General features: G+C 40.5%; 10 protein-coding genes across 24 annotated transcripts in view; 6 read left to right on the forward strand and 4 right to left on the reverse strand.

Annotated features, from left to right (window-relative positions):
- The window catches only part of LOC122399838 (protein Wnt-10b), a 19,978-nt gene extending 6,499 nt beyond the window's left edge, over window positions 1–13,479 (forward strand). Inside the window, exons 2-4 of the mRNA XM_043400845.1 lie at window positions 7,895–8,151; window positions 12,092–12,375; window positions 12,910–13,479. Of these exons, the coding sequence (XP_043256780.1) occupies window positions 7,895–8,151; window positions 12,092–12,375; window positions 12,910–13,479 (1,111 nt within the window). The remainder of the gene's footprint in view (window positions 1–7,894; window positions 8,152–12,091; window positions 12,376–12,909) is intronic.
- Window positions 13,480–19,566: 6,087 nt separating this feature from the next.
- Window positions 19,567–44,800, forward strand: LOC122399834 (neither inactivation nor afterpotential protein C). Of its 5 annotated transcripts, XM_043400835.1 has the most exons (24): window positions 19,567–19,628; window positions 25,997–26,229; window positions 26,300–26,481; window positions 30,795–30,899; window positions 36,491–36,882; window positions 36,959–37,049; window positions 37,112–37,207; window positions 37,273–37,458; window positions 37,513–37,701; window positions 37,764–37,963; window positions 38,162–38,502; window positions 38,637–38,847; window positions 38,912–39,053; window positions 39,109–39,570; window positions 39,654–39,940; window positions 39,996–40,258; window positions 40,383–40,457; window positions 40,591–40,772; window positions 40,852–41,054; window positions 41,409–41,509; window positions 42,516–42,733; window positions 43,236–43,432; window positions 43,555–43,639; window positions 44,479–44,800. In XM_043400835.1, exons 2-24 carry the CDS (start codon window positions 26,016–26,018, stop codon window positions 44,791–44,793), a joined length of 4,737 nt encoding a protein of 1,578 aa, XP_043256770.1. In that variant the 5' UTR covers window positions 19,567–19,628; window positions 25,997–26,015; the 3' UTR covers window positions 44,794–44,800. The 5 variants fall into 5 exon arrangements, 3 of the variants coding, with proteins under 3 accessions (XP_043256770.1, XP_043256772.1, XP_043256771.1); XR_006259299.1 differs by lacking the exon at window positions 44,479–44,800 and having other exon boundaries at window positions 42,604–42,733; window positions 43,555–43,631; XM_043400837.1 differs by lacking the exon at window positions 41,409–41,509 and having other exon boundaries at window positions 42,604–42,733.
- A 1,406-nt stretch (window positions 44,801–46,206) lies between these two features.
- Window positions 46,207–54,486, reverse strand: LOC122399837 (protein abrupt-like). Of its 3 annotated transcripts, none has more exons than XM_043400842.1 (6): window positions 54,394–54,486; window positions 50,870–52,080; window positions 50,181–50,621; window positions 50,006–50,108; window positions 46,490–46,884; window positions 46,207–46,414 (listed from the first exon to the last, which is right to left on the reverse strand). In XM_043400842.1, exons 2-6 carry the CDS (start codon window positions 51,047–51,049, stop codon window positions 46,253–46,255), a joined length of 1,281 nt encoding a protein of 426 aa, XP_043256777.1. In that variant the 5' UTR covers window positions 51,050–52,080; window positions 54,394–54,486; the 3' UTR covers window positions 46,207–46,252. The 3 variants fall into 3 exon arrangements, with proteins under 3 accessions (XP_043256777.1, XP_043256778.1, XP_043256779.1); XM_043400843.1 differs by lacking the exon at window positions 54,394–54,486 and adding an exon at window positions 52,326–52,347; XM_043400844.1 differs by lacking the exons at window positions 46,207–46,414; window positions 46,490–46,884 and adding an exon at window positions 47,351–49,030.
- An 843-nt stretch (window positions 54,487–55,329) lies between these two features.
- Window positions 55,330–57,087, forward strand: LOC122399836 (pre-mRNA-splicing factor CWC22 homolog). The gene is made up of 2 exons (XM_043400840.1): window positions 55,330–56,497; window positions 56,560–57,087. Exons 1-2 carry the CDS (start codon window positions 55,346–55,348, stop codon window positions 56,992–56,994), a joined length of 1,587 nt encoding a protein of 528 aa, XP_043256775.1. The 5' UTR covers window positions 55,330–55,345; the 3' UTR covers window positions 56,995–57,087.
- Window positions 57,088–57,098: 11 nt separating this feature from the next.
- Window positions 57,099–61,363, reverse strand: LOC122399835 (cell division cycle protein 23 homolog). 2 transcript variants are annotated; one of them, XM_043400839.1, is made up of 8 exons: window positions 61,227–61,363; window positions 61,041–61,150; window positions 58,511–59,172; window positions 58,260–58,439; window positions 58,022–58,186; window positions 57,708–57,954; window positions 57,380–57,644; window positions 57,099–57,310 (listed from the first exon to the last, which is right to left on the reverse strand). In XM_043400839.1, exons 3-8 carry the CDS (start codon window positions 59,127–59,129, stop codon window positions 57,200–57,202), a joined length of 1,587 nt encoding a protein of 528 aa, XP_043256774.1. In that variant the 5' UTR covers window positions 59,130–59,172; window positions 61,041–61,150; window positions 61,227–61,363; the 3' UTR covers window positions 57,099–57,199. The 2 variants fall into 2 exon arrangements, with proteins under 2 accessions (XP_043256774.1, XP_043256773.1); XM_043400838.1 differs by lacking the exons at window positions 61,041–61,150; window positions 61,227–61,363 and adding an exon at window positions 59,263–59,525.
- On the forward strand, window positions 59,566–61,429 carry LOC122399839 (secretion-regulating guanine nucleotide exchange factor). Its single transcript, XM_043400846.1, has 5 exons — window positions 59,566–59,696; window positions 60,101–60,653; window positions 60,719–60,943; window positions 61,006–61,158; window positions 61,229–61,429. Exons 1-5 carry the CDS (start codon window positions 59,652–59,654, stop codon window positions 61,393–61,395), a joined length of 1,143 nt encoding a protein of 380 aa, XP_043256781.1. The 5' UTR covers window positions 59,566–59,651; the 3' UTR covers window positions 61,396–61,429.
- Window positions 61,430–61,667: 238 nt separating this feature from the next.
- On the forward strand, window positions 61,668–63,524 carry LOC122399840 (protein FAM92A-A). Its single transcript, XM_043400847.1, has 9 exons — window positions 61,668–61,769; window positions 61,835–61,936; window positions 62,039–62,167; window positions 62,259–62,439; window positions 62,516–62,740; window positions 62,860–62,892; window positions 63,003–63,164; window positions 63,221–63,328; window positions 63,397–63,524. The coding sequence occupies exons 1-9, from the start codon at window positions 61,738–61,740 to the stop codon at window positions 63,508–63,510; spliced, it is 1,086 nt and encodes a 361-aa protein (XP_043256782.1). The 5' UTR covers window positions 61,668–61,737; the 3' UTR covers window positions 63,511–63,524.
- Window positions 63,525–63,592: 68 nt separating this feature from the next.
- Window positions 63,593–64,538, reverse strand: LOC122399842 (heat shock factor-binding protein 1). The gene is made up of 3 exons (XM_043400849.1): window positions 64,188–64,538; window positions 64,023–64,087; window positions 63,593–63,821 (listed from the first exon to the last, which is right to left on the reverse strand). Exons 1-3 carry the CDS (start codon window positions 64,284–64,286, stop codon window positions 63,731–63,733), a joined length of 255 nt encoding a protein of 84 aa, XP_043256784.1. The 5' UTR covers window positions 64,287–64,538; the 3' UTR covers window positions 63,593–63,730.
- Window positions 64,539–64,814: 276 nt separating this feature from the next.
- On the reverse strand, window positions 64,815–68,514 carry LOC122399845 (endoplasmic reticulum-Golgi intermediate compartment protein 2). 4 transcript variants are annotated; one of them, XM_043400859.1, is made up of 9 exons: window positions 68,421–68,514; window positions 68,220–68,318; window positions 68,024–68,150; window positions 67,236–67,334; window positions 66,408–66,890; window positions 65,964–66,336; window positions 65,631–65,881; window positions 65,297–65,557; window positions 64,815–65,230 (listed from the first exon to the last, which is right to left on the reverse strand). In XM_043400859.1, exons 5-9 carry the CDS (start codon window positions 66,508–66,510, stop codon window positions 65,052–65,054), a joined length of 1,167 nt encoding a protein of 388 aa, XP_043256794.1. In that variant the 5' UTR covers window positions 66,511–66,890; window positions 67,236–67,334; window positions 68,024–68,150; window positions 68,220–68,318; window positions 68,421–68,514; the 3' UTR covers window positions 64,815–65,051. The 4 variants fall into 4 exon arrangements, with proteins under 4 accessions (XP_043256794.1, XP_043256793.1, XP_043256792.1 ...); XM_043400858.1 differs by having other exon boundaries at window positions 68,220–68,302; window positions 68,421–68,477; XM_043400857.1 differs by lacking the exon at window positions 67,236–67,334 and having other exon boundaries at window positions 66,408–66,572; window positions 68,220–68,471.
- Window positions 67,666–77,844, forward strand: LOC122399844 (E3 ubiquitin-protein ligase Nedd-4). 5 transcript variants are annotated; one of them, XM_043400851.1, is made up of 16 exons: window positions 67,668–68,155; window positions 69,595–69,795; window positions 69,865–70,025; window positions 70,364–70,526; window positions 70,620–70,744; window positions 70,871–70,994; window positions 71,938–72,087; window positions 72,947–72,997; window positions 73,082–73,358; window positions 73,428–73,486; window positions 73,573–73,638; window positions 73,707–73,936; window positions 74,009–74,130; window positions 74,210–74,849; window positions 75,578–75,720; window positions 75,796–77,844. In XM_043400851.1, exons 1-15 carry the CDS (start codon window positions 68,003–68,005, stop codon window positions 75,678–75,680), a joined length of 2,625 nt encoding a protein of 874 aa, XP_043256786.1. In that variant the 5' UTR covers window positions 67,668–68,002; the 3' UTR covers window positions 75,681–75,720; window positions 75,796–77,844. The 5 variants fall into 5 exon arrangements, with proteins under 5 accessions (XP_043256787.1, XP_043256786.1, XP_043256785.1 ...); XM_043400852.1 differs by having other exon boundaries at window positions 67,666–68,155; window positions 70,376–70,526; window positions 75,578–77,844; XM_043400850.1 differs by having other exon boundaries at window positions 75,578–77,844.
- Window positions 77,845–143,002: the final 65,158 nt, after the last annotated feature.

The raw sequence follows: 143,002 nt of genomic DNA on the forward strand, positions 1-143,002 counted from the left end.
TACGGCATCGAATAATTCCCGTGATGTAACGGCCGATAAACCAGTTTGCGCGACACGACCGCTTAGCACCCCGACGCCAGCCGGTGCACCGATTCCGGTTAACCGAATAGGACTCGTGTTTCGAGGCCTGGCCTCGTTCCTCGACGTCTCTTTGACGGCTTCCGCCTCGAAACGCCGTCAAACGCTTCTCTCTCCCATTGTGTCGCTGACTCCGGACCCCCCTGCGACACCATGACAGGTCGCGGGTCCATATCCTCTTACAAAGTGGATCATCAGTGAATTGTTTACCTTCCAATCTTTTATGGCTCGCATGCTCTAACAAAAATATACTTCCAAGTACATAGAGGTCGTTAGTGAATGTTTCATTTAATGTAGCTGCTCCTTTTTTGTGTCAAAATACTTTGTTAAAATACTTTAATGGGTTGCTCCAGTCTTGCTAGACCTCAAATATAATAAATAAGAATTGTTAGTAAAAAAACAAATGAGAATCCAGTGCCTTGGACCTCAGAATTCTCTGAAGTAAAGTGGATGATCAGTGAATTGTTTACTCTGATGTACCTCCAACTAGGGTACCTCCAACAGGTCGTTAGTGAATGTTTGGTTCAGAGCTTCACTTTTTCAGTGAAGTATACTTTGTGTTTACCGTTGATGTCTCTTTAATGGGTAGCTCCAGTCTTGCTACACCCTAAATGCAATAAATAACTATTAGCAAGAAAACAAATGACATCATCAGTGAAACTTCCACACTCGCCAATCTCAGATACCAATTTTTGTTGATTAGAATTCCCAAGAATATGAAAACTAACTGTAAACAAGAACTTAAATGCAATTAATGCAGGAAGCTAGAGAGGTTAGGGACAGAACGAAAGTAGAGAATCGCGACACGATGAAAGGAATCGCCGTGTCGAGCAAAGGGGAACCGATCTCGCGCGAAAACGGGAGAAGCAAAGCGGATTCGATATCTGCCGCGGTGGAATTCTCGCGAGTCAGGCGTAACGAGTTCTCTCTCCGCGGGTATACCTCCATTAAACGCGAAATTCCGTTCCGTGATTTTCTCTCTTTAGTTTTCTTTTTTTTTCTTCCTCGTCCCCGCTCTCTTTCGAGTTCGTTTGCTTGCGAGCAAGCTGAATAAAACACGTGTGAACCCCCGTCCGCCATCTTGGATTCTTCGACGACCCATTGGATCATTGCAAAAATGCACGACGGTCTCGCGAGAGGCGACCTTCGATTTGCACCAAAGATTCTCTCACGACTCGCGCTCTTATCATTTTTGCCACGCATATCGTAAACAGAGTCGCGAGCTTCGATACCTAATCGACTTCCTGTTCTAGATTAAACAATCTTTTAATTACAATTGGATCAATAACATGGTTTAAACTTAAAATGATATAATTCGTACAATATGGAGATTTACAGAGGGTGTTCAGCCATTTCTGGGAAAAATTTTAATGGGAGATTTTAGACAGCAAAATCAAAAATAATTTGTTGATGAAATCTTCGTTAAAAAGTTATTAATGTTTAAAGTTCCGTTCGTAATGAATTTTTTTCTCGAAAATGGGTAGGATTTCGGGGGTATGTCTATTCACCAATAATGATTGTAATCCACCTCCGGAACTAGAAATAATTTTTTTAGAATCATTTGAAATTTTTTAATTTTGTTGAAAAATTTGCACACTTTCGAATTTTTTTCTTGAAAATAGGTAGGATTTCGAGGGTATGTTTAATGACCAAAAATGATTGTAATTGACCCCCACAACCGAAAATAATTTTTTCAGAACGATTAGAAATTTTTTAATTTTGTCGAAAAATTTTACACCTTCTCGAATTTTTTTCTCGAAAATGGGTAGGAATTCGAGGGTATGTCTAATGATAAAAAATGATTGTAATTGACCCCCGCAACTGAAAATAATTTTTCCAGAATGATTTGAAACTTTTCAATTTTAGTTTGTAATCAAACAGGGAAACCCCTGTCGATTTTTCTTAAAAATTCGTTTTCCATTTTTAATAATTTTATTTGACACCCTACAGAAAAGTTGTTTAATACTTTTTTATAGGTGCTCATGAGCTCCATTTCAGAAATAAATTTCATTGAAATATATTCACTATTGTAGGAATTATGGCTGTTTGAAAATTGGACCATTTTTATGGGGTCTTCCTCATTTTGTGAGGTCAAAGATTAACTTTTCGATTATTTTTAAAATGTCTACATATTCTGCACTAAAATATGCGTCGTTTGCCTTTTTAAACATTAAAATCGTCCAACTTGTTCAAAAGTTATGATGTTTTAAAGATTCGCATGAAATTTCAGGATAGCATTTCTGGCCTGAAATTATAGGAATTTTTTTCTCGAAAATGGGTAGGATTTCGAGAGTATGTCTATTGACCAAAAATGATTATAATTGACCCCCACAACTAAAAATAATTTTTTTAGTACGATTAGAAATTTTTTAATTTTGTCGAAAAATTTCACACCTTCTTGAATTTTTTTCTCGAAAATGAGTAGGATTTCGAGGGTCTGTCTAATGACCAAAAATGATTGTAAGTAACCCCCGCAACCGAAAATAATTTTTCCAGAACGATTTGAAATTTTTCAATTTTAGTTTGTAAACAAACAGGGAAACCCCTGTCGATTTTTCTTAAAAATTTGTTTTTCATTTTTAATAATTTTATTTGACACCCTACAGAAAAGTTGTTTAATACTTTTTTGTAGGTACCCGTGAGCTCTATTGCAGAAATAAATTTCATTGAAATATATTCACTATTGTATGAGTTATGGCTGTTTGAAAATTGAAGTATTTTTATGGGTTTCTCCTCATTTTGCGAGGTCAAGGATTAACTTTTCGATTATTTTTAAAATTTCTACTTATTCTAGACTAAAATACGCGTCGTTTGCCTTTTTGAACATTAAAATCATCCAACTTGTTCAAAAGTTATGATGTTTTAAAGATTCGCATGAAATTTCAGGATAGCATTTCTGGCCTGAAATTATCGGAATTTTTTTCTCGAAAGTTGGTAGGATTTCGAGGGTATGTGTATCCACCAAAAATGATTGTAATTGATCCCCAAAACCAAAAATAATTTTTTAATAACTTTTTAATGAATTTTATTTTGATCTTTAAAATCTCCCATTAAAATTTTCCCCAGGAGTGGCCAAACACCCTCTATAATACTGTAAATTAAATTTAGGAGGTTCTATGGTTTTGATAGAATCTCACAAGTCGCTAGAAAATACTGTTATGCCAAAAGATAGTGAAATAAAAGATGTTTATATTACAGAGTGCTAAAATCACCGCAACACGCTAAAATCATCAAAACTGATACCTTACATAAAGTCTGATAAAAATAAAACACAAAAGTGCGAAGGATTAATAACAGTAAATGGCAAATGTGAAAGTAAAATCGTAATTAACTCTGCAAAACAATATGTTTGGGACCTACAATTAATTTATGACTTTCGCAGAGAAGTGCTAATGATACACCCGGGGCAAATTTTATGCGAAAACGTCTGGTAATTTAATGCAAAATTAGACAGACCTGAATGGCAGGCCTAGTTTTTGGTTAATAACAATTTCCATCGCAGCAACTGTTGACAAACGTGCAAAATTTATTGAGAAACGTAATTGCATAATTTCGTAATTATACATCATTAATTACAAGCTAAAATGTCACGTAAACATATGTTACTGTCACGTTCGAAGGGATTAACTATCAAAGAAGAAAGACTTTCAGCAAACGCGAAATACAGTATTCAAAAGATTGCGTATACAATGTTGATGAAAGTGGCATTTATCGAAGATTACTTCGAAAGTCGTTAGCTTCGGATGCGGTAACCATTACCAGGCGCAAGACCCCCGTAAACCATTATGATTTGCTCTAATGCCACCGGGTCGCATAAAATTCCATTACTCATGATTGGAAAATTACAGAAGCCCAGGTGTTCCGAGCATGTCTCCAATCCAGCAGTCATTTATCAGCCGCGAAAGAGTGAATGGATGGATACAGAAGTATATCAAGCGGTGTCATTAAGACTTTCTTCCTAGCGTCCAAGAATATCGGGGAAAAACCTGAAAGAAGAAATAATTTCTCGTATTAAATAATCCCCGTGTGTTTCGAAAGGTTGTGAAACGTGACAAATTATTAATTTGTCTCTAAACGCTCCTTGATTCGGCCCATACATCAAAGAATTACAGTAGTTTTTACAATCATGGATAGAAATTAATTAATTTGAAGTATAGAGTCAAATATTATTACTAGATTTTTAAAAAGCTACAGAATGATACGTAAGATAGTGTTACCTCCCGAATTCGCCACCAGAGGGCTAGCAGGCCCTTGACTCTCTCGCAAGTGCTCGACTTATCACTAGACTATTCAATATCTCCGTAGGAAGATATTCTAGGAAGCTTTAGAGCTATTTAGGGGTTGAAACGACCCCCTACAAAAGCTTCCAAAATATCAATTTGCACAAAAATCCACAATTCTAATTATCAGATAGTTCATTTTACATATCCAAACGATAACAGCTAAGATTGACCAGTAAAGTAACGAGTTCTTGCATAACCAATCGATTTCCTAAGAGTCTAGTTATTCCGAACCCCTTTTCTAGCTCCTATTACACAAATGTACCAGTTATCCGAGCCAATGTAGTTCCCGAATGCGTTCAGATAACCGGTGCTCGACTGCACAATAACCTAAACGAACAGATGGATACAAGTTGCGTCAGGTTGTATCGCTTTATCGCGCAGTCTCGTTGAAAAATGCGCGAACCGGGGGATTACTTAATATATTTCACGTGCCTGGGGAACGCAACCGATCTATTCGCGGTGCCCCGTAAAAAGATATCGCGACATCGCTGAAAGGAAACAAGAAACGAAGGTCAAAGGAGCACAACGGGAGAAGCGACGGGGAGAGGAAAGGGTAAGAGGGATCCGTCGACTTCCACAGGTACGCGATGTCTTCGGTAATTTGTTTCGTCGAGTTAAGATCATTAATCTGCTTTCGGTAGATCATCAATAGCGCGAAAGATAGCAGCGATGCAACGGTGTATCCGGTAATGGGAGCCCTCAATAACCTCCGCGACCCTAAAATCTTGGTCCACCTCCGCCGTTCTTTTTCCCACACTGCGCAGAAACCGAGTCGCCCGGGACCCCGCTTCGTTCCCTTTTCTCCCTTTTGTCACCGTGGTCCCTTTTATATCTTTCGTTTCTCTCTTTTCCACGTTCGCGCGGGTGCTATACACAGCTTTTACTTTAGGAGAAGCTCGTCGACTAATTTGTACCCGCAGATAACCACCGACCCGCCGAGAATCTTGCACCCGTCCGTGACACGTCCGCGGGAACCCCCTACGCAAGAAAATTGACCATTCCTGCCCGCCGCGAGCAAATAAACGAACCCCAAATCTCTCCCCTCGACTGAACGACCTGTTTGTTGCTTCATCCAGACGTGGACGGTCATTTTCTTTGGCGATTTTCGCAAAAAACTGATGCGATTTTAATGGTACGACTCTTGATCGATAATAGGGGTCATTATTTTGTAAACACACGATCGAGAAGTGTAAGATTGATAGCTATGATAATAAAATTGTACGAGTAATTGGTGTACAAAAGCGCAGAGGACTGCAACAAATCGAGTACGTTCGTATCGAGGGGATTTTCGGGCACTGGGTACTTTTATTTTATCTGAAAATTAATTAACACCCGTAGCCTCGTAATGCTCCGCCATTAGGCAGAAGCTGTCGCTTAAGATAGCGGTTTAAGAGCTCTTCTTCCGAGAGGTGAATAACGTTATCGCCGACGATGCGAGAGGGCAGCAGACAGGGGGCTGGAAAAAAGGGTAACCGGGAGAGGCGACCGATATGGAAAGGGGGTGGTCGGATGCGGACGAAGAAAGAGGCGAACAGATATATTCGAGCGGCTCTTTGAGAGCTATCGCACCTTTCGACCCCGGCCTCGTAAAATTGCCCAAAGGAAAGCAGACGCGCGCAAGATGCACGCGCGTATTAAAGTGCACCGCTGCAAGCCGCCTCACCCTCGGAATTTATCGGCGATCCCTGCGCAAGGACGACTCTCGAGGCACAATTTCCACTGCAACAGAGTAACAAACATATTAGAATTTGCAAAATCAAAGAAAATTCAATTTTTATATTGATTATTTTCTCAAGAACCTTGTTCAATTGTAAAAGAAACGGTGGTCAACCCCTTATAGGGACAGGGATGCCTCTCAAAGCACAATTTCCATTGTAAGAGAGTAACGAACATTTTAGAATTTGCAAAATCACAGAAAATTACATTTTTATATTGATTATTTTCTCAATAACTTTGTTCAATTATAAAAGAAACGGTATCCAACCACTTATAGGGACAGGGATGTTTCTCAAAGGCAGCACAATTCCCCTACAACAGCTAAAAACATAACAAATGTTTTGGAATTTGCAAAATATAACCTTCAAATTATAGAAAATTATTCTTTTATATTGATGCTATTAATTTGACTCTAAAGAATAGATACATGAGTTTGGTTACTTATACTATGATCATTTCTTGTCAACCACCTCATTCAATTATAAAAGTAACCATGATCAATATCTTACATTTATTAATCCTACATGAAGAATGTATGAAGCAAGAACAAGTGGATTAAATGCTATTAATTTGACTCTAAAGAATAGATACCTGAGCTTGGTTACTTATATTATGATCATTTCTTCTCAACCACCTCATTCAATTATAAAAGTAACCTTGATCAACTCCTTATATTTATCAATCCTACATGAAGAATGTATGAAGCAAGAACAAGTGAATTTAATGCTATTAAATTGATTTGGAAGAGAGAATAGACTCTTGTATTTGGTCACTTATATTATCTATCTCATTTCTCAGGAAATTAGCTCTTTATAATCTATGTGTGAAACAAACCAACCTATTGAACAGGATGAAGACAATATTTGGAGGTTATTTTTAGTAGTTCCTTATAATCTAAGTGAGAAACTAACCAAACTATTGAATAGGGTGAAGACAATAATTGGAAGATTGTTGTCAGTGGCTCTTTCTAATCTAAGTGTGAAACAAACTAAACTATTGAACAGGGTGAAGACAATATTTTGAGGATTGTTGTCAGTGGTTCTTTCTAATCTAAATGTGAAACAAACCAAACTATTGAACAAGGTGAAGACAATATTTAGGAGGTTTTTGTTAATAGCTCTTTGTAATCTAAGTGTGAAACAAACTAAACTATTGTACAGGGTGAAGACAATATTTTGAGGTTATTTTTAGTAGTTCCTCATAATCTATGTGGGTAATAAACCAACCTATTGAACAGGCTGAAGACAATATTTAAAGGATTGTTGTCAATAGCTCTTTATAATCTAAGTGTGAAACAAACCAATCTATTAAACAGAATGAAGACAATATTTAGGGGTTGTTTTCAGAAGCTCCTCATAATGAATGAAACAAAAGAATCTATTGAGCAGACTAAAAACAATATTTAGGGGTCGTGTATCCAATCTCCCAATACAAAAAGTTCTAACAACTCCAGGACGAACATTTACAGTATTTGTACCCCGGCAGCCCTCGAAAACATCGAGTGGCGATTTTGTGGAAACGTCAAAGGCGTGGCGGAGGTACTTAAAGGCTACAGTGTTCGTTTAATCGGCGATGAATCCGAAAGCGGCCGCGGTCGCGATCGGGAATTCGATAACCGTGGTCAGCGCGGTGCGGTAAAGGGGAGCAGAGGAGGGCTCGGAAGGAGATCGCGCCGTAAGTACGAGGAATGTGTCCCGGGTGAATTCCGCGGACGCAAAATCACTCAAAGCGATCGGGAACGCGTGCGCTCCCGTGGGAAAAGTCCTTGGCCCGCGCGAACGGGGAACTTTAATTGGTAAATTTCGTTTGATTTGCAGCGCGACCTGCTTAATGAGCAACTCCGTGGACGATTGGGCGAGCGGGAACGCCGTGGTCTGCAAGGGAATAATTCCAGGCCTGTCGAAGGAGCAGCGCGAGCTATGCCACAGAAATCCGGACGTGACGGTGGCGGCGATCAAGGGCCTGCAAATGGCTATATCGGAGTGCCAGCATCAGTTCACGTGGCACAGGTGGAACTGCTCGTCCCTGACGCCCAGCAGCAGAACCCAGCAGAGCAGCGTTCTTCTACAAAGAGGTAAGAAAAATGAGAAAAAAACGGAACGCACGCAGAACTCTTGCGGTGTCTCGTTTGGGACCATCGCGCTAGAGGAGGACGAGGGGTGGTAGGGGAGGGGGCAGTAGAGGAAAGGTGAAATCTTTTACGACGTCGTTGACGTCGACGAAACGGCGTAGGCGAGAGACGGTCCGCGCTTCCTTAAATCAGAATACGCCGTGTGTGCGCGTCCGGCCCCGAGAACCTGTCCCCAAATCCCTGAGAGAAAGGAAGACGACGTGGCGAGACGAGAAGAGAAAAGATTGCCCCCTCGGCTGTCCTATTCCAGTGTGACATATAAATTCGTCGCGGCGCGTACGTGCGTCGAAAGAGGAAACATATATCGTGTCGGACGAGTGCGCGAGAGCGCGACATCGAGCGCACCTGACCTGAAAGCTTAACATCGTTCCGTCCGCAGCCACGATCTCGGTGCCCGCCACGTCTGTCTCCGGGCGTTATCTGTCTCCGTGGATCGGTACACCTTTTTTTGCCCACCGGTCAACAAGAGGTGTCGATTCCACGACTCTTTTTCCCCGGCCCTCCCCCTCTCCCTCGAACGACCACGAGTGAAACGGTTACGTGCGGGGGGAGGAGGGGGCGGTGGAGGTCGATCCGCCGATTATCCGGGAGAAGTCAGAGGGCAGCAGCTTCCGAGAAACGGGGCCCGTACTTCACCATTACCCAACGGTTCCGCGCGGGGCTTTTTAAGGACGACATCGGTGGCCCAGGTGAGGGTCCGCGCGCGGTCGTTCGAGAAATCCACCGTGTCAAATTCGTGCTGGCTGCGTATCTCCAAGAGAACGCGCGTCGTTAAATCTCTCGGACACGGTCCTCCTTGCCCTCTCGTTGCTCCTTCTTTCATTCTCCCCGCGCTGGTCCCGTTCGCCCGGCTTGTTCTCGTCCCCCCCTTCCCTCCTCGACCTTCTCTTTTGCCACGTATTCGTTAAACCTCGGCAAAACGACTTAATGTATTATGAAATGTACACGAAACGGTCCCTCCCCCTCCTACGGGGGGCCTCAAAGGCCCGCACAAGGCGACCTACTACGAGACACCCGACGAACGATGACAGGGTTTACGGTTATAAAAGCGCGATAGGATTCGCTTCGCCGGATACGAACCACGGAATTCCTTCTGCAAGGTCTGGGTTAGAGACAAGAACGTGGCCCTCTGGCGGCAAGTACGAGAGGTGACAGTTTATCGACAAATGTTACTAGATTCAATTTAACAGCTACCAGTAGGTGAAGTGTTAGCAGAAAGATGTTTACAATTCTCTCTCTTATATTCTATAAGCATAAAGTAAAACTAAGACCGGGACTTCCGGGTGTAAACTGCTTATCAGATAGGAGTAGGAACGTGGCCGAGGGAGTCTAATTCGAAAACCCGTCTACGAAGGGATAAGAGAGTGGAGGCTAGGCGACCCGAAAAGGAGGCACACGCTCCCGTAGACGTTAGCGAGCACGCTATCTATTGAGTTATCTAAACAGTGATTTGGGCTTGACACAGGGTAGCAGGGTAAGGTCTGCGCGCCATCCGTCACCAGGTCCCCGCGTCAAGGGCCGAAGAGTAAAGAGGCTGTGTGGCCCCGCGCGCACCTCATCCTCATCCTCCTCTTCCTTCTGCCTCGGTTTCCCTCCACTGTCCAGGAGAAGAGACGTACAACTCCCCGTGGAGGATTTATTACGAGTCCCCCGGTGCTCCTCTTGCCATCGGTAGCAGGAGCAACGGCAGTTGCAGTAGCTGTAGCCCTCCAGCAGCTATCTGCATTATAAAACAGTTGCTGCCAATAGCCGTATAAAGCGTAAGCTTTCAGCAACCCCTCCCACCGCGAGGCCATATAAAGAGCTGCGCGTTTTCGTTCCCTCTCGTCTTGGAAGCCGGTCCACGCCGCCAACGGAGAAGGTTATCATCCTCCGAAACGCGGAGGCAGGCGGATATCGGTCCGCCTCGGGGAACCCCTCCCGGATCGGTCCGCGTCGTCGACGTTTTTATCGTGGCAGCGATCTTCCAAAAAATCTGCCCGACTCCACGGAGGCCGTGGCGAGCCTCGACTCTTTAACGTCGCCGTGTTTCGTACGATCGACGAAGGGCGACGTAATCGACTACCGGCTGTCCAATCTCGCTCGCCGCAGCCGGCTCCTCCTGTCGATCGTTGGACGAGAGCACCAACGAATCTTTGCCCCGCCGGAATACCCGACGAGGTAAAAGGAGACGTTCGTGGAATCTCCAACGGAATCGCGGAACAAGTACCGGGTACTATCGCGAGCTTCCTTTTTCCCAAGGCGAAATTAAGGAGGATCGTTGGAAATCGTTTGCTCAGCGCCGGTCCCTGTCGCGGGTCGCGTTCGAAACATGGATTCAAAACGGAAGGAACAAAAGGGGTGGTCGTCGAGAGGGGGGGACGGCGCAACGACAGCGCGCAGTGCTTCATCGGGTGTCGGGAACGAATACCACAAATCCTTTCGAATGTGCCTTTAGCGCGTCTCCCCGGTATCTCGCTCTCATGAATACTGCAAATACCGCCCGGTATCCGTGGATTGGAGTAGCTCTTTCCAACGAGGGACAAGGGGGGCAGAGTAATGTGTGGGCATTGTCGAGGAGTCGCCGGTAGAAAGGGACAGCTCGGACCGCGTATCCCGAGGGCCCGCGGCCAGTCGTGTGTCGTATCGTTTGTAAGTTGACAGCCACCATTGCGGTTTGACGATCGGCCATTCGTCAATCCGACTCCAGCGACGCTTCGGGAGACGAGAGACCTTGGAGGTAACCGAAGAAAAAGTGCGTTTGACGTCGCATTACTTATCGAAATGGCCCGGGCCCTCCAACCTACCATTCCTCCATCCACGAATTTCCAAATTCTTACTCTCTACATGTCTGATCCTCCTTTATTTGCAGTCCACGTCCTCTTCATCGCCGAGTGGTCCCTATTATAATGTGTACTAGACTTGGAAGCTTAAAAACTAGTAACACAATTGCAATAGGTGTATGCTTCATCGCCTCTTTAGATGTCTGATCTTCCTTTATTTGTATTCCACGTCCTCTTCATCACAGAGTTGTCCCTATTGTAATGTAGGATAAATTAGATTTGGGAAGCTTAGGAGCTAGTAACACAATTACAATAAGTATACAACAGTAGTTTTAGGTCTCCACTTGAAACAAACCTAACCTAAACCTAGTCTAGAAGGCCCAAACGAAGGTTCCAGGTATCCCAGACGGTGGGGATCCCCTATCCAGAGCTAACCTAGACCAGTTGAGATAAAGTTTGAGGTTACTGAGGCGAGAATCCTTGGAGCTGGACTATCGGAATAAAATTGGCGGTGATCAGAGTTTGGCATTGCGTCTTCGGGCACCCCGCCGAGCGATCGTTTATACATGCAGTCAATGGATGCCCGCCGGCCGCCGCTGCTGATGGCCACGCTTTGTTTTGACGGACGGCTGAATAATCTACCTCTGAACTACGTCTGATGGCTGTCTGTCGGCCGATCCGTCGAACGATCCGTCGGTGTGCTCGCTACCGTAGCTCCTTCTACGGAAGCCCGGCTCCGCGGTGTCCCGCTGCCTTCGCGTTCTACGTCGCCCGCGAGAGAAACGGACGAACGCGATCGCCGCTGTCGCGACGCGTTGCGTATATTACTCTCGTACCCGGCGTCACCGTGGACGAGCAGCAATTTGCTAACCGGTCCCCGGCGTCTCGATCATACCCTCCTACCAATTGTTCCACGCACGAAAAATATATGAAACGGTTCCGAAGAGGAATTGCTCGATAGGTGTGGCGACGGTTCTCGTGCTCGCCACTAGAGGGCCAAGCTTTCTCTCGCTATATACGCCTTCTCGGAAGCACAACAGAGGTGTCTACGAGTATAATATTGGGGTAAAGCAAATTTGTGTGTTAATGTTTGACCGTAAATGAGAGATCGTTGGTTACAGGATACAGGGAGACGGCGTTCGCGTTCGCGATTTCGGCGGCGGGGGTGGCGCACAGCGTGGCCCGCGCGTGCAGCATGGGCCGGCTGCTCTCCTGCGGATGCGACCCGTCGAGCTACAAGGGTAAGCCGCCGGCCAAGGCCAGGGGCACGCAATGGAAGTGGGGCGGCTGCTCTCACAACCTCGACTACGGCATGGAGTTCTCGAGACAGTTCCTAGACACGCGCGAGAGGGCCGGGGACATACAGTCGACGGTCAATCTCCACAACAATCAAGCTGGCCGCTTGGTAAGCCCGTTTGATCGATCTTCCCTTTGATATCGCCCTCCCTTCGCGGTCCCGGGCGTCTCCTGTTCGCGATAAATATTTCATTCCAGCGACGATATGCATCCTTCTCGCGTTTTAACGGGCGATCCTTGCCTCCTGGTTCCGCGACGGAAAAGAAAGACAGACGGCGGGAGAGCAGGGCAGAGGAAGAAGGTGAATACAGGGGGTGGAGAGGAGCAGGAGAGCAGCCGGAGTCCGTTCCTCTCCTCCGTGCGCCTCTTCACGCTCGGTCTCGCCTCGACGTTATTAAGACGAGGCCCGGGGCTGGACCACCCAGCCGTAGACTCATTAACCGTTCGGTACGCGACACCTCTTTGTCTAAAAGAAATTGCCCCCCTTTCTCTTCCGCCGCTGTTCGCGCTCTTGACCACTCCGCGCGAGCTTCCTCCGTCGAATGGCGTTCCCGTGGCCATTCTCGCGTCGCGTTCGGTTCGCGGACGTGTTCCTCCGATCCCTCGCCTAGACGGGGAACCTGTAAACATCATGGAATTTCAGGCGGTGGCGAGCAACATGCAAGTGCGCTGCAAGTGCCACGGTATGTCGGGTTCCTGCGAGCTCAAGACCTGCTGGAAAGTGGCGCCGGACTTCCGGCTGGTGGGCAAGACGCTCAAGGACCGGTTCCGGAACGCGGTGCTGGTGGCGCAGAGCAACCTGGGCAGCGTGACCCCGTTGACCAGAGTACGGGGATCGAGGAGGAGGAGGCCAGATCGACACAGACAGAGGAAGCACCGCGGCGGCGGCGGCGGCGGCGGCGGCGGCGGCGGCGGCGGCGGGAATGGCGGCCGCAAGAGGAGGCCCAGGGATCTCGCGAAGCAGCTCTTCTACTACCAAAAGTCGCCCAATTTCTGCGAGAGGGACCCCGCGGCGGACATACCGGGCACCGCCGGCCGCAGATGCAACAAGACCAGCTCCGGCGGCGACGGATGCGGCAGCCTCTGCTGCGGACGGGGCTACAATGTCGTCAGGCAACGTCGTGTCGAGAGGTGTAGATGCAAGTTTCATTGGTGTTGCGTGGTGCAGTGCCAGAACTGCACCGTGGAAGAGTGGATCACTGTTTGCAAGTGAACGGGGACACGCTCCACGGGAATCGTTTCTCCTCGGTTTTCTTTCGCGGATCGCGAACGATCGAAGATAATCGAACCTTTCGTCGGGCACGACAAACGGGGCGGATGGGGTACGACGCGCCGGGATAATGGTCGCGTGTAATAACGCCCGATACACGGATTAAAGCGGATCACGGTACCGGGGGAACGGTGCTCCCCGTGTACAATCTGATTACCCAGTTCGGTCGTTACCCCGTCGTTGAGAATCACGACATTTTAATCGCCTAAGAGGATGATACTCGACTGAGAAAAATTCATCGGTATCCGCGTACCAGTAATCGTAAAACGTTTGTTCCGCCCGCGGCGCGACCACGGCCCGGAGAGCCCTGCACCGCGGATTTCGGTGACCCGTACTTTTATCAATCGCGCGAGTAATATAATTTAACCGGTAGCGCCTAAGCGAGCCTATAATTTATTTATAACGTTGCTCTATTTAATTAGTAGATAATTTTAATATCCGACACCAACTGTAACACCTCCGCCACAGTATTATTAGACGAAGCAATTGCGCGTGTGTCTTAAGAAATTCCGAATGGATGCGATTGTATACAACTCGATAATGCCGCGTACAATAAAGAGTTCCTTCGATCGACGACTGGTTTCTTTACCCGTTCATTTCGCTTGGGGAATTTCGGTGGCCGTCGGAAGTCGCTGAAATTCGTAATGCTTTCGGCGTAGATTTACAGACGACCGAAGCCTTTCCGATACTTTTATTCCTGGCACCGGTAGATTTGTTCGGCCTTCTTTTCCATCGATCGTAACGATAAATTGTCACTCTCCCCCTACCGCCTCTACGTTAAAACCTTGGAAAAAATCTGTGCCAATCCCTCTTACATACCGGGGCGGTACGAGACCGTTCGGACGCGACGAAACTTTGAGACGCGCGCTTTCGCGATAATCTGCCCGCTCGCGGGGCTCTTATTTTCCACGCGTTACGATTCCAACAATGGCTTCCGGCCTGCTCGATAACATCCGATAACAAACGGAATAATTATCTTCAGCGTCGAAACGCGTTTCATGTTACACGCTTCGCTGGCCCGGATCGACTAGCTGGAAAGCCCCTGGAAATCGCAGACGGTAAATTGGGTATTCGAGTCTAGATTAGCTCCGAAATCGGACGAAGACTTTTATAATCGTGTTTCGCGCGGGTCGGTGCGTTTCCCGCGACGTCGACCCCCTCCAGGATAATCCAAAGCGCTGCCACCGGCGATTTTAAACAACCTCTTCGTCCATCGATCAATCCGGGAACAGAAATGCATGTATTTTAATTTATCTTTAAACAGGAAGGCGTATTTCAGCGTCTGGGAACATGTTTTGATCCTCCAGGATGAAGAAGGGGAAGTACAGTACTCGTTGAACTAACGGAAGCTCTTGAATGGAAGAAAATTTGAAATGATTTGATATAAAATAGTGAATATTGAAATATTTGCATAAGTAAATACTATTTGATTAAATTTTTAAATCATTAGAAAATAATGAACTGAAAACACATACAGATAACATACAGATTCTGATGTTTCCAGTTATTTACACAGTCTTATGGTGTTTAAATAAAATGAAAACCTTTTATTTTCAATACTATTAGTTGGAATACCATTATTTTAAATACTATTCTGTGAAATATTACTATTTGATGAAGTATTATTTACCTATATTTTAATAAAACACTTATTTCACAATACTATTTACAGTCTATTTACCATATTTTCACAGCCCTGGTGCAGGGTTAACCTTCATCATTCATCAAACTGATCAGAAATACCAAAGTACATAGATAATAGCTAGATTCTGGATCTTTATGCAAATGTTTTTATCAAATAGAAGCTTTATAGAAGTTATATAACGTTTTTATAAAATAGAAGCTTTATAGGAGTTATATAAAGTTTTTATAAATTAGAAGCTTTATAGAAGTTATATGTATAAAGTTTTTATAAAATAGAAGCTTTATAGAAGATTATCTCAATCACTAAACATAATAATTGATATCTTATTTGAAGTATTTCTTATATTTTTGCATATTAAGTGAATTCTGTAGTTGTTTTGAGAACTAAAATTCCTCATAAATGCATAAACATCTGGAGTCTATATTAATAACTCTTTGATAATGATTTTAGAACCCTGGAAACTTGCAATTTTACTCTAGAAAGACAAAGTGGAACTCTGGTAGGTAAATCCCCCCCACTGAAACAAGCTTGAAGTTTAAAAAGGAACTTCAAAAAATGAAGAGGTTGTTGATACTTCTTGAGATCAAAGGGGAAGCTCAGGGGATGATGTTTCCTCAAAAAGAAGCCCTTGTTTGGCAACCAAGAAGAAAATATTATGTAATATCAAGGTGCAATACCTGAATCAATTAATTGTTTTAATAAACAAATTTTTTAAGTTATAGAAAAAGACAGTAACTCTTGTTGATTTACAGAACCTACCTCTATGTACTAGTCCTCTGTTTTTCAAATAATTAACCACCTCAGTGTACTATCAACATACCTCAATTGCTTGTTTTAATAAACATACTTCTTAGGTTATGGAAAAGGACAGTTTCTCTTGTTGACTCTTGGAACCTATACTTATTAGACCTTTGCTTTACAAATAATTAACCATCTCAATGTAATATCAACGTGCAATACTTGAATCAATTACTTATTTTAATAAACATACTTTTCAAGTTGTGGAAAAAGACAGTAACTCTTGTTGACTTATGGAACCTACCCCTATACACTAGTCTTTCATTTTACAAATAATTAACCACCTCAGTGTACTATCAACATACCTCAATTGCTTGTTTTAATAAACATACTTTTTAGATTATGGAAAAAGACAGTTTCTCTTGTTGATTCTTGGAACCTGCCCCTTATTGGACCTTTGTTTTACAAATAATTAACCACCTCAATGTAATATCAATGTGCAATACCTGAATCAATTACTTATTTTGATAAACATACTTTTCAAGTTGTGGAGAAAGACAGTAACTCTTGTTGATTCATGGAACCTACCCCTATACACTAGTCTTTCATTTTACAAATAATTAACCACCTCAGTGTACTATCAACATACCTCAATTGCTTGTTTTAATAAACATACTTTTTAGATTATGGAAAAAGACAGTTTCTCTTGTTGATTCTTGGAACCTGCCCCGTATTGGACCTTTGTTTTACAAATAATTAACCATCTCAATGTAATATCAATGTGCAATACCTGAATCAATTACTTATTTTGATAAACATACTTTTCAAGTTGTGGAGAAAGACAGTAACTGTTGTTGATTCATGGAACCTACCCCTATACACTAGTCTTTCATTTTACAAATAATTAACCACCTCAGTGTACTATCAACATACCTCAATTGCTTGTTTTAATAAACATACTTTTTAGATTATGGAAAAAGACAGTTTCTCTTGTTGATTCTTGGAACCTGCCCCGTATTGGACCTTTGTTTTACAAATAATTAACCACCTCAATGTAATATCAATGTGCAATACCTGAATCAATTACTTATTTTGATAAACATACTTTTCAAGTTGTGGAGAAAGACAGTAACTCTTGTTGATTTATGGAACCTACCCCTATACACTAGTCTTTCATTTTACAAATAATTAACCACCTCAGTGAACTATCAACATACCTCAATTGCTTGTTTTAATAAACATACTTTTTAGATTATGGAAAAAGACAGTTTCTCTTGTTGATTCTTGGAACCTGCCCCGTATTGGACCTTTGTTTTACAAATAATTAACCATCTCAATGTAATATCAATGTGCAATACCTGAATCAATTACTTATTTTGATAAACATACTTTTCAAGTTGTGGAGAAAGACAGTAACTCTTGTTGATTCATGGAACCTACCCCTATACACTAGTCTTTCATTTTACAAATAATTAACCACCTCAGTGTACTATCAACATACCTCAAATGCTTGTTTTAATAAACATACTTTTTAGATTATGGAAAAAGACAGTTTCTCTTGTTGATTCTTGGAACCTGCCCCGTATTGGACCTTTGTTTTACAAATAGTTAACCATCTCAATGTAATATCAATGTGCAATACCTGAATCAATTACTTATTTTGATAAACATACTTTTCAAGTTGTGGAAAAAGACAGTAACTCTTGTTGATTCATGGAACCTACCCCTATACACTAGTCTTTCATTTTACAAATAATTAACCACCTCCGTGTACTATCAACATACCTCAAATGCTTGTTTTAATAAACATACTTTTTAGATTATGGAAAAAGACAGTTTCTCTTGTTGATTCTTGGAACCTGCCCCGTATTGGACCTTTGTTTTACAAATAATTAACCATCTCAATGTAATATCAATGTGCAATACCTGAATCAATTACTTATTTTGATAAACATACTTTTCAAGTTGTGGAGAAAGACAGTAACTCTTGTTGATTCATGGAACCTACCCCTATACACTAGTCTTTCATTTTACAAATAATTAACCACCTCCGTGTACTATCAACATACCTCAAATGCTTGTTTTAATAAACATACTTTTTAGATTATGGAAAAAGACAGTTTCTCTTGTTGATTCTTGGAACCTGCCCCGTATTGGACCTTTGTTTTACAAATAATTAACCATCTCAATGTAATATCAATGTGCAATACCTGAATCAATTACTTATTTTGATAAACATACTTTTCAAGTTGTGGAGAAAGACAGTAACTCTTGTTGATTCATGGAACCTACCCCTATACACTAGTCTTTCATTTTACAAATAATTAACCACCTCAGTGTACTATCAACATACCTCAATTGCTTGTTTTAATAAACATACTTTTTAGATTATGGAAAAAGACAGTTTCTCTTGTTGATTCTTGGAACCTGCCCCGTATTGGACCTTTGTTTTACAAATGATTAACCATCTCAATGTAATATCAACGTGCAATACTTGAATCAATTACTTATTTTAATAAACATACTTTTCAAGTTGTGGAAAAAAACAGTAACTCTTGTTGATTCATGGAACCTACCCCTATACACTAGTCTTTCATTTTACAAATAATTAACCACCTCAGTGTACTATCAACATACCTCAATTGCTTGTTTTAATAAACATACTTTTTAGATTATGGAAAAAGACAGTTTCTCTTGTTGATTCTTGGAACCTGCCCCGTATTGGACCTTTGTTTTACAAATAATTAACCACCTCAATGTAATATCAATGTGCAATACCTGAATCAATTACTTATTTTAATAAACATACTTTTCAAGTTATGGAAAAAGACAGTAACTCTTGTTGACTTATGGAACCTACCCCTATACACAAGTCTTTCATTTTGCAAATCATTAACCACCAAATCTCTGTATTCTAAGTATTCTAAATATAGAAAGAAATCGTCTCATAAGAGAAATTTCAAGATGAGAAGCACCGAGGCCGATCCGAGCGGTGTCGAAGGCGAAACTCCGAGGAAACCGCGTTGAAAAAAGAGGATGTCGGCGCGGGGTCGCGGTACGACGCGTATTCGCATTAACCGCGGCTCCCTTTGACAACTACGCCAGCCAGGACGACCCTGAAGAAGCCGCGATAAAGCGCATTAATTTATCGCGCGACCCTCGAGAGATCTTTTTCAAGGCGCATCGATCCGTCCAACGAGATTAGAAGCGGGAGCACGACGCGACGCTTTTTACAGCTACTCTCCAACCTGAACATTAATTATTTCCGTTAGATCGTGATTCGCAACACGTCCAAGTATGTTCAACTATAGCTCCTCCAAATTGCAACGAGCCATTGGCGAACCTTGGACCGGTCTAGAAGTCTATTATTTGGTGACAAGTATCCAGAAAAGCGAGAAACTGCGATGAAGGGGAGAAGATAGATCCGCGAAGACAAAGAGAGGGTGTGTTGGGGCTGGACGACGATCTCGGGGACGAAATCAATGAGCTAACAGGCTTGCGAGTTAGCAGTTAGTTCATTAAGTCGGCGTTATTGGATCATGGAAGCCAAGCACCCCACCCCAGTGGCACCCCCTCGACGCAATCGTGACTACACCGCCCTACACGAGCGTCGTAGAGCTCGGCTCTTACTCCGGCACACGAGCATTGCGAACACTGCGAGGGTGGACGCCGCAGGGCCTGCACAACCTGCCAGACGTTTTAATTAGAGGTGAGTTTCATCGCGAGCCAACCTAAGAGCACCCAAGAACCCGTTACTTGTCCCTTACGGGTAAGTGTTTTGCACCTTCCGCAAAACCCCTTCGTTTCGTCCGTCGCCTAGATCTTATACGAGCCCTCTGCCGCGTCTACATCCGCCTACGAACCGCCCGGTGCTCGCGATTAATTCACCGCGGATACGTGTGGAAAATCTTATTTAGAGGAATTCCTGCGCCTTACGATCATCACGATACGGCGTGTTTTAACGGGAGAGAGTGCGACGAAGAGGAGCCGGAGAAGAACGGCGGGAGAGAAGAGGTGGTGTATGTACGGTGCTTTACGTTCCACGGTGCGCGTCTCGGAGGTGCCGGAACATGTGTTTCAGGATGTTTTGCCCGGGTAAAAAGAGAGAAACCCGTAAATACAGAGGGAACGGAGCGTCCATCGGAGGTAAATCCAGGCAGGTGTCGTCTCGAGCCAACTTCGGGCCGCGGCAAGAACGACGAAGACGGACGCGCGACGTATCGGTATTTCCAACGTGAACGAGGATCCCCAGGACAGAGAAAAACAGAAGATTACATTGTGGTACGGAAAGAGAGACGCTCGACGGGGCGAGGGTGAGAGGGGGAAGGAGGAGGGGAGGAATATAGCGAAAAGTTAAATGTTGCATGAGCTTCGGGGAAGAAGAACACAGCGGCGAGATTCCCGGTATCGATTAACCCCCTGACGGAAATAACGTACGACCGGCCGACGTACGAGCCGATTTTTCGATCGCGAGAACAACCCGACACCTCCGCCACGGTATCCCAGAGTGCGTTATCTGCCGAATGGATCGATCCTCGAATCTGTAAAAGGTTCGAGAAAGAGATATAGGGGGGCGCAAGAAACGGGAACTTGGTACCACTTTTTAACGGAAGATGGCGGCCAATTCGATTAGCGGTTTTTCACGGAAACGAACCGACCGAAGGCCACTTGTCACCGAGTTTACCGGTACTTTCCGGGGCGAACCGAGTGTCGAACCCTTTTCAAACGGGCCGAACCGGTCGGCCTGCCGATCGTTTTCGGGGCCTACGCGACTCTTTTTATTTTCCTCCGTCCGGCCGCCACTACCGTTGCGCGGCCGTCTTCCCAGGGATTCGCGGTGCTAACATTCCGGGTGTAGCGGGGGACCCCCGACACGGCCGACGAATATCAACTTTCCCACAGCTTCCCCGAGCCCGCCCCTCTTTCGTTTCGCTTCGCTTAGTCTTATCGGGAGCGAAGGGAGGGCGCGGCAGGACTAGGCCCTCAGGAACGAGGAGGACCGATTTTTCGAGCCGCGAAACTTTCCCACAACGGGCGTTACGTCCCCCCCCCCCCCTACCTTCCTCCCCCACGCATCTTCCCTTTTAAAGAGCGTGGTTCGCTGCACAAAGACTGGAAGGAGAAAGAACCGATGGACCGAGTGGCACGGAAAGCTTTTTCTGAAATCACGGGGACCCGTCTCTCTTTCTTCCCGCGACGCGCGGTCGGGCATCAATAATTTAACGCCCTGTCGTACCGATAAACCTGCACGACCGCGACGAGGAAAAGGAACGGAGAACGCGAAGGGGGTAGGGGGTCGCGAGACGACTGAGAAAACTGAGGTAGAACCGTAGCCACCGTGCGTACGTCCGCGGATCAACCCGGGTTTCTTGCGTACGTTCGTTCACATATAGTCACCGACGCGTCGCCCTCCTCCTCTCTCTTTTCGCCCTTTCTCCCTTTCCCTTTCCATCTTCGATTACAAGCGGCAAGAAGCGGCAGGAAGCAGCATTACACGGGACACGTCGCGCCGACAAATCGACGGATTATGCCGGACGAGCGCCGACCCACCGGGAATAAATGAATTGGCTAACGACGCGGATCCTCTCATTTCTCGCCCCTCTTACCTTTTTCGCAGAGCTGCGCGGATTTTGCGGGAAACCTCGCGGCGGAAAGCGGGCCCAGAAGGCAACGGGCAATCGTTGCCACGCTGATCGATAAGATCGCGCGAAGGATTACGCGCTACGGGGGCTAATGATCCAATAACGGTGGATATCGCCGAGCGCCGTCGCGTCGATGAAGCTTATCAACTGCCCCCCGCACGCGATAAACGGCCAGAAAAGAAAAGCAGGGGGTCCACCGTCGTCTACGAAGACGGAACCGCGGAGGTGCAAAGCGGCTGAGCGTGCCACCCGTCACCCACGAACTCGCGTAACCCATTAAATACCCTTACGCAATCCGTGGGATCCGATAAATGGGATATGTAGTACCCTGCAGCGTTTCCGCAGCCCTACAAGTTCCAAGGCACGAACAACGGAAGAAAAGCTGCCAGACAAGCGCTAAAAGATTCCCTCCGTTTTCGGGAACGGGAAAGCTGCTACAAATCGATCGGTCCGGACGTGTATTGGCCCCATTTCACCTGTAAAATATAGTTTTATTCGTTATTAATCGTGCATATTATATAGCAAACTGGAACTAACGTAGATGTTAATATATTTGTTTGAGTTAGATGTTCTATTAGTTAGATACCAATTGTTGTTAATTAATACAAAAAGAGAGGTTTCGATGTGTATGAGCTTCATTTCAACTGCGAAATAGTTTTTTTTTTTGTAAAATTATGTATATTATGCTGTGATTACAAAATGGAGGTGATATCGATGTTAAATAGTAATGTGTTCATTTCAACATAGAAGTTCTGTTATTTAGATAGTAATTATTAATTTTGGGGGGGATTTACAACGCTTTAGATGGGTGAAATTATCAATTTTAGAAGCTTAGACACATAACTGTTGCTAGGTTCGAATAAGGAAATTTGTTTATTATTTAAATACCAATTAGTAATTTTTGAGGTTATTTTTAATGTTCTATATAAGTAAAATTAGCAATTTTAGAAAGCTAGATACCAACTAGTCATTCTTGAGGGATTAATAATGTTCTATATAAGTAGAATTAGCAATGTTAGAAGCCTAGACACATAAGTGTTGCTAAGTTCAAATATGAAAATCCTTGTATTATTTAGGTACCAATTGCCATTAATTTTTGAGGTTATTTACAAGGTCCTATATGAGTGGCATTAGCAATTTTAGAAACCTAGATACCAATTGTTAATTTTTGTGGAATTTATAACATTCTAAATAGGTGAAATTATCAGTTTTAGAGACCTACATACCAATTGTTAATTTTTGAGGGATTTATAATGTTCTATATAAGTAAAATTAGCATTTTTAGAAAGCTAGATACCAATTAGTCATTCTTGAGGGATTTATAATGTTCTATATAAGTAGAATTAGCAATGTTAGAAGCCTAGACACATAAGTGTTGCTAAGTTCAAATATGAAAATCCTTGTATTATTTAGGTGCCAATTGTCATTAATTTTTGAGGTTATTTACAAGGTCCTATATGAGTGGCATTAGCAATTTTAGAAACCTAGATACCAATTGTTAATTTTTGTGGCATTTATAACATTCTAAATAAGTGAAATTATCAGTTTTAGAGACCTACATACCAATTGTTAATTCTTGAGGGATTTATAATGTTCTATATAAGTAAAATTAGCAATTTTAGAAAGCTAGATACCAACTAGTCATTCTTGAGGGATTAATAATGTTCTATATAAGTAGAATTAGCAATGTTAGAAGCCTAGACACATAAGTGTTGCTAAGTTCAAATATGAAAATCCTTGTATTATTTAGGTGCCAATTGTCATTAATTTTTGAGGTTATTTACAAGGTCCTATATGAGTGGCATTAGCAATTTTAGAAACCTAGATACCAATTGTTAATTTTTGTGGAATTTATAACATTCTAAATAGGTGAAATTATCAGTTTTAGAGACCTACATACCAATTGTTAAGTTTTGAGGGATTTATAATGTTCTATATAAGTAAAATTAGCAATTTTAGAAAGCTAGATACCAACTAGTCATTCTTGAGGGATTTATAATGTTCTATATAAGTAGAATTAGCAATGTTAGAAGCCTAGACACATAAGTGTTGCTAAGTTCAAATATGAAAATCCTTGTATTATTTAGGTACCAATTGCCATTAATTTTTGAGGTTATTTATAAGGTCCCATATGAGTGACATTAGCAATTTTAGAAACCTAGATACCAATTGTTAATTTTTGTGGAATTTATAACATTCTAAATAGGTGAAATTATCAGTTTTAGAGACCTACATACCAATTGTTAATTTTTGAGGGATTTATAATGTTCTATATAAGTAAAATTAGCATTTTTAGAAAGCTAGATACCAATTAGTCATTCTTGAGGGATTTATAATGTTCTATATAAGTAGAATTAGCAATGTTAGAAGCCTAGACACATAAGTGTTGCTAAGTTCAAATATGAAAATCCTTGTATTATTTAGGTACCAATTGCCATTAATTTTTGAGGTTATTTACAAGGTCCTATATGAGTGGCATTAGCAATTTTAGAAACCTAGATACCAATTGTTAATTTTTGTGGAATTTATAACATTCTAAATAGGTGAAATTATCAGTTTTAGAGACCTACATACCAATTGTTAATTTTTGAGGGATTTATAATGTTCTATATAAGTAAAATTAGCATTTTTAGAAAGCTAGATACCAATTAGTCATTCTTGAGGGATTTATAATGTTCTATATAAGTAGTATTAGCAATGTTAGAAACCTAGATACCAATTAGTCACTTTTGTGGGATTTATAACGTTTTATATAAGTGAAATTATCAATTTTAGAAATCTAGATACCAAGTGTTAATTTTTATAGGATTTATAACATTCTAAATAAGTGAAATTATCAGTTTTAGAAGCTTAGGCACATAAGTGTTGCTAGATTCAAATAAGGAAATTTTTCTATTATTTAGGTATCAATTGCCATTGATTTTTTAGGTTATTTGTAACTTCCTATATAACTGATATTAGCAATTTTAGAAACCTAGCTATCAACTGTTGATTTTTGAGGGATTTATAACATTCTAAATAGATGAAATTAGCAATTTTAGAAACCTAAACACATAAGTGTCTCTCTATAAGAAAATATAAAATAAGAAAATGGGGATGTCACAATTACTTCCACTTGTATTCATGGACTACAATAACGATTCCCTAGAAATGAAAAAAGCTTGTTTCTTATGAATTGAGCTTGATTCTTATGAATAAATTAATAACAATACTTGTCGACCACCGAAGTCCCTCATTGCTCCCACTATCATTGTTCTATACTATCTACATCATACCTGTCCATCAATTTCGTAATTGAGGATCACTTGGCCCCAGTCGACATTAAAAAAAAATAATAAATAAACATAAAAGATTCATAAGAAACAAGACACGTTCCATTTGCAAATCACCATTGCAACGTACAAATGCAAGTGGGATCGCGTATGGCGACGTGTCAAAGGCCCAAGAACTGGGCCCGATGTGCCACCCAGGTGTTCAGACGAAGAAGCCGTAAAAAACCGTAATTGTAGACGGCTAGAACGTTGATCGAGACCCGAACTATTTAGATCGTCGACAAACGATTGTTCCCTCGGCCTCGAATCCCGAGATGGCTGCCTCGCGCAGCTTAGAAATTGAAGTCCACGGAAATCCCGCAAGTTCCGTCGCGGGCTTGCTGACCCCGTGCCGGGCGTCGATGCAACCGTACATACGCGTTCCACCGTACAGAGGATGTTTCTAGGCGCGGAAAATGTCGGGGAAAAACAGCTCCACATCCGGATTACGGTTTACGGTTTACGGTTTACCCAACGAGGAGGTGGGGGTGGTGGAGTAGGAGTCGATCTCGAGTCGACCACGCGATATCCTTCCGCGGCTTTAGGCTTCCCTCGTCGAAGCTTTCTGAAAGCTAGCTACTAATTAGCGATTATCACTCGTTCACGCGGCACTCGAGAAAGAATATAATTAGCGCTCACCTTTGTGCCGATGCGCCGTGAAGCCCTCGACCGGCCGAACCTGGCCTCTCGTAAAAAAATCCGGTAGAGCGTCCTCTTCGAAGAGTCATTCCCGACCTTCTCGTCGTCGGTCGAACAGATGGAAAGAGGCGCGGACCCTGCGGTTCCCCCGTGAGCGTGAAGAGGTTGCGCGACGACCTCTTCGTGCCTTCGTGTCCCGCTCCATCGACGAGCACCACGGCTCGGAAACGAGAACGAAATTAATGAACTTTTTGTCGTGCGTCTTCCACCCGGAATTCCAGGTTTTTTCGCTCTACGCGCGGCGACGACTCGATCGGGACCGTTTATTCCCCGATTCCCGAATCCGTCTCATGGGAACTCGTCGCTCGCTTGGAAAATCGCTCTACACGGACCCTCGATATCAGCTCGATTATTTTAACTTGAAGCAAATTATTCCACTCGGGGGTTAATTGTGTTCCACCTCTGTTTGGAACGACTCTGTTCAGCGTTCAGGTGATCCTGAGGATGAACGACTACGGGTACGGCAAGAGAGGCGGTAGGGAGCACGACAGACGTAGCAGGAGCAGGGGCGACGAGGACGAGTACGATGATCGTGATCGAAGAACCACCCTCCAGAGGCTCGACAGTGTCCAGGATCCTGGAAAACGGTATCTTCTCAGAGAGTGCATAGGCTCTGGCGTATGCGGAGACGTCTACGAGGCCATCGACCAGCAAGCCGGTGAGTTTGAAAAAAGCAATTAGAGCTAAAAAGTTTGGAGCCCGCTGTCCCTCGCTGTTTCCTCTTGCAGGGAACAAGAAGGTCGCGGTGAAGGTGCAGAAACTGACTCCGGAATCGCAGTCGTTGATCATCGAGGAGTACAAAGTCCTACGTGACCTGGCCACCCATCCGAATTTGCCGGAGTTTTACGGGATTTACCGCAGGAGGTCCGGAAAGAAGACGGAGTACGATCAAATATGGTTCGTCATGGAGGTAGGGACCCTAAAACTCGTCGATGTACTCATTGTTAGAGCTTATTAGAGCCACTTTGATTCTCGTTTGGATCGCAAAGTTTATTGTCGCGATGGTCGTCCTCGTTATTTATGTCGAATGCCGCGTCGGGACGCCTATCGACGTCGACGGTGTATCCGTGGCTCCTTTAACATCGTAATTCTCCCGAGGAAAAAAGAAAAGCCCGGAGACCGAGAACAGACACGGAACATGAAGGGTGAAGCTGGAGGAGGAACGGGGATGGGGGAGGACGAGGAGAAAGAAGGGGGGGAAAAAAGAGAAAAAGGAAGGCAGCGTCGAGGGAAGAGTTGCTGTACGTAACCATGCCAGGACCTGGAGGCAATTTCAAGCATTTGAGACGGTCGAATACACGGATAATTTACGACACGCGCGGCCATTAAACAATCATTAAACTCGTTCGTGTACGCAGGTGAGCCCCGGCACGTCGCGACCCTAATTTACGGGTGGACCTCCGCGGTGCGCACGAAATCTTATTACTTATCTTAACCAAAGCGTCGATATTCGATTTAACGCTGTACGCGTGCACGTACGACCTTCGACGGTCGTGCAATTCAACCCCCCGAGTCGCCATTTCTAACCTCGATAGGCTGGGACTCCCCAAACTTCCCCCGAAACCATAGAGATTAGAAGCGTTTAAAAATCACACGTGTCTTCTGAGAAGAATGAACGCACTGTACGAGAGAAAGTATCCACGTTGGAGGTTACAGAGCCAGTAACTAATTACTGGACGTGTCTGATTAGCGGACGGTTTGATTACAGAGACTGCGCGTAGCTCAACACTCGCGGAGGGTGTTGAACAAACAATCTGCAAATGGCTTCGGAAATAAGAGTCTGGCGATCGAAGAGGTCGGGTCCTTTACGACCTATCCGTTTAAAAATCATTAAGTCTGTCTACTGAGGTAAAATATGGAGGCACCGTCGTCCATAAACCACGATACCACGGACATCAATTGTTACTTCGCAATTTACTGCTCGAGAGATTGATGTGCCCTCGCCAAAAATTCAGAAACTAAAATGGCTACGACTTGGGGGGGGGGACCGAAAGGGGATTACCCGAGCAACGTGGACGCCATGACACCTGCTTTAAATGTGGGATTGTGACAAAGAATCTCGAAACGAAACGTTTGAAGGAAAGTTACGCCGGATCGTTCGTTTCCCGAAGATTATATAGACGCTCGCGGCGCAACTATACGAGCAAAGATGGCGGATGAGCAAAAAACAGATGTGAAATAGGTGGCCGGGTACAAGCATCGAAGGAAATAACAACGGTTTTGCGAGTCAATCAGCCGCGGTAAAAAGCTCGGTAAACGTTCGCGGATGCTCGACGAGGAGAAAGGGACGGGGGCTGGGAGCGAGCTGGAAAAGAGGAACGACACGCAACGACAATGTGGCTAAGATTTATGACCGATGGTATTTCATATCGTATCGCGGACGAATTTTACGGGCACGTACACAGCCAAGCGGTTAGGGGAACTTTTCGTGCCGCGACGAGAACGCATCCGACTGCCGTGCATCGCGTGCTCGGCCAATCCGCTTAAAGCTCGGGTGTGCTTCCATCCACATCCATCGATCACGAAACCTAAAATGCACTCACAATCAAATTGATTGAAATCGTACGATTATTTGTTTGCTTTACTAAAATGGAGGGGAGTGTAGTTCGTTGAAATTTATTTGCGAAGTGGAGCTCGTGGGTAGTTACACAAAAGTGTTAAACGACGGTTTCGTAGAGCTTCGAATTGAGTTATTAAAAATTAAAAATTGATTTTTGAGATAGATCGAAAGGGGATCGGTGCGGTGAAATTTGAAAAATTTTTAATCATTCTGAAAAAATTATTTTTGGATGTGGGGGTTTATTAGAATTGTTATTTGTGGGAAGGAGTACCCCTGAATTTTTAAGTGTTTTCGAGAAAAAAATTCATTACTGAAAATGTGTCAATATTGGTTCCTTGAAATTTCATGCAAATGTTTAAAAAATTGTAACTTCTGAACGGATTGGAGGATTTTAATGTTTCAAAAGGCAAACAACGCGTATTTTGGCGGAGAATATGTAGAAATTCCAAAAAAGTTGAAAAAGTTCGTCTTTAACCCCTTAAAGTGAGAAAAACCCCATAAAAGTTGGGAAATTTTCAAACAACCATAACTCCTATAATACTGAATATATTTCAATGAAATTTATTTCTGCAATAGAGCTCATGGGTACCTACAAAAAAGTATTAAACAATATTTCTGTAGAGCGTCAAACAAACTTATTAAAAATCAAAAACTGATTTTAAAGAAAAATCGACAGGAGACAGGTGCCTAAAGTTGATGAAAAAAAAAATTTCATATCGTTCTAAAAAAATTATTTTTGGTTATGGGAGACAATTACAATCATTATTGGTGAATAGACATACCCCCGAAATTCTACGCATTTTCGAGAAAAAAATTCGAAAAGTGTGCAAATTTTTCGACAAAATTAAGAAATTTCAAATGATTCTAAAAAAATTATTTTTGGTTCCAGGGATGGATTACAATCATTATTGGTGAATAGATATACCCTCGAAATCTTACCCATTTTTGAGAAAAAAATTCAAGTAGGGTGCAAATTTTTCGACGAAATTAAAAAATTTCGAATCGTTCTGAAAAAATTATTTTTGGATATGGGGGACAATTACAATCATTATTGGTGAATAGACATACCTCTAAAATCCTATGCATTTTCGAGAAAAAAATTCTTTACCGAAAATATAATCTGAGGCCAGAAATGTTTCCTAAATATTTCATGCAAATATTTAAAAAATCATAACTCCTGAACGGATTGGAGGATTTTAACGTTTAAAAAGGCAAACGACGCGTATTTTGATGAAGAATATTTAGAAATTTTAAGAATGTTGGAAAAGTTGTTCCTTAACCCCGTAAAATGAAAGGAACCCTATAAAAATGGCCTAATTTTCAAACGACCATAACTCCTATAATAGTCAATATATTTCAATGAAATTTATTTCTGTAATAGAGCTCATGAATACGTACAAAAAAGTATTAGACAATATTTCTGTAGAGCGTCAAACAAACTTATTAAAAATCAAAAACTGATTTTAAAGAAAAATCGACAGGAGACAGGTGCCTTTTCTCGACGAAAAAACAAAATTCCAAATCATTCTGGAAAAATTATTTTCAGTTGCAGGGGTCAATTACAATCATTTTTGGTCAATAGACACACCTTCGAAATCCTACTCACTTTCGAGAAAAAAATTCGAGAAGGTATGAAATTTTTCGACAAAATTAAAAAATTTCAAAAAATTCTAAAAAAATTATTCCTGGTTCCACGGGTCGATTATAATAATTATTGGTGAATAGATATACCCCCGAAATCCTACCCATTTTCGAGAAAAAAATTCGAGTAGAGGGCAAATTTTTCGAGAAAATTAAAAAATTTCGAATCGTTATGAAAAAATTATTTTTGGTTGTGGGGGATAATTGCAATTATTATTGGTGAATAGATATATCCCCGAATTTCTACGCGTTTTCGAGAAAAAAATTCTTTACCGAAAATATATGGCCAGAAATGTCTCTCCAAGTTAATTTTCTATCTCACTTCCTCTTGTGTTCATTTCTGTAACCTGTTACGTTAATTATCTCTTACATTTGTGTTTTGAGAGATAAATTTGCCCATTATGTAGTCATATTATCTACAATTCTATTCAATTCGCCCTGAAAGACATCACATAGCAATTTTCGGCGGTCATCTTGAATTACAATATTCTCCAACTCGCCTCGAAGAACGGCGGCCATCTAGGATCACAATATTCTCTCTAAATTTCAATTTTAACGCCACGAGGGTAAAAATAAACATACAAAATCTCTCAAAAACACTTTAGAAACATCAAAAATTCTTGCAAAAATAGTTATACAGTTCCATTTCACGAGAAACGATCGAAAACAATATCAAGAAGTAACCCACGTCGCCGGAAGTCCACCGTAGGAACCTGGGGGACGGTAATTACGATCGCAGACCCCTCCGTTTCCTTCGTCCACAGCTTTTACAGAGTAGAGTACACGCCAGGAATAGGACAAAGCGAACAATTACATAAAATCACGGCGGAAAATGAAATCCCGTCCCGGAATAGTCGATCTAAATTGCTTCCGCAATTTCGCGTACGACTATCCGCGACGTACGAAGCGGCGATGCAAATCGAAGATTGCCTTCCTGAACTACTGCAATATGCTTGTAATATAGAAGCCACTTACTCCGGCGAAGAACGAACACGTAATCGTCTTCATTTTGTGATTTACAGCTTTGCGATGGAGGACCAGTGATGGACCTCGTGCGGGGCCTCGTGTCCATGGACAAGAAACTGCGCGAGGAGCATATAGGTTATATCCTGAAGGAAGTGATCAAGGTAAATTTTCGAAAATTAGATTCATCTTCCCTTTTCATACCTCATACACCTCGTACCGATCATCGAAACTGCTAAACTTACCAAGGCAACACTGTTGCAACACTGTTGCATCGAACACGAGCGAAACTTCGTTCGAGCAATTTCGATCTTGATGGGTGGAATTGCACCTCTGGTTCACGATGAAATGCAAAATGGAGGGCAAAGAGCGCAGTAACGTCCAGCGCAATAGGGAGAGCGTGCAATTAATATGGCAGGTGCTTCGGAGAAAACACGGACTATATATTAAATTAAAATCGATTAGGCTTGGATTACCGGCTCGGGCATCGAGTGGAGATAATACGAGCTAACGTAGACCGATCCTAGTCGTTAATTAATCTGACTCTGTGTGTGTGCAATAAGAAACGCTCTGACGAGGCTCACGCGCGATTTGACGTGGCAATTATTAGCATTATTATTAGAGAATAATTAAATCACTTATGCCTCGTTGCTCCACTGGGTCTGCTAATCGCAGGGGAAGTCCCAACTTTAGAAACTTTTGTCAACAATTTGTTGTTTATGAAATGTTGAGCTTAGAAGTAGGAGTCTTGGCGCGAAACTGTGGACCATAAAAGAGTAAAAGCGATGCACTGTTGCGCAAGATAGACGAAAAGAGTGAGAGAGGTAATGTGGCCGACATTTTGCCGATCGTGCGCGAAAAATCGTATAAGTCGAAGGATCGCGCGTCAATGGAGCAGCATTCTGCCGCGTATAAATTACAAATAAGACAGGCGAGATGGCTCGCTAATTAACCTGCTCGCAAATGAAAGGCTGCCCGCTCGTTCGCCCTTCTCCGCGGTCCGCCATCTCTCCGCGTTCGCAACCCGGAGGATCAAGAGCGCCGGAGACTTCCGTCCCGTTCTCCTCCGAGGCGCGGTGCCTGCGTCTCTCCACGTCCAAGTGAAGCCCCGGCGTTACAGTCGCGGACAAAACCGCGCCGGACTCTCGCCCACCCTGGCGGACGAAAGGGAACGAATTGTTCGAGGGAACGTTTCCCGTCCTCCGTGTATAATTTCGCTCGGGTCACGACGACGATGATGTTTCTGCAATTCCGTTCCCCGTCGCCGCTGAACACAATCTGCCGTAATACCGTCGCGGAGCAAACCGCGTAATGGAAACGGAACGGAGGGGAAACAATTAAAGGAAACGTCCACGGACGACGGGTGTCATTTAAGCGTCAAGCGGCCGCGAACCTGATCGCCGAGGGTAGAACGAGGGTTTCCGGTTCGAGTCGTGCGCGGCCCAGCTTCCGTTCGCCGCGATCGTATTCCCCCTGGCGGGCAAAAACACCGAGAAAGGCCGCCGTAAAATCGATAAAATGGATTCAGCTAATTATCTCCCCCCCCTGGTGGCGTGGGAATCCCCTGAACCTGATACCTCGATCCACCGTGGATACTTTCTACAGTCGACTGTACCACGGGTACTTGCAACACCTATCAACCTATCGACTTTCGATCGACGCGCGACGGGGGAGATCGGATCGATGTAACTGTCAAATGGCATCGAACGGTAGAGGCTACGATACGCGTCGCTATTAAATCCGTGTTCCTAGCGTGGCGGTTTGCTCCCGCGGTCGATGCTTTTCTTTTTTATTGCATTTATCGACGATCTTGCTAATCTGTTTATGCCTAGTACGGTTTCGCCAGATGCTGACGACCTTAGACGTATTTTTACAGCACACCGTAGGCTTCGCCTTACCGCCTCGGGTTTCGAAGGTTCGCGATTTAACGTCGCTCAAGGCCCCCGGTTGCGAGATAAATGGCACTCGGACCAACCCCGTTTTAGGGCCCGTTGCACGCTATGATTTATCGTACGAGAAACCGCGCACGACAAATTGTAAAGAACGAAAGCGAACCGCTGTACAATTTGACGCAACGACTGGCGATCGAGCACGGGGATTCCAGGATCCGGGGGGAAATTCTCTGCGATTCCACGCTGCTTTCGAAACGTTTGCCTGCAACAATGTTCGTTTTTGTAAATGTGCTCGGGGTCCAGTGTTGAGAAATATCAAACTAATAACACTATGAATATTAGGAGACTGAATTTATATTGTACAAAGTGTTATATGGTTGAGTAATTGTATGACCAAACCTCTGCTGCTAGTGGAATCCAAGGGCACTGTTAGTTGAGTCTATTAGAATTTATTAATTGACCCACTAACTGCTATAAATTCAGTATATGATTACAAGTAAAGTTGCATGTAAGGATGTTTATATAATCAAAACTTTGCTGCAAGTAGAATTCAAGGGTTAATTGAGTCTATTAGAACTCATCTATTAACTCAGTCTTTAACTCAGTATAAAGCCTCAGTACAAAGCTAGTATAAAGCTCAATATAAAGTATAAACTCTAAATTCAGTATATGACCTCAAATAAAGTTGCATATAAGGATGTTTATATAACCAAAACTTTGCTGCAAGTAGAATTCAAGGGTCAATTGAGTCTATTAGAACTTATCTATTACCTCACTCTCTAACTGCTTCAAATTCAGTATATGATTCCAAGTAAAGTTGCATGTAAGGATGTTTATATAATCAAAACTTTGCTGCAAGTAGAATTCAAGGGTTAATTGAGTCTATTAGAACTCATCTATTAACTCAGTCTTTAACTCAGTATAAAGCCTCAGTACAAAGCTAGTATAAAGCTCAATATAAAGTATAAATTCTAAATTCAGTATATGACCTCAAATAAAGTTGCATATAAGGATGTTTATATAACCAAAACTTTGCTACAAGTAGAATTCAAGGGTCAATTGAGTCTATTAGAACTTATCTATTACCTCACTCTCTAACTGCTTCAAATTCAGTATATGATTCCAAGTAAAGTTGCATGTAAGGATGTTTATATAATCAAAACTTTGCTGCAAGTAGAATTCAAGGGTTAATTGAGTCTATTAGAACTCATCTATTAACTCAGTCTTTAACTCAGTATAAAGCCTCAGTACAAAGCTAGTATAAAGCTCAATATAAAGTAGAAACTCTAAATTCAGTATATGACCTCAAATAAAGTTGCATATAAGGATGTTTATATAACCAAAACTTTGCTGCAAGTAGAATTCAAGGGTCAATTGAGTCTATTAGAACTTATCTATTACCTAACTCTCTAACTGCTTCAAATTCAGTATATGATTCCAAGTAAAGTTGCATGTAAGGATGTTTATATAATCAAAACTTTGCTGCAAGTAGAATTCAAGGGTTAATTGAGTCTATTAGAACTCATCTATTAACTCAGTCTTTAACTCAGTATAAAGCCTCAGTACAAAGCTAGTATAAAGCTCAATATAAAGTAGAAACTCTAAATTCAGTATATGACCTCAAATAAAGTTGCATATAAGGATGTTTATATAACCAAAACTTTGCTACAAGTAGAATTCAAGGGTCAATTGAGTCTATTAGAACTTATCTATTACCTCACTCTCTAACTGCTTCAAATTCAGTATATGATTCTAAGTAAAGTTGCATATAAGGACATTTACATAACCAAAACTTTGCTTCAACTAGAATTCAAGGGTCAGTTGAGTGTATTAATTACTTATCTATTAACTCACCCTCTAACTCAGTATAAAGCCCCAGTAAAAAGCCAGTATACAGCTCAGTATAAAGTATAAGCCCCAAATTCAATATATGTCCTAAAGTAAAGTTGCATACAAGGACATTTACATAACCAACACTTTGCTGTAGGTATTATAGAGTCCAAGAGTCAGTTGAGTTTATTAGAACTTATAATCATCTACATTAGTATGTTGTTTCAGTGCAAAATTTGCAAATCCAGTTAAAAATTACATTGAATTAGTTGAAAATCTTACAGTGAGTGTTGCTTCAAGCATATAACTCATATCTAATTCACTATGTGACTATATCACACACAGTATATGATTCTAAGTAAAGTTGCATATAAGAACATTTACACAACCAAAATTTTGCTCCATGTATAATAGAATTCTAGGGTCAGTTGAGTCTATTAGAACTTATCTATTAACTTAGCCTCTAACTCAGTATAGAGCCCCAGTAAAAAGTCAGTATACAGCTCAGTATAAAGTATAAACCCCAAATTCAGTATTTGACCCCAAGTAAAGTTGCATATAAAGACATTTACATAACCAAAACTTTGCTGCAAGTAGAATCCAAGGGTCAATTGAATCCATCAGAACTTATAATCATCTATACCAGTATGATGTTTCAGTGCAAAATTTGCAAATCCAGTTAAAAATTACATTGAATTACTCGAAAATCCTACAATGAGTGTTGCTTCAAGCATCCAACTGACCCTCCAACTGCCCCAAATTCAATATATGACTCTAAATAAAGTTCCCTATAAGGACGTTCACCTTCAAATCTTCTGTTGACCCCTACTACTCACTCTTTCTCACCCTGTATCTAATACAGAGTCCCAGGGGCCCAACAAGGAGTTGAGATGAGTGAATTTAGCCAGAATGGGCCCACCAACTTCGCCAAAATCCTCTGCCCCAGACTACCCTTCAAAATACCATCCCAGATATAAAAGAACATCAGCTTAATCCGGGGTTCTAGACCTGTTCAAACCCGGGAAGTCCCATTCCAGCCTCATGCCCCCATGAAAATCGCCCCCGTTGGTCCCCTCTCACAAGTTTCATAACCGTCCCGTTCCACACGCCTCGTATTACTCGCACCTCGAATCCACCTTCAGAGATCCATCGATAAATCGCGAATCGACTTTTCCTACGATCTAACCTATTACGTTACGAACGCAGATCGCGGAGATCGTACAGATCCTCTGACCCATTTGCATCATTACCGTTACTATTTCTTTCGTAAACGGCAATTACGTCGAAGGGAAGAAGTAAAAGTAGCTTGGGGGAGGGGGGATTTAATAGGAAACAATTTGGCGACGTGAGTGTACCATCTTATGCCTTCGAACGGACGCAAACGAGTTAACGTCGAACATTACGAGCGCCATTCTCCTCCACGGTTTCGTGCCGTCCCCGATTCGTTCCCAAGCCGACGAGCTTCGAAATTTACGCGTCGAGCAGTTTGTCGCTAAATCATTGCGCAGAGTCCACTTTTCGAGTACACGCGCACGCACGGTGCTTCTTGCGTTCGCCGTTCCCGCTCCACCACGATCCTCTTCTCTTTCTTCGCCCGTTCCACCGTCCATTCTCGTAAAATACACGCAACCCCTTCTTCATCTCCCCCCGGAGTCCTTCTTGTTCGCGTTGGTACGTGTTCCATGGGCCCAGTAGCGATTCGTCCACGGTTGCTCGTGCGGTAAATCAGACCACGTTGACGTTTAATGCCGGCAAATTACACGCGAAATAAATGCTCGCGAAGAACGGGGCACCCGGTGTCTCTACCGGCCGGGGAAACGCGCGAAGAAGAAAGGATCTGACTCGATCCTCTTTCGGTGGGCGACAAGAAATTGCAACGGACCATGTTGCACTGGGGATATTCATGCGTTTATAGGTGATTTCAGCACTTCGAGCACTTGGAATCCCCTTTTACAAAGCCCCCGTTTCGTTAATTCTATGAGTTTGCATGAAGATCTTCAGTTTAATAGCAACGGAGTGGCTCTGTTCCTCAGGCAGTGATACATCTGCACGAGAACAACGTGATCCACCGCGACATACGCGGCAGCAACATCATGCTGACCAGAGAGGGGGAAGTGAAGCTGGTTGACTTCGGTCTGTCGAGGATGATACAAGGCGAGATGGGCAAACGGTACACCTGCGTGGGATCGCCGTGCTGGATGGCGCCGGAAGTCGCCATCAGCAAAGGGAACGCTTCCGACAGCGGCTACGGAAGTCGAGCGGACGTATGGGCGATTGGAATCACCGCCATCGAGCTGGCGGACGGGAAACCACCGTTTCAAGACATGCACCCCACCAGGGCGCTCTTCCAAATCGTTCGCAATCCGCCCCCCAATTTGTACAGGCCCTCCAACTGGACGCAAACCTTCAACGACTTCATCGCTGAGTACGTCTATCGAATACACACTAAAACATATAAATTATAATAGAAAATGTACTAACCTCAATTGCTTTGGTCTCAGGTGCCTGGAGAAGAACCCGGAGAACAGACCGTTCATGGCGGAAATCTTCGAACACCCCTTTTTATCGGAGCTGCCCGACAGCGAATTCTTGGTAATACAATGTTTGTTGAAGATTAGGAGAGCCGTGAAGGTACTGATAACGATGGGTTTCAGCTGGCGAAGGAGATCAAGGTGCTAATGATGGACGCCTGCCCGAAAGGCAAACAGGACAGGCGAGCGGAAGTGATAGTTCGAAAGAATTTCCTGAAGGTAACGTTTCCAACTAGCTGCGTTGCAACTGCTAGGTTAAACGCACATAATTTGCTTTTCTCGAGGTTCATCAAACCGATCCCCTGGAGCCCATGTTCATGGAGGACGTGGCGGCGCTGGAGACGTTGACAGAGGACACCATTTTGGACGAGCTCCACGAGAGACTGCGCCAGGGATACTACCACAGCTTCGTTGGCGACATACTGTTGATCTTGAATCCCAACGAACAGCAGGACATTTACGGATGTGACGTGAGTATCTTCAAAGATTGATATTTGCTAAAATAAAGCTAACGTTCCTTGCAGTATCACACCAAGTATCAGTGCAAATCGCGATCGGACAACGCGCCTCACATATACTCCGTGGCGGACAGTGCCTATCAGGACGTGTTGCACAACGAGGAGCCTCAGCACATCCTCTTAGCTGGCGAGAGCAACTCGGGGAAGACCACGAACATGATGCACCTCGTTCGACATCTCATGTACCTGGGAAAAGTAATTAATCGTTGCAAAGGGAACACGAAATAAGTAGAGTGTTTCATGAGATGTGGTTTTAGAGCTTGCAGGACACCGGGGCGAGACTGTTCCGTGCCATAAAGGTGGTCCACGCGTTCAGCAACGCGGCCACACCGCTGAATCCCAACTCGACCAGGTGCATCCTGGAGATCCAGACCACGTACGGCTCGTCCGGGAAGGCTTCCGGCGGCATATTCTGGCTGTATCAGCTGGAAAAATGGCGCGTTTCTACCCGCGACAGGTTAAGATCCCATTAAGAGTCCGTTGCTCGTAACCGTTGCGATATCGAACGCCTGACGATCGTTCCGCGCTACCAGAAACCGGCAATTTGCCTGCAAATTAGATTCCAGAGTCGCGTTACGAGCGGCGGCTCGCTTTAATCGCGCTGTTTATCGATTGGACGCGGTAGTCACCATAATGCGTTCCCCCCCTCCGACAGAAATCAATCGAATTTTCACGTGTTCTACTACTTCTACGACGGCCTCGACTCCACGAGCAAATTGAAGCAGTACGATCTGCCGCCGGGCAGGAGGATGAGGTATCTGAGGATCAGCGACAAAGGAACGGAACGGAAACGGTCGTTCAAAGTGAGGAACGATCCGCGGGGGAACGTGGTCAAGTTCGAGGAGCTGATGGAAAATCTACGGGTGCTGGAGATGGAGGAGTACTGCGAGACCATATGGAAGGTGTTGGCCGCGATCCTCACGCTGGGCGAGATACGATTCGTCGAGGGCAACAACGGGGAAGCCGACATGGACAACAACGAGGCGGCCAACAGAGGTAACGGGACTTCCCTAGACCTAGAAAAACTAATTTGGTCATCATATTTTTTATGTATCCTGGTGTACTTTGAATCGCAATAGCTCTGATAAACCCTGACGACGTGTTGTTTACTAAATTGCTAACCTTCTCAGCGGCGAAACTTCTGGAACTGGACGAGAAGAAGTTCGTCTGGGCCCTGGTGAATTACTGCGTGATTGTCAAAGGGAGCGTTGTACGGAAGAAGCACAGCTTGGAGGAGGCGAAGGAGGCAAGGGACGTGCTGGCCAATACGATCTACCAGCGGCTGGTCGACTGGATAGTGAACACTATCAATCATAAGTTTACGGTTACGCGTGCTTTATTGTGAGTTTCGAGACGGAATCGAGGGTCCGCGAGCCGGCTTAATTAAGATGCGTCTGCCTTTCAGCGGCGACAAGTACGCCATCAACGTGATGGATCTTTTCGGATTCGAGTGCTTCGCGGTGAACCGGCTCGAGCAGCTGATAGTGAACACCATGAACGAACAGATGCAGTGCTATTACAACCAGAGGATATTCGCGTGGGAGATGGTGAGTCTTGAGAAACGAGTTCCATGAGCAAGTCACGAACGATCCTCTTTCGTAGCAAGAACAAGAAGAGGAGGACATACCGGTGCAACGTTTACACTTTTACGACAACAAGGACGCGATCGATCAGCTGCTGAGCAAGAGCAGAGGACTGTTCAGCGTGATAGACGACGCTTCCAAACACGCCATGGATTATCAGTACGTTCTGACGAAGATAGAGCAACAGTCGGACAATCTCTACGTGAAACCGGTGAGTTCTCACGAATTTACCGTCGCTCATTACACGGGCAAGCTGGTCTACGACGCCAGCGAGATCGCCGAGAAGAACCGGGACTTTGTCCCGCCGGAGATGGTCGAGACTCTGAGACTATCGAGCTTAGAAACCATGAAGGAAATGTTCACGAACAAGTTGACCAAGTCTGGGAACTTGACTATAGTCGTGGACCATCCAAAAATCGCGGAGAAGAAGACCAGTAAGGGGAAATGGGGCGCGTTGATGCAGGAGACCTCCAAACCAAGGGTGAGACTTTCTCGAGTTTCTTTTAGGATTTGTCTTGGTAGCAATTGCCTTTCACAGTGGGGGTTATTTGTTTCTGTGAGCAGAAGTTCAACACTGCATCCAGAGGACAATACTCCCAGACAAGGAAGATGAGAACGTGTGCAGCTACCTTTAAGTCCACCAGTCTTGAAATTCTCAAGAATCTTTCAACTGGTGGAAGCGGGGGGGTCCACTTCGTCAGATGTTTGAGATCAGATCTCGAGGGGGCGCCCCGAGGCTTCTACCGGGACGTAGTCAGACAGCAGATCAGGGCTCTGGCGATTCTGGACACTGCCAAAGCTAGGCAACGCGGCTACCCTTGCAGGATATCGTTCCAAGAATTCCTTCGAAGGTGATTTGCCTGTAATTTGGTAGTAATTAGCTTTGATTCTCGCGACTTTTCTTAGGTACCAGTTCCTGGCGTTCGACTTCGACGAGAACGTCGAGATCACCAAGGACAACTGCCGTTTGTTGCTCATCAGATTGAAGATGGAGGGTTGGATGATCGGGAAGACCAAGGTCTTCCTTAAGTATTACAACGAAGAATACTTGTCGAGGCTGTACGAGACCCAGGTGAAGAAGATCGTGAAGGTCCAGTGCATGATGAGGGCGTTCCTGGCGCGGAAGAACATGGCGTCGAAGATCACGACGACGGTGAAGAAGGATATCGGTAGGTAGATCGATCGACCCTGGGTGTGCGAGCCGATTCCTGTTTTTTCGCGTCGGTTTTTACCTGTTTTTCGAGAGGCTCGTGCTTTGTTCCATTACGGGGAATTTAACGGGTATTGTTTCAGTGAAGAAAGCGTCTATAAAGAAGAAGGACACGGTGGATATGTCGGAGGACGAGGCGGCGATAATGATACAGAAAGGTAGGGCCGTCGAGGCGCGATCAGAGAACGATTTGATTTTTGACGAGTCCGGGTAGTCCCAAAAACCTATTCTTCTTCTGCCTTTCGTTCGACCGTGTCCTGACAATTCTATGACAGATGCTTTCGTGAACAGCGTACAGGGGCCACACGGTGAGGAAGGAAATGGGGCCGATGATGGGGAAGAGTCAGATGGATCCGGAGACGATGGACATGATGAAGTTCTACAGCAGCAAATGGAGGTCGAAGAGCATGTTCCAAGTCCTCCTACGCTACCGTGCAGCCCGCTATCAAGACCTCGTGCAGTTCTCGCAGCAAGTGAGTGATCCTAAAACCTGGAAGTCCCCTCTATTTACGTTTAAAGACACTTGACTGAAGAAGGGAACTGTTTTAACAGGTGCATCTGTTCAATCAAGCGATAGTAGCAAGTCTGGACGCGACGAGTGAGCGCGCATCCCTGGACAAAGTCAACCAGAATGTCTCGAAGCTCGATTTCCTAGGCTACACGCGACCACCCCAAGTGCACAAGTTACCTTTCAACTTTTATCTCGAGTTACCATTTTCCAACATGAAGAGCACTAGCGGAACGGAAGGTCTTGGGTAAGTTCGCATCGCGGTGTATCTTGTTTTTGATAGAAGGGCTTAAACGAGAGTGATCGTACCTAGTTGAATACTCGTACCCCCTGAACAGTAGCATATCATCCTTCATTGAGCTCATCGTGCCGTGCGTAGACGTCATTTGGTAACTTGTCGCGGTAATTTTGTTCGTAATGAAAAATAAATATACGAATCTCGTTTGCTTGGTTCTTGTCTCGTGCGCTTCTTGTGTTGCATTTTTTATCGTGTCGAGCGTTTTGTTCCGTTCTCCGTTGTGTGCCGTCTCTATCGAAGTAAGAGTCGCTTAAGAACTCTTTCGGAGACTTCTCGCGTCAACTGAGAAATACGTTCTCGCAGATCCGCGTCGTCGTTGGCGTCTGACGACGAGCACGAGGCCTGGGACGCGCCATTACGGAGACAAACGGTGCCTTGGGCCATCAGGAACACTCGTACCAGAGGTGCCTATCACGTTATGTTTCATCCAGGATCCATCGGTGCCAACATTCTCGGAGCAACCCCCCTTTTTTATACATTTTTTTCGTACATTCTCGACTTATCGCTCCCCCTATCTTTCTAACTCTCGATTTGCACAAAATGGCGGACACGAAAATGCTAACGAAACGAAGGACACGTTGAACGGTAGCATTTCCATGTCCTGCACGACTCGATACGTTTTCATCGGAATTCCGTTCGCCCGGTTAACTGCAATATTCGTTTCGTTCAATCGCGTTCCTCTTCAAGGACCAGTCTGGTACTTTATTAACAGACTATAGGCGAGGTATCTTGAAATTGAGTTCCAGACTTGTTCCAAACAGTTTATAAAAATACGTGGACCCCCAGAAATTTTTTTTTTTCCATTTCCCAACAGCCTTCATCTACTCTTTTTCTTTTCTATAGTACCATTGTCATAACACGCAGAAGAGCTTTGTAGATTTTTGAATCTTCCATCCATGCATACGACGATCACACCTATGAACTAGCTTCATTTTTCACTACTGTCGTTGTTTTTCACTTTTTGTACACTGAATTTGCAGAGGAAACTGCACACAGACTGTAAAAACTTGTACTCGAGAGCTGGGATCTTGACTACGGACGTTAATTACTTTTGGACCGAGGCACGATAGTTAACACCTGTTTGCCAGGTGTGAAAACGATGCAGTTTATTGCCCACCGGTACTTTTTTTTGGGCTCGTCGAGCGTTTTTTCAAAAATGTCTATTGTACATATACCGTTAAGAGACTCTTAGAGTTCTTATTTCGTTAAAAATTCTATAAAACTGGAGAATAGCAATTTACCATCGCCATTTTGGATGAAAAGTACCAGACTGGGTCCTCAGGAGACGCATAGTCGGGCGTCGAGAGAACAAAAACTAACGAGAAAGTCTCGATTGCCTGAACCGAGTGGCGACTGTTCTGTTCCCCGGAGAGAACTCACTCTCCAATCGGATTGCTCTGCATTTTTCAGACGTCGAGGTTCAAACGACGAACTCGCCACACCGAGTGGCGCATTCAGGCGCCGAGGGAAAGAGTCTGATCGACACTCCGTTTTCCAGAGACCCGAATATCTCGGTACGATGCCCACCAGAAGACACGTCCCGAAGCAGAATGGGTAACGCCGGGTTTCAACATCATTCGAGCAACCGTAGTCCTGTACCATCTGCTAACGCTCATAATCCTCGCTCAGTAAGTTCGACGAACCCCCATTTCACCTCCAATCCTCCTGTTTCCATCGTTGCAACAGTGCAAGGCCTTCGTCAAACTGTGCAAGTGGGGTACATCTTTCTCCTCTGTTGTTGAGGACCATGTGGACTCAATTTTTTAGATATTTGCAATTGAAGCACCTTGAATTTAGGGATTGATGGAGTCTTCAAGTGCAAAAAATAGTGGTCCATGTGTCCACGAGAAGAAGGCACAGTGTTTACATCCCCACTCTTGCTGCAGTCCGCTGATTGACTGTCACTGATCTTCATCACCGTTTTCGACCAATGCCCTGTGAGTCAGCGGACTGCAACAGGAGTGGGGATGCAAACACGTCGTGGCTTCTTCTCTTGGACACATGGAACCCTCACCAAACAGGGGGTCAAAATGTACCCTTCTTGCAAAGTGAAGTAAATCGGTGGTCCTGAAGGCTTGCACTCTTTTTGTATTTTTGTGTTGTTGTTTACATGATCGTCTGTGTTTTCAGAATGATTACGATAGCACCGGGTCGATACGCTCTAGAAAACACGCACCGCCTCCCCCCATTCCGTTCAATCAGACGCAACCACCCCCGATACGTAGCGCCGACAACTATAGCTCGGAGAGTCGAAGTAAAAGCAACGTGAACACCGGTAGCAACGATTGGGAGTTCGAGGACAGAGTCAACAGGAACACCGCTAATCGGTTCGATCGCGCATACGTTAATTCGCGTTAGGTTGGCGCTTATGAGATTGTAAACTTTTCATACGCGCCAATCTGGTTATTAAATTTTACTGTTCTACTCTCGTGTCTTTCTCTCGCTTCAGTATAAACCCGATTCAGGAAATGCAGATGATAGGTCGAAGGAACAACGAGGGCCACGAGGACGACGACCCACCTTTCAACTTTCAGGTTAGAAAAAATTTTAATTTCTTATATTTTATGATCAAAATTCTCTTATAAACATCAGCAGTTTAATGAGATTAGTTGTAATTCGTCTTGGATGATGTCAAGTGGTATCTTTAGGCGGCCATCTTGGATCACAATGTTATACAAGTCGTCTGGAAGACGGCGGCCATCTTGGATCACAATATTCTATCCGAATTTCAATTTTAACGCCACAAAAGTAGAAATAAATACAGCAGACCTCTTAAAGATACTTTATAAATATCAGAAATTTTTATAAAAAGAATTTTAAGGTTCTATTTATCGAGAAATGTTCGAAAAGAATATTAAGAAACCCCAAGTTCCATCTTAACCTTCTTTTCGATGAAATAGAACTGTACAACTGTTTTTATACAAATTTTTGATATGTATAAAGTATTTTAAAGAGGTCTGCTGTATTTTTCGATGAAATAGAACTGTACAACGGTTTTTATACAAATTTTTGATATTTATAAAGTATCTTTAGGAGGTCTGCTGTATTTTTCTCTGCCCTAGTGGCATTAAAATAAAAATTTAGGTAGAATATTGCGATCCAAGATGGTTGCCGTCTTCCAGGCGAGTCGTAGAGTATTGTGATCCAAGATGGCCGCCAAAAAGTGTCACGTTTTCCAATCTGCGTTGAATTACAGCTAATATACACACGTTTATGCATTTATTCTTATTACAACAATTTATATCTTACATGTTTCTTCTATATTTGCAGATTAAGTAATAATTAAGTATTAACATTTTATAGTCGTTTGAAAATTAAAATTTCCCATAAACGCATGGATATTTGCAGTTTGCTGATTACTGTTTCTTCACAGGGGATGCTAAGGAAGACCAGCCATCAGCGAGCATCGATGAAGCGCACTCCTGTCTACGACAGCTATTCACCGTCACCACTGCCAGGTTCCGGGTACCGTAGCGAGTCGAACGTAGTTTACAGAAGCGGTGGTAGCCGCAGGGACTCCCCCGAGTGGAGTCCCAACGAGATGGTGAGGATGTCCGAGAAGTACGGTAAAGAGGGCGCATGGGGAGAGGATCGGGCCAGCGGCGGACGAAGAAACGTCTCCGAGATTGTCACCACCGCCGAGATCGCGCCGGGAATCGTTATAGAGGGTTACGTGGCCGAGTTGTAAAATTCGAGCCCGACCGAAAAAGCTTCTTGCGTATCGGAACCGAGGGGCAAAAACTGGACCAGTTGGAATTGCTAATACCGCGCGAGAAAGAGAGAAAGAGAGACGAAGAAACGACGAGAGGCCCGAGAGATACCTGTAGCTGTCCCGACGGGAACAAATGCACGACTCGTATGATTCTTGAACGGAACGTTTACCCAACTCCAACCGACGTTGCTGACTCGGAGAGATGTTTCTTTTTGCCCTGAAAATATGTACATACGTATATTTTTTATTGCTTTTATTTGCCCTTTTTTTAACTGGAGAGAAAAAGAGAGACAGAAACGTGACTCTGTTTCTCTTTTGTAATTTTTTTCATCCGTGCCTCGAGCGACCGCGAAGCCCTTCCGACACGCGAATGATTTTCGTCAAAAAAATGGTTTTCTCCAACAGTTGGCAATGGCTCCTTACAGACGAACATTTTTTCGGTCACTTTTTTTTACATTGGCGGACACATCGATCGTGGTTTCCAAAATAACGGAGAATATTCGACAATAAGATGAATCTTTTGTTCCTCTCGGATGAAACTGCGTCGCTGGACGCCCACACGTGTTTCGATTCGAGGACGACGCTTTCGCACCCACACTCATCGCACGCAACAGTTCACCGACCAAATGGAAATTATTGGAAACGTGCACCCTTGCACGATCGGTTCTATCGAAAAGCACGAAACTCCCCCGTCACTTTTACGAAATGAATATTTATAAAAAAGTTTCAATCGACTGATGCACGATATTGTCAAAAGTATTTTAAAGAATAAACAATTTTAAAAAGTCCGCATTGTATACTCAACGACCTGATTAATTTTAGGCGATAAACTTTTTTTTAATTACATAATTTGTACCAACACACCGGAAGGAATATTAGTCGCGCATCGAACGTTTATTTTATAAAACTCCTATCAATACAACAATAAAAATACTGCGCGCAACACAGTACAATACTGGCCGTAGACGGTGACTATAAAAGCGATATGTACAAAGAGTATAACGACAATATACATATATAAAAAAAATTAATGAGAAATAAACAACTGTCGCCAAAAAAGGCGACGAGGCACTTGTAAAATAAAGAAAAAAAGTTCCAATTTCACTCGCGAATCACAGCAACGATCGTTGCACGATCGGGATCGTGGAATACTTGAGAACTATATATTAGTAATTTGCGTAGTATATAAATTATAATCTGCTAACCAAAACAGGCCTGTGGCAAGGGAGGGGCAAAAGGCGCCCTTAAAATAAACAAAATTTAACTACTTCAACGCCCACGCACGCGTACCAAGATTTCTTCTTAAAAAATTCCCAAATTTTTACTCGCTAGTATGAAAACAGTGGAATTACATATATATATATATATATATATATTATTAACGCCTTAAGACTAATAAATTTCTTTCATCGAGCGTGGATGCGACAAGAGACACCTAAGCTCTACCCTGTAGCAAGGTGTCCAGCCTGGTGGGTCGCGCGATCTGCAGCACCATGTGCGCCTCTTCGAGAATCAGGAGGCCGTTGTGCGCATCGCTGGCGGACAGATTGTGCGCCAGTATCACGTGCCGTCTCCAGGCCGCATGCGTGGGCAGAACCTGAAACAAAATCACAGTCAATACGCCTGTTACGTTGACCGTCTCCGCGCCTCGTTTCCCCCCCGCCCCACATACTTGCAAGCACCATTTGCAATTAAGAGACGGCGAGATCGTGTGGACCGCTTTGATGTGCCTCCGTCGGAAGCCCCAGCTCGTGTACGCTCTGTCGCAGAAGGGGCACGGGAACGGCGGGTACGCCGCGGCTCCCTTTAACGTCTCTTCCGGGAAATCGGAATTGCCAGCGGCCGCGGCGCGGCTGGGGATAGCGGAACGCAGAATCCTGCCGTCCTGATCCGCGCCAAGGATGCTCGACTCCTGTTGGTCGACCGTCGACTCGGGGTACGAGCGTCCGGGCGAGTGGAGCTCCTCCGCCGATTTGCAGCTGCTCCAGGGCGGGGTTCGACCTGGCGACGGCGTGGAGATCTCCCGCGCTTCGGCGATCACCGTCACGCCGGGCCTCGACGACGAGCCTGCAAGTAATTCCAGTCCGGGGCTTCAAACTTTCCTCAACCTTCCTCCACTTTTCGAAGGATGATGGTTCGGGCGGGGATCTTCTTGGGTTTTTATTTATTTAACTACAATCACTTTGTCAACAATTTACTACCCTGGGGAAGGTTACTAACAGAGGTGTTCACCTAGATCAGGAGTAAAGGGGGGGAAGAGTGAAATTTCACCTAATTTTAATTTTAATTTTAATTTTAATTTTAATTTGAATCCTCCATCCATCTGGAGTTAAGAGGATACACAATAGGAAGTCGAGAGGCTCTGTCGCGTATCCCGTGCGCGCATGCGCGGGGAAAGCGACCAGCCGGGAAATGACGAGACAATTAAAAATGTAAAATAGGTTTATTTGTAACCAGTCGTGTTGTGTTTCGTCTACAATCGTATAGATTTAAATAATAATCAACTCGAAAGCGTAACCTCGCGGTACCGAACGAAAGTAAATGGTGGCAAACAGACGCGACGATGCGTTTACTCTTTGCTTTTTTTAAATACTCTACAAGCATGTCTTATACTAGTTCCTTCATCGTACGGAGCTACGATTTGTTTTATGCGTACCGTGGAATCGCCCTCGACGCTCACGTACTTACTTACACGCGTCTGCGCGCGCACGCAACCAGAGTCGGCCGTTATTCGGGCAGATTTCTATCTAGATTATTCCACGAATGAAACATTGTTTGTCATTCGTGACACGACACGAACAATTTATCGGCCGTTTGAATAATATTTCGACCGCGTGTGACCCGTGCCGGTGGCACACGCGCCCTACAGTGTGTAGCTACGCGCGTGTGTACGGTAAATTGCGTATGTACGCGTGGGAATGACTCCGGGGCGTGCCTCAGCGACGCAGCGCGATTAATATTAATGCGTGTTTATGTAGATCGTCTACGAGAGTGCGTAGTTGCGTGAACATTTGTAAAATGAACGGAAGGAATGTTACGTTGCTCGAGTTACCAGGTACGAGGAACAGGAAAAAGAAATATAACGGAATGGACGTAGTGAAAAACGGTTTGTTCACCAACGAAAGACAATGGTACAAAGATTCGTATCGAATAAACAATTTCCAAGTTACTCGATCGTTCGCCACGTGAAAGCAAACGTGAAGCGTGTAGGTAACTGGACCCCCTTGCCTGGAATGCTTTCCGTCTCCCTACTGTCTCTTTAGGTTAGGGTCGCGCGAACGTCCAAACGACGATATCTTCTTCCTTGTCCTGCATTTGAGTTGGTTTGTTTTCAATTATAGGCAAGAAAGAACATAAAAATTCACATCGTTTCAACACTTGTGTGTTCTAAACGACGTGCTTTTGTATGTTCTTCCTTGTCCTGCAATTGAAAGCATCGAAAACAGACAAGATCAGCGTTCCTATGTGTCTTCAACTGTAAGAGAAGGAAGAACATAGAAACGCAACGACCTAAACCGACCATAGAGATATTCCGTCTCTTGGACCTCCCCCTCCCTGCCTAGCCACGCCCCCTCCCCCTCCAAGAGAGACGATCACGTTCCGTGAGCCGCGCGTGGTGTCTCCTATATCCGTTTCCTATTAGTCGAAGATCTGCAAGAGAAGAAAGGATACGGAAACCTCGAGGCGATCCAGAAGATGATCCTAAATCCTCAGCGAGAGAAATGAGTTCATTCTAGCCAGTGAAAACGTTTCCGTTTTACCCCTGACTTGAAACGCCCTAGTCATTGAGTGTAAACCGACCGCCTCTGGAACAGATACCTTTTCAAGCCCCTATTGCTAGTGTCGATTTTCGTCACGCAATTCTTCCACGTCTCCTCCCACTCGACGCTATTGGGTGCAATACCACTAAAGTGCAACAGAACTTCTCTTATCAAATGTATTTTGTTACTATCGAACTGCTGTTTGCCCATCTTGCCGTTTACGTTACAGAGAATCCTCTCCTCCGGCGTGAAGAGGATCTTCATAAGGTCACAGGCCAAATGGTCCATCGGTCGGGAGGACGCCCAGGTTGAGATAATCTCCGGGCTCGGCAGAAGATCGGCGTAAGGTAGCTGTTGATACGCGTAAAGCAGTGGCTTCACGTCCGAGAATCCAGTTAGGCCGGATAACCCAGATAAACCGGATATGTCTTCAGCAGGGCTGTTCCCAGACCCTGCCACACACATCAGAGCACAGCCTGCTTTAGACACGGGATCCCCCTGGCGCGTGGCTGGGTTGCAGCGAGTTGCACCGAGCGATAAAAGCAAAGGTTCGGCGAGGTTCTTTAACGCCGCGTTATATCATTCCATTTGTCTCTTCTGTCCCGCGTGCACGTATATCTTAGTTCACTCTGAACGGCTTAGAAGCTGGAACTTCTAGCGGCAAACGACGCGCAAGTGATACACAACGACAAACGGAACGATTCAACTAATTTTTTTTTTGTCTCTCGTCTAGTCACTAGCTCGATAAAGTAACCGCTGCCTTCGCCTTGATCTCTAAGTCCCTTCGATCTCGTTTAACGCCTGACTTGCACGCGCCCAATCCTCATCTCTAGCGACTCGCTTAGCGCAACAACCAAAAGAAACGAAAGAAATACGTGCCACACCAATCGAATAAAGCAGAAGAAACGATCAAAGCTAACTGAACGATTCGACAAGCGTCCGGAAAACAAAACGATACGAGTGAATCGAAACCAAATGGTGTTTTTGGTGCTCGTTGGCTTTAGATTCGAATCGGGGGATACTGTCGCGTGATTATCACAATCAATTTCATACGTTTGCACGTATCTAGGTCGCAGGAGCATTTCTAATAGCGTAAGCTTTTTTCGATCAAGTACACCTCGAATAAACATTTTGCATTGTCCAGACTGAATGTTCAGGTTTGACTCGGGTATGATTTCGACAAATGTAGACATTGTAAATTACATTGCACCAGGTTTTAAACTTCGCTGAATAAAAATTTAAAAACAGAACATGAAACAACAGACTACCATCGAAAATAAGACACAACAAATTGCACATAAATATTGAGCATAAAGTAAACACAAATTGCGAGGAACAAAATAATAATAATATATTCCACAGATTAGATATCGATGCTTAACCTTATCCCATTCTTTATTACGAAAGTAAATTTTATATGCACTAACCTTGACTTCCGTCAACTTGACCGGTGTCTAATCTTTCCACTGGATCTTTGTCCGCCGCTGATTGTTTCTGAATTTCCTCCACCACTGCTTCCAACGGTTCTATCTATAATACAAATAAAGTAACTACCGTGCCCTGTTTATTATACAATTTCAAATATCATCTGGCTCGACTAACCTTCATCTCCAACCCATGATAGAGAGGATTCTGTAAATTCTTCTGCAACGGGCAATCCCCTTCTTTCCCACCTTGCTCGCTGGTCGTGGACTCGTCTGTACTGTCCAATTGTGATACCTTGGGTGTCAGCGCAGTCTCCAGAATAGAATTATTCTGATGTTTACTAAGCTTCTGCTTTTTTTTTGGTGTTTCTTCCTTGGTAGGAGTCGTCGCTTCCTCCACCGCCTGCTCTAATTCCGCTAATCTTTTATAAGATTCCTTAGCAAATATATCTCCTCCGGAAAGTCCCCGAATCTGCAAGGTCTCAGCAGCTTTCAACAAGGCCGGCAAATTTTTCTGTTCGATATTTACTTCACCTTTGTATATAAATATAAGTAAAGCTTCTAACTCGCTGAAGTGTACATCTTGCAGTATTATAACCGGATGCTGACACGGATTTGTCTGCAACCAACGACAGAAACGTCTCTATTCGTTCGGGAAAATTGGAGCAACAGAATTGAGATCCGGATGGACTTAGTAACCAAAGTAAACTAACAGTACAATACTTGACGAAACGATATCTCTTCGTTACATCTTACCGATCGATCGATACGACAAAGAATGTCAACGGACAACGGAACAACAATCAAAACGTGAACGTGAACGTGAGGGTAAAGCAAAAAAAAAAAAAAAAAATGCAAATGACTAACCTGGAAAACCTTCTTGAAGAACGGGCTGCTGGCTGAAAGAATCACTTTGTGTGCAGTTAGACACTGTCCATCGCTCGCCAATGTCACATCAACTAGACCTTCCTCCTCCCAGAGGCTCTCGAAGCTCGTCGCGATGTTGTTCAAAAAACTGTTCCATTTTAGACATATTTGACTTGACATCTCGCGTATAGTGTCGAATTTGTCAAAACGTTATCACTGCGTCCCGAGCGTAATATCTACGGCACGTTTTCGCGTCGTCGCGGTTAAAACTTAACGACGACAACAACAACGTCGTCGACGACGACAACGACGGGGTAACAACGACAACGGCACCGAGGACGACGACGGCAACGATCACGATGTAACAGCAGTCGTGCCAGGCACGCACAAACATCCTTGGTGCCTTGGTGCTGGGTTGGGAATACATAGTCAATATGGCCGCCATGATCTGCTCGTTGAAATGCGCGCGGACGTTAGAAACGGTTATCGATATACCGAACACTAAATTTCTTATAACGATACACACTTTTTAATCAAACTTGCTAGAAATTACGAATAATCGAGGAAACTGACTGTTTTCTTGCATGCTGAGCGAAAAAACTAGTACAAAAACGTCTTATTCGTGTTAGATTTACTCGTTCGAGAGAAAATCTTCGTTTCGAAAATTCGTTCCGATTACTCGTGTTCGCGTTACTAAAAGAAAGTAATGGCGGTTACAAAGACGCCGGGGTGAGGGGGGAAGGACTACATTAGTCAACAAAAACCGTTAGATGTTTGAATTTGAATTGCTTCGAATTAATATTTCTACTTCCGTTTATGATTTTTAGGGGCGCGATTCTTAAATTCTCGAAATCTCTTTTTTTATACCTTTTTATACGACTTTTGAACTGTTCGAACCGCTGAAAGAAATCGTTATATCCGTCGAAGAAAGCAACGTATTTGAGAAATAAGAAAAATAGAATTTGTCAGCATGTAGGCTACAAACCATGCGCGCGTGCTCGCGTGCGTGCGTCAAGTGTACAGGTGTACACGATCGTCAATTCTCGCGTGCGTGCGCAACTACATGCGTGCCATGCGTGCGTGCACTCTCGCATGTCGCATGCTTGCGTGAGTTCGTATCCCGTAACACTGTTCCGTAATCGTTAAGGTTCTGCCTTTGCGTCTCCAATGTAGATATACCCGAAGTACACGGGGAAAAATATTGCTCGAGCCTGTAAAAACAAAAAGAAAAGAGACAAACGAATGATTAATACGAGAAGAACTTTATTCGATGTCACAGATGCGCGATCTTTACTCGATGTAATTACGGCGCGATAAATATTTTAATACGACGAGACGCGGCTAATAAATTCTGCTCCGCAAACAAACATTTGCCTGAATCACCGTGCTAATTAATATTCGAAAACTGGTTACAAATTATAACAGTCGTAACTCGTGTTTCGTGGACAGCACTCACCAAAACAAGGTTGTTATTCTTAGTGCCCCAGTGGGCCTGTATTAAGGGGTACTAAGCAAGTCAGGTACACGATGTCCTTTTGTTTTAGGTGCAGTCGCCGCTTTTACCTGGATATTCTTCTATCGATAGACCTTTCTTATTAAGAATTATTTAAAATGAATTTTACATAAGAAAAATACATACTGTACGTCTAGGATATGTTAAATTTGCATTTTTATATGCTACAAATAGTTCTTGATTGTTTATGTTTACTATTGTATCATTACTAATTAACCCATTATCGCAGATGATGGCAATGGCGTCGACTGTTGATGTGTCATTTATTTATTAAAGATGCTCTTTATTGTTTACTAATATTTACATGTATTTATTGTAATTCTAAATATTAATAAAACTCTATACCAGGGTGTTCGACCAACCCTGGGAAAAATTTTAATGCGAGATTTTAGAGGCCAAAATAAAATTAATTTGTTGATAGAGGCTTTGTAAAAAAGTTATTAACGTTTAAAGTTCCGCTCATACTGAATTTTTTTCTCGAAAATGGGTAGGATTTCGAGGGTATGTCTAATGAGAAAAAATGGTTGTAATGAACTCCCTTAGCAAAAAATAATTTTTTTAGAACGATTTGAAATTTTTCAATTTTGTCGAAAATTTGGTCCACCTATTCGAATTTTTTTCTCGAAAATGGATAGAATTTCGAGGGTACGTATAATGACCAAAAATGATTATAATTGACCCCCACAACTAACAATAATTTTTTTAGAACGATTTGAAATGTTTCAATTTTGTCGAAATTTTACCCACTTATTGAATTTTTTTCTCGAAAATGAGTAGGATTTTCGGGATATGTCTAATGACCAAAAATTATTGTAATTGACCCCCGCAACCGAAAATAATTTTTCCAAAACGATTTGAAATTTTTTAATTTTGTCAAAAAATTTTACATCTCGAATTTTTTTCTCGAAAATGGGTAGGATTTCGAGGATATGCCTAATGATAAAAAATTATTGTAATTGACCTCCGCAACCGAAAATAATTTTTCCAGAACGATTTGAAATTTTTTAATTTTGTCGAAAAATTTCACACCTCGAATTTTTTTCTCGAAAATGGGTAGAATTTCGAAGATATGTCTAATGATAAAAAATGGTTATAATTAACCCCCGCAATCGAAAATAATTTTTCCAGAATGATTTGAAATTTTTTAATTTGTTTAATAACTTTTTGACGAAGCCTCAGACAAGAAATTAATATTCTTGATTTTCGTCTTATTTTTATTAAATTTTTGAACCTGTTTTTTTAAGAATATTAAAAGTTATATGTTTGCAGTAAGCATCGATATACATATACAGAGTCACACGAAACTTATACGCCGTGCAATCATTCCGATAAACACGTTGAAATATGCAGAATGTCCGTTTTATCAAACAAATACTTTTCACATATCGATTCATTTATTAAACGGGTGGAAATCCATTATTTTACGTAAGCTGTACCGTCTACGCAAACTGCACAGATACAAAAGAGTAAACAACAAAAATTCTGATTACATTAACGCGTTAGTCTGAAAGGAATGAATTTAACAAAACGTATGAGTAACGATAAAGACTAAGAATACGGATAACAGAGAAGAGAAAAGAGATTTAGTAATCGGATGACTCTATAAAATATCTGTACTATGACTTTTGTTATTACGATTGCACTTCTCTGACGATTATAACATCAACGATGAGTAACGAAAAATTTAATTATCAGACTAATCTGATGCGCCTGATAAGTGAATAGATACATATGTGTCGTGATTTAAAAATCACAAAAAAAAACGCATAATATCGTTCTCTGACGGCGTAAACAATGGAGCAAAAATTCCACAAATTTAACCGGAGTGAGTCGTTTTAAAAGGCGGATCGACCTCGGTCTAATCAACGTGTCTAATAATAAACGGACAAGGTATCGAGGGGGAGCGAATTGACCTGAAAGCGAAGGAGTACAAAACGTTACGGTCAAGACTCGTCAGAAGGGATAATCACCCCTGGATCCTTTGAGTCTCGATATTCCTCCTGCTACCTACCGGCCTCGCGTCGACCAATCAGAGAACGGTGGACGGGGGTGCATGAGCGCCTTACGTACAACGCCACGTTTATTTTCCAGTTCATTTGCGATTCCTCAGGTGTGTCGTGCCATCCGTGACGGGTGAACACAGAAATCCGAATCGATCGTTTTTCTCTGAGCCGGCGGCGACGCGGCGATAACGAGAGTAAAGTGTCAGCAATCATGCCTAAAGAAAACAAAAACACGAACAGAAGAGACAGACGTCAGTGCCCCTCTGTCGATAACGTAAGTACTTTCGTGCGTGGAAACCGGATTAAATTCGAAAGATCGTAGACGCGAGTTTCGCAACAAACCGTGCCGATTGCGCTCGATTTCTGCACTATTCGTCCCGACAACGGAGACCAACGGGGAATAATTAAATACTTATCGTCCGGTAGCAGCGAACGGTAACAGCGTCTGGTGCACGGTGATGTCACTCCCTAGATAAATCAACGCTAATTATGTTTTAAATTATCCGAGCGTTAACAATATTTACGTAACGATAAATTTCTTTGGCTCGCGAGGGAACGTACTTACTTTCGACGAGATTATCTGCTCGGGCAATGGTCGAGCGAAATTCGCCGATTGTGTTTCGTCAGGCGACCGATCCGCAACTCCGGAGGCGCTTCGACGACCAATAGTTTATTAGTTTCGCGCTCGTGCACGACCGGTGTATCGTCATCTCGACCGTCTTCGAGGATCCCTGGCACGTTACTCGCGTCATCGCGGAGATTACGACGCTCGAAGACACTGTTGCATCGTTGTTCGCAACCTACGAACGAAATCGAAGTTAGAATAGATAATAAAGTATTGTATTTCTGTAAACTCGACAGGAAGCTGCGTCCTCTGGTGAACGTGGACAGACGAAATCCGTGATTGGAAGCAATCGTTACAGCCCCTTTGTCCGTGAATCGCTGAGGAGAGACTCTGGAATGGAGAAACAGATTGTGAGCGTGCCGTCGATCGAAGCTCTTCACTCGATCAGCGGTGGTATCATCGAAAGTGGTATCAAATACATCATGTTCCCGTTGCATCTTTTACGGTTTTGCATATTCGGCATGGCAGCGGGGTCCGTCGATTCTGAGAAGCGCGGAGAAGCAAGGCCAGCGAAGAAAGACGAGACGCGAGATAAAAAACGGGATGAGAAGAGCACGAAGGAACGCGAAGAGAAGAGCGCGAAGGGAAAAGAGGAGAAAAGCAAGAAGGACGTAGATACCTCCAAAGATAAATCGCGGGAGTCGCGGAGGAGTTCGAAATCTAAGGAAGACTCATCGACTTCCAAAGAGAGTTCCAAATTGGAGGATAAAAACGAGGAATCCATCGACGACATGGTGACCGCCGAGGAGGATTCCGACTCATCCATGGAGCACTGGAGCAACGCGACTTGCACGTTGCCCACGGCGTCCATGGACTACGATAACATCGAGAGATCGATGTCGCACGCGATAGCTACGGAGCCTATGGACATATCGATGGAGGAACAGAGTCACGAGAAATCGTATACCGCGACGAAGACGTCCCGGGACGTTGAAAGTAAATCCTCGAGGTTGCACGCGGAGGAGCGGGGCAGTAACTCCTCGGTGGACGAGGAGATCGCTAGGATCTTCCAAAAGCAGTGCACATCCTCCGAGGACGAAGTTGCGTCCGATCGTTGCAAGCCTTTCGTCGCCCACAAACGCGAGAGGACGAGGCAAACTAATTTCCTTTGCAACGAGAAGAGCAACTATTCGCGATCGAAGGAGCAGCAGGACAATGACAGAGAACGAACGAAGAAACCGTCCTCCGACGTTGCCCAGCACAAAAGAAGAAAGGTGACGCGCGAAGAGGATAGGCACGAGAGGCGGGAAGAGAAGCATGGCTCGCGTCACGATACTCCCAGCAAACACAAGTCGCGATCGTCGAGGACCCCGGTGAAGAGTAAAGAGTCGAAACAGAGGGATACCAAGTACAAGGAAACGGCCACGCAAACGGACAGCGCTTTTTCGGACGATGACGTCGAGATGATCCCGATCGATGTGAAGCTGGCTGATAAACTGTTCTGCTGCAAGCACGCAGCCCGGAGATCGCTGTCCAATCACTTGCAGGTACGTTGATCGTCTTGTTAGGCTCTGTAATTGTTTAATGTATCGTTTATTTCTCTGTCTAGAGCAAGGAGGTGGAGCAGGAATTAAATTATATAGCTGACAACGAGGATTCCGCCGATGGGTTCAAAAGGGTGGCGCGCAAACGAATCTCGTCGTGCAGTACATCCTCTTCTTCGACGGATCTTGGCTTCGACGAACGCGTGTCCGCCACTCTAGAGACACTTTCTGATAACGCTTTCAGAATATGCAGTAGGGCCCCGCCAGGGTTCCCTGAACTGCCTCAGAATCCACCGTTGACGTCCAGCCAGCAGTTTGTGGCGGTGGTGGCCTTAAAAGATAATTATTCGCCGGTCGTTCAAACGGCGGCGAACGTACCGCGAGCTCCCTCGCCCATGAGACATCTTTATTACAACTATCCTGAATTCATGGACCTCCCTGTGAACGTGGAGTCTTCAAGAATTTTAAAAAATATCTTAAGGAACAACTACTACCGGTGATTGAGACGGAAAAAAAAATACACATGTGTGTATGTGTATATACAGAATTACGAACAAATGTGCAATAAAGACGACGCAAAGAGACCGGCGCATTTTTTCTTCCTCCCTGACGCATCCGTTTCAAAAGTTTATTAGAAATATATACAACGTACAAAGCGACAACTTTAACAATTGACGCGTTTTTTTTTCTTCCTATCGTGATGCCTTATGGCGTGGGCATGAACGATAGGTTCATCGGCGACAACTGATTTCCCGGAGTAGAGTCGGTTCTTTCTCCTCGATCGATTATGGGATCCGTTTCGTTCATATCCTCTACCTGCAACGAACTTAATATATCAAATCTGATAATTCAATTCTCTAAATGTAATAAGTGTTCTCTAATTACCACCATCGAAGTCTCCTCCACTTTTACTCTCTTTTGAGCGATCGTTCTCAGTAGTGCTTTAGCTTCCTCTTTCGTTTCATCGAATTGCAAACACTTTTGTGCGTAATGATTAGCTTGGTCCAGCTGTTCCCGTTTTAAATGATACTGCGTGAGATACTTATACGCGTGGCTTAAATCGGTTCTATCCGCGTTTCTAGACTCATCCATAACGAAGTCATTGTAAGCTGCTGCCGCGCTATCGTGTTCACCCAACTTCTCATACAGCCTATAATAACTTAAATTAAAAGATATACTTATATCTCTAATCTTATTAAACGTTAGCACCTACGTAGCTAATTTTAACAATGCCATTCCTTCGATGTCGCCAACACTGCATGCTTTGTAATAACATTTGAGAGCATCTTGTATTTTGTCTTGCTTTTCATACGCTTCTCCCAAAGCTAATACCATTCTACTGTCGTGTGGCCTCAAAAGTTGTGCCTGTTTATAGTAATAGATTGCGTAGAAAGGCATTTTCAAAATTTCATACGTTTGACCCAAACCATACCAAGCCCTATAATCCCGCCTATTCACTTCTACATAAAAATAAAAAAGTCACACACCCGAACACCCACATTTAGTTACATATACTTATATACGGACCAATTGCTTGACGATAACTGTGAATAGCACCATTAGTGTTTTTCATTTCCATGAATTCATGACCAAGCAATGTCCAGGCTGAAAGATACTGTGGATTCATTTTCAATGCCCTGTGAAAATACATCACTGCCTTTTGATGATCTCCTCTTAAACTGTAGTAATTTCCTAGAGAATATTAATTCTACCGGATAGAAAAATGGGCGTTTAGTTTCTATTGTAAAAAGTGCGACAAACTTACCTACTATACAACATGTTTCTAATTTATATTTATCTATTTCTGTCGCTCTGTGAGCCAAGTTTGCCAATTCGACTCTCATTTCTTTTACGTAAAGTAAATTGGAATACGTGTCCATATTATCCAAACAATAGGGGTCTTCTTTAATTATTCTTTTAAATGTCTCTATAGCATTGTCAACATCTGAAGTAAAAACATGCCTTCAGCATATGTGTAAAGTTAAAATATTTATAATTCCGGACTAGTCGACTTGCCTCTCCTATAATGTACTGCGATCGCAGTTTGAGCACGTACGTAACCATTCTTTTCGAATCCCATTGATTGTAAGTTGCAATATAAAGCTAAACCCTCGTCTATTAATTGTAATTCTAAATACATGTGAGCCACGAAGAAATGTTTCATCCAATGATTGGGCAAACATAGGTTTTCTAATTTTTCTCTATCGGTTACCAAAGAAGCTAATTCCAACCACGATCCCCAATGCATAGGTTGCTTGTGCGTTGCTTCGACCAATACGTCCATAGCTTCCCGGCCAAGTTGCAATTTTTTCAAGGTCACGCCGAAAAGATATAAACCAAAACCATCCAGCTTATCCGCCAGATGATCGTTTCGCAAATCTGTACACAACAGTTTCAAACTGTCGTTTTTCAAAGGGTCTGGAGGCACTACTGTTGTGTCATATATCTTTTTCGTCTCTTCGGACAAATACCGAGAATATAAGTGCAGAAACCTAACTTTTGAACTTTTACATTCTTTCGTGAAATAAGCTGCCCTATCATACTCTTTCGAGTCGAAATAAGATTTAGCCAGAATGTATGTATCTTCTTCATCGCTTACATCCGATACGTACATATCAGGTGTAATATCATGCATGTTTAGCTTAACATCTTTTAAAGAATAACTCAATTCTGCTAACCTGCAAAAAACGCACACGTTTTAATATTTCAATCATCCACTATTGCCTCATCGAGTTTAACCTTATTTATATCCCAAAAATTTTACATACCACTTTGTGGTATGCAACAACCCACGTTGAGAACATTCGTTTATCGCGCGCAAAAGATCGGACTTAACCTCCTTTATATCGAACTTTATACCTTCTTCCATATCGTACAAATAAATTTCATCGATCTTTTGTTTAATCGTTGAAATAGCTACATTTCAACTATAATGCGCATCTCGAGAAAGGAACCGATCCTTTTACGTATTAAATACACAGAGAATACAGGGACGACATACAGGCACACATTTTCGCCGCCATCTACAGCGTCTAATCAAACACTTTAGTCTCATAATTCGATTCTCGTGAGTTTTTGCTTCGGTATGCTGGTATTCACATTTTAGTCCAAAGAAAATGTCTTTCGTATTACGATCCAAATATAAGTATCTAAAGTCATGCGCAAGAAACGAGCAACAATGGGCTATTGTTTAATTTCATGGGTAACGTAACGAATTGTTTTCTCTGTACATGTTGCACGTGCAATTATTTTCGTTCCGATTAACGAAATCTGTCACGTATTGCTAAGTGCGATTAGATCGTACGTACGCATGAGGGTGTACAGTTAGCGTAGGTCACGTATTCTGATCGATAAAACAGAATTTACGCGGGAACGTTGTAACCTTGACAACTGTTACTCGCGAACCAAAATGGCGCCAAAATAAGGCGGAACTTTAAACGTTAATAACTTTTTAACGAAGCGTCTATTAATAAATTGGTATTCTTGATTTTCGTTTTATTTTAGCCTTTAGAATCCTGCATTAAAATTTTTCCCAGGGGTGAACATTTTTTTTTTTTAGAAAATTAAACTTTTAATAAATTTTTAAACGTCGTTTGTGGTTTCCAGGGTGCTAATTCTCACGGTCAACTGGGACAAGGCGTTCGTTCGGAAGAATGCTTGCTGGCTCGCGAAATCGATCTATCCGGATGCTCGTTGGAATCGCGTAAAATAAATAAGATAGTCGGTGGGGCCGGGCATACGTTAATTTTGGACGATGACGGTCGCGTTTACTCATGCGGCTGGAATAATAAAGGCCAAGCGGGTTTTCCAGTAAACGAAAACACGCTTTCGTTTCGGGAAATAGGGGGCAAATTGAAAGGGAAATTTATTACAGACGTAGCATGTGGCTGGGATTGTTCAGCAGCGTTGACAATAGAAGGCACTTTATTGCTATGGGGCGCGAATTATTTTGGACAATTGGGGAAACGACCCTGCGTCGTTCAATGGGCACACGAACCCTTCGAGGTCGTAATAGATCGGAAAATCGAACAGGTATCCGTCGGCTTAAGGCACATGGCTCTGGTGACAGAGGATCGTAAAGTTCTAGTGGCAGGTTCAGGTAACAAAGGGCAATTAGGTTTGAGTACCTCGGGGAACGCTGCGTACGCTTTCACGGAAGGTAAACGACGTAATTTGTTAATGAAAATACATTTGACGATAAGGGTTTCCTGGTATTTTGTATAGTTCCAATGCTGACAAATGTACGAGATGTTGCTTGTGGGCAACACCATACGATCGCGATGACGGAGGACGGGAATCTTTATGGTTTCGGCGATAACAAACATGGCCAATTGGGGTTAGATACTAACACCATATCGAGAACGTTCATTCCGATCAGGCTACCTGATGTTCGATTTAATCCATCGGTTAAAATGGACAGCGGCTGGTCGCATATGGTTGCATTGAACGGTAATTAAATTCATTAATAAATTACATGGGTCTCTTGGAAAGTAAAGTTAACCTGGTTTCAGACGGTCAGATTTTTTCATGGGGTCGAAATACATACGGTCAATTGGGTGTCGGAGAGATCGAGGGTCCGTCATCTTGGAAAATCATGCGTGTTAAGGATCTTGGGAGGGTTCGACAGGTTGCAGCTGGCTCGGAACACAACGTCGCCTTAAATGGTATTGGAAATTACAAATAAAATATGAATTTGTAAAAAAATAGAGGAAATTACGTTTTATAATATTACAGAGGATGGAAGAATTTTCTGCTGGGGTTGGAACGAGCATGGGAACTGCGGGAATGGTCACACGAAGGACACCAAAGTTCCAGAAGAGCTTCCATTGTCTTCCAACTTTACGGCGATTCGCGTTGGAAGTGGTGCAGGTCACTCGTTCGCTGTAATAAAAAAATCTTGACTAATTTGTAAATGTATATTACCTCCTACGTGTACATAAATAAAACACACTTTGCTGGTCGAACGTCTGTAATTATTTGTAATGGAAAATAATTTTTAAAGCGACCTATCCTTGAAATAACGAGTTTTGTCGATATACGCTTGAAAGCGTACAAAGGCAGTTAAGGGAAACAGAGTATAGACGAAAATCGACCTCACCTGTGGTCACAATGCACCACCTGCCAACAGTAAACTGTCAGCGGGGACTTCGAGCGAACGTGATGTTGAAAGCGTGCTAGTTTCACACGAATAATCGATCGTTTCAAATTTGAAAAAAAAAAAAAAAAAAACTGTACGTCGCGAGATGTTACGCTCGAGGTCCCAAAGCAGCGTCTGGTAAGCGTAAATTTCTTTTTACAAATTTGAATCAATAGTCAACGTGTTATATTCGTTACATTCAGGGAACACGAAGCTAAATTTGTACAAGACCGAATATCCAACGTGGAGAAACATTTCGCCGAGCTGTGCACGACGTTTGCAGCGTACACGAGAAAAGCGGCAAGGTTTGTGCACAACGGCCTGTACATCGATTATTTCTTTTGTTTCTCCATGGTGTGTCGCAACGTCGTTTAACACGAACAGCTTGATCGTTTTATTATTTGCAGACTACGCGACAAAGGTGACGAAATCGCAAAAGCGGTACAAGCTTACGCGCAATCGGAAACCGTAAATCGATCGCTCACTAATGGGTTGACGAATTTCTCGGCGACCTTGTCGGTAATAGGCGACTACAGGTACACGAATCTGCTTTTTAAATCTAGAAAATAAAAAAAAAATAAAACAAGTTACGAGCTATAATTTGCAATTAATATTTGTTGTTATCAGAGATGCTGAAGTACAGAGATTCGACGCGAAAATAATCGCTCCCCTTTCTCAGTACTCGACGATTTGCAAGCATGCCCGCGACGATGTTAAAAACACGTTCACAGCTCGGGACAAGGAGTTGACGAGGAAAAGGCACCTGGACAGGCTCAGGGAACGAAATCCTAGAAACAAACAAATGATTGTATCCTTCATTATAAATGTAATTAAACAGATATGTATATTTTCGTCGGATTTGTTACGTCCTTAAGATTGAATAGTCGCAAGCGGAATCGGAACTCATGAAAGCTTCCGTCGAAGTTTCGCGAGTTGTAAAAGGCTTGGAAGAACAAATCGACTCGTTCGAGAAGCGAAAGTTGCACGATTTGAAAACTGTCCTTTTAGACTTCGTCGTTATCCAGTTAAGCTTCCATTCAAAAACTCTCGAATTGTTAACGAAAGCCTACCAAGATATTGCAGAGATCGACGAAGCTAAAGATCTAGAGGTGAGACGCGTAATATTTGTAAATTATTCTAGTCAAATATTATATTCGCAAATTATGTCAAATCTATTCTACAATCGCATAGATTTAAAATTAGGATTGTTTTAACATTCTTCTCGCAGGACTTCCAAGTGACAAGAGGAAACATGAACGGGGTAAATTCTTGCCTGACTAGTTATATGTATTTTATTGAAATTAATTTATAAAAAGTCCTCCGAATACTTGTGTTCCCATTTTTTGAGATGAAATTTATAATTGTACTTAGGAATTTCGCGAAACGATGAGGGTACCAGATTCTATTGCCAGATTGACCACCGTTGGCCGAACTTCGTTCAGACAGGCTTACTCTCTCACAAACTTAGCCAGTCGTTTTGCATCTTCCCCTATGTCTCCGCAGAAATTGGGCAGTCGTACTGCTGATTCTATAGTAAGTTAAATAATACTCAATATTGACGTCTGATAGTTAAATGAACGCATTTGCAGGATTCTACAAAGTCCAGCTTGAAAACAAACTCTTCGGAATCTGTACAGATCGAAGAGTACGGAGACAGCTCCGAAGAAACAGAATCTGAGTCTAACAAAGAAAAGCCTGTGAGAACCAGGCACAAATCTATGTAATTTCAAACAATGGTTAATTTAAATATTTTATATAATTCTAGATGAAAGCGATCTCTGGACACAAAACTTCAACGAGATTTGTATTTAAAGCAGTACCACCGATCCCTGCCTATCAGAAGTCGCTAACAATGCCTTTAACCGTTAAGTATGTTTAATTTAATGTTCGACAGTGCATTGTACCATATAAAACTTATATAAAAAAAAACAAAATAAAAAGTGAATTATGTTTATAAAGTTATTGTAAAAATTGTTAGTTTATTTTTTTGTATTCAAAAGATGCATTTTAGTATCCTACAAATGTTCTTGTTTCATGATATCTGTAGATGTCGATAAAGATGTCCTTATTCAAATATCAATGTTTTGTAAAGAATACAATTATTTTTCTCCCCCTTCCACTCCAGCTTGGGTCATTAAGTCCGCAATGTTCTTTTCGAGATCGTCTATTCTGTTTCCCATTTCATCTATTGTTTCTTATTAAGGACACATTATATTTCCTTTATTGAAATAATACAATTAATACCTGATTTTCCTAAACAAACTCAATCAAACGCAAAATAATTAACATTTTATCGTACAAGGTACTCGTATACGAAATAAAATGTAAATTTTATTTACATTTTTGAGGTTAGTCGAGGAAACGCAATCGATTTAAGAGAAAAGGATATTTCGTCCGAGAATTTGATCTGACATTGTTTGAAACTTGTCCTGCATGTTCTGTAATAGCGTTTGTACCTAAACAGAAAAAGAAAAGGCGGAATGATCGATTAGAAATATTGGGACAACGAAAAAAAAGAAAAATGTCATAACAATGAACTGCGTTTATCTGACTCACATATTGCGTCAATTCTTGCATGTTCTTTGGATCGGCGCTGTTACCCATTCCATAATTGTCGGTGTCCTCGCCTTTGTGTTCCTGTTTAATATCTGCCATTTCTGAAAGTTTACGTTTACGCACTCCCGTTCGAGGATAAAATGAATTCCGTCCTGCCGAATACTTCGGTCAAGCGCATGCGAAGATTACCAATCGACCGATGCTTTTGTTACAAAGACGACAGAGCATAAACGCATCGATTTAACAAACGTAAATTATACTTGGCAAGTATCTCTCGATCAAACTTTTCTAACGCGATTAGGGCACGATTATCACTCGACATTTCTTCTTCCATGTTTCCACACAACTACCCATAATTCTTGACGATCGAGGGGAATACGTCGCGCCAAATATATTCTTTTTCGAATCCTTCAAGTGTTATTCAAACTTCATAACAATTAATCCAATGAACTTTTTAAATATCGAAAACATTAAAAAATATGCAAAATATTCTTTAGATGATAGTTTATTCGAGTAGGAATTTGTGTCTCACGATCTAACGACCTTGAACTTGCGAAATATCAGAGGTCGAAGAAATTCTAATCCTTTCAATCTCTCTCTTCCTATATTATTCAGAATCAAAATTCCTTCGATCTCTTAATTCTATTAAAGAAAATGAGGAGAAATGGAGAACCATGCAGCAGGTTCTAAAGATAAATCATGGATATAAAATTACTATTATTAATAATCGATTGTTATATACAAGATCGTTACAAATATATTATTCAAGGCCATTTTTGCTTACAAATATTATGAATGTAAGAGTATCATGCAATGTCTGGAAATCATTTAAAAATTAAATTACAATAGTATTTTCATCGTAGTTTAAATGATGTCTACACCTTCCGGTGTAGGAACATCCAAGAGATTTATTGTTCCAGGAACTCGAAACTTCTGTCGAGCCGCTGGAATCGGATATTTCTGATCACTTTTCACGTCTTTGGGCGTTGGAAATTTGCAGCACACAATGTACCAGAAACTCTGCACAATATTCTTTACCAATCCTGCAAAGTTTAATAGGTTTAGATTATCTCTGATAAATCGTGTAGTTTAAACAAAGGAATACTTGCCACTTGTAACAAAAATACCTCCGACCGTGGCACACAATTTCACTAAAAATTGACACACTGTATCACGTTGTTGAGTGACCTTTATTTTCAATGCACTCATGTCATATTTGAAGAAGATCCCTGGAATCCCATGAGATCCCTTTTGATGATCGATAGGTCTATAATGATCCTTCACGCTATACTGGTACGTTTTAGAAGTACTAAACAAAGTTTGTATATCGGTGGGAACTACTTCTACAAAGTACTGATATAGGATCATATCTAAAATACAATTCTCTGTAAATATACACGTCACGATGTTCCTAATTGTATTTTATCTGTCGTCTCAACTCACTGTCGTCAGCAATTTTTTCGTCTCCCTCTAAAGGATGGACAATACCCGGACTAGGCCCTCCGAACGAAAACTTATTTATTCTATGAGTGAAGTTATAATCATTACCGGTCATAAAAGCTGAAATGTGTATGTGTTCTCTGAGAATAGGCAACGATCTTCCAGCCGTTATGTGAAAATTTCCAGCGACTTTGTTAACATTTAAACTACCGTAAACACGACACGCGTTTGGGGCGTAACTAGGCTGATGAGTTCTAATAATATACAAACGTATAAGTAAATTTCTGTAATTGTAACAGTATATTCTTATATACCGGGAAACATTGTTTTTTATACCTCTTTGGCATTTCGCTATACAAGGTAACTTGATTAGATTTCCACAGCAGTTCGTGAATGGCATGATATTCTTCTCTTAAGTAAGAATTCATATGTTTTAAAGCTTTGAAATGGGATCTTTGTTCCTGCGTTAATTCCCACCACGTATCTTCCTCTTCTAACGTTTGATGGCCTTTCATATTTTGATTCGTAGAATCTAACACATCTGCACCTATGCGACCACATGGCATTGCGACAGTTATATCAATATTTATTTTTAGCTTCGCATCGATGTCTGTGTCCGGTTCAAATTTAAATTCTAATCTACTGTCGAGGTAATAACCTGTTTCAGCTATTATTAAATATACAATGGTGCAGATCGTGAATATGGAAACTGCAAGTAAAAACATACAATTTTATATTCGGCCGTGGACGAGATATCGAATTACATTGTACGAAACTTACAAGTCCCTCCAACTGCAGTTTTGTCAACATACGGTTCAGGAACTTTGGGAAACGCATCCAGCTCTTTGACAGCTTTGATATTAACTTTCCGTCTTCTCAACATCGTTATAATTTATAAAGAATAAGATTCAACCGGAGAACAACATTCATCCGTCATCTGTTAACCTATATCATACGTAAAAACAAACCCAAACGCACGCGTGTTAATTATAAAATCAACCGTTGATATTCACGCCTTTATTTTCTATTAACCAATAACGGTATGTACATATTTACAAATGTATCGTTATTTCAATTGCGAAAAAAGAAGCGTCTTTACGAAGTGTTTTAAATGTAAATATTCAACGCGCCACGTATTCACATGTCGATAAGCGGTAGTTCGGTAAGGTATAAATTTTGAACATTTTTCCTTGAAACGATTACGAATTCTTCAGAAACGGCCGAAAGTTGACTTTTAAAAACATTGAAAGCGTCATCGTATATCTATAAAAGGAATACGAAAGTTATATCAATTGAAATTATCATTCCTGGGAAAAATTTTAATGGGAGATTCTAGGAACCAAAATAAGACGAAAATAAAGAATACCAATTTGTTGATAGAGGCTTTGTTAAAAAGTTATTAACGTTTAAAGTTTCACTTGCGAGACGGCACCTGCGAATAGCTGCGCGCGCGAAACTTTGAACGTTAATAACTTTTTAACGAAGCCTTAATTAACAAATTGGTATTCTTGATTTTCGTCTTATTTTGCCTTCTAGAATCTCCCTTTAAAATTTTTCCCAATGTAACATAAAATGATACACAAATATTTAGAATGTAAGTCAGTACACTTAACAAGCTTTTAATTGTAGCCCTAATTTTACCATTTTCAATTTCAATCGCTTTTCACACCTTTTGTTTGATATGCCTTTAGTTCGTGGAAGAATTACCTGTAAATATGTGTGTTTATCAAAGTTTCAATGTACTAGTTAATTCCGTGTTCTAACTGCGCGTTATCGCGTCAATGATTTAAAAGCATTCTTATCTCAAGTGAATATTATATTTAAGATTCAGATCGGAAATTAGTGATTTTGCTGTTACGGACGACTACATATTGTTATACTTTTTTCCGTTAAAAGTTTAAATATAAATAAAAATATATCCGTGATTAACTCATTAATAATTACGTGCAAATATCAGTTATCGATTAAACATATAAATATCGTATTTGTGTTCTACTTTGCATCCTTTGATTAAAATTTGTTACAAACTCGTGGTTTGATAGTGTGCATATGTATATAAAATTGGTAGTTCCAATAATATTCTGTCTTGTGTTGCAAGCTTCGGTTGTTTAAAATTTGTGTTAGAAGTTTGCTGAATATGTGGTTCTACTCTAGAAATAAATTCTTATATAACAGAGAGTAGCAAGATTAGTCATTGACACATTTTAATCTCTGTTAAAGCTACGCACGAGCGTACACGAAGAGTTTTAACATGTACAAGTACTAAAGACAGTTGCATTACTAAATATTAAAAGTAGAAAATAGAACGCATGTAACAAACACATTAAATTATCTTAATGTCTGTGCACAACATATTGCGCAATTAAGAATACAAGATGCCAGGAACATTGACCTACCCAATATATGCTGGTGTAGAATCACCTCCGCAAAGGCAACGGTCCTATAGTTGGAGTAACGAGCATCGTTCTAGATCTCGAGTATTGCCAGATAATAGAAGACCTGGACGATTGTCGTTGGCAGAACCTGCGGTATGTAAAAAATTATATAAACATGTTAAAATTGTACTTAACAGTTTAAATAGTTTGTCCTTACAATTATACCGTTGTATCTACATGTAGAATTGAATGAAAAAATAACCGAAGATTATCATACGCATTGTTACAATCTCCTTATCGCTGTCAACGTGAAATCCTTTCAATATTAAGACAATGCGACGAGATACCGAGAAACAGTCGAGAAAAATGCATTCCAAACCATGCGTCACTTTCACGCGTTTTGATCGTTAAAACGTACCGGAAACGTCGAGAAAAGTTTCTGTTCATGCCGATAATATAATTTTCATAACATTCCGCAACTCGCTACAAACGATAATAAAAAAATGTCTAGGAAAACTCGCAGATACGTTCGCAGGCGCATTAGAAGCTGTCGTTTTTAGCGGTACACGGGATCGTTTTGGGGGCATCCCCATTCTAAAAATATTCATTTTTCGTCGTCGATAGAATCCTCGCGACCGGAACGAACGTGCATTTTAACGTGCACGCTAGTATCGCGAATAACAGAATGAATTTAGCGGTTTGAAAATGGTATCGAACGGGAAGGGTAAATTTCAACGATATTTGAATATTTAAAAGGAAGCTGGCCATCTTTAAACGCGAGTATGTCATATCCGTTTCGTTCGTGCAATAGCAACGGAGAGGGGTTAAGCCAAAATAGGTTTCTTGATGGCACATAAGAAACTGTGAACCTCGTTAAATTGTAAGAAGCAGAAGTCGACGATTCGAAACAAATAAATTATACATAACGTTAATGGCAGAGGAACATGTTTACGGATATAATCCGCCGCCCGGAGTTGACGGAGAATCTGTACGTAACTATTTTGACAGTTTGACAAGTACAGGTTGGATTTTTGATTGATAGGCTCCAGAAAGGGTGTTACTTCCAGAAAGTTGTTGATTTGACGATTAACGATACCGTTGCATCAAACGAAAGACTATACCGCGTACACGGGAATCAAAACAGAAATTGCCCCTCGTAGTGTTTATTTATCCCGAAACGCGGATCACACTTGCCAATATCAATTCTTTTATATTTATATTGTACATACACAAGCAAACTAAGACGGATTACCTGTTTTCAACATTTTACGTGTACATTCGCGTGCTCTTTGTATATTTTGTATTTCGTACGTGTACACGCTATTATTAAACCAATTATACCATAATAAAATAATTTAAAGCCAGTTTATTGTATCGGATGCACAGAAATTAATAAAAAATTATTTCCCAATCACTTGGACAAAAGTACAGCGATTGTTTGATTAATTGCTCGTAAATAGAGCTCTAATTCTTTTTAAATGTATTGAAAACTTATATTTATAACGATAAAGCCAAATTATTGTACAGTTGTACTTGGTTTCTTGTAAAAGATTGCAATAATTTAGTTTTTGATTCTTTTGCAATCTCTTTAGAGAGATGAGGCTACTAGCAAGCTGAGATTAAAGGTAATTGCTGGGCACCAATTAGCCAAGAAAGACATCTTCGGTGCCAGCGATCCTTACGTACGCGTCGACTTGAATACTGTAAACGGTGATCAGACAGTGGATTCTGCGCTTACAAAAACCAAAAAAAAGACTTTGAATCCAGTATGGGAGGAGGAATTTGTATTTAGAGTACGTTATTAACATTTTTCGATGATAATAACGACGAATATAAAATGTTAAAAAGCTTGTATCCATCAGGTTAAGCCTGTCGATCACAAATTGGTGCTACAAGTTTTTGACGAGAACAGATTGACAAGAGATGATTTTCTCGGAATGGTGGAATTAACATTAATTCATCTACCTAAAGAGCAAGAGGGTCAAACGATCCCTGCTAGACGTTATTTACTTCGACCACGTAGGTAAGTATTTTCTTCGATGTGCGCTTCAAGCTGTGTATTTTGATATATTTTGCAAGTTTTATACTTTAAGCTTTATCTTCAAATATCATTTATCCATAAATAATAGTTGTAAGAGAATAATAACATATTTTACTTTATGCGTTTCGTGTAAGTTTATATTTAAAATTGATTTACATTTTGATCGTTTCATGCACACTATTACGCACAATTTTTAAACAATACTTCGTTCATATTTATTGGTTGCATTTCACAAATCTTTATATTTGGTTCATTAAAACGTTTCTTTCGTACCTTTCATTTGCAAATGCAAAATGAATAACTTACGAGGATATGGCTAGTAATCATTCCAGTCAGCGTTCGAGAGTGAAAGGTACTTTGGAAGTATACCACGCATATATTTCGGATTCATCGACCATAGACAGTGACAATGGGGATGCTGCGTCTGACTCAGGAGGGTGGGAAATGGTTCAACCAGTAAATGTCAACCGTCCTATGCAGACAGTTACGTGTACACTGTGCTTTAAATTCAAAATTTTAGAGGTCGTTACTATGTATTTATGTATAAAATAATGTTTTATGTGAAATTGTTTGTAGGTTGTGTTTGACTCACCGTTGCCACCGTTACCACCAGGATGGGAAGAAAGGCAGGATGCAAACGGGCGAACGTATTATGTTAATCATATAGCACGATTTACTCAATGGGAACGACCAGTAGAATCGTATGTAATAGATATAATAACAAGTCCTAGATATACGAGTTTCGCGCGTTTTATATTTGATTTTAATCCAGCCACTCACCAAGGCATAAATACTAATTGTTTTAAACCATTAAAATTTTTTTACAGTAATACTTCGCCCAGTGCAAATGTTGCAGTTGAGCGAAATTTCAGCACTGCTGCGACAGAGTTTCAACGACGTTTTCATATTAGCGCGGATAACGAAAACAGACATAGAAGTTCGATCAACCAGGTAATATTAACGATTTTTTATATATAATTACGATTCGCATCATGAAGTCCCAAAGTAAAATCTGCAAACAAATTTTATATAGTGAAAATTCCACGACATCCACTTTTACAGTAAAATGACTATTAAAGTTTAAAGTATAGAAATGTAGTGTTTGTTATTTAATTTATTTGCATTAATTTTTAAATAGCTGGCATACATTTTGTTAGCAGAACAAATTGTTTGACATTCAGTGTAATAATTAATTATGTTTATATAAACGTCCTAAATGTTATTTTATGTAGTATATGTTGCTAATTTATCATTCTCCAATATTCTGTCAAACGCGTAGATTACAATGTTGCGTAGCTAGCACTCTTTGCTTTCAAATCTCCATATCATGAAAATATATTACCTTTTATATTTTATTATAATGTTCATAGTCTGCGTAAAGTATATGTGTGTAAATAGTCACACACACACACGCACAAAATACAGGCATTACTTCATTCTTTTCAAGTACGCGATTATATAAAAAAAATACGGGAAAAATCTTCATAAATAACGTAAACGTAGAACGAGCACTAGTATTATGTAAATATTCTCATTATTGCTTCCTATGCTATGTGTTTAACATCACAGAATAATGCATAACTGCATTGGTCATGTAAATTAACAAAAATCGAAAATTGCCTCAAATTTACTTATACGTCAGCTTAATAATCATGGACGCGTTATATTTTCCTTAATTATAGGCTTATGCTTTGATACGTGTTTATGGTAACATGCTGTAACATCGTAACAAATAACTATAATAATAACAAACTAATCAATTCAGTTAGATGTGCATGATTTACCTAACAATAAATATGATGAATACGAATGACCCAGACATGACATAATAAATCTCTTACTAAAAGAATAATTGGCATGCAGTATGTAGCAATTTTGTGCATGTGTGTGTAAGGATGGTGAAGTTCTCCGCAAGGAAGATGAAGATTCGGAAGCAAGAGATTATGACATTGAGAATCATAGGGGAGGGGGTATTGGGGATACTTCTTCAGACTCTGGACGTTCTGTCGATCAACATGGCTACCTTAGTGAATGCGAAGACCAGGTACTCGTACATGTAGACACGATTATTTTCAGTTTTGTAAAATGCTTCTTTTTATAGTTTCTTGTACAAATCGTGCAAAATACAGGGTGTTCGGCCGACCCTGGGAAAAATTTTAATGGGGGATTCTGGAGGCCAAAACAAGACGAAAATCAAGAATACCAATTTGTTAATTAAGGCTTCTTTAAAAAGTTATTAGCGTTTAAAGTTCTGCGCGCGCAGCTGTTCGCAGGTGCCGTCTCGCAAGTGGAACTTTAAACGTTAATAACTTTTTAAAGAAGCCTTAATTAACAAATTGGTATTCTTGATTTTCGTTTTATTTTAGCCCCTAGAATCCCCCATTAAAATTTTTCCCACGGTTAGTCACCCTGTATACAATTTATAAAGAAACCGCATTTACCATACAAAACATTGCTTTTTATAACAATATTTTTTCCATTAATACATTCGAGATAGTATTAACTACGAAACTTCGTCATACGTTTGCGTGCGATAAAATAAATTATCAAGAAGGATCTCTAATGGTTTTATGTGTTCCGGTAACTTGTATTCGTTTAATTTTTCGATTAAAAATTATATACTTTCTACTATACGTTTCTGTGCTGTATATTTACCTTGTCTTACTTAAACGGAAACGTAATTTTTGTGCATGATTCAGAATTATGTTTCTTAAATTACTTCTAATAATTAGCACGCTGCATGATGCTGTCGACAAGTGTTAAAAAACATTTACGATATAATTTACCTTATTTGCAGAGTTGCCTGATAATATTAGATCAGCATATTTGTGGTGTAAATTAGTATTTATTTTGATCGGAATTATGTAGTTTTACGGTACTATATTCTCATGTTATGCTTACAGACTGATGATAATGTGGATAGTCCAGCTGGGTCTAGACGATCCTCTGAACAGGCAAGTACTGCATCCAATGCAATTGGCATTCACATGAACTGCAACAAAATATTTTGTTTCAACATCGAGCGTTGTGATTTTTAGATCGAAATGCATAAACCCACGCTTCCAGTGTCAAGCAACGATGGAATGCCACCTGGGTGGGGTATGCAATTAGCTCCGAACGGTAGAGTATTTTTTATCGATCATATTAATAGGACAACGACATGGATCGATCCTCGAACAGGGTGTCCAAGTTCGATACCTAATCACATTGCTCCTTCAACTACACCAAGGAGTGATTTAGACCAGCTTGGACCACTTCCCGAAGGTTGGGAGGAAAGGGTTCATACGGATGGCAGAATATTTTTCATCGATCACAGTATGTTCACATTTATTAAAAATTATCACAAAGAATTTCAGGTTTGATTTATACTTCTTTGTGCGATAGATTCAAGAACAACTCAGTGGGAAGATCCACGCATGTCCAATCCACAAATTGCTGGCCCGGTAAGTACATTAGTTTGCAATTGTATAAATTAAACTTCGATTCAAATAAATTGTAACACGTACTAAATTATTTTGTCACATTATAGGCTGTTCCATATTCGAGAGATTATAAACGAAAATATGAATATCTCAAGTCTCAGTTGAGAAAGCCTGTAAGTATTCGACGGCTGAAATTTGACTACCATTTTTGCACGTAGCAATTATTGTGTTATTTTTTTAGAATAACGTTCCTAATAAATTTGAAATAAAAGTTGGCCGAAATAACATCCTGGAAGATTCGTATCGTATAATTAGTTCTGTTAATAGAGTGGAAATATTGAAAACAAAATTGTGGGTTGAATTTGAAGGAGAAATCGGTTTGGATTACGGAGGCCTTGCTCGAGAATGGTTTTTCCTATTATCTAAAGAAATGTTCAATCCCTATTATGGATTGTTCGAATATTCCGCCACGTAAGTCTATCATACGCTAAATTATTATGTACACTGATATATAAATAATAATCACAATTAAAATACTTTTAGGGATAATTATACACTACAAATTAATCCTTTCTCGGGAGTATGCAACGAGGAACATCTAAATTACTTTAAATTTATTGGTCGTATAGCTGGTATGGCTGTCTACCACGGCAAACTGTTAGATGGTAAAAATTATTTCAATTACATCAGAAGCATACAATATTTTATATAGCATAGATATAAAGAAGATTATTTTATTTTCAGCATTTTTCATTCGGCCATTTTATAAAATGATGTTAGGTAAATCTATCGACTTGAAAGACATGGAAAGCGTTGACTCAGAATATTACAATTCGTTATTGTGGATAAAAGAAAACGATCCTAGCGAATTAGAGCTCACATTTTGCGTCGACGAAGAAAGTTTTGGACACACCTCCCAAAGAGAACTTAAGCCGGATGGCGCTAACATACCATTAACAGACGTAAACAAAGACGAATACATAGGTTTAGTTATACAATGGCGATTCGTATCGAGAGTCCAAGAACAAATGAACGCATTTTTGGAAGGATTTAACGCTCTTGTACCGCCGACATTGGTAAAAATATTTGACGAGCATGAACTGGAATTGCTTATGTGCGGTATACAACATATTGACGTGAAAGACTGGAAACAGAACACGTTGTACAAAGGGGACTATCACGCTAATCACATTGTCGTTCAGTGGTTTTGGCGAGTGGTACTTTCGTTTAGCAATGAAATGCGCTCTAGGCTTTTACAATTTGTCACCGGAACATCGCGAGTACCGATGAACGGTTTTAAGGAACTTTACGGTAGCAACGGGCCGCAGTTATTCACGATCGAAAAATGGGGTACACCGGACAATTATCCGAGAGCTCATACTTGGTAAGTACACGATCTCAAAAATTCACATCTTAATCTCTCCGATCTACCGACGTACCGAACTCGAGAATTTTCAGACATAACCACATTTTGCGCGGGAGTTTCTTCAAGCTTACTTTTTAAAATTTCTGATGTTATCTCAGAATCAGTTTAGTTTATTTAAAATTGTGATAAAAGTTTTATGTACAAATCACATACGTACGTTTCGAATTAATTTTTTCGTTCCAACGATCAACTTCTTAACCTCCTTAGTAGCCATGGCAACAAGAAGTAAAGTCGTGATCTTGAAGAAAATTTTGCGCGGGAGTTTCTTGTCTTTCTAAAGTTTCTGGATGTCATGGATTCCAGAATCAGTTCAGAATAGCTTTGTTTATTTAAAATTGTGATAAAATTTTTCCACACTGTATACGAATCAAATACGGTTCGAATTCATTTTTTCGTTGTAACGGTCAACTTGTTAGCTGAGTCACCATGGCAACAAGAAGTAAAGTCATGACCTTGAAGAAACTTTCTAAAGTGAATTCGGATAGTGATAGTATTTCCAGTGACATTGAAACTCAAAAGGTACAATTACGATTTATAAAATAAGTCGTTTTGCCGGAAGTAGTGAAAATGTCGGCTGGTCGGAGGGGTTAGGTGCTTCTTTTGCACGTTATCGAATCTCAACGCAGAATTTTCCGTTGAACCATAAAAAAAGGTACGTGATTTAATAGGTAATATTCCCATTTCAGTTTTAATCGCATTGACCTTCCTCCTTACGAAAATTATCAGCAACTCAGGGAAAAATTGATAAAAGCAATCGAAGGTTCACAAGGCTTTGCTGGAGTGGATTAGCACGAAATACCCCTTTTCATGATGATATCTGTAATATAATGTACATATATACATACACATAGATACAAAAAAAAAAAAACATGTATACTGTCTAATACGATTAACTGTTTAACAGGATTAACATTTTTCTGCACTCTGAAGACTTAGGTGTCTCTTGACTGCTAGTTACATCATTGAGACAAATCAATGAAAAGTATGTTTAAATATTACTTAACTGTTACCAATAATTCAAAAGTATCTTACGCATAATGCACTTTTAAAATTATAAGCTATATTTAACAAAACATTTACAAGTAATCTCAAATGCTGTTTCGGAGCAGTTGATGAATTACAATTTATTAACTTGTTCACTTTCTACATGTAATTCCATGTTTTGATTATTACGCTTCGAAGAGGTATTTCTTTTTTTTTTCCGGGGGAAAAAAAAATTTTGGTTGTTACGATAGACAAATATTAATCTGATATTAACTGTAAATAATTTTAAGATAAAGTAACGATCTATTAATTAATATCCTAATTTGTTGATGGCGCGGAGAATGCCTTGTTATCAAAGGAATTTACGAACAATATAAGATCGCGGACTTAAGTGATAAAATTTTAAACGAAAGTATAAAGTGTTTAAAAGAAGGATATAAGTTGCTTTATATGATATTTGTTATGATTTATCGAAACATTGAATTTTAATTTGAACTATTTTATAAAACGAGCAATCAGAAAAAGTAGTAATATGATTAAGGAATTCTAAAAACGAGACTTAGAAAACTATTTCATATACAATGATGCTACGTTGTTTGAAAAAAATCATTGTTAATTTAAAAATTTATCTGTACATTTTTAAATTTGAAAGGAAGATTATTGTTTTTTCTATTCTTGAAACGTAAAGTTTCTTTGTTTATTATACTTTTCACATTACACTATGAAGTTTTTACAACGAATCAGTTTAATCTTTTTCAATATTTTGTAACACTGTGTACAATATAAGATTAATATTTCTTTCCTTTTCTCGGTTGCATAAGGCAATATCTAAACACTTAGTATTCACAGGTTATTCGCATTTAGAAAATATCTTGTGGATCTTTTATTGTAGTAATAAAGACTAGAGAATACGTTGTGTCGATAAAAGAAAAAAAAAGAAAGAAAGAATGTACAGGCAGAAAGCTGGAAGATTTTAAAAAATTAATCATACTATTAGAAGATATAGCAAGAAGAATTATGGTCGCTGTAAAATATGTAATCTGTTTTATTTTTGATCGATTCGTTTATTTATTATGAAATCCATATTATTTAATATAAGAATATATTCAAACTTAATAGAAAATAAAATATATTTCAGACGTATCTGTTCCATGATCTATTCGCGTAACTGATCAAGAACTTTGGACATAGAACAGAGTTCTTCTTGTATGTTTTTCTAAGAACTTGTAGCGAAAAAAAAAAACCACATTATGCTTAGCACATTGTATACATATAGTATTAAATAAGATAAGAAAGTAGATACGAAGCTGCTTGAACGGTGAAATTCAACCATTTGTACATTTTGACAATATATAAAAGAAACGAAGATATTCAATTGTTTTGTCAAAAATGATATACAATGCATGAAGTTAATTGATCGAATATGCCGCGATTAGCGTAACCTTGTAAATGCCTACTTTGTACGATAATAGCTATTCCAAGAATGTAACAAACATTCTAGAAAGACGTTTAGCACTTAAAGCTAACGAAACATTCCATCCTGTTTGTACAGCTTATTTTATTGTAAACAGATACGTCCCGTTAGATAATAAATATTATTATTACGACAGAAATTTTGTGGCCTTAAATTCCGGTTACTTTAGATTTCGTGTATTTTGTGTTTTTCTATAACGAAGATTCGAATCATGTATTTATATATGTATAATCGCGGGCGAACGATATATCTTGACGTATTGATTCTGTGAACAGGCAATATTCGAGTACTATAGTATTTCTTTCCTGACGGTAGACTAAATCTTTAGTTGGGACTATTAGTCACATACGTTATCTAACGATCTACTTAATTGTCTTTTCTTTTCTTCTGATTTACAAGTATTCACATATTTTACTGGATGAAACATTACATCCTTCACTGGCTTATACAGAGTGTTCAATCAACCCTGGGAAAAATTTTAATGGGTGATTCTAGAGACCAAAATAAAACGAAAATCAAGAATACCAATTTCTCGATTATGGCTTCGTTAAAAAGTTATTAACGTTTAAAGTTACGTCTGTGAAACGGGAACCGCGCGCGCTGCGTGCGCGGAACTTTAAACGTTAATAACTTTTTAACGAAGCCTTAATTAACAAATTGGTATTCTTGATTTTCGTCTTGTTTTGGTCTCCAGAATCATCCATTAAAATTTTTCCCACGGTTAGTCGAACACTCTGTATTTATTCTTATTAAGACACATTGCAAGATAAAATCGTTGTAACGTCGATGAAAGGTGACTTAACTTTTTCGTAAGATTATTTAATCTCGTATATACACGACCGATTTATATACTTATGCATACGTATATGTTGGCAAAAACATGCGTGACTTAATTCTACTACAATTTACCTCCCTTTAATTTTTATGTAAATACGAAGATATATAACGCTTGTAATATATCGATTACAAGGACGAATGCATTTTTACCGCACTTGTGACAGGGGGATACGTAATGAAATGCTTGTAAGCTAAGTCCTTGCGATATGATTATTCATTACTAACGAAATGCGACAAAGCTTCGTGACATAACGGTTAAACACTAATACTACGATTAAAGAACGTAAAATTACAAATTTAAATTATGTTCTTATATAATGCTGTGGAAAATGAGACTATATACGCAAATAAATTATATCACAAAGTATAATCTGTTCTGCAAACCGATATTATTATTATATCCTTCTGCACACATTTCGAAACAGATTACAGCATTACGTTAGTCACGTTATATTATTTTTTATAATTTCCCGTAACAATTACGTACATTTTTATCAGCGAATACGATACGCATAGTATTTTCTCGATCGCTCTAGTTCCCGTTGCACGTTCGAACGTTTTCGCGCGTATTTCGAACGTTCCCGCCGAATTCCGTGCGGCGTAGTCCGCGAAACCGCCGCCAGATGGCGGCGCACGCGAGCACATCCGCAGAATCAAAAAAGACAGCTGGGAAGTGTAACATCACACATCGATTCGACGGCTCCGCGAGCCCGAAAAACTTTACGGTTTTACGCGTTTATTGGCGGCCCTACGCGTTCCCCCGACAATCAAACTGTGCCCCGTCGCGTTCGTTCCGCCGGGACGCGTGTGGTGCGGTGTAGAAAGTGACCGTTCCGCGGACAAATGTGCCGACACGAAACGTGACTGCTGGTTATGCGGTGGTTCCTGTCACGAACAGCAGCCCTCGTTCAACCCCCGTTTCACGAGTCTCGCAGCAACGAAGGAGGGAAGCTCTGCATGATACTGGCGCGGAGATCACTGCATTGCGGTGAGCACAAACGAAACGTTATCTCATCGCGTTCACGCGAAATATCTCGTCGCGCGGATCGGTTTTTATTCGCGATCCGATACACAAACCAACCAGGGTTCATTACCCTCTCCGCGACGACACTGTGCGCTCGCGATCTCGATGTTACTAATTCGCGTTTCGGAGTATTTTTTCTTCCGTCGTTTACGTCTCTGTACGAAATACGCGCGTCTCTGTTAAGGGAATCTGAACGCGTACGATTCTTGGTGGGCCAGTTTCCGGTGGGATCGTCGACACGAGGGTAACGAGCATTCGTGTCGAGGCGAGTTTTTACTCGACGCCTTGGCGCGTTGTGTGTCGCCGGGCCACGAAAATTCCGTTGGAAACGCCTCCGTTGGTCGACCAATTTTCTCGTACGTTGGGGATCGCGTGCCGCGGTTCACGGTGCAATTAAATCTCGCGTTCGGCGGCGGGCTCGACATCGAGTTTTCGGACACGTACGCGTGCATAAAATATTCGCGTGCGCACGCAGAGGCGCACGTAAACCTCCGGTAGTGTCGCCGTATCGTTCGAGGGATCGCGGTATTCTTGTTGTCGTTTAGTCTTTAAGGCGATCCAAGGGCAATCGTTCGGGACGCTCCAACGGGGGCAAACCGTCGCGATAAACGTCCAAGGAACATCCCTTGCAATCGTGAAATCGAATCTACCCCACGGTGATATCGTTGTGTTTGCGTAACGTGGTCGTAAACAATAAACGCCGGGGGAGAAAATAGACGCGTCCCGCGGAGGTGCGTCGAACTCGTGTCGCGCGTTCGTGTGCCAAGGATAATTCGTAATCGATCCTCAGGATCCGAAGGTAAATCCCGGCCATTGTACGGTAACCGGAACACACACTCGATCGTTCGAATTATTGTTGGATTTATGGTTCATTTTCTACGTACTTCTCGACGAATAAGCGTTCGAACGAGATTTTTCTTTTCTCGAACTTTTTCACGGAACTTGATACATTTGACGTGCTTCGCGCGACCTAACCTCTTTCGATTACCTTTTATGGGTTCGCTGCGAAAGTTCGAATCGTAGAAGCGTGTCGATAGATTTCCCGCGGAACCGTGGACGAGGTGCAGCACGATCGGGGAACGAGTAAATGAGTAGAAATCGTTTGCATGGAACTGGGCCAAATGCTCGATCGAGCAATAACTGCAAAAAAGAGTACGGGTATACAGGGTGCTCGGTTAACCGTGGGAAAAATTTTAATGGGCGATTCTGGAGGCCAAAACAAGACGAAAATGAAGAATACCAATTTGTTGATGGAGGCTTCGTTAAAAAGTTATTAACAATTAAATTCAACAATTTCAAATCTTTCTGGAAAAATTATTTTCAATTCCGGGGGGTCAATTACAATCATTTTTGGTGAATACACATACCCCCGAAATCCTATTCATTATCGAGAAAAAAATTGGAGTAGGTACTGAAATTTTTCGAAGAAAAAAAAAGTTTTCAAATCTTTCTAAAAAAATTATTTTCGGTTGCAGGGGTCGATTACAATCATTTTTTGTCATTACAATTACCCCCGAATTCCTACGCACTTTCGAGAAAAAAATTCCTTATTGAAAATTCAATTCGGCGCCTAAATTTTTCGACGAAAAAGAAACTTTTCGAATCGTTTTGGAAAAATTATTTTCAGCCACGAGGGTCAATTACAATCATTTTGTATCATTAGATATATCGTCGAAATCCTATCCATTTTCTATAAAAAAATTCGAGAAGGTGTGAAATTTTTCGACGGAAAAAAAAATTTCAAAATCGTTTTGGAAAAATTATTTTCGGTTTCGGGGGTCGATTACAATAATTTTTGGTGAATAGACCTATCCTCGAAATCTTGCGCATTTTCTAGAAAAAAATTCAGTTCGGGTGGAACTTTAAATGTTAATAACTTTTTAACGGAGCCTCCATCAACAAATTAGTATTCTTGATTTTCGTCTTATTTTGGCATCTAGAATCTCCGATTAAAATTTTTCCCTGGGTTGGCAGAACATCCTGGTCTTCCTTTTTTCCAAAGATTTGCAATAAATTTTAAGGACCTTTGCAGAGTCGAAATATCGTTGAACTATCTCTAAAAGATGCATCGTTCCCTCTTCCCTTTACGAATGTTTTTCGCCCCCGCGATCTCAAATACCATCCTCGTTCCCGTAAACATTAATCATACTTTGCAAACTTGTACCCGAAATTAATAATACAAATTTCATGACCGTACGAGCATCGAATTTAATTGAACATTTCGATACTACGTTTTGGTAATATCAATTTATGTAGGGCAGCCACGTTAAAGAATTTAATATCTCGACAAGTTATATAATTCATATTACATAAATAATTTTTCTAAATTTGAAACGGTCGCGTTCTGACGTTTTATCGATATTAATTTGTACGCTGAATGTTGTGAACGGTCCAATAATGTTTCCATGCACTATTCTATCGTTCACCCAGTCATCGATCAAATTGCACGCGATTATCGACACTCGCCGTAGCTAAATACACCACATATTGACGAAATATACATGCCCATGCGCCATTTTAACACCGTGGAGTAAAGAACACAAAACAATTTCAATTCAATTTAACGAAAGTTTCCAAAACACATATCGATTAATTAGCGGTCGATAACTGTTCGACCCCCCCATAGGCGATTAATCGACTAGCGGTTCGATAATCGTTCGACCTCCATGAGTCGATTAATCGACTAGCGGTCGATAATCGTTCGACCTCTATGAGTCGATTAATCGACTAGCGGTCGATAATCGTTCGACCTCCACGAGTCGATTAATCGATTAGCGGTCGATAATCGTTCGGCTCTCAAAGGCGATTAATCGACTGGCGGTCGATAATCGTTCGACCTCCATGAGTCGATTAATCGATTATCGGTCGATAATCGTTCGACCCTCATAAGTCGATTAATCAGTTATCGGTCGATAATCGATCGACCCCCAATAAATCGATCAATTGGCCAACGGTCGATACAATGTTAATTTTAATTTCATTTATCGACGTCAAAAGTTCGCGAAAGGCTTATCGGTCGAAATTTAAGGACGAATCGAATTTTACGTTGGATTCTACTCTTGTTCGTAGTTATTACCCGTACGATCGAGAGAATGGTTGGCCCGGTTCCACGTAAAACGACTTCTACTCGTCTCGAATTTCGAGCGCTCGGACAGCTGTATGGGCAGCACGTCGATTACCGACTCCTTGGAATCCTGTCAGCTATTATAACTGTTCTACCGTGTAACGCTAATGCAAGCTACGTGCTCGACTCGTACAAAAGCGTCGTCTCCTTTCGTGCATCGGGGCGCAAGCTGACACTGGCGTCGTCGTTACCCGGCGATTGTTCTCCGGAATATTTATCAACCCGCCACTACGGGAACAATCGTATCCCCGCGGCAGCTAGCATCTTTAATAATGGGAACGCGATGCAGGCCCGTATTGATTTTGGGCGTAAGGCGCGGTGTAAGCCGTTTTCAACCGGTCCCGATGGAGATTAATGGAAAGTCGCGTGTATTCGCTGTTACGAAGTTCGTCGATCGCCTCCTAGATCCAAGGATCGGCGAAAATTCGCGCGCCAATTTGTTGGATCTTCAAACTGACCACAGAGTCATGGATGATGGGTTAAAATACGATTTTTCGGGGGGAGTTTTTGGTTAGACCATACGACTTACAGTTGTTGTGGCGGCCATATTGGTTTTTTAGACTTATATTATTATTATTATTATTCATTTATTAACGGGTATTAAACCCTTTAGTACAAAGATGTAATATGCAAGGAACTACAGATGTGGATTTACATAGTCATATAAATATAAATATGTAAATATTTAGAATTAATTTAAGGATTGTAATTCCTTTTGCGGAAATATTCACTTTTTTTAAAATCAGAAATTATTGTTTTAAGGGAGATGTTAAATTCTAAGGGGTTTTTTAAGAACGATGAAACTTTCAATTGACATGGCGGCCATATTGGTTACTCAAACTTCTCCCTAAATATTTAAATCGTCATCTTAACAAGATTCTGCTGATTTAAGGATTGAAAATTGCATTGAAACTGACCCATTTGCCAAAAAATTCACTTTTTTTTAATCAGAAATCATATTTTTAATAATGATATTAAATTCTCAGGTGTTTTTAACGAACGATAAAACTTTCAATTGACATGGCGGCCATATTGGTTTCTCAAACTTCTGTCTAAATATTTAAATCTTCATTTTCACGTGATCCAAATAATTTAAGGATCAAAGATCACTTTTTCCCCAAATATTCACTTTTTTAAAAATCAGAAATTATAGTTTTTATATAGACATTAAATTCTGAGGTGTTTTTTAAGAACAATAAAACTTTCAATTGACATGGCGGCCATATTGGTTACTCAAACTTCTCCCTAAATATTTCAATCTTCATTTTAACAAGATTCACTTAATTTAGGAATTGAAAATTACATTGAAACAGATCCCTTCTGTCAAAAAAATTCTAATTTTAATACAGATGTTAAATTTTCGTTAGTTATTCTGGCAAAAGTCTTATCGATCGTCAAAAGAGAAAATAACTCGCATAGGCACGTACCACGGAGCATAAAAGTTTTAATAAAATCAATTTCAAGCTTCCGGGGACCGAGGTCTCGCGTGTTTGACACCGCGGCTCTAAATCAATACAGATTTGTCGTGAAAAGTGATCGAGCCTCGGGGCTGTGATCAATTTTCGAGACGAGTAATCTATTCGGTTCGCCTTTTTTCTCTGCCAACGGTGTGTCAGAGGGCCGACCAGGGACGAGGGAATATCTTCCATGTTTCTTCAAAAGAAAACAAACCTTTTATTTTAGCTCAATCAAAATTCTAAAACAACTGATGTAAATAAATTCCTATTTTCTGTTGCAATAATAATAATTATACAAACAAACTTTGCATTCCCTGTTGCAGATATCATCGTTGGAATGGCCCAGAATTAATCGATAATTTATTAGTAGATAATTAGTTTGAATAGATTGTTCAAACGATTAATCGCGTTGCCTCGAAGGCACGATCTACCAGATACGCCTTACTAATGAGCCCAATTAGCAGATACGTGATTAAACGCGGAGATATTGGTCTTAGTACCAACAATGTTACTATAATACTATTGAGAACTCATAAAAGAGTGTGTGGATAATAATATATTTAAACCACTAAATTTTTCTCCCCCCAACGAATACTCCATCAAATATTTGATAAATAATTTATTCTACTTTCATATTCTATAGTAACAATTCCATCTATCTGGACCACAACAATAAATTCTTTTCTCACCCATAGAGATTACCTTCCTCCACTTCTTCTTCCATTGAACATGCATACCAACTCTTTATATCGAGTCATTCGTCGTAAATACAGCTTTTTTAAAAGCACATTTAACATCAATTTTTTACGCCATTCGATTCCACAATTTATCTTTCTGTTGTGAATCAATTTTAATACCAATTTACTTCCATTTTTCCTATAAATTCGTGAGGTAATTTATCTTGTTAAGTTATGGGAAAGAGGGAGGTAAATTTTTTAAGGAACAATATAAGTTTCTGTTGTCATGGCGGCCATATTGGTTTTACAGAGTTATGGGTGAATATTTAGATCTTTATTTTCACGTGATTCAATTATTTTGAGGGTTGAAGATCACCTTTTGCCAAAATATTCACTTTTTTTAAAGCAGAAATTATAGTTTTTATAAAGATATTCAATTCTTAGGGGTTTTTTAAGAACGATAGAACTTTCAATAGACATGGCGGCCATATTGGTTTCCCAGACTTCTCCCTAAATATTTCAATCTTTATTTTAATAAGATTTAGTTACTTTAAGAATTGAAAATTACATTGAAACTAACCTTTTGGCTAAAAAATTCACTTTTTTGAAATCAGAAATCATAGTTTTAATAGAAATACTAAATTCTCAGAGGTTTTTTAAAGACGATAAAACTTTCAATTGACATGTCGGCCATATTGGTTTCTCAAACTTCTGTCTAAATATTTAAATCTTCATTTTCACGTGATCGAAATAATTTAAGGATCAAAGATCACGTTTTCCCCAAATATTCACTTTTTTTTAAATCAGAAATTATAGTTTTAATATAGACATTAAATTCTAAGGTGATTTTTAAGAACGATAAAACTTTCAATCGACATGTCAGCCATATTGGTTTCCCACACTTATCAAGATAAATTAACACAAATCTATGGGAAAAAGGGGAAATAAATTGGTATTAAAATTGATTCACAACAAAAACATAAATAATGAAATCGAATCTCGTAAAAATTGTTGTTAAATTTTAATACCAACCTTTTAAATCCTCTCTTCATCTTCTTCCATCCACCATCTTAAAAAATGTTTTTCCCCCCTCTAAAAGCATGCAAAATAAATAATAAAAACCTCCCAGTACTCGTTCCATTTCCAAATAAATTTCCCTCCAAAAAACTGCTTGCTTCTCACCCCAAACAAAAACGTTCTTTCCCCCATCTAAAAGCATGCAAAATAAATAATAAAAACCTCCCAGCACTCGTTCCATTTCCAAATAAATTCCTCTCCAAAAAAACTGCTTGCTTCTCAGTTCCCCCCCAAAAAACAAAAGAAAAAGCTACCCCTTTCTCTTGTCGAGAAAATTATGGCTCGCCTTGTCTTCTTATCTTGGACTCCAAGAAGGGTATCAATTTCTGAATCTGACGGGTGTTGTACTCGAAAAGGTTCCCAGAGACAACCTTCATTGGAAATTTTAAAGACCCCGCATTTGTTATCGACATCGAGTTCGTTCCGATCTCGAATGAGATACGAAGACATCGAAAATGGACTCAAAGACTTTATTTTATTCGTCGTATTTATTCGACTGCACGTCTGCTCCACGCTCGTTGGGCGAACTCTGGTTAATTTTACATCTGCCGGCCCACGGAAGAGTAACTCGTTACGGACGAGTTTGACGCGAGCAAGATCGGTAATGCGATTACGTTAAATGGCTCGTAAGTGTCGTGCATCCTTTACGCGCGTCGGGAACACGGTTTAAAGTGAATTCAACGATTCTACGCGTACTTTCGCGAAATTAACACGGTGCTGTATCTAGTTTTGAAGTTCCAATCCCCCCACTCCCTTAGTTCAGCGAAACACGTGTCATCCGATTCCCTCGGCAGTTGCACCGCGATGATTCTGTACGTAACTTCCGGGTATCTTTTGACCAGATTCATTTAACGTAACGTCGACCTCGTAAAGAGGATTGCAGGGCTTAACGCGCGAAAAGCAGCTTTTTCGAAAGTAATTATCGACCCGGATGGACCGTTTCAATTTTAATGTTTCGTTTCAGCAAGTCCACTTCGAAAGAGGAATGAATTTCTAGATAATAAATTTTTATTTTATTTTATGTTTGTAAACAAATTATATTTATCGGTTGACTCTCGAAGAGTGTTGGACGATAGTGCTCGTTATTTCGCGCGAGCAAACAGAGCACACATGCATGTGTAAACATGGCGTCACGTTTCCGTAACGTGCTCGACAATATGGCGGGGGTTAAGAGATCGCGTGCGATGGTTCGTCACGAAAGAAACACGATTTACAGTCCACGTCGTGGCCTGTGCACGTTCGAATACCGCGAATAGTCGGATACTTTGATGGATGCACGGAATGCTCGATAAGAGAACGAGTCCTCGAGTTATGCCTCCACACACGTTCCCGCAGATATCGAGCAAAAGTTCCATTTTAATTCGGCTCCGGGAACGAAGATTGAGCGCGAGACGTGCCGCGGGTAGAAAGAAAGATTAGTCCTGGAAGTAACGGCGGAACCGTACTGGGTCAGACGTTTTAGTTAAGTCGGCGATTACGTAAAATTTATTAAGGACTGGCTGTTACCCACGGCTTCGCTCTTTAAGTTTTTAAATTTAATCTCCAACAAATTGTGTCGTAAATACTTTTGCTGTGAAAGCGAGAGATCGTACATTTTATAGTTGACGTCCCCTTTCGTCGGGAATTTTGCGATGTTGTACAACTTATATTTTAAGTTGGTAGACGCTGGGAACACCCTCAGCCGTTTCTCGACGCGGTGGCAAACGCTAAATTACATTTTACACAACTAAATTTCATTTGTAATTGCACATCGTAACATCTTGGGACTTTATCTACCGCTGAAGATTAAAATAATGAAATGAAAATTGGTCGATAACTGTTTTCATTCAAAAATCGATTAATCGAATAGCGGTCGATAGTCGTTCGACACCCATGGGGCGATTAATCGACTAGCGGTTCGATAATCGTTCGACCTCCATGAGTCGATTAATCGACTAGCGATTCCATAATCGTTCGACCCCCATGAGTCGATTAATCGACTAGCGGTCGATAATCGATCGACCCTCAAAAGTCGATTAATCGACGACTAGCGGTCGATAATCGTTCGACCCCCATGAGTCGATTAATCGATTATCGGTCGATAATCGTTCGACTCTCATAAGTCGATTAATCAGTTATCGGTCGATAATCGTTCGACCCCCATGAGTCGATTAATCGACTAGCGGTCGATAATCATTCGACCTCCCTGAGTCGATAATCGATCGACCGTCGAAGGCGATTAATCGACTAAGCGGTCGATAACCGTTCGATCCTCATAAGTCGACTAATCAGTTATCGGTCGATAATCGATCGACCCTCAAAAGTCGATTAATTGACGACTAGCGGTCGATAATCGTTCGACCCCCATGAGTCGATTAATCGATTATCGGTCGATAATCGTTTGACCCTCATAAGTCGATTAATCAGTTATCGGTCGATAATCGTTCAACCCTCATGTGTCGATTAATCGATTATCGGTCGATAATTGATCAACCCTCATAAGTCGATTAATCGACTACACGGTCGATAATCGATCGACCCTCAAAGGCGATTAAGGAGTTATCTGTCGATAATCGATCGACCCTCATAAGTCGATTAATCGATTATCGGTCGATAATTGATCCACCCTCATAAGTCGATTAATCGATTACACGGTCGATAATCGATCGACCCTCAAAGGCGATTAAGGAGTTATCGGTCGATAATCGATCGACCTCCATGAGTCGATTAATCAGTTATCGGTCGATAATCGATCGACCTCCATGAGTCAATGAATCATCTAGCGGTCGATAACTGTCCAACCCCCTCCATATAGGCGATTTTGGTGTTGCGGTTCGCGGTATCCGTTGGATGCAATTACAATCCAACGTAGGGCTCGCGTCTTTCCGAAGTAAATTAATATTCCAGATGGAGGATAGTGAGTTTTGTGAGTTTGATTATATGATATATTTATTTGCACAGGATTGAAACTAATGTATGTGTTTGGTTGACGATGTGAGAATGTGAAAAGTGTGAGGAAGAAGTCATGATGCTGTTTGGTTCGACTCTTGTAACGAACTGAGTTTTTGGGAATCCTACGCCATCTTCTCCCTTCCTAGCACCCTTGCAACGACGCCCTTGGAAGGGAGTGCGTGTTATGGCGAAACGAGACATCGCCGGAGTAAGTTGCCGCACGGGTCAACTTTCCCCAAATGTGCAGTTAGGGGGCTCATGGTTGGGCGCGTAGAAATGAGAATTGAAGAAAAGAACGTTTCCCTACCATAAACCCCATATCGAGCATGAGTCGAAGAAGATCGATTCCCTGCTCAACAATTGACTAAAGGTCGATAACCAAATACATCAAAAAGTCGATCAACAACCCAGTCGTTGACAAAGCGTTAGCTCCATCATGAATTTTGTTGTTCCCACGTTGGGAAGTCCCTGTGTGTCACGACACCGAACGTAGCAAGGGTCGTTTCAGAGCAGAAACGTGACCGTGTGCGCAGGTTTTGCGAGGGACGGTGGACGCTGACAGGGTAACTTCGATTACGTGAAAACTTGGAAATGGTCATCGCGTCGCAATCCCATGGCGCAGTCGAGCTAGAAGTCCTACACGCCCGCCACGATTTCTTTGTCTCGTTCCGTTTCACTTTGGCCCCGGCGATAGCCGATGCTCCTGGTCAATACGTTTACCGGTCAATCGTTATCGACTTTCCTTTTGCACGGTTCCCTTTGTACGGCCGGGGTTCTCGCATCAGTGATTCACCATCGCTACGGCACGATAACAATATTTTGTCGACCGATAACGCGATCTTCCCGGGACAAAGGGGCGCAGGGAGGAGGAAAGGCGGGGGCGGTGGGGTGGGACCACCTCAAGCCGTTTGTTCTCGATCTCTTCCTAGCAGGGCTGTTCCGTGTTTCTTCGACGTTCCGTCGAGTTTAAAGGGATAAAATATCTCTCTGCTATCAGATTATCGGTCTCGACTGCGTCCGTGTTCCTTTTCAGACGATATGTGTGCTCTCTCTCGCGGTAACTCGCGACGAATTGCGTTACGCGAATCGCTACGGAATGTGTTCCTAAGCTTGTAAAGGAATTCAGGCTAATATGACCACCTGTGGGGGAATATTGCCCCGGTATTGTTCGAGCGCTTTGAATACTCCCGCCTGGGGAATTTGATTGTCCCCTGGGGGGGAGGTTTTTGTGTCTGTTGTGACAACAGGGATCACGTTGTAGAAAACGAGACTTAAGTGTTAATTCCATCTTGAAATGTGTATGTTGACACGTTCACTGTCTGTGACCCGTATACGGGTCATAGCGCCATGCATTTGGATATGCCGCTGAGAGACTGGACAGTGAACGTGTTAAAGAATTGTGAGATATTAGATAATCGGTCGAGCGCTTGCGAGAGAGTCAAGAGCGTAGCCCTCTGGCGGTGAACACTAGTGGTGACGCCACAGAATTATTATTACTTCTCCCAGAGTGAGGAAGTACACTTAAAATATGTAAATAAAACTTTTGTTACTTTTCTATCTTGAGAAGTAAATTAAAAATTTTCTTTTTATTGACACGTGCTTATATTTGATAATAACAAAGTAGGCAATTTCGATCCTCAAAAGCAAAACAAGATTCGATATCGCGAACGGCAGCTGGTGGAAAAACGGCTTGTAACTGAGAAAATAACGATACTTACAAGCAAAATCGAATCTCCGCCGGAGGAACGGAATTAAAGCTAAAATTGAATTTTATCCCGAACGACTCGCAATATGGAGGAGGGGGGCAGAAGTAAAACTAAAAATTACCCTTTTGTCGTAAAAACCGAAGATGGCGAGCCCGGTAATGGGAAGGCCAATACAGGGTGTTCGATTAACCAAGGGAAAAATTTTAATGGGGGATTCTAGGGGCCAAAATAAGACGAAAATCAAGAATACCAATTTGTTGATGGAGGCTTCGTTAAAAAGTTATTAACAATTAAATTCAACAATTTCAAATCTTTCTGGAAAAATTATTTTTAGTTGCGGGGATTAATTACAATCATTTTTTATCATTAGACATATCCCCGAAATCTTGCGCATTTTCGAGAAAAAAATTTAGTACGGGCGGAACTTTAAATGTTAATAACTTTTTAACGAAGCCTCCATGACAAATTGGTATTCTTGATTTCCATCTAGAATCACCCATTAAAATTTTTCCCACGGTTAACTGAACACCCAGTACATCGCGATAAAAGGACACACCCGGTATATGACGAGAAAAAAAAAGAAACTTATCGCGACAATAACAGTTTTTCCGCAGCCCTCAGCGTTCGCAAAAAGTTGCAAGGGGGGAGGGGGGCCGATTCGTGAAACTGGCGGAGCCGTTAACCGACTGCCGGGATAAAATTCTTTTTGCGCGCGAGAAAAAGTTTGTCAGCCGCGGGCTCGTCGGGGGAAGAACGAAAAGAAGCTACGGGAAAGCGTATCGCGAAGGATGCGAGCCCGTCGGTGTGTCGTTCCATCAAAGTCGCTCGTTCAAGGGCTGGTCGATCGTCCTTGGTCGCGCGATCAATCGAACCTTCCTCCCACGCCCCTTTGCCAATCTTGCGGCCGTAGACCTCACCGCTATGACGGAATCCCGACACCCTGGCCGTTCGAAATTAACCCCGCGGTATATAGAGAGGCGAATTTGCATCGTATTTCGCCATTTTATGCTTCTTTCCATCCGTCCTCGTTTTGTTTTGTAATAAAATCGATAACGATGTCCATCGACCACGGACGGCCGAAGTGAAATACACTAAAAATTGCGGACCTCGTTCTCGCGTCGAACGTGTTTCGCGTTATCGACGACAAAGATAATCGACGAACAAACGGGACTGGGGGGGGCTTTTTTTACCCCTCGATCATTTTCGACGGATTCCGCGTGCACGCCGGAAGTGGCCGAACCCCCGGAGTCCGCGCGGACGAAAATCCCCGTGGCGCGCGATAAATCCCGCGAAGGTGTCAGGGACGCGAGAACACGGAGGGTCGAAGGTTATTCGTCGACGGGTTCGTCGGTGACGAACTGATTCGCTGGATGCCATTTGATTAATTTTTCTAGCAATTTTTAGGCGTTTTATAGCAATCCCTTTCATAATGTCACTGGTCGGTCTGGAACGAGTGACATAATGAAAGGGTGGACGAAATTCGATCAATCTCTGTTCGAGTTTGAATAGGGGAATCTCAATTATTTACGTAATAAAGTATCGCATGGAAAGTGTAATTAATAATGCAATAATACAGAGTAATTGTTCTTTTGGAATTACCATTTCCTCATACCTAAAATGTTCTTATAAATATCCTGCTCAGCAGAACATATTAATATATTTATAATTACAGCATTAGCTTGCAAGAAAGGTTGCTATTATTCGTTAATAAATTATTATAATTTAAGTGTCGTATACATAGTGAGTACCAACAATTACAGGTACTCATTAATAGTAATTGTAATATCGGTAAATCTAAAAAAAATAGCTTCAATATACCGGTAATTGATAACATATGTACCCCATGAAAAAATATGTCGGTAAATTACCGATAAATCCCGGTTTTGATCGGTAATTCGGTAGGTAAATGAAATCGTCGATAAATTTACTGTCCAATCGTTACATTTCTAACCTTTTCCTCCGTTGGGACTCGAGACTTTCGAGGTCTCGAAGCTACGACTAATCGATTCTACTTTTTCGATTGTCTATAGATAAAGAATCGATTAGATCTCGAAATCTCTACGCTCGTGTATCGACCCAGGCCTCTGGGATCGCGCGTGCATCCCGACGTCTCGCCTCGCGATATATTACACCGTGGCAATCTAGGCGCGTGTATATAGCTTATCAGAGGAGAGACTGAGGTCTCTCTCGAAAATGGATGCAATTCCAGGGGCGTACCGAGCGTTCCTCTCGCGTTTAGTTCCGCGATCTTCCGCCCGTCGGTACATACACATACGTGTATGCATACATAGAACCCCGGAGGGGGGGTCCAAACCTAATATCGTGTTTTGACCTCTCTCTCTCTCTTGCTCCTGACTCCAGCCGCCTCTCTCCCTGCCGGCGTAATCGTCGTCCTCATCCACTCGTATCCCCGTCTCTGTCTACCTTTTGTGCTTGCATAGGACGACACCCAACGGCAGTCATCGACACACAAGTTTGATGTTTACTGGCTGCGGTGGTGCGTACCGTACACACTCGCGTGTGCACAGGCACAAAGTGTTAAAAAGCTCGTGTAACCGCAATGCGGATATCTCGTGTGCCTATCGTCGGCGCTTATACGGATCGCGACGATGGCACTCGCTGATTCAACAGTAGCAGTCCTCGGTTGTTTCCTTTCGATCGCCGCCATCGATCCGAACCTCGTCGATCCGGCACCCTGGGCGCCATTCCGTTCTCCAATCGCCTGCAACCCCTTCTTGCATTACAATTTTTTCACTGAATCGATCACATCTTTAAGTTAAGATTACTAGGATTATATAATTACCGTCTGAAAGTGCAGGTATTTGTGGTCGTTGGTGGAAGAAATGAGCTAAATAGCATCAGAAAATGGGAGGGACACTTAATTTATAGATGTTTGGTAGAGCACTTGTGAGAAAGACAGTTGGAGCATAGCCCCCTAGCGGTGAACTCGAGAACTGTCCCATATTTTTAAAGTCATATACCCATTACCTACATTTTTCAAGTATGATTCAATCTTATAATATGTTTTGAAATAGTAAAGCAATAGTATCTATAAATAATTAATATACAATAATCGTTTTGCAATATCATTACACCAGGGTGGTTGCAAATTAGTGCATACTGAAATTTACCATGCAATTTATATCCCAAATATTATATAATGTTGCTCCAACAGCTAAATATAATATTTATACTATAATATAATATTAATCGCGCTCGCTGTTAATTAATACTGACATTTAGTGGTTATTTGCTTAGATTATCGGTCATATTTAATTGCAAAGTAATTAAACGTGATCGCGATACGGGTAGCAAACTAGAAATTGGCTCTGATTTGGTATTTGATCGAGCACTTGTGGGAAAGACTAATCAAGCGTAGCCATCTAGCGGTGAACTCAAAAATTGTCGCTTTCACGTCTTCAAAGTCACTCATTACCTACAGTTTTTAAGTCCTACACTATGTTTCAAAATATCAAAGCAATGATCTATAATTATTATAAAATAACTATTTTGCAATTTTATTAGAGGGTGGTCTAAAATTAATTGTTACTGAAATTTACCATCTAATTTATATCTAAATATGTTCTATAATATTGTTTCCAATAACCAAACATAATTCCGGGGTATATTAAAATTATTATTAAAATTATTAGTTATTTACTTACTTTATCGGTGATATTTACTTACAAAATACCAAATATTTACTTACAAACCAGAAATTGGCCCTCATTTGGTATTTGATCGAGCACTTGTGAGAAAGACTAGTTAAGCGTAGCCCTCTAGCGGCGAACTCAGGAACTGTTGCTTTAACGTCTTCAAAGCCACCCATTAGCTACAGTTTTTAAATTCTAGTACATACTATTAGTAAATTTACAAATCCTATTATAAACAACTATTTTGCAATCCCATTAGAGGGTGTTCGAAAATTAATGTGTACCAAAATTTACCACCCAATTTATATCTAAATACATTCCGTAATATCATTCCCAGTAGCCAAACATAATTCCGGGCTGTATTAAAATATTAATCGCGCTGGAAATTAACACCGACATTTAGCGGTTATTTACTTACGGTAATATTCGGTTGCAAAGCAAATCGAACGTTTACGCGACACGGGTGGCAAACCTGGAAATTGGCTCGAGAGCCAAAAACCGGGCCACACAGCGCCGAAGAAATTTCCCAGTCGCGAAATTGTGGGCGTCGAACGACCGAGGCATTTTGTCCCGCGGAAAATTGAAACTCGTCGGCTATATCGTACAGGGGGGGGTCAATCTAATGGTTGTTCCCCGTACTCGTACGATTCGATGTTTACTGGCTGGTTACGGTCGGTAAGGGGTCGACTTTTCCAAAAGGGTATCAATCGAACCGTTTGAAGCGTCGCGTAGCGCGTTTTAACGTTATTCGTGAAACGGTGGCCGCGGTAAATCGAGCTGTCAGGTTGGTAATGTATATATTTTTCCACGGGTATTACCGTCCGCGACTTTTCCCTCGTCCGTTTGTTTCCACGCCCCCCTCCCCCCACCCACTCCCTCGTTCACCGTCTCCGCTGGCTTCCATTATCGTCGCATGACAAGAGCCACGCGGAAAATAGGAGTTTGATTGGGACAGAGGGAATTTCAATCGGGAATCCCAGGACCGTGTCGCAGCAAGAACCGCCCGATTTCACTGGCTCCGTCGACGGGCGGGCGTCTTTGCCCGTAAATAACATTTGCCTCCTCGCGCGAGGAACGAAGTTACGACCACGGAAAGAAAGACACGAGGCTACAGCCTGGGTAGGCGGGGGTTCCCCTCCTGGAAAGAAAGGAACGGCGAACGGAAGAGCGGGCGCAAACAAACGACGATTTACAAAGCGTCGAAGACCTCGAGGAAATCGAAGAATATGCATACCGGCGCGCTCCGCGATTTAACTCGTTCGTAAATACGCGACCACTCGGGGCGAGAGGGATTTCACCGCGTATAAATTGCGGGAAAGAATGCCATAACCCGGGTACCCTAACCCGACGGCGAGAAACAGCGAGTAATTGCGAGTATTCGACGGGACGGACGAAAACAGAATTCCCTGTCGGTAAGGTAGGTTTAAAGGATCCCCGGTCGGTAAGGTAGGTTTAAAGGATCCCCGGCGGACGGGGGATCGAAATGCATGCTACGTAGGCGCGACACGGGCAGAAACGAAAAGTCACGGGGCGCTGGTAACAGGATTTATCGCGTTCCGTAGATCGTGCATCACGATATCGGTGAATTTACAGCTCGTTCGCCGTGCACGGGGCTAAAAATCGATGAGGAGACCTGCTCCGGGAATATTGGAAGAGACTTTCTACCGATTCACGCTACCCGGGGATCTTTGTCGGGCGAAATGTTTGGGAGAGAAACCGGGGAACGGTATTGCCGTTGGTCGCGAATGATTTACTAAACACGGGGAACTCCAGGACGGCGACGCAAAACGAAAGGAACGGTGCTACCGGGGATCAACGGAGTCGCTACCGTAGAGAGAAAGCACAAGACGTGCAATTTGCAAATCGTCGTGAACGCGGAAGCTTCGAGAATCAATTCCCAACGACGAGAGGCCACGGGGAAACCCTGTTCCCGCGAGCAGATGTCTTCGCAAAAGGAAGAAAAGCTGCAGGATGAAAGCGAGAGGTTAGATCGAACCAGCGTTCCCCAATCTTATCTTGACCGCTCGGAGAAAGTATGTAATTTACTCTACCGTAATCTTTTCTTTATCGAGAGGTTATATCTTATCGAACTGGGCCACGAACGCCGCCTTCGATCTCTACAATCGTAAACTAACTCGCTGGAACTCCGAAGTGGGTCCAATTGAAAACTGAATCCAAAGAAAATTGAGTTTACGCTGGTGAAACTTGCTCTGGTCGCGGAAAGATAACGTTACGGTAGGTTCTCGGTTCGTATCTTACCGACTGGTAGCCCGTTAATTGGCTATCGGTGTATTAATAGACTCTTTACCGACAGGTAACCTGTTTTACCTACTGCAAATTGGCTCTTTACCGACTGATAGCCCGTTAATCGACTCTTTTGCCGACAGGTAGCCTGTTTTACCGACTGCAAATCGGCTCTTTACCGACTGGTAGCCCGTTAATCGACTCTTTTACCGACCGATAGCCTATTAATCCGCCTTTTGCCGCCCATTCTTACCGACTGGTAATCTGTTAATCTGCTTTTTACCAACCTGTAGCCCATTACTCGACTCTTTGCCATCCCAGAAATGCATAAAACATGTAACTTTGAAAACTATCCCATTAATCTGGCAAGAAATCCGCATGCAGCGCATTAGTGGTAGTTCGAGTAACGCTCGGGCGGAGAACGAGCGAACGAGGGGGAGAAAAGAGGGACGACTAGAAAAATAGACTAGAGTGGCGAGTACGTTTGGGGCATTCGCGCACACGGGCGGCGCGCCGAATTCGTCGATATTTCGGTTTTCCCCCGTTCCAGTTTCCGGGCGGGGATCCCCCCCTCGTCCTTTGGAATAGCTGAAGCGGCCCCGTCGCTGTACTTTCGGACGCGGCTTAATCACCGTGAAGGCTTCCCACCCCAGTCGACGAGAAAGGATCCGGTCTTTATCTCGAGCGGCACACGTTGCGTCGCCGCCAGGATTATTCTGCATCCATTCAGTCGGTTCGTTAATTTCACCCCATAGAATTACGCTAGCTCGGCTTTCGTACGCGATATCGAGCACCGGGAAGTGTTCGGTTTCGGTGCCATCTGGGTTCTCCATCCGCCTCGTGGACTTCACCACCATCAAAAATAATAACGAATCCGTTCGTTCCTTGCACGATTAATCAGAAACGTGTAGGACACCGATGATGGTCCATGTACGCCATCGAAATTTGCATAAAATACAGCATTAGGGAGTTCCTGAATGTCGAATGCGACGAATTTCCGCGGTGGAAATCATGTCCCGCCTACACCCACGCGTGGTACTTCATAAATACGCCGCCTATAACCGTAAAATCCTAACCAGGCGATTATGGTTATGGCTTTATTCTCCTCTGCACGCAGGATTACCGATAAAGTCTTGACTCGCGATCTTTCTTCGTCTTGAGGTCTTTGAAATTCGTCGAAAACGACACACGCGGGTCTTTGGATGTCGTTGATTATATTATCGTTAAATAAATTATCCAAAAAGACGCCAGGCTCGCGGAAAACGTCCCCTGGGATCCGACGCCGTCGCTCGCGTACGTCGAGACCTATTCACCCCGATGTTTTCTCTCTCCTTGGGCACGTAGATGTAATATATTCCGCTCTCCCGACCGCGTACTCTTTTGCGCGAACGCTCCCCGTAATTATCTGTTGCCCTTTGCGCGAGAGGTGGCTCGCCGTGAACGAGGCGCCTGGATGCTGCGTGTGTGTGCGTGGCCCCTAACGGTATATTTATCGTTTCCGGATGCTCGCCGCCCGCGACGCTCGTGGAATCTCGTCCGTGTTTCTCCTATGCCACTCCCCCCGCTCCACGCCTCTTCCTTCCAGGTTGCTGGGTTTCGCTGTAATTTCATCGCAACGCGACACGATCCCCCCCCGCCCCACCACGGCACGCACACTCTCGGCCAAACGGTAGGTGTTCCGGAGCTTGGGGAGCCTGTGACCCCCTTCCTTCGATCGTAAACAACTTTACTTTCGACAAACAGTTGGGAGATGTACCGATGATTAGCTATGATCTTCTTCATTCGGATCGCAAGCAACTTTGGTGGTCAGTTTATGACCATCGATGGTCATTAGTGGTCAATTTTTGGCCATCGATGGTCATTAGTGGGCAATTTTTGACCATCGGTGACCATTAGTGGTCAATTTTTGACCATCGATGGTCAACAGTTGTCTGTAGTGGTCACTTTATGGTCATGAATGGTAAGCAGTGGTCAGTTTATGACCATCGATAGTGAATAGTGGCCAATTTTTACACGCGAAAAATTTAATACGACTCTTCCGTTGACTCGAGTCAAACATTCCCCTCGAACAATGTTTCCTCAACGTCTGTAGCACTCGAGGATACTTAGATCCGATCCAGAAGTCATGAATATGATCCTAGGGAGACATTGAGCTGGGTGCAGGCAGTATTTTTTTCATTGGTGGCATTCCTGAGAGTGATAACCATAAAATAGCCACTACTGACCATAAAGTAAACACTACTGATCATCAATGGTCATACAGTGATCACTGTTGATCATCGATGACCGGTAGTGGCCACTTTATGGTCAGTAGTGGTCACTTTATGCCCATCGATGGTCAGTAGTGGCCAGGTTATGACCATCGATTGTCAATAGTGGTTAGTTTGTGGCCATCGATGGTCGAAACTCTTCTTTAGAGTCATTGATAGGATCTAATGCATCAAGGCTAGGACCTAACATGTTCTGGAGCTCTAACAAAGATGAAGATGATGATCAATCCAAGTGATTTTGACTTGAACTTCATTTGAAGTTTGCCCTGGGTCTCCTTTATTGTAGGAGCCTAGTATAACACCTCCATAGACAAAACACTAGTTGTCAAGGTATTTTAGGAGCGTTTTGAGACCTTCTAACGATCAACTCACACTAATTGCCTCATTCATCCTAAAGCAAGTGTTCTACACCCCACTAGACTTCAAGAAGTAAGTTTTTTCTCGACTACCTTTCGCTGGAATCTAACGCAGCTCTTCCAGCAGCCCAACAAGTAACTTCCCAGGGCCCTAAAGCCTATAACCTTCCAGATCCCGAAGATCACGGAACATATTCTACCCTCCTGAAGGGTTTGAACTCGGAATAACCAGCCCTCTCCGTCGTTATCCGCGTCATAAAGGAACGGTTATGCAGGCGCTGGGAAGTTTTCTCTCGGGCCATTTTAGCCGCCCCGGAAATCTAATACAAGTTCCTACGGCACCGTCGCGGCTTTCGAACGTTCAAGGTCTTCTAAATACGCGACTCCTCGTCGTTGACGGGTCTGAAAGTTCTTATCCCGGTAACCTAACACGGGGATCATGCGAGCGCTTAAGAAAACGATCGAATTAAACTTGCCTCGACGGAACTCCCGGTATTTTTGTTATCTCCGTACTTAACGTTGCACAATATAATCTCCGGCCCGTTATCCGTTCCGCCATTCATTTCGCGTTAGCGGCAGAGCTCCGGGAGCCTTATCCCGTCGGGCGCGCGAGGCTGCATGAAAAAAGACCGCCGGGGCGTTCGCTGCGCTCCCCACTACCGGTGTTCCTCGACGACGCGTTGCAGCGCTATCTCCGTCCCTCCGGCGCGAGCCAGTCGCCGTCAGGCGGTGCGTTCGGCGCTCGGAGAAGTGCTTAGCCAGCGCCTGGCCCGGCACGGAACAGCGTGGCTGCCTTGATTCCGCTGCGCAACGAGACCACCGGTGCATAGACGTTACGTCTGCCTCCCCGAGGGTCTGCGGGGGCTGCTCGTGTGTCTGTGCACGCGTAGGCTTAAACGCGGAAACGGCTGAGCCCCGTCAGGAAGGGGGAGTTTAATGCGGATACAGCCGGTGAAATTTATTTGGGGAAAAGGCACGGTTCGATGGAGTGCTCGGGGATGACACGTGAAAAACTTTCGAATCAGGGGTAAGGAGATTTGCACGAACAAGTTTCCACCCCCAAGAATGGAATGCTGGAGTTCGGTAGGATGGGTACGGGATGGGGATCCGGGTTTGTTAGTGTTTTGATACTTATGGGTGGTGGGAGACTTTGATGAAACCAGAATTCTACTTTAATAGTGAGCTAAGTCGATTCACGAATCATCACTAGTATCATCAAACTGTTTCCTGAGAGTAAAGACCGTAAGGTAGCCACTAGTGCCCATAGATAGTCATAAAGTAACCACTAGTGGCCATTGATGGTCATAAAATGACCACTACTGGCCATCGATGGCCATAAAGTGACCACTAGTGCCCATAGATGGTCATAAAGTGTCCACTACTGATCGTCAATGGTCATAATGTGACCACTACCGGTCATTGATGGTCAACGGTGGTCACTTTATGACCATTGATTGTCAGTAGTGGTTACTTTATGGTCAGTAGTGGCTATTTTATGCTTATCACTCTCAGGAATGCCACCAATGAGAAAAATACTGCCTCCACCCAGCTCAATATCTCCCTAGGATCATATTCATGACTTCTGGATCGGATTTAAGTATCCTCGAGTACTACTGACGTTGAGGGAACATTGTTCGAGGGGAATATTTGACTCGAGTCAACGGCAGAGTCGTATTAAATTTTTCGCGTGTAAAAATGGGCCCAAGGGAGAACTTCCTTACGTCGACTAAAGACCGTCGAGTCACCCCGTGTACCTTTGTGTGTCGCACCGACGATGAAAGGACTAATTACTCCGAGCCCAATACCCCCTTACTGATGCGCTGGAGGGTAGAACATGTTCATGATCTTTGGATCAGGCAGGTTATAAATAGCCTGGGTGCTCCAGTGCGCCGCGACGCGGAACGTACACTTAACCCCTTGCCTTGCGATTTAATACGAGAACGTGTGTGCTATAGTCAGCCCCTGAATTTATCACATCCCGGAACCTCCAATACGCCATTGACGGTCTAAAACGGGCGGAACAACGTGGGGAGGGTTTGAGAAGAATTTGGTTGTTGGATGACCAGCCTTGATCCTAAATTATGACTAATGATTCTTAAGACGAGCATCGTTTCGATGATGATATTCCTAGCTCGGTAGCTTTCAGGGAGGAAACGAAATTTGTTGGTCCCAAAGGGGTGGTCCAGGTCTTAAACATCACGATTCCGGTCGAGCTTGACAAATGGCACGCAATGAGCATGAATCCTTGCTAAAGCGTTTAGTAATCGAGGATGAGGAACGGACTTTATACGACAATTCTTAACGAAACGGTAGCTGGACCGATAAAGAACCATCGCAACGATGTCCCGAGCCAGGTTTATAGCCTCGTAAAGTCTCCGATATGCGTTCGCTGGGATCATCGAGGCATTTCGTATTTTGAATCGCGGCCAAGTAATAAAACTATTATGTCCCATATGCGACGGGTCAATTAGAAAAAGTACCTTCGGAATTACTGCGTTGACTAAGTGATTTTTCGTTGAAGCTAACCTAAAAATATATAAAAATTCTAGTTAAAATGGTTGAGTGGTCTTATCAGGGATGATACAACCTCCTTATAGGTGAGTATGTCCATAATCAGAGTATTTCGTATGATTAATGACCATAAGGTGACCTTTGTTGACCATTGGTGACCTGAAGCTAGCCACTGTCAACCATTAGTGATCACAATTTAACAATTGTTGGCCATCAATGGCCATAGACTAACCACTGTCGACCATTAATGATCACAATTTAACAATTGTTGACCATCAATGACCATAGACTAACCACAGTTGACGATTAAATAACCAGTGACTCATTAAAACCACCACAAAGTCAAGGATCAATAAGTTCTTGCAAGGATCTCCATAAGATTTGATGATGTTTTTTTAACATTTTGTTCCACTATGAAGCATCTTATGTTATAAGCTAGACATGGTGCAAATGTTGACTAAGAATTAGCATGAGAATGGCTCCCCAGTTTATAAAACATAGTTTAATTCGGGGTGGTTGAAACTAACACCACGGAACATCCCCAAAGCTTGTCCCTTTGTGCTCTTCCGTGCGCCTTGACCCGTGCAGACCGTGGCACGTGTACCTTCGAATCCTTACGTTCGGTCAATTTAGGTTAAATACCGAGAGCTAACGCCCCGGGGAGGGCGAAGGGGTCAGGGGTTCGAAGGGGGTGCGCGGTCGGCACGTAGGATTCCTCGTGCGGCCGCGAACGGGACGGAGACCCTCGTGCTGCGTGGCACGAAACACGAGAACCGACCTACCTCGCCGCCGGAAAGATGCCATCGGTGTATGGCGAGCTTCCGGCGCACGCGTTTTCCCCCGCCCGTGACTGCGGCCCGTGCTTGGGGGTGCACGGGGTAACGAACGAGCTGCACTCACGCGAAAAGAAATTGCGCGTAGTCGACTCTTGCCCTCCTCTTTCCGATTTGGAGGGGGAAAAATATCTTAAATGGTACCTTATTGTCCATTAAAAATAGTCGAGAATCAGATAAGGCTGCAAAAATGGGGTTAGTTATTCAATTTTGAACATAGCAAAGACACAACAGAAATATGATGTAAATTGTTAGATTGTTCCATTCATTTTGGAAATTTGCTGTAAGATATCGTACGTTCGACAATTTGCGATGGGTTTAAGGGCTATTGGTGGTCAGCAGTGGTTAGATTGTGGTCACTGGTGGTCACCAGTGGTTAGACTGTGGTTATTTATGGTCAACATTGGATAGACTGTGGTCATTCATGGTCAGCAGTGGTTAGACAGTGGTCATTGATGGTCAGCAGTGGTTAGGCAGTAGGTATCAGCCATGACATATGATTTATCGCGATTTATAGTCCCATAGATCCTATCAATCTCAATAATGTTGACCTTCCTTTCGAAACACATCAAAAATTAAACTTCACACATTAGAATTCGTAATCCATATACCAAATAAAATGGATTCCATGCAGTCAATAATGAGAACAGTGGTCAAATAAAGATCCAAGAATGGCTAGAAGGCTTTATTCTTTAGCTTTGTCATGGTTTTAATGAACCAGTGGTCATCGATGGTCAACAGTGGTTACTTAATGGTCAGTAATGAGAACAGTGGTCAAATAAAGATTCAGGAATAGCTAGAAGGCTTTAATTTTTTGCTTTGTCATGGTTTGGATGAACCAGTGGTCATCGATGGTCAACAATGCTTAGTTTATGGTCATCGATGGTCAAAAGTGGTTATTTAATGGTCAATAATGAGAACAGTGGTCAAATGATGATCCATGAATGGCCAGAAGGCTTTAATCTTCAGCTTTGTAATGGTTTTAATGAATCAGTGGTCATAGATGGTCAACAGTCCTTAGTTTATGATCATCGATGGTCAACAGTGGTTACTTAATGGTCAATAATAGGAGCAATGGTTACTTAATGGTCAATAATGAGAATATTGGCCAAATAAAGATCCATGGAATGGCCAGAAAGCTTCAATCTTCAGCTTTGTAATGGTTTTAACGAATCAGTGGGCATCGATGGTCAACAGTGGTTAGTTTATGGTCATCGATGGTCAGTAATGGTTACTTTGTGGCTCTTGATGGTCAATAACAAAGGTAACATGGAAGACAGTAGACCACAAAGATCCAGAAATAGCCAGAATGATCTAATCTTCAGTCTTCTAATGGTTTTAATGAATCAACGGCTATCGATGGTCAACAGTGGTTACTTAATGGTCAATAAGGAGAACAATGGTCAAATAAAAATCCAGGAATGGCCACAGAAGGCTTTAATCTTCAGTCTTCTAATGGTTTTAATGAATCAATGGTCATCGTTGGTCAACAGTGGTCAGTTTATGGTCATCCATTACCAACAGTGGTTAATTTATGGTTTATAAGACATTCTTGATACAGAAATTGACCACATATTTCGATCAAAATACGATCAAAACAACACCTAGATATAATTTATAATTATTTCCCTCCAGTATAAATTCCAGTAGACACTAAATTTTCAAATAATCCTGGAGGAAAGCACAGTGTCCAGTAAAATCGTAGCCCGTTCACGGTGGAGCCAACACGCCGTGAAACGTATTATCCGAGTAGATCGAATTTAAGTAATGGAAAATAGTAAAATTCGCCCGTATTCTGTCGATTCCCACGGTGTCCGCGACCGTACGTTTCCCCGTGCACACCGAGGACGATATCGGATGGCTTCGATCGGCCGCCCTATAAAAGGACCACGTCGCCAACTTGTCCGGCTGATCGACGTCCGCCCCGTGTTTGCCGATATTTTTCAAACGCCGCGGTGCCGCCAGTCCGTCGATTCGGGTTCGCTGGCCTCGATGGAAGCTTCCCGCGGGACGAACAGGTCGCGCGTACGCCGCGACGCGGACGCATCTTCCTCGCGTCGGTGACGAGTCGAGCGTAACTCCGCCGTTCCCATAAATCCGCGAACGCTTTGGCGAGGTGCACCACGGTGCCCCGGGTTAATAGATTTGTATGTTTATGGCCGCCCCACGGTCCGCTTCCCTCGTCGTTATATCGCGTGCAATTTATACGCGTCTCGTGCGCGCGCGAGGGCGCCTCGTCGTCGGGACGTCTCCGTCGCTCGCATCGCGGGACAACGAGCCACCTTTTACCCAGTTGGCAGGCTCTCCCCGCTCCACGGGGTCAAGAGTCGCCGGAATGGATTCGCCAAGACTGCTCTCTGTTCGCCTTTTCTTCCTTTTTTTCCCTCCCTTCCCCCCTGCTTCCTTCGCGTTCGAAGAAAAGCGATACGCTTTTTCGGGTTACGACGTTCCCGTTCCCGTTCCCGTTCTGGGCTCCAGGAATTTTCGAGGTCGATTCCTCCCTCGGTCGTGTACGTGTTTCCGTTCCGGGTGTATCCTCGAGGACGTTGAATTCGCAATACGAAGATCGAACGATACGGTTAGAGTTTTATTTCCGACCGGCTCGTAAGTGGATCGCGCCCCGGGAAAAGATTCAGGCGAGGAAATACCGGGGCGGCGCAGGTATGAGAGATATTTATGCGTCGCGGATGGGTATGGCTGAGCACGAACGACAGGTGTTTCGGACATAACGGACGGGAGAGGGCGAGCATTCCGATCGGAGCAGTCGACGGACTTTTTCCGGAAGGAGGTCGAATGATATATCCGTAATATACATAATATCGCGTCTAGAGAATTATCCAGTAAATATTCTGGTCGAATGTGGAGTTACTCTGCCCTGGAGGCAAGCAAATGTGAGACAATATCATTTACACACTAAAATTGTTACTTTTTTGGTAGAATTTTTAGATATCAACACGTAAATTTCATGTTAGAAGCTTGTTACAGGCCATAAACTAACCACTACTAGTCATTGATGGTCATAAAGTAACCACTACTGACCATCGATGGCCTTAAAGTAATCACTGTTGACCATTGAAGACCATAAAGTTACCACTGTTGTCCATGGATGGCCACAAACTAACCACTGCTGCCCATCGATGGCCATAAAGTAACCACTAGTGACCATCGAAGAAAACAAACTTTCCACTGTTGGCCATCGATAATGACAGTCTCCATTCGATCACAAACAACTTTGGTGGCCAACAGTGGTTACTTTGTGGCCATCGATGGTCAGTAGTGGTTACTTTAAGGCCATCGATGGTCAGTAGTGGTTACATTAAGGCTATCGATGGTCAGTAGGGGTTACTTTGTGGCCATCGATGGTCAGTAGTGGTTACTTTAAGGCCATCGATGGTTAGTAGTGGTTACTTTGTGGCCATCGATGGTCAGCAGTGGTTATGCAGTGGTTATCTGCCATTTCACATGATTCATCGCGATTTATAGTCCCATAGATCCTCCCAATCTCAATAATCTTGTCCTTCCCTTCGAATCACATCTAAATTAAACTTCACACATTATAATTCGTAATCCATACCACCAAATAAAATGCATTCCACCCGTAAATGAAACTGACGATAATAAAAATTCACATTTTGGACCCCGCAGGAGAAGAGTTTCGTACAGGAAAAATTATCCGGAGGTAATCGATCACCTTCCGCGGGCGATGTCAGGGATTTTATTGAAATTGAAATATGATGTAGTCCACGCGAAATTAATGGGGGTTTAAGTCATCCTTTTTCTGGTCTCAAATTTGTTTCTACATTGCACGAATTTTATTTGATATTCCAACCGTTTCGTACAAAATTAATTCACGAGAATTCCACAAATAAATACATTCTCACATTCAATTAAATTCATTTAAAAATTTTTTTGGAAATACAATGTAAACAAGACGTCACTCTTTTATTTAGTCGATGAATTTTCTTTTAAATACTTCGTCCAATGAACAGTTAAGTGACCTGTAATCGAGTGGCCTTAAAACGATTTCAATAAATTTTAATAATGACAAACACAAGGGACCAAACCACCACTAACATAGATTGTAATTACTATATGTGCACATAAACTAAAAAAAAAAAATAATACACGTTTGGCGGTGAAGATCACTTTGTTACAGGTCATTGAGTTTTTATCGGCTGAAATCTGTTTCCTAAATGAAATACGAGCTATTTAAAATATTTAAAGCCATCTTGTTGCCTCCGGGGAACACAAGCCGCGAGAAAAAGTGAAATATTTCTGTTCGACGAGCCCATTGTGTGCAACACATTTCATTAAAATCAGCCTCCCGTAAAATCAATAATTAACGCGTTATTTAAATGGTAATTCTTATTATCTCGACCTGTCCACAAAATGGCGACTAAAGGTACGTAAAATTTTTGTACGAACAGCGATCGAATATAAGGAAATAATCACAGTTAAATATGTTATTTGTTTATTAAATTAACCGAGTTGTTTGCTTGGGACGCGGTAGTCGAATTAACTTTAAAATGTGCAACAATCCCGGAGCGGATAAACAAAAGCAAAAGGTTGAACGGAGAGGCAGTTGTCGATTGAATGTAGCATAAATGGGGCGGTTTAATACACGCTAATAAAAGCTAACTATATACAAATATGTGTCTATTTAGAAACGCAAACGAACATGGTTGCATCGCTGGGAACCCTTTGACTCGTCGCGAGTCATATGGCGAAAGTCGCGTGAATAGTTGGAGTTTACAGTAAATTAGAGCTTAAATAGATGCAAATTCCAAACTCAAACAGTGTTTAAACCGGTATATAGGTTTGTTTATTGAAATGGGAAATTGCAAAAGCAACGCACAATTGACATGTACGACGAAATGGTGTATTCAAAAATTGGGATAAAAGTATACTTTTAAAATCATTAAAGGTGCAATTTTACTTTAAAACACACGATTGTTTGTAATGTATATCTGTAGAGACTTGTTGAATTTGCTCCAGTGCGCATGCGTGGATTTGGACGCCATGATGTAAGAAATGGACCAAGTTTAGTTTCTTTCAATCAAAATTGTACATTTAAAATGTGTTAAAAGTATACTACGGAGAAATTTATCTTTCAAAATCATTAATAGTGCAATTTTATTTTAAAACACTCGATTGTTTGTAATTATGTATCTGTAGAGACTTGTTGAATTTGCTCCAGTGCGCATGCGTGGATTTGGACGCCATGATGTAAGAAATGGACCAAGTTTAGTTTCTTTCAATCAAAATTGTACATTTAAAATGTGTTAAAAGTATACTACGGAGAAATTTATCTTTCAAAATCATTAATAGTGCAATTTTATTTTAAAACACTCGATTGTTTGTAATTATGTATCTGTAGAGACTTGTTGAATTTGCTCCAGTACGCATGCGTGGATTTGGACGCCATGATGTAAGAAATGGACCAAGTTTAGTTTCTTTCAATCAAAATTGTACATTTAAAATGTGTTAAAAGTATACTACGGAGAAATTTATCTTTCAAAATCATTAATAGTGCAATTTTATTTTAAAACACTCGATTGTTTGTAATTATGTATCTGTAGAGACTTGTTGAATTTGCTCCAGTGCGCATGCGCGGACGCCATGTTTCGGTTTAAGAAATGCACGAGTTATTTTAAAAGCAGTAATAATATTTTGTTAACCCCATAGACAACTTTGTTTTCTTTTCACGTGCATGTTCGATTCTCCAACCCCTTGACTAAGGGAAGTTTAAAATATTTATCCATTCAACCCTTCTTGTAAACAGGTTGTCGACCCCTGTGGAGGTTGCAGAGCTCAGGGGTAATTTAGTTTACAGACACACGTATATTTTTTCCCCCACCAATGAGACTCTGTGTCGTTTATCTAAAATTCCTAGAATCGTTTCTTTGATCCAGCGACGTCGAAAGCGCGTTCCGCTCGTTAGGGGTGGTTTTCTATACGGGACGGATCGACGCGCGGGTGAATCTTTGCGACGCGGGGGGGAGGTGGCTGTCACGTCGCCCCGGAATTTCTATCGGGACGAGAAACATTGAAATGCACTTTTCTGAAATATGGGACGCCCGTTTTCTCGAATATAAAGCGATAAACGGACAGGGGAGTGTTTTATCTCGTAATATCGTAAACGGTACGCGCGGAAATCCGGTATAAATAACCGGAATCGATCGGTACACCGGGTGCCGGCCCGATACAGACAATTAAGTGTAAAAATTACACGAATTTCACCCGTGCGCCATTCCGCCACGCGTATCATTCATCCCCGTTTTCGTATCGAGCGAAAAATTAACGTCGTGTAATTAACCCTTCCATCGTTTGCGCGAGGGCACCATATATACCGCGGGGCGCGTTTAATTTCACTAATTATACGCGGCCAGTAGGGATTAGCTCTCTGTCAGAGCCAACGGCCGCGTCATTATGCGATATCGTTCGGAACTAAAAGGATTAAAATCGCGCAACAGAGAGCGCAAAATTTAAGCCCGTGGAAAATGCCAGGCGCCTCGCGAAAGATATTGAAAAGGCTCGAAAGAGTCAAGCAGCCGGGCAAAAATCAGACAGAAAAGTCGATGCAACCGGTGCACAGACCGGTGCATTGAACGAGTGCATCTCGTGCGGATGCAGGGCTGCGCATCGTGTGCCGCAACAAGGTAGCCTCCTCTTCGCTCTTTCGACGCTTCTCCACACCTACGTCCTCCCCCCTCCGCTTTTTTACCCCCCTTTTCCTCCGCCGAGGTTGCATTTACAAGAGCTCGTATTTCCATCGTCAATGCGCTCGCTGAAAATCGAAACGCCCCGTTGCTTCTTCCTCCCCCCTCTCCTCACTCTTCCGCCACGGTCGAACGATACTTCAAAACATCTTCGATACGATAAAGGTGGTTACTTTGTGGTCATCGATGGTCAACAGTGGTTAGTTCATGATTTGCACACTGAAATTTTATCTTAATTGGTAGAATTTTTCGATAGGAATAGATAAATTTCATGTTAAAAGGTTGTTACAGGCCATAAACTAACCACTGTTGGCCATCGATGACCATAAACTGACCATTGGCGGCCACAATGCAACCACTACTGGCCATCAGTGGCCATAAAGCAACCACTGTTGACCATCGATGACCACAAACTAACCACTGTTCAACTTCATTCACTCACAAACAACGTTGGTGGTCAATAGTGGGTATTTTGTGGCCATCGATGGTTTACACACTGAAATTGTATCTCATTTGGTAGAATTTTCCAATATCAACAGATAAATTTCATGTTGAAAGGATGTTACAGGCCATCGATGACCATAAACTAACCACTGTTGGCCATCGATGACCATAAACTGACCACTGGTGGCCACAAACCAATCACTACCGACCATCAGTGGCCATAAAGCAACCACTGACGACCATCGATGACCACAAACAATTCAATGATCAGTAGTGGTCAGTTTATGACCATCGATGGTCAATAATGGTTACTTCGTGGCCATCGATGGTCAACATCTAGCTTAACATCGAAGACAGAAGACCACAAAGATCCAAGAAATGGCCAGAATTCTCTTATCACTTATGTCAGTCTTCAACCAGGATCGTTACTAGAGTCATCGAGTCTATATTATAAACAATCTGTGGTCACTTTTCCTGCGCATTGTGTGCCGCAACAAGGTAGTCTCCACTTCGCTCTTTCGACTCTTCTTCACACCTACGTCCCCTCTCCACTGTTTTACCCGCCTTTTTCTCCACCGAGGTTGCATTTACAAGAGCTCGTATTTCCATCGGCAATGCGCCCGCTGAAAATCGAAACGCCCCGTTGCTTCTTCCTCCCCCCTCCCCTCACTCCTCCGCCACGGTCGAACGATACTCGAAAACATCGTCGATACGCCGCGGCTTTTCAGATTAGAATTTTTAAATATTCAACAATCCATTGTCCTCGCCGAAGATACCCCCCCTCCCCCCTCTCCACCTACACTGTTCCCTCTTTCTTTGTCGTTTCGCGAGGGACGATCGATCCAAACGCGCCCCCATTCTGATATCGAAACGATCTTCGACCCGTTAGATTGCATTTTATACGGGCGTGTTTCCTGATAAATTAGATCCAGCGCGTGCCCGCGCAACGCGAACGAATTTTTCGAACCGCGTCCTGCTTTTACGGCCGATGCATCGAAATTGAAGAACGAACGGGGGAAAGTTTCGAGCCTCACCTCCGCATCGCCACAGGAAATGGCGCCGAGTGTCGCAGAAATCGGCGCCCATCGTTCGAAATTCTCGTCGATGGGTCTTCCATTATCGTCGAATCGGTCTTTCGGTCGTCGAATTAGTCACGAACGAACGATTATTCGAGCCCATCGTGTGCACGAATTTCCCGGTCGCTTGAAAATCGATGTCTCGAAAACTTCTTCATTGGTTCTTTTTCTCTTTTTTAAGGAAATAGTCTCTAGAGGAAGTTTTGTGTACTTGTGGAATGCTATTGCTACTGCTCTTTGTCAATTCTTTGGAAGAAAATGGTCTGCAAGTGGTCGACAAAGCAAGTTTCGTATACTTGGAATGCTGATACTACTTTGCTTCCTTATTTTTTAAAAGATGACAAAGAAAATAGTCTTCAAAGTAGTCTGCAATTTTGTATACTTGGAGTGCTGATACTACTCTATTTTCTTTTTCAAAAATGACAAAGAAAGTAGTCTTCATGGCAATTTTATATACTTGAAATGCTACTGCTAGTCTTCTTTGTCAATTTTTTGGAAGAAAATGGTCTGCAAATGGTCTCCAAAGGAGTATCGTATACTTGGAATGCTGTTGCTACTCTTCTTTGTCAATTTATTAAAAGAAAGTAGTCGACAAAGCAAGTTTTGTATACTTGGAGTGCTATTGCTACTCTTCTTTGTCAATTTATCAAAAGAAAATAGTCACCAAATCAAGTTTTGTATACTTGGAGTGCTGATACTACTCTATTTTCTTTTTAAAAGATGACAAAGACAATAGTCTTCAAAGTAGTCTGCAATTTTGTATACTTGGAGTGCTGATACTACTCTATTTTCTTTTTAAAAAATGACAAAGAAAGTAGTCTTCATGGCAATTTTATGTACTTGAATTGCTACTGCTAGTCTTCTTTGTCAATTTTTTGGAAGAAAATGGTCTGCAAATGGTCTCCAAAGGAAGTTTCGTATACTTGGAATGCTGTTGCTACTCTTCTTTGTCAATTTATTAAAAGAAAGTAGTCTCCAAAGCAGTTTTTGTATACTTGGAGTCCTGCTGCTAGTCTTCTGCTAGTCATTTTTCTAAAGGAAAACAAGTAGTCTTTCAAAGCAATTTTTATAATCTTGTATCTCATAAAAGATTTGTGTTATTTAAAATTGTAATTGTAAATTTATTGACCAAGCCAGTAGTCCAAGAATAGTGTTTTAATTTTGTATACTTGGAGTACTGTTGCTACTCTTCTTTGTCATTTTTTTAAAGGAAAACAAGTAGTCTCCAAAGCAATTTTTATAAACTTGTATCTCATAAAAAATTTGTGTTATTTAAAATTGTAATTGTAAATTAATTGACAAAGCCAGTAGTCCAAGAATAGTGTTTTAATTTTGTATACTTGGAGTACTGTTGCTACTCTTCTTTGTAATTTTTTTCAAAGAAAATAAATAGTCTCCAAAGCAATTTTTGTATACTCATAACCCATAAAACAATTGTATTATTTAAATTTCCAATTGTAAATCATTTAACCAACCCAGTTATCCAAAGAATAGTGTTTCAATTTTGAATTTAGTCTTCTGCTGCTACTCTTCTTTATCATTTTTTTATTTTTAGAACAAATATTCTCCAAAGCAATTTTCGGATACTTAGAGCTCACAATAGGTTCGTGTTATCTAAAATTCCAGTAGATTAGTCGAGAAAGCCAAGCACTAAGCCACGGGAATACTGTTTGAATTTTATTCAACGAGCACAAGCAGAGCCGCTGAAACGTTCGAACGGTCGAGAAGTCGCAGCCTTAGTTCGCAGTAATAGGAATGTAATTCAACCTTTGTCAGTTTTCCCTCTGACAGTTAAATCTATTTGTCTTTCTCTCTTATTTGTACGTCTACTTTCTCATTCTTCGCGAGGGAATCGCTAATGCATTCGGTGGTCAACCGGCGAGAAGACCGTACGACGCGATATACGAGGGCTGCCAGGGTTTCCAAAAGTGAAAACCAGTTATTAACAATATATCGAGCACAAGGTAAATACTCTACACTTATTCTCGACTCATAAAATACAGTAACTTTCGTGTTGCTGGTTATTTAGAAAATATTACAAACTTCGTCGAAGTCTAATCTAGATCGTAGATCCTGGATTAGGCTTGTCAAACACGCTGGGGGGGCTCCATTAAATTTCGCGGTCCGCTTGGCTCTTTTATTACCGGGATTATTATTTCCTCGCGACGCTAATCATTTAACAATTCAATACACATTTAGTTCGCGCGGATTATATTTCCACCCTATTATTTTCTTGGTAATATTTGAGGGTGTATTTTCTGCTCCATAAAGATCAGTAATAATAGGATGCTTTCATTCTCAAAAAGCTACAGACTTAATATGCAAAAATATGCTTCATATATACTTGAATTGCTATTGCTGCTCTTCTTTGTCAATTTTATAGATAAAAATAGCCTTAAAATCAAGTTTTGTATACTTGGAGGCCTATTGCTACTCTTCTTTGTCAATTTTTTAAAAGGAAATAGTCTCTATAGCAAGTTTGTATACTTGGAGGGCTATTGCTACCCTTCTTTGTCAAGTTTTTAGATAAAAATAGTCTCCAAAGCAAGTTTTGCATACTTGAAGTGCTATTGGTACTGTTTATTGACAATTGAAATAAAAAAATAGTCTCCAGAGTAAGTTTTGTCTACTTGGAGGGCTATTGCTGCTCTTCTTTGTCAATTTTATACATAAAAATAGCCTTCAAATCAAGTTTTGTATACTTGGAGGACTATTGCTACTCTTCTTTGTCAATTTTTTAAAAGGAAATAGTCTCTAAAGCAAGTTTGTATACTTGGAGGGCTATTGCTACTCTTCTTTGTCAAGTTTTTAGATAAAAATAGTCTCCAAAGCAAGTTTTGCATACTTGGAGTGCTATTGGTACTGTTTATTGACAATTGAAATAAAAAAATAGTCTCCAAAGGAAGTTTTGTCTACTTGGAGGGCTATTGCTGCTCTTCTTTGTCAATTTTATAGATAAAAATAGCCTTCAAAGCAAGTTTTGTATACTTGGAGGACTATTGCTACTCTTCTTTGTCAATTTTTTAAAAGGAAATAGTCTCCAAAGCAAGTTTGTATACTTGGAGGGCTATTGCTACTCTTCTTTGTCTAGTTTTTAGATAAAAATAGTCTCCAAAGCAAGTTTTGCATACTTGAAGTGCTATTGGTACTGTTTATTGACAATTGAAATAAAAAAATAGTCTCCAAAGGAAGTTTTGTCTACTTGGAGGGCTATTGCTGCTCTTCTTTGTCAATTTTATAGATAAAAATAGCCTTCAAATCAAGTTTTGTATACTTGGAGGACTATTGCTACTCTTCTTTGTCAATTTTTTAAAAGGAAATAGTCTCCAAAGCAAGTTTGTATACTTGGAGGGCTATTGCTACCCTTCTTTGTCAAGTTTTTAGATAAAAATAGTCTCCAAAGCAAGTTTTGCATACTTGAAGTGCTATTGGTACTGTTTATTGACAATTGAAATAAAAAAATAGTCTCCAAAGTAAGTTTTGTCTACTTGGAGGGCTATTGCTGCTCTTCTTTGTCAATTTTATAGATAAAAATAGCCTTCAAATCAAGTTTTGTATACTTGGAGGCCTATTGCTACTCTTCTTTGTCAATTTTTTAAAAGGAAATAGTCTCTATAGCAAGTTTGTATACTTGGAGGGCTATTGCTACCCTTCTTTGTCAAGTTTTTAGATAAAAATAGTCTCCAAAGCAAGTTTTGCATACTTGAAGTGCTATTGGTACTGTTTATTGACAATTGAAATAAAAAAATAGTCTCCAGAGTAAGTTTTGTCTACTTGGAGGGCTATTGCTGCTCTTCTTTGTCAATTTTATAGATAAAAATAGCCTTCAAAGCAAGTTTTGTATACTTGGAGGACTATTGCTACTCTTCTTTGTCAATTTTTTAAAAGGAAATAGTCTCTAAAGCAAGTTTGTATACTTGGAGGCCTGTTGCTACTCTTCTTTGTCAATTATTTAGATAAAAATAGTCTCCAAAGCAAGTTTTGCATACTTGAAGTGCTATTGGTACTGTTTATTGACAATTGAAATAAAAAAATAGTCTCCAAAGGAAGTTTTGTCTACTTGGAGGGCTATTGCTGCTCTTCTTTGTCAATTTTATAGATAAAAATAGCCTTCAAAGCAAGTTTTGTATACTTGGAGGACTATTGCTACTCTTCTTTGTCAATTTTATAAAAGGAAATAGTCTCTAAAGCAAGTTTGTATACTTGGAGGCCTATTGCTACTCTTCTTTGTCAATGTTTTAGATAAAAATAGTCTCCAAAGTAAGTTTTGCATACTTGAAGTGCTATTGGTACTGTTTATTGACAATTGAAATAAAAAAATAGTCTCCAAAGGAAGTTTTGTCTACTTGGAGGGCTATTGCTGCTCTTCTTTGTCAATTTTTTAGATAAAAATAGCCTTCAAAGCAAGTTTTGCATACTTGGAGTGCTATTGGTACTGTTTATTGACAATTGAAATAAAAAAATAGTCTCCAAAGGAAGTTTTGTATACTTGCGCTGCTATTGCTACTCCACTTTATTAATTTATTAAACAAAAATATCTGAAATACTTAAAGTAAGAATTATTACTCCAAAGTCCCCATTTCATCAATTCAAAAATATAAATTTACTAAATCCACCATTTTGGAAAAAATTTTTATTTCGAATAAAATTCCCCAAAAAATTCACTAGGCATTTCTCATAAATAAATTTCTATTTCCAAAAAAATCAAAGTTCATCTTCCCCTCACAAACCATACAAAAAATCTTTAAACCATCGTTAACTGTTTTGCAATAATTATATTCCAAAATTCGTTCGTTCGGAGAATCGACATTTTCAGTAACGAGATGAGGGATTTTGCATGGACGTATTTAAACCTGTCGAATGCACCACTATCGGGACGATCTTCGAGGATTTCGTGACGTTTCCGGTATTCTTCGTTAGCGGGGTTTCCGGTCGCCGGATCGTTCGATTTTTCGGAACGGGCGACGCGCCAACTCCTCCGACGCGACGGATTACAATTTTTAAATATTCAACGTCCTTCCGTCTTCGCGAGGAAATACGGGAACGGGCCGGCGCGTCAGCTACATCCTCGGTATTATGATATATCGAAACGATCTTTGGTTTTAAACCGCGCCGCGCTCCGGATTCGCCGGACATAAATTCCGCACTATCGGGATCCTCGCGGTCTCGCGACGCGAGATTGTACTCTATTAACGAACATCCTCCTTTTGGGCCAACGAGCCCGGGGAAATGGATCGAGAGCGTATCTACGCCCCTGACGACGCTCGTTTCCTCGAAACTTGCAATCGAGGCACTCAAAACGCCCATCTACGGTGCAGTGTTTTTTAAACGATAGCAAACGATCCTCTTATCAAGTTTATTCTTACACAATTGCTCTTTTGCTATTGCTATTTTCATAAACTAACCACTTTTGGCCATCGATGACCATAAACTGACCATTGGCGGCCACAAACCAGCCACTACTGACCATTGGCGGCCACAAACCAACCACTACTGACCATCAGTGGTCATAAACCAACCACTACTGGCCATCAGTGATCATAAAGCAACCACTACTGGCCATCAATGGCCATAAACAGCCACTGTTGACCATCGATGACCACAAACTAATCACTGTTGAACTTCATTCATTCACAAACAATTGGTGGTCAGTAGTGGCTACTTTGTGGCCATCGATGGTCACTAATGGTTCGTTTGTGGCCATTGATGGTCAACAACGAGTTTAACATCGAAGACAGTAGACCACAAAGATCCAGGAATGGCCAGAATGCTCTAATCTTTAGCGCCCAGTGTCCAAAGTGTCTTAATCCCCTCAAACACAAAGGTACCACATTGGCCACTTGCTCTGTCAAGTTTGTGCATCTATCGAATGATTTGAGCTACTAGATATTTGCTCAAAGAGTCTTCTGATGATCATCATTCTATTTAAATTTATCAAGCCTCATGCCAGGAAGTGAAGAACGTTCTGACACCTATCAAACTTCTTCAAACTACCCATTTGGAAGCATTGGGATTACTCTTGCTCGATTAGGCTGTGGACAGTCTAGGTGTCCGTTGTCCTAAGTGTCTTAATTCATTCAATACACAAAGCTACCACCTTGGCCACTTGCTCTGTCAAGTTTGTGCATCTATCCAATGATTTGAGCCAGTAGATAGTTGTTCAAAGAGTCTTTTGATTTAGGTATTGTCTCCTGAGTGCAATTGTTCAAGCTACTGAGGTGGTGTTTCGATTATTCCTCGGTGTAAATCCGAGAGTGGTGTTTCGAGGGATCATTTGAATCGGGGTCCTCGTAAACAGGACGAATCGCATTTCGTAAAACGTCAGGAAGAGGATCTTTGCGAGGGTAATCCCTCAAAGTTTCGTTCGCCTTTCGCTGGGGCTGCCACGAACACTACAAATCTGCTCGAGAAGGACAATTTTGGCGCTTGGGGGATCCCTACCTTGAATATCTTATGCAGAGAAGTGTACCTTCTCTTTATTCCGTGAATTTTTTCTTAGTGCGGGGCAATAATTTCTTCTTATTGCGAGACAGTATTACGTGGTCAGTTCGTTAGCAGGGTTTGGCTTTTTAAATCTTTATTTATCTTTCGTGAGCAAGTTTCTTGATCTTAGTAACAATTTTATTTTATTTTGCTAAGTTTTTTTTGTAATTTATCCAGAAGCAACAAGGTTTTTTGTATATTTATAGTAAATTACTACTATATTGTACGAATATGAATAACTGTATATGTTTTCCTACTCTAACAACTCAATTTTCAATTCATTATTAATTAATAATAAAAGTAAAGTGAGAAATAACTTATAAAAATGGTTTGGGTTAAGAATTTTGGTGAAGAAATTTTTCGACGAAACTGAAAACTTTTAAATCATTTTGAAAAAATTATTTTTGGTTGAGGGGGTTAATTACACTCACTTTTGGTGAATAGACATACCCCCGAAATCCAACGCATTTTCGAGAAAAAAATTCGATTAGGTGGTCAAATTTTTCGACGAAATTAAGAAATTTTAAATCATTGTAAAAAAATTATTTTTGCTTGAGGGGGTTAATTACAATAATTTTTGGTGAATAGACATACCCTCGAAATCCTACGCATTTTCGAGGAAAAAATTCATTACTGAAAATATAATCTGAGCCCAGAAATGATACCTCGAAATTTCATGCGTAGGTTTAAAAAATCATAACTCCCGAACGGATTGAAGGATTTTAATGTTTCAAAACGCAAACAACGCGTATTTTGGTGGAGAATACGTAGAAATTTTAAAAATAATCAAAATGTTGATCCTTGACATCGCAAAATGAGGGAGAGCCCATAAAAATGGTCCAATTTTCAAACAGCCATAACTCCTACAATAGTGACTATTTTTCAATGAAACTTTTTTCTGAAGTAGAGCTCATGGGTAGCTACAAAAAAGTATTTAACAAAATTTCCATACAGCATCAAACAAATTTAATAAAAATTAAAAACTAATTTTTAAGATAAATCGACGGAGGGGAGTCCCTAAATTTTTCGACGAAAAAAACAAATTTTAAATCATTCTGAAAAAATTATTTTTGTTTCGGGGAGTCAATTACAATCATTTTTGGTGAATAGACATACCCTCGAAATCCTATCCACTTTCGAGAAAAAAATTCGAGAAGGTGTGAAAGTTTTCGACAAAATTAAAAAATTTTAAATCATTTTGAAAAAAATATTTTTGGTTGGGGGAGTCAATTACAATCATTTTTGGTGAATAGACATACCCTCGAAATCCTATCCACTTTCGAGAAAAAAATTCGAGAAGGTGTGAAAGTTTTCGACAAAATTAAAAAATTTTAAATCATTTTGAAAAAAATATTTTTGGTTGAGGGGGTCAATTACAATTATTTTTGGTGAATACACATACCCCCGAAATCCTTCACATTTTCGAGAAAAAAATTCATTACTGAAAATATAATCCAAGATTGAAGGGATCGAAGGATTTCAATGTTTCAAAATGCAAACGACGCGTATTCCGACTGAAGAGTATCCAGAAATTCAAAGAATGTTCACTCCGTTGATCTATCGACGCTCGTTACCGATCCTCGCGGACCTCGAACGTAACCGTTGCAGAAAATCTGAAATATTCAACGGCGTGCGTTGTTGCGCAGAGGAAGATGGCGTCTCCAGACCATAGTTTTCGACAGTCACGCGCGCGATACTCCGGATATCCGAGGAATACGAAATCGCGCATAACTATAACGCCAGCCCCCCTGAATACGACTCCGGGCGTTTCTCAAAATATATATCCCGAATCGCGAGAACCGATCGGTCGTTATACTCGGGGACGTAGACCGTCCACCGTTTCCCACGTCGCCGTCGTCTGCGTCCCCGGAGTGGTGGGAGAAGTTTTGACGGCGGCGGGTGCCAAGTAACTTTATTGAAAAGTATCTAGGTAAGTCCTGAAGAACAAAGGTAGTGCTTCTCGCGCGGTTCCTCCGCCCCCCCCCCTCCCCTCCCCCTCCCCCTCCCCCCGCTTCGCGGCCGTTCCTCCTCCCCTCTTCCGCCCCTCCGCGCGGGAGCTTCGTGCCTCTCGATCGCCCTGCTCTGGAACGGAATATTGCCTTTTCGTCGTCGTGCAAGCAAAATCCTTTCCTCCCGCTCGAACACTCGCTGGAAATTGACTCTGCTTATATCGGCTTACCGGCGGCTTTGCAGCCTCTTGGCTTGCGTTTCCTTTCTTCTTCGCCTCCCTCCTCCTTCTCCTCATGTTCCTCGTCCTGATCGCGGGCCGCGCCTACCGTCTGTCGAGCGGGCCCCTTTGTGACGTGTCTTCGCCCCTGGAAACCACGCAGAGTACCATCGAATCAATTTTCGGTACCGATTTCCTCCTGCAATTTTATTCATCCTGAATGAATAATTTATGGTTAGGAATACGATATAACACCCCCAAATAAGGTTTAATACCGCGAGAGGGGTTCGAACAAACGCTGTGCAACTTGAAAATTTCTTCTAGTTCGAGAAATTCTCAAGTGTAAAACTACGGTCAGGCTCGTCTTGACTGTAGGACAATATTTAAAAAATAAATTTAATTTCCTGCTAGATCGTTAGATGGTTTGGTCCACTTTTAAGACCACTTTTAAAAATTTCCTTTATTCAATATACCTTGAAAGTTTAAAACAAATTAAATACATAATATAAATTTTACCATAATAGTGACAAATTTCCACTGAATCATAGGTACAATATAATAATGTTTATTTCTCCCAGATTGTTTATAGAGGGAAACATTAATGTCTATTCTTGCTCTAGAAATTCTCAACTACAAAACTACGGTCAGACTCGTCTTGGCTGTAGAACAATATTTAAAAAATATTTTTAATTTCCTGTTAGGTGGTTTGATGTGATGGTTTGATTCACCTTGTCAAGAATTTTCGTTATTTAATATACAGTATAAGTTTAAAATACATTGGATATTTAATAAAAATTCTATTATAATTGTGATAAATTCCCACTGAATGATATGTACGATAATATATATATATATTGTGTTTAGATTGTTTAAAGAAGGATACATTAATAAGGTTATTCTTCAGTCGAGAAATTTTCAACTACAAAACTACGATCAACCCCCTGATCTATAAAAAAATATTTTAAAAACAAATTTAATTTCCTGACGTTAAAAATATACTCTGACAGTATAATACACATCAGATACACAACACAAACTCTAATGATGATAAAATGGCGACTATATGCTTTAAAATAAAATTAAATAAAATCGATTATGCATTTGTTATTAAAAATCCTCAACTCTAAAAGTACGAGCAGATTCCTGTGGTAAGTACAACAATATTTAAAACATAAATTTAATTTCTAGTTAGATGGTCAGATCGTTTGGCCAACTTCGATTATCTTTTTTGACAATTTTGTTTATTTAAAATTCTCTGAAGAAAGTTTAAAATAAATTGGATAGGTAATATAAATTCTAGTGTAATTGCGGCAAATTTCCAATGAATCATAGGTACGATATAATCATATATTTATTGTATTTGGATTGTTAAGCAGGGAAACATTCATAAGTTCCTTCTTGCTCGAGAAATTCGCAACTACAAAACTACGGTCACACTCGCCTTTCCTGTAGAACAATATTTTAAAAAATAATTTAATTTCCTGTTAGATGGTTGGATGTGATGGTTTGGTTCACTTTGTCAAGAATTTTCTTTATTTAATATACAGTGTAATTTTAAAAAAACATTGGATATGTAATAAAAATTATAATTGTGACAAATTCCCACTGAATCATAGGTACAACAATACATTTATTCCGTTTAAATCGTTTAAAGAAACAATAAAAAGTTTATTCTTGCCCGAGAAATTCTCAACTACAAAAACTAAGGTCACACTCGCCTTGGCTGTAGAACAACATTTAAAAAATAAAATTAATTTCCTGTTAGATCGTTAGATGGTTTGGCCCACTATCAAGACCTCTTTTAAAAGTTTCCTTTATTCAATATACCTTGAAAGTTTAAAACCAATTAAATACATAATATAAATTTTACCATAATAGTGACAAATTTCCACTGAATCATGGATACAATATAATAATATTTAATTCTCTCAAACTGTCTAAAGAGGAAAATATTAATGTTTATTCCTGCTCGAGAAATTCTCAACTACAAAACTACGGTCAGACCTCCCTTATCTAAAAAAAAATATTTTAAAAATAAATTTAATTTCCTGACGTTAGTTTCTGCCCATTGTGGGGAACCTTTTCGACAATTTTGTTTATTTAAACACACCCCGACGCAGTTGCAACTTGCAAATGTCTGATTATTTTGCATGTACACGAACCCTGGAAATTAATTGCGGTTTCCAGTGTCGGGGCCAGCAGTAATTTCGCGCGAAATGTATTTATTTAATCAAAACGGTTTCTACGGGTCGCAAACGGTTCTGCAAATATTTTTGTAAATTATTTTCCATCCCCCCCCTGATAGGACGGGTTTTGTCAGACGATAAACGTCGGTTTAAATTACGCTCCCGATGAAAATTTACCGGTCGCGATAAATTTGTATAATACTTGGCCGGGGGTATTTTTTCACGGTGGACGTACCGTGTATCAGTTTTATGCCTCCGTGGACAAGCGGGAGGGCGTACGTGTGCGGAATGCACGCGTGTTCTTCTAATGACTCGTACCTCCGCTCCCAGTATATCTTCTTTACGAGTGCTCGTGCGTGACTTATCTCCGTTGGTCGAAATTTACGCTGCGTAAATGCAAAATTAGGAGCGCAAAGATACTAATTGTAAGTCCTAATTACTATGCGCGCAGTCGCCGTTTACCGCCGACGCGTATTTCATCGTAATATCCGGTCCGAGCGTTGTAAAAGCGTCGCGATCGGGCTGAAAATTGCAAGAACCGTCGCCCTGGGAAAGAAGATGGAGCACTCTGGGAGAGATGTGGGGGACAATTGGTTTCGTTCAACGAATCTTGGACGATTTTTGGCTAATTTATGGCCCCGACAAAATAAATAATCTTAACACTTTACCGACCGATAGCCTATTAATCGACTGTTTTACCGGCCAACGCTTACCGACCGATAGCCTATTAATCAACTGTTTTATCGGTCGACATTTACCGACCGATAGCCGATTAATCAACCGCTACCGGTCGGTAAAGTGTTAACGAACTCGGGACAGGAATAAATTTTAGTGGAAATGGGGGGTGTTAAATGTATTCTTGGGGCTGTTGAATTTAAATATTCCGTGTATCACAAGGTTAGTTTGATTGGAGACTGTTTTGAGAACGCGGGATGTTTCCGGACGCCATTTTGGAGAACTGTTAGTAGTGAATATGAAATTAATTTCTTGTTGATAAAGTGTTTTTAAGTCCAGGTTCGATTAAAATTGTGATTTAATGGAATAAGTTTGAAAGAATCGAGCTGTTAGGTAGAGTGAAATATGTAATAGGAGTTTCTTGTACGAGATAATGCATTTGTTGCTAAAATTCTCAAGTATAAAAGTACGAGCAGATTAGATTGGTCTGTGGAACAATATTAGAAAAATAAATTTAATTTTCTGTTGGATGGTTTGGTCTACCTTGAGGATATTTTTCAAGAATTTCGTTTATTTAATATATAGTCAAAGTTTAAAGTAAATAATATAAATTATATAGATACATAAGGTAAATTCTAGTAATATAGATATATAATATAAATTTTAGTGTTAATTTACAATGAATTATAGATACGATATAATAATATTCATTGAGATTAGATTGTTTAAAGACGGAGATATTCTTTGCTCGAGAAATTCTCAAGTGTAAAACTACGGTAAGATTCCCCTAGGCTATAAAACAATATTTGAAAAATAAATTGAATTTTCTGTTAGATGGTTTGGTTCATTTTGAGGATATTTTTTAAGAATTTCGTTTATTTAATGTACACTCAAAGTTTAAAGTATATAATATAAATTATATAGATACATAAGGTAAATTCTAGTAATATAGATACATAATATAAATTCTAGTGTAAATTTACAATGAATTATAAATACGATATAATAATATTCATTGAGCTTCGATTGTTTAAAGACGGAGATATTCTTTGCTCGAGAAATTCTCAAGTGTAAAACTACGGTAAGATTCCCCTAGGCTATAAAACAATATTTAAAAAATAAATTTAATTTTCTGTTAGAAGGTTCGATCCACTTTGAGCACCTTTTTCGAGAATCTTGTTTATTTAATGTACCATGAAAGTTTAAAACAAATTAAATACATAATATAAATTGTACTATAATAGTGACAATTTTCTATTGAATCATAAGTACAATATAATAATATTTATTTCTCCCAGACTGTTTAAAGAGAAAAATATCCACAAGTGTATTCTTGCACGAGAAATTCTCAAGTACAAAACTACGGTCAGATTCCTTACATCTATAAAACAATATCTAAAAAATAACCCAATATTCCTGACCTTATTTTTGACCCACTTTGAGGACAAAAATATACGCAGAATGAATAAAATAATAGATAAAACAATAAATCAAACTAAAATTAAATAAAACGCAATTTCTCCTGCACTATTACGCAATCGTTCCATAATGCAATTAAACGTCTTCCCGTAATTTCCAGATGTTCGGTAGTTCCATTTGCGTTCCCAAATCGGTGGGAAAGCCATGCAACTGCCTATCGTTAGACAAATATCTTAGGGTTCCCCCCGGTCGCATCTGTGTAAGCTTTATCTCGCATGTGGCGAGTCCTATGAGTCACAAAAGTCCCATGCATACGTCCCGTGCACTTTTCTTACCCTCCACCGACATTCTCCGCCCTTTTTCCGGGCTGTGACTCCGGCCAGAGGACGTTAATGCTTCCGTGGGAGACTCCGTGTCCCGTATTTCTGTTTTCGTTGCCCCTCGTTGACCGCCAAACGTCCCCTTTTCCTTATAGACGCGCCATATTAACAGAGGCCCGCCACTCGCCACGGAATTTTCGTAAAAATTCCCGGGCGAAACAAACCGCGAACCCAGGTTCTAATTTACAACCGTGACGCGTACCTGGGCTCATCGAGATTTCCTCGGCTGGTTTTTCTCGCGGAGGGGGGGAGCGTGTGTGTTTTCCAGTTAATTCGAGCGAAGTGCTACGGGGGGTTCGTAAATAGCCGTGGAAACATAGCAAACGCGCCCGGGCGAGTACACCGTGGGTGTCTCGGTTAACTTCTCATACGTTTAAGAAACTTTCGTACTAATTCCGTGCAGCGCTCCGCGGCGTCGGGAGGCTCGGGGCATTGTTCTTGACACGAGCACGCAGCCTCGAAATTTTGTTTAAGTAAACTACGAAAGAGCGATTCGATGTCGCCGGGAACAACTTCGCCCGGGAACTGTTCTTAATTTCGTGATTATTTTACTACGGCTCGCTGGGGAAGTTTGATCAAACGTTGGGAAGATTTTTTTTGGGAAAATGTAGATTGCTTTTGGAAGAGGGTCAGATGCTCTGATGTGGAATACTTTTTTTTGTTTGGACACGTGTTTCACTTGCAGAGATTTATGGGAAGTCAAAAATTGAGGATTTTGTGGGGATTATGTGGGGACTTTGTGGGGATTTTTATGCTCTTTTGACTGCGTAATAGTCGAATTTTAAATATAATTACGGTTTGGGGAATGTTTACTCTTTTTAGTGAGGTCCTCATTCTTCATATTAGGCCCATAGTGCTCATAATGTGGAATAGTGTCTTTCATATTAGGCTCATAGTGCTCACAACATGGAATAGTGTCTTTCATATTAGGTTCATTCTGCTCATAAATATGGAATAGTGTCTTTCATATTAGGTTCATTCTGCTCATAAATATGGAATAGTACTTTCGTCAGGCTCAAGTTGCTCATAAATATGGAATAGTATTGTTCATATTAGGCTCATAGTGCTCACAATATGGAATAGTGTCTTTCATATTAGGCTCATAGTGCTCACAATATGGAATAGTGTCTTTCATATTAGGCTCATAGTGCTCACAATATGGAATAGTGTCTTTCATATTAGGTTCATTCTGCTCATAAATATGGAATAGTATTGTTCATATTAGGCTCATAGTGCTCACAATATGGAATAGTGTCTTTCATATTAGGCTCCTAGTGATCACAATATGGAATAGCATTGTCCATATTAGGTACATAGTGCTCATGATATGGAATAGTATTTTCATCAGGCTCATAGTGCTCATAAATATGGAATTGTATTGTTCATATAAGGCTTATAGTGCTCATGGAATAGTATTTTTCATATTTGACTCATAATATGGAAGTGTCTTTCGTATTAGGCTCATAGTGTTCACAATGTGGAATAGTGTCTTTCATATTAGGTTCATTGTGCTCATAAATATGGAATAGTACTTTCATCAGGCTCATAGTGCTCATAAATATGGAATAGTATTGTTCATATTAGGCTCATAGTACTCATGGAATAGAATTTTTCATATTAGGTTCGCGGTGGTCACGATATGGAATAGTATTTTTCATATTAGGCTCATAGTGCTCACAATATGGAATAGTGTCTTTCATATTAGGCTCCTAGTGATCACAATATGGAATAGCATTGTCCATATTAGGTACATAGTGCTCATGATATGGAATAGTATTTTCATCAGGCTCATAGTGCTCATAAATATGGAATTGTATTGTTCATATAAGGCTTATAGTGCTCATGGAATAGTATTTTTCATATTTGACTCATAATATGGAAGTGTCTTTCGTATTAGGCTCATAGTGTTCACAATGTGGAATAGTGTCTTTCATATTAGGTTCATTGTGCTCATAAATATGGAATAGTACTTTCATCAGGCTCATAGTGCTCATAAATATGGAATAGTATTGTTCATATTAGGCTCATAGTACTCAGGGAATAGAATTTTTCATATTAGGTTCGCGGTGGTCACGATATGGAATAGTATTTTTCATATTAGGCTCATAGTGCTCACAATATGGAATAGTGTCTTTCATATTAGGCTCCTAGTGATCACAATATGGAATAGTATTGTCCATATTAGGTAGATAGTGCTCATGATATGGAATAGTATTTTCATCAGGCTCATAGTGCTCATAAATATGGAATTCTATTGTTCATATTAGGCTTATAGTGCTCAAGAAATAGTATTTTTCATATTTGACTCATAATATGGAAGTGTCTTTCGTATTAGGCTCATAGTGCTCACAATGTGGAATAGTGTCTTTCATATTAGGTTCATTGTGCTCATAAATATGGAATAGTACTTTCATCAGGCTCATAGTGCTCATAAATATGGAATAGTATTGTTCATATTAGGCTCATAGTGCTCATGGAATAGAATTTTTCATATTAGGTTCGCGGTGGTCACGATATGGAATAGTATTTTTCATATTAGGCTCATAGTGCTCACAATATGGAATAGTGTCTTTCATATTAGGCTCCTAGTGATCACAATATGGAATAGTATTGTCCATATTAGGTAGATAGTGCTCATGATATGGAATAGTATTTTCATCAGGCTCATAGTGCTCATAAATATGGAATTGTATTGTTCATATTAGGCTTATAGTGCTCATGGAATAGTATTTTTCATATTTGACTCATAATATGGAAGTGTCTTTCATATTAGGTTCATAGTGCTCACAATGTGGAATAGTGTCTTTCATATTAGGTTCATTGTGCTCATAAATATGGAATAGTACTTTCATCAGGCTCATAGTGCTCATAAATATGGAATAGTATTGTTCATATTAGGCTCATAGTACTCATGGAATAGAATTTTTCATATTAGGTTCGCGGTGGTCACGATATGGAATAGTATTTTTCATATTAGGCTCATAGTGCTCACAATATGGAATAGTGTCTTTCATATTAGGCTCCTAGTGATCACAATATGGAATAGCATTGTCCATATTAGGTACATAGTGCTCATGATATGGAATAGTATTTTCATCAGGCTCATAGTGCTCATAAATATGGAATTCTATTGTTCATATTAGGCTTATAGTGCTCATGGAATAGTATTTTTCATATTTGACTCATAATATGGAAGTGTCTTTCATATTAGGTTCATAGTGCTCACAATGTGGAATAGTGTCTTTCATATTAGGTTCATTGTGCTCATAAATATGGAATAGTACTTTCATCAGGCTCATAGTGCTCATAAATATGGAATAGTATTGTTCATATTAGGCTCATAGTACTCATGGAATAGAATTTTTCATATTAGGTTCGCGGTGGTCACGATATGGAATAGTATTTTTCATATTAGGCTCATAGTGCTCACAATATGGAATAGTGTCTTTCATATTAGGCTCCTAGTGATCACAATATGGAATAGCATTGTCCATATTAGGTACATAGTGCTCATGATATGGAATAGTATTTTCATCAGGCTCATAGTGCTCATAAATATGGAATTCTATTGTTCATATTAGGCTTATAGTGCTCATGGAATAGTATTTTTCATATTTGACTCATAATATGGAAGTGTCTTTCGTATTAGGCTCACAGTGCTCACAATATGAAATAGTATATTTATATTTATATTTACACTAACACAAAGCTAAAACACTTACTTTATTATGTATAATATTAGGTCAAAAATCACCTTGGAAAAACTCAGACTGCAATATTTTTTTCAATATTTATTATGATATTTTCTTTTATATCCAATTGTATTTAATTGCATTCATCACAAAAATCACAAAAATCACAAAAATCCCCGAAATCACGAAAATCACCAATATCATCAGAATTACGATTTTTCAATATTGCAATGTTCCAAATCAAGAACTTATTCCATATCAGGGCAACCTGACCCTATTTATAAAAGCTACCATAATCCAAATATTAAAGTCCCTGTCTAATTAGCGCGAGTATAATAATCGTGCTTATCAATTTCTAATTTAATATTCCTTTTTCCCCCCAGCCAGGGAATTTCCCCGTTTTTTGTCTCGGTTACCAATTTAAGGGATAATTATTTGTAACGGTCTGCCGCGTTTCTCGTTACGCTCGCGTTTTTTTTTCGCGAATGTTTGTCGACCGCCCCCGCGGGTGATATTTAAAAATTTGCGCGTGCTCCGGTTGTTTACTCGTTAACCGCGAACACACGGTGAAAAGGAAACACGCGGGGCCGGGGAAACCCCCGGGGGTGTGCGTAGATTTTCCGCGATTAAATTTCAAAAATTTCTACGCCATAGAAATTTGGGGGAAATATCAACTTCGATTTTTCAACTCAATTTGTCACTCTTTTAACCACCCTGTGTCCATCGAATTAGCAATCTTAGGCAAATTTTAGATTTTTTTAGTCAAAAATTGGGTCTCAAAATTAATTTTTATAGGTAAAGTTGCCTCAAATTGATGGGGAAAAATATTTATGTATGTTGATTTTGGGGAAAATATTAACTTAGATTTTTTATCTCCATTTGTTACTTTCATGCCCCTTGAGGCCTTCAAATGGACAATTTTAGGCAAATTTTAGATTTCTCTAGTCTCAAATTAAGTCTCAAAGTTAATTTGCACAAGTAAAGTTGCTCAAAATCAACAGAAAAAAATATTAACAATACAATTTTTGACCTCTCCAATTTGTTACTCCATCAACCACCCACTTTATCAACCCCTTCATCCCCTATTGTGTCCATCAAATGGTCAATGTAAGGCAAATTGTAAATTCCTCTAGTCCCAAGCTAAGTCTCATCCTTCATTTGTGTAGGCAACGTTGCCCCAAATCGACAGAAAAAAATATTAACAATTCAATTTTAGACCTCCCCAATTTGTTACTCCATCAACCACCCATTTTATCAACCCTTTCATCCCCTATTGTGTCCATCAAATGGTCAATGTAGGACAAATTGTAGATTCCCCTAGTCCCAAGTTAGGTCTCATCCTTCATTTGTGTAGGCAAAGTTGCCCCAAATCGACAGAAAAAAATATTAACAATTCAATTTTATACCTCCCCAATTTGTTACTCCATCAACCACCCACTTTATCAACCCCTTCATCCCCTATTGTGTCCATCAAATGGTCAATGTAGGACAACTTGTAGATTCCCCTAGTCCCAAGTTAGGTCTCATCCTTCATTTGTGTAGGCAAAGTTGCCCCAAATCAACAGAAAAAAATATTAACAATTCGATTTTAGGCCTCCCCAATTTGTTACTCCATCAACCACCCACTTTATTAACCCTTTCATCCCTCTTGCACCCATCTGGTGAGCAGTCTCATCCAAATTTCAGATTCCTCCAACCCCCAAATGAGGTAGATGGTCTAACACTTAATCAGTGCAACCAATGTTGCACCAGATGGACAAAGAAAAATTATAAAATTCGTGGGAAGAGCTCACCCGACCATTTTACACGTTCGTAGGTTTAAATCGGTCGGGAGTTTCCGGCCCGACGACCACGCGGCTTCGAGGCTCTATTTTTATCCCTGGGGTATCCTGGCTCCAAGACGAAAAGCCTTCATTCCTTTTTATTATTTTTTTTTTTTTTTCACGTCGTGGCTGCCACCGAAAGAGAACAGGAGAAATGTCTGGCGTTGACAGGAAGTCTCGTCTCGCGGCGAAGGGCCCCGTAGTCTCGCTGTTTAGCAACCGAGGGCTGCGATCGTTGTTTAAATTAAGGCAGTCGACCTGGCCAATCGCTTAAATTTCCCGACCGACGTACTCCCAATTTCTTCGCGCTATTTGCGTGACGGGCGCATACAATGTGGCGACGATCGATTTGCGGCTATTTCAGAACAGCTAAGCTACCGCGTCCTCTTTTAAACCGTACGGATATAGTCGGTTAAATTGGCGTGGATCATAAAAAAGAGGCAAGTATCGAAGCCCCCAGGTGATATATTTTCGAGCCAAAGTTCTCCTGACAACGGTGTAATAATATTTATTGCGCTCAGATTCTTTACAGAGGGAGGAAACACTCATTTGGGCGAGAAACTCTCGAGTAAAAAAGTACGAGCATGGCAGAATTTATAGTAATATTTTAGAAATTAATTTAATCGATCCTGGACTTAGGTCTGGTCTTTGAAGACCCTTTTTGAAAATCACATTTATTTAATATACACTGAAAGTTTAAAACAAATTGCATATGTTACAAAAAGTCTATTGCAATTGTAACAAATTTTCATGGAATCATAACTACGATAAAATAATATATTTAGTGTGTTTAGATTGTATACAGAGGGAAATATTAATAAATTAGTCTTGCCCGAGAAATTCTCAAGTATAAAACTACGGCCACGTTCCCTCAATTTATAAATCAATATTTTTTAAATAAATTTAATTTCCTCTTAGATGGTGTTGTCCACTTTGAGGACCTTTTTTTAAGAACTCTATTTTTTCAATATATCTTGAAAGTTTAAACAAATTAGATACATAATATAAATCATATTATAATAGTGACAAATTCCCATTGAATCATACATACAATATAATAATCCCAGACTGTTTAAAAATTAATAATTCCCCCAGACTGTTTAAAAAAGACAACATTAATAAGGATCTTGTTGCTCGAGAAATTCTCACCTACAAAACTACGGGCAGATTCCCCTGCTCTATAAAATAATTTCCTGACCTTACTTTTGATCCACATTCAGAACAAAAATATACCCCGAAGGTACAAGGCAAATGAGACAATATAAATCCTAATTTTGACAAAATGGCGGTTGCATACTCGAAGAATAAAAGGTTGTAACGAATCCTAGACACGAGTTGCGAGAGCAGTAAGAATTTGGATCACGATAGATAGGACAGAATAAGTCGTTGTCGCATCTGGTGACAAAGAATTCATCGCGGCGTTAATCACGGCTTGAATAGAGAAATGCACATAAATACGAAGGCTCGCGCCCATAGAAACGACGAACAATGGATCGAGTGGCGTTTGCGCGAACGTTGAAGAGATTGAGATGGTCCTGTTTTCAGCAAAGTTTAAGCGCATTCACGATGAACTGGTTTTTGAATTAACAATGTGGCTGCTGGACGATGCAGCAGTTAGAACTTCGCCCAAGATCGATGCTGGTTTTGTAATCGAGCCAAGATACGAACGATTTATCGTAATCGAACCGTGGTTTATTTATAATCGAGGATTAACGACAGTTTTCGTACGAGAAATATTTGGAGTTTATGGGAAAATCTATGTTTATGGAATTCTCGTTGGGAGATCGTTCACCTCGGGGTTCGTGGATGGGAAAGTGTGTCGGAGTTATGCCAGGAATCAGAGATGCCGGGAGTTTGAGTTTCCAGTGTGACTGGGAGTTGGATCCTGTAGTTAAAGGTCAAATTTCCTGTTCCGATTGGTAGGATATGTAAGTCGTTCCGAATGTGGAGCGCAGTTCCACATTCCAGTTATTATTTATGCTGCATTCAATATTGATCTTCATGGAGACATGGATTTGATATAAAACACAGGGACAAATTTGTATAAATATTATTAAATCAAGTTACAAGAAAAACAGAGCTTCTCAGTACTAGGTACTATTGTAATGATTCTTAAAATGAACCAGATGTGATTCGTAAATTGAACACTTATATCCCTACTAACTCCAGCTGGCAATCAATGTGTTAATAATACTAAATTTGTTGCATCACATGTGTTTTCAGAATACAGTAATGATTCTTAAAATGAATGAGAAGTGATTCGTAAATTGAACATTTCTATTCCATTTAATTCTATCTGACAATAGACGTGTTAATAATACTAGATTTGTTGCATCACACGTGATTTCAGGATACAGTAATGATTCTTAAAATGAACCAGATGTGATTCGTAAATTGAACACTTGTATCCCTACTAACTCCAGCTGGCAATCAACGTGTTAATAATACTAAATTTGTTGCATCTCACGTATTTTTAAGATACAGTAATGATTCTTAAAATGAACCAGTTGTGATTCGTAAATTGAACATTTTTATCCCTTTCAACTCTATCTGTCAATCGACGTGTTAATGATATTAGATTTGTTGCATCCCAGATGTTTTTAGGTCATTGAAATGATTTTTAAAATGATTCTCAAACGTGATTCGTAAATTGAACATTTCTATCCCTTTCAAATCTATTTGACAATCGACGTATTAGTGATACTAGATTTGTTGCATCCCAGGTGTTTTCAGGATATAGTAATGATATTTAAAATGATTTCCAAACATAATTCGTAAATTGAACACTTTATCCCCCCAAATTCCAGCTGATAATCGACGTATTAATGGAATTAGATTTGTTGCGTTCCACGTGTTTTCAGGATACAGTGATGATTTTTAAAATGATTGCCAAGCGTGATTCGTAAATTGAACATTTCTGGTCCCTATCAATTCTATCTGACAATCGACGTGTTAATGATACTAGATTTATTGCATCCCACGTGTTTTTAGAAGTAATTTACAGTAATGATTCTTAAAATGGTGCCCAAATATGATTCGTAAATTGAACATTTCTATACCTTTCAATTCTATCTGCCAATCTACGTATTAATAATACTAGATTTGTTACATCCCACGTGTTTTTAGAATAAAGTAATGATTTTTAAAATGATTTCCAAACGTGATTCGCAAATTGAACATTCCTATCCCTTTCAATTCTATTTGTCAATCGACGTGTTAATGATACTAGATTTGTCACATCTCACGTGTTTATAGGATATAGTAATGATTTTTAAAATGATTCCCAGACGTGATTCGTAAATTGAACATTTCTATCCCTTTCAATTCTATCTGGCAATCGACGTGTAAATGATACTAGATTTGTTGCATTCCAGGTGTTTTTAGAATACAGTAATGATTTTTAAAATGATTTCCAAACGTGATTCGTAAATTGAACATTCCTATCCCTTTCAATTTTATCTGACATTCGATGTGTTAATGATACTAGATTTGTCGCGTCCCAGGTGTTTATAGAATACTGAAATGATTTTTAAAATGATTTTCAAACGTGATTCGTAAATTAAACATTTATAATTAGAAATTGACATTTTATTAATTTACTGGGAGAATTTATATGTTTATTTAATTCAGAGGGAAACGATAAAGATACAGTAATAATTTTTAAAATGATTCTCAAACGTGATTCGTAAATTGAACATTTCTATCCCTTTCAATTCTATCTGACAATCGACGTGTTAATGATACTTGATTTGTTGCATTCCAAGTGTTTTCAGGATACAGAAATAATTTTTAAAGGGATTCCCTAATATTATTATTAAATTTCTCGAAATGATACAAATTTATACAAAATTTTTCCCCCATTTTCTAAGCCCAAAGAGTACACTGACAAAGTTTAAAATGGCGATTTAAATCCGAAACACCCAATAAAAAATGATGTATATCAACCTGTTTGCGTATCAGGTTTTTTCAAATATTGTTATTCGAAAAGAATGCTCTCAGCATCGACGTACGTGAGTTTTAACTGGCGCGAGCAGCCATCGACATAAACTTGTTTACAAGCGTAATTCGCGCCCTCTTCGCCGGCAGACAGTTTTATTTTTATCGAGAGGCTACCGGAAGCAGCGAGTCTTTTTCCATCGTTCTCCCGGAGTAGATGGAACGCTCGCGAAGGAACCTAATGGATTTTTATGGATGTTTTTAATAAATCGAGGGTGACGACGAGCGGACGAGTCTCTCCCCCTTCTCCCGGCCACGTTAATTTCCATTTTCACTCTTACATCGTTGGAACTTATCTCGCGTCAATTTATCTTTCACGAAACGGCGTTAGAAATATAAGAAGTTTCCTCCCCGGGCTTCCGCTTTAATTATATATCTATTTATCGGGGAAATTTTCAATTTACATAGAGTTATGTAGCAATATCGAGGTCCATTCTTCGTTAAGTCGAGAGATCTCTCGACAGCGCTATAGAAGCTTCCGCCATTTTGGAGAACCGTTACAAGCAAACATAAAATTAATTTCCTGTTAATTAAGATTAAGATGTGAGTAGACGGAATAATTAAAGAATCGAGATGTTGGATAAAATCTATGGAATACGAATTTTTAGTACACGATTGTACATTTTTTGAGAAAAATTCTCAAGTATAAAAGTACGAGCAGATTCCACTGGGCAGTAAAACAATATTTAAACAAATAAATTTAATTTTCTGTTCGGATGGTTAGACCATTTGGTCCATTTTGTGAACCCTTTTGAGGATTTTGTTTATTTAAAATTCTTTGAAGAAAGTTTAAAACAAATTGGATAGATAATATAAATTCCAGTGTAATTGTGACAGAATTTTCATGATTCATAGATTTAATATAATAATATTCATTAAGCTTAGATTGTCAGAAAGAGGCTAACATTGATATTTCTTCTTGCTCGAAAGATTCTCAAATATAAAACTACGGTCAGACTCCCCTGGTTAATGAAACAATATTTAAAAAAATAAATTTAATTTCCTATTAGATGCTCAGGTCATTTGTTCCACTCTGAGGACCTTTATCAACAATTTTGTTTATTTAATATACCCTGAAAGTTTAAAATAAATTGTATAGATAATATAAATTTTAGTGCAATTGTGAATTTTTGCAATGAATCATAGATACGATATAATAATATTCATTGAGCTTAGATTGTTTAAAGAGAGTAATATTGATAAGTTTCTTCTCGTTCGAGAAATTCTCAACTATAAAACTACGGTAAGATTCCACTTGCCAGTAAACCAATATTTAAACAAATAAATTTAATTTTTTGTTAGATGATTAGATGGCTTATGATCCACTTTGAGGACCTCTTTTAAAAATATTGTTTATTTAATATACCCTGAAAGTCTAAAACAAATTAAATATATAATATAAATCCTATCATAATAGTGACAAAGTCCTACTAAATCATAGGTACAATATAATACTATTTATTTCTCCCAGACTGTTTAAAGAGGGAAATATTAGTAACTTCCTCCTTGCTCGAGAAATTCTCAACTATAAAACTACGGTTAGGTGGTCAAATCATTTTAGCGTTTTAGGTCACATGCACTTTGTTGGTTATTAGTGACCAGAATTGGGTTACCTAGTGGAGTTTCACTATGAAGTCCTTTATCAAAAATTTTATTTATTTCAATTCTAGTGTAATTATGACAAATTTACAATGAACAATAGACACGATACAGTAATATTCATTGAGCTTCTAACGTTGAAAGATGGAAACATTGATAAGTTTCTTTTAGCTCGAGAAATTCTCAACTACAAAACTACGGTAAGATTTCCTTGCTCAGTAAAACAATATTAAAAAAAATAAATTCAATTTTTTAAAAATATACCCTGAAATTATAAAGCAAATCAGATAATATAAACTGTAATTTTGACAAAATGGTGGTCCTGTCTTCAAAAAATAAAAAGTAGTCGAACAAAAAAATTTCCTCTCGCTGAAATGTCCATCAATTTCGCGAGCCTTTCGAAGCAAAAAAAAAATTAATTTCAGTGTACACAGAGTCACGTAACAATATCTGTGTCCATTCTTCTTTGAGTCCCGAGATCCCTCTCGTTTTAAGTCCGTGTCGTTCGCTATGTCGGAACCGGTTCCAGACTTTTTCCACGTCGAATAAATACGGCAATACGATCGCGGCGTTACTCGAGTAGCGCGTAACAGTCCGAGTTAATGATATCCGCGCTCGTATTCGCGGAAAACCAGCATCCCGCTCGACTACGGACCCCGTCCCGCCTCTCACGGACTAGTTTCGCTTTTATACGAGTCGCCTTTTGTTCTCGCGTATCTGTTATCGGCGGCCATTGTAATCGTCGTAAACGGATTTGCACGTGCAAATCATCGTCGTCCCCGTCGTATCGGGGCTAAAATTCAATTCCACCCTCCCTACCGCCCCTTCAACCGTCGCGGAGGAAACATTCTTTTTCTTCTCGAATGGAAAGTCGATCGTGCGAAAGGGGGGAGGGGGAGAGGGGGGGGGGACAGAGAGAAATCGAGCAGAAATCCAAGGAGAGAGCATCGCGGGAACTCGGGAAACGACGTAACGAAGTTTCGACTCCGACGGAAGTCGACCGATACTCCGCGAAGATGCGCGGGACGCGATTTTTTCCACCTCCGCACGTACAGCCAAAAAATGGCGGTTAGGAATTCGCGTGCAAATTGAAATTTCCGACAGTCGACGCTCTTTTTCTTTTTCCCTCCCTTCTCATCCCCCTTTTCTACGACCCCTTTCACTGGCGTTCTCCCGAAGACATTCGGAAGTCACTGGGACAAATCGATATTCGGGGATCCCCCGGGTAACTTTTATCCCGCGGGAAGGACCACGGACCGTATTAATTCCCAAAGTGCCACCGTTCGTCCTCCGGCGGGACGTTCGAAGCGTAATTACTAGACTGCGGATGTTTATGCATTTATGGGAAATTTTAATTTTCAAAAAACTACAGAATTTAGTTAATATGGAAGAATATAAGAAATACTTAAAACAAGGGACGAATTATTATATCTAGGGGTTGAGACAACCCTCTACAAAGCTCCAATTTCATTAGTTTTATTAATAAAAATATGAATTTGCATGAAGATCCGCAGTATAGTAATCACTCTCGCGGAATCGGTCTGCGCGCGATTTTTCGAGAGGGATTTCGAACAGGGGCGATTATCATGGAATTTTTATAAATCACCGGGATCTGCTCTGGCGATGCACGGCTCGTAATTTCGCGGGCCCAAAGGGACGAGAATGGGAACCGGAAGTGGGGGATCCAAGACACGAGAATCGAATTACGTCGGAAATGATTTATATTACGCGGATTCGAGGACGTAAATCCGTTTCTACGAATTTTAAGGCGTCCTCCATTCCCCCTCTGTTGAACTGTTGGGGAAATGGTAAAAAATTATTTTGGTATCAAAATGGAAGCTTCGGGGGGTGTCCAATTTGACGCGATTTTATTTTCAATTTTTATATTGCTGTTTAGCGGCAGGATTAACTTTTGGCGGGAAAATTGAATTCTTGAAATATTAGAAATTGAATTGGGTGAAATGTGGGGAATTTTTCGACCTTTTTTGGTTTCTTACCTCATTTCTGTCAGTTTTTAAACGATAAATAAATATAATTTTGGCTTGAGAAGGCAAAATTCACACAAAAGATTCAAAGGTGTTCCTTTAGAGGCGACTTAAATTATTTTGTTTCAATTTTATATTGCTATTTAGCGGGAGGAATAACTTTTGGCGGGAAAATTGAATTTTAAACATAGTAGAAATTGAATTGGATGGAATTTTATAGAAATTCTTCGAATTTTTTGGCTTTTTATCTCATTTCTGTGTTTTCCAAAGCTAAAAAATATAATTTTGACCTGAAAATGAAAAATCTACACTAGAGATTCGAGGATGTTCACCTCAAGACGACTTAAATTATTTTGTTTCAATTTTATATTGCAATTTATTGTCAGGAATAACTTTTGGCGGGAAAATTGAATTTTAAAAATAGTAGAAGTTTAATTGCATGAAATTTTAGGAATTTTTCGACCTTTTTTGGCTTCTTATCTCATTTCTGTGAGTTTTGACACGCTGAAAAATATAATTTTGGTCTGAAAATGAAAAATCCATACTAGAGATTCGAGGATGTTCACCTCAAGACGACTTAAATTATTTTGTTTCAATTTTATATTGCAATTTATTGCCAGGAATAACTTTTGGCGGGAAAATTGAATTTTAAAAATAGTAGAAATTGAATTGGATGAAATGTTATAGAAATTCTTCGACTTTTTTGGTTTCATAACCTCTTTCTATGAATTCTAAGACGTTGTACTTCTTCCCCCTCTATTGATCTATTGGAAAATGCTAAATAAAAATAATTTTGGCCCAAAATAGAAAATCCACACAAGAGATTCAAGGGTATTCCCCTAGAAACGACTTAAATTATTTTGTTTCAATTTTATATTGCAATTTATCGCCAGGAATAACTTTTGGCGGGAAATTTGAATTCCATAAATAATAAAAATTGAAGTCCCCCCAACCGAAGAGGACACAATTTTATTTTTAAATTTTTAACCTTGCAATTTACCACCAAGAATAATTTTTACCACGAAAATTGTATTATAAAATTTAAAAAAATTGAATTCTAAAAATAATAAAAATTTAATTCCAAAAATAATAAAAATTGAATTCTAGAAATAACAAAAATTGAATTCTAAAAATAATAAAAATTGAATTATAAAAATAATAAAAATTGAAGTCCCCCCAAAACCAAAGACGACGTAATTTTATTTTTAAATGTTTAACCTTGCAATTTATCGCCAGGAATAATTTTTACCAGGAAAATTGAATTCTAAAAATAACAAAAATTGAAGTCCCCTCAACCGAAAGCGACACAATTTTATTTTCAAATTTTCAACCTTGCAATTTATCGCGAGGAGTAATTTTTGCCACGAAAATTGAATTTCAAAAATAATAAAAATTGAAGTCCTCCCCGCTCAACCGAAGACGACACAATTTTATTTTAAAATTTCTATCCTCGCAATTTATCGCCAGGAATAATTTTTCGCGTAAAAGCAGATCACCTTCTGAGATCCTCTTTTGGTTTTCTCGACTCTCGCCCGACCTTTCGTCGATTTTTGCCCCCGTTCGTCGCCTATCTCCCGCCATCTTTCTAGAAAACTCCTCGCAGAAGTTCTCCCCGTGCGTTACACGTTTCCGCGAGCCGGAAATTGTCCTGTCTCGCAAATCATGCTCTCGTTCTCCCTCCACGGGCGACTCTTCTCTGTTTCTTTTCGCCGTGCGTGAGTAACACTCGCGAGAACAAGGAGGCGCGACCATAACTCGTTGCACGAATACGCCGGAGCCATTCATATACCCGGCGCTCGAGAAAGCTTTCTTTCGCTTCTGGTGGCTGTTTTATGGATTTCAAGCTCGTTACTGTGTTCCAGATCCCGCGGAAGGATGTTAGATCCCCCCCACCCCTTCTAGCTAAATAAATTGCTTTATTTGAATTCGCTAATTAAGCCTCGAATTAGCCCCAATCGCCGCGATTAACCGTTTTTTGGCGTTGCATTTTAATTCGTTTCCTTGGGTTTTTAAATCGAGCTTTTTTGCCAAAATTTAACCCTCTGACCCCTTGGTATATCTTGCAATATTATTGTTATCAATTTCTTAACAGAAAGAAGAAGACACCATTTTTTATGGTCCATGCAATACATTTGGAACAAAAAAAAATTGTACAGATTATACATAGTAGATATTATTGCACATCAAATATTAACAAAATAATTGAGCCTCGAATTAGCCTCACTGGCCGCGATTAACAGTTTTTTTCGTTCCACTTTAATTCGTTTTCCTGAGTTTTTAAATCGAGCTTTTTTGCCAAAATTTAACCCTCTGACCCCTTGGTATACCTTGCAATATTATTGTTATTCATTTAATAACAGAAAGAAAAAGAAACCATTTCTTATGGTCCATGCAATACATTTGGAACAAAAAAAAATTGTACAGATTATACATACTAGATATTATCGCCCATAAAATTCTAATAAAATAATTTCCAATGCACTGTATAATTTTAACGACTGTTTAATTGCAAACATTGTGTAATTATTCACCTCGTTCGTGTTTAGAATATTTTTTTTTTAATAGAAGCGATTTCGATGCGAGTTAAAATTGAAAATAATTCCAACTGCTTACATAACTAGAAAATATAATGAACCGTGTACAGAAGTGGGTAATAAAAGCGTTTTAATACCTGCTGTTTCAAAGTAATTGCCCAACGTAAAATACGAAATTGCTCGTAAGGCGTTACCGGTTTCCGTGGTCACGCTTCTTGAAAAATCAATTTACGTAAAAAAAAAAAAAAAATGCATACTTTCGTTTTAAATGATTGTACATTGCACTGTTGCAATAAAATAAAAAATTGCATCGCCTTAAGTTTCCATTGAGAGAATGGAAATCTTTAAATTTCCATTTAATTTAATTTTCTATCTATTTAAAAAAAATATTTTGCACTGTTGCAATAAAATAAAAAATTGTATCGTCCTAGGTTTCAATTGAGAGACCTCTTTATTAAATTTCCATTTAATTTAATTTAATTTAATTTAATTTATTTTTCTATCTATTTAAAAAGAAGAAACGTGAAATTTCCTTTTAAATAAAAAATTATATCCTCAAACACTTTTTGCTATTTATTTAAGATCTATTAAATTTCCATTTAATTTTCTATCTATTTAAAAAATATATTTTGCACTGTTGGTTCAAAATAAAAAATTGCTATTTATGCCTGTGCTTAGAAAAAAATTAGAAAAATCATGGAAAGAGTAAACAAGTGTAATAAAAAAATCTACCTTTAGAATATAAAATATTTTATTTTAATTAATTAATTTGACCATTTCCAGCCCCTGGAACGTGTGTCAGCAGTCAGAAAATTAGAATAGAATTTTTGTCGATACGATTCCGTACGGTTCTATATTATATTATCGACGATTCCAGTTTTATACCGTGTTAATATGTTTTTTTGTTCGATCGTGCGCCGCGTATGGAATATGAACAATAATATACACTTTGCACGTCTCGCGGAAGGGCCTTTGCCCGCGACAGTATCGATGTAATAAAAGCTTCGAAACTGTTTTTCTCTCGGGCACATCGGGGGAGCCCCGGTTATTCTGTAAATATTGAAGTATTACCGCAGCCATACATTCTATTATTAAATAAAATTAAATACACACCAATTTTAGTAATTTACACGGCTCTTCGTCATGCCCGTAAATATCGAAGGTAGAATCGACACGTACCTTTCTCATTGTTCTCAAAACATTTTCGTTAGAGAATATTTTAGAGGTAATAAATCCACGTTCCACGATCTCAATAATCGAACTGAACGTAGATTAAATCACGCGATACAGAGAGTATTATAACGAAATATTTAAACGTTACAAACATTATTGTTTTTGGGCTCGTTCGAGCAAAATTTAATTTGTATTATTCTATGGAAATATTTAAATCATACAAACATTGTATTTGTATTTATTTCAACAAAATTTAATTTTTATTATTGTAATGAATTATTTAGACGTTGCAAATATTGTTGTTTTTTGGTTCATTCCAGCAAAATTTAATTTGTACTATTGTATGGAAATATTTAGATCATACAAACATTGTTTTCGAGTTTATTTGAACAAAATTTAATTTCCACTATTGTAATGAAATATTTAGACGTTGCAAATATTGTTGTTTTCGGGTTCATTCGAGCAAAATTTAATTTGTATTATTGTATGGAAATATTTAGATCATACAAACATTGTATTTGTATTTATTTGAACAAAATTTAATTTCTATTATTCTAATGAAATATTTCGATGTTGCAAACATTGTTTTCGCGTCCATTCGAGTAAAATTTAATTTCCATCAGTGAATAGCGGGGTGAAATCAGGAACAGTTCAGAGCGATTTCTACTCCGGGAAGAAAGGGTATTCCCGGGGGAGTTCTCCAGATGCTCTATCAGTCAAGTAGGTCTTCTCATGACCCCTTTCTGACTCGAATAACGACGATAGGGCTAGTTATTCCGAGTCCAAAACCCTCTGCCGTGGATTCGTGTTCTTTTGATTACGACGAGAATAAGCCTCTTCACTTCAACCGTCGCTACGTGGATCACGGTTCTTCCCGAAGCTCAAAAATCGGGGGTCGAAAACGTTAAAGGGCGACGACGAGGAAAAAAAAAGAAAAATACGTGACGTCTAAAACACACTCAACTTTTAATTACGCGACTCCCACGTCGAATCAATAGTGTTGATTGCGACACAGATGCATCGTAGCCTCCTTCAGACATCAAAGCATCGATTGCATGTATCGTAAACAGGGGTGATAAATTTCTTTCCGGTCTGGACCTTGTTTACGTCTGTTTATGTTATTTGTTTTAGTTGTGCAGGCGATTTTCTTATTGAAAGGGTCTAAAATCATCAGAAAAACAATTTTGGGTTCCATTTTGTAATTTTAGGGGGTGGTTTACATATTTTCAGTTTTTTCGCTTTTATACAGTCGATTATTTAGTCTGATGTTCGAAGAAATTTAGGAATATTCTGAAAGTGTCTAAAATGATCAGAAAAACCAATTTTGCAACCCCAATTTTGAGTTCCATTTTGTAATTTAAAGTGGTGATTTACAATTTTCAAAGAAGTTTACGAGTATTCTGGAAATGTCTAGAATGATCAGAAAAACAATTTTTTAACCCCAATTTTGAGTTCCATTTTATAATTTAAGGGGCGTGGTTTACATATTTTCATTTTTATCGCTTTTGTAAAGTCGATTATTTATTCTAATCATCAAAAAAATTTACAAATATCCTGAAAGTGTCAAAAATGATCAGAAAAACAAGTTTGCAACCCCAATTTTGAGTTCCATTTTGCAATTTTAGGGGGTGGTTGACATATTTCCATTTATCTCTCTATTGTGAAGTCGATTATTTAGTCTAATTTTCAAAGAAATTTACAAATTCTCTGAAAGTGTCTGAAATGATCAGAAAACCAATTTTGCAACCCCAATTTTGAGTTTCATTTTGTAATTTAAGGGGGTGCTTTATTTATTTCCATCTATCTCGTTTTTGTGTAGTCAATTATTTAGTCTAATTTTCAAAGAAATTTACAAATATTCTGGAAGTGTCTGAAATGATCAGAAAAACCAATTTTGCAACCCCAATTTTGAGTTCCATTTTGTAATTTAAGGGGGTGGTCTACATATTTCCATTTTTTTCGCTTTTGTGAAGTCGATTATTTAGTCTAATTTTCAAAGAAATTTATAAATATTCTGGAAGTGTCTGAAATGATCAAAAAAATAATTTTGCAACCGCAAATTTTGAGTTCCATTTTGTAATTTAAGGGGGTGATCTACACATTTCAATTTCTCACCCTTGTGCAGTCGATCATTTACAAAAACAATAACCCCAATTTTGCATTCAAATTTTATAATCCAAAGTGGTTGGTTTGGACTTCCCCATCATTCAAACAAATTTCCAAAATTGCCCAAAATTTCCCTTTTTTACCATTTGTAAATTCGTATTATTTGCCACCAATTTTAACAGACGTTCTCGAATTGTGTCTCCAATCTTCTTGGTTTGTGGGGGGGTGTTGGTCTGAGAAACGAATACGTTTCGATCCGTCTCCACTTTTTGCCACCCTTACCGATAAAGGATGCAGACAGGCAGGGGGTGAAAAAGAAACGAGAATTAATTATTCGTCGAGGCAAAGTAAGGACGAGGATATACGGTTAACGGGCGCACCGGGGGCTTGATTATTACCTCGTTTATTTTTCTTTATCCCAAGGTAGCGCGAGCCCGGGCGAATTTAAGCAGGACAGGGGGGGGTGAGGGGTATCCAATTTAGCGAAACTAGCCGC

This window comes from Colletes gigas, unplaced genomic scaffold (genome assembly GCF_013123115.1).
Source record: "Colletes gigas isolate AHSC1104 unplaced genomic scaffold, ASM1312311v1 Colletes_gigas_Sc00015, whole genome shotgun sequence".
Classification (NCBI taxonomy): domain Eukaryota; kingdom Metazoa; phylum Arthropoda; class Insecta; order Hymenoptera; family Colletidae; genus Colletes; species Colletes gigas.

Coding starts and splice junctions, on each gene's coding strand:
- LOC122399834 (XM_043400835.1), top strand. CDS start 26,016: ATGAACGACTACGGGTACGGCAAGAGAGGCGGTAGGGAGCACGACAGA. Junction 36,883..36,958: donor TTCAACGACTTCATCGCTGA/GTACGTCTATCG, acceptor CTTTGGTCTCAG/GTGCCTGGAGAAGAACCCGG. Junction 40,458..40,590: donor GGCGATAATGATACAGAAAG/GTAGGGCCGTCG, acceptor TTTCGTGAACAG/CGTACAGGGGCCACACGGTG.
- LOC122399837 (XM_043400842.1), bottom strand. CDS start 51,049: ATGTCAAGTCAAATATGTCTAAAATGGAACAGTTTTTTGAACAACATC. Junction 50,622..50,869: donor TCTTCAAGAAGGTTTTCCAG/GTTAGTCATTTG, acceptor CGTTGGTTGCAG/ACAAATCCGTGTCAGCATCC. Junction 46,885..50,005: donor TCAAGTTGACGGAAGTCAAG/GTTAGTGCATAT, acceptor AATTACTTGCAG/GCTCGTCGTCGAGGCCCGGC.
- LOC122399836 (XM_043400840.1), top strand. CDS start 55,346: ATGGAGAAACAGATTGTGAGCGTGCCGTCGATCGAAGCTCTTCACTCG. Junction 56,498..56,559: donor CGCTGTCCAATCACTTGCAG/GTACGTTGATCG, acceptor TTCTCTGTCTAG/AGCAAGGAGGTGGAGCAGGA.
- LOC122399835 (XM_043400838.1), bottom strand. CDS start 59,363: ATGGAAGAAGGTATAAAGTTCGATATAAAGGAGGTTAAGTCCGATCTT. Junction 57,955..58,021: donor CAGTTATCGTCAAGCAATTG/GTCCGTATATAA, acceptor ATTTTTATGTAG/AAGTGAATAGGCGGGATTAT. Junction 57,311..57,379: donor TGGAGGAGACTTCGATGGTG/GTAATTAGAGAA, acceptor AGTTCGTTGCAG/GTAGAGGATATGAACGAAAC.
- LOC122399839 (XM_043400846.1), top strand. CDS start 59,652: ATGCGCAAGAAACGAGCAACAATGGGCTATTGTTTAATTTCATGG. Junction 59,697..60,100: donor GCTATTGTTTAATTTCATGG/GTAACGTAACGA, acceptor TGTGGTTTCCAG/GGTGCTAATTCTCACGGTCA. Junction 60,654..60,718: donor TGCGTACGCTTTCACGGAAG/GTAAACGACGTA, acceptor TATTTTGTATAG/TTCCAATGCTGACAAATGTA.
- LOC122399840 (XM_043400847.1), top strand. CDS start 61,738: ATGTTACGCTCGAGGTCCCAAAGCAGCGTCTG. Junction 62,168..62,258: donor TCGGTAATAGGCGACTACAG/GTACACGAATCT, acceptor TGTTGTTATCAG/AGATGCTGAAGTACAGAGAT. Junction 63,165..63,220: donor GTCGTACTGCTGATTCTATA/GTAAGTTAAATA, acceptor ACGCATTTGCAG/GATTCTACAAAGTCCAGCTT.
- LOC122399842 (XM_043400849.1), bottom strand. CDS start 64,286: ATGGCAGATATTAAACAGGAACACAAAGGCGAGGACACCGACAATTAT. Junction 64,088..64,187: donor TGCAAGAATTGACGCAATAT/GTGAGTCAGATA, acceptor TTTTCTGTTTAG/GTACAAACGCTATTACAGAA. Junction 63,822..64,022: donor TCAGATCAAATTCTCGGACG/AAATATCCTTTT, acceptor TTAATAAGAAAC/AATAGATGAAATGGGAAACA.
- LOC122399845 (XM_043400859.1), bottom strand. CDS start 66,510: ATGTTGAGAAGACGGAAAGTTAATATCAAAGCTGTCAAAGAGCTGGAT. Junction 65,558..65,630: donor CGAAAAAATTGCTGACGACA/GTGAGTTGAGAC, acceptor ATTGTATTTTAG/ATATGATCCTATATCAGTAC. Junction 65,231..65,296: donor AGGTATTTTTGTTACAAGTG/GCAAGTATTCCT, acceptor TAAACTTTGCAG/GATTGGTAAAGAATATTGTG.
- LOC122399844 (XM_043400850.1), top strand. CDS start 68,003: ATGCCAGGAACATTGACCTACCCAATATATGCTGGTGTAGAATCACCT. Junction 70,995..71,937: donor ATAGAAGTTCGATCAACCAG/GTAATATTAACG, acceptor TGTGTGTGTAAG/GATGGTGAAGTTCTCCGCAA. Junction 74,131..74,209: donor CCACGGCAAACTGTTAGATG/GTAAAAATTATT, acceptor TTTTATTTTCAG/CATTTTTCATTCGGCCATTT.